The 129,526-nt window shown below is 50.1% G+C and overlaps 1 long non-coding RNA gene across 2 annotated transcripts; it reads left to right on the top strand.

The window, feature by feature from the left end:
• Positions 1–50,058: 50,058 nt before the first annotated feature.
• Positions 50,059–117,466, top strand: LOC140395903 (uncharacterized). Of its 2 annotated transcripts, none has more exons than XR_011936382.1 (3): positions 50,059–50,109; positions 115,380–115,454; positions 116,963–117,466. It is a non-coding gene; the product is annotated as an uncharacterized lncRNA (long non-coding RNA). The 2 variants fall into 2 exon arrangements; XR_011936381.1 differs by lacking the exon at positions 50,059–50,109 and adding an exon at positions 99,003–99,660.
• Positions 117,467–129,526: the final 12,060 nt, after the last annotated feature.

Below are 129,526 nucleotides of genomic sequence, written 5' to 3'. Positions count from 1 at the left end.
CGTGAATCCCGCCCTCGCCGCCCGCCGAAGTCTCCGGTACCGGAGATTGGGCGGGGGCGGGAATCGGGCCGTACCGGTTGGCGGGACCCCCCACTCAATTCTCCGGCCCGAATGGGCCGAAGTCCCGCCCAGAAATTGCCTGTCCCGCCGGCGTAAATTAAAGTTGGTATTTACCGGCGGGACCAGGCGGCGTGGGCGGGCTCCAGGGTCCTGGGGGGGGCGTGGGGCGATCTGACCCCGGGGGGTGAACCCACGGTGGCCTGGCCCGCGATCGGGGCCCACCGATCCGCGGGCGGGCCTGTACCGTAGGGGCACTCTTTCCCTTCCGCCTCCGCCACGGCCTCCACCATGGCGGAGGCGGAAGAGACTCTCCCCACTGCGCATGCGCGGGAAACTGTCTGCGGCCGCTGACACTCCCGCGCATGCGCCGCCCCGATTGTCATTTCCGCGCCAGCTGGCGGGGCAACAAACGCCATTTCCGCCAGCTGGCGGGGCGGAAATCCCTCCGGCGTCGGCGTAGCCCCTCAATGTTGGGGCTCGGCCGCCAAAGATGCGGAGCATTCCGCACCTTTGAGGTGGCGCGATGCCCGTCTGATTGGCGCCGTTTTGGGCGTCAGTCGGCTGACATCGCGCCGTTGGGGGAGAATTTCGCCCCAGGTGCGGATGGCGTCGGGGGGAACCCACCGTTTTGGGCTGGCCGCTCAGCCCATCCGGGCCTGAGAATAGCAGGGGTGCCGGAGAATCGCCATTTTGGGTGTCTCGTGCGATTCTCCAGCCTGCGCCGCACGGAACTCGACGGGGCAGTTCCCGCCGCTTGGGAGAATCGCAGGAGGGCGTCGGACCGGCGTCGCGGGAAAATCTGGAGACCCAGGCGATTCTCCCAACCGGCGCGGGAGCGGAGAATCGCGCCCCACATGTCTTTGCAAGCGTGATCAGAACCATTCAGCATGAAATCTCGATAATTGCTAAGAATGCTGGACACAGATAGATAAAGAGAGCAAGGACAGCAAATGTGTACTGTTTTAGCAAGCTAGCTTTGAGAAAAAACGGGTAACACGTCAGGGTCAAAGTGGCTAATGCAGCTTCTTGCTGGGAGAACTGGATAAAACGGGAGACGCTAGCAGGCTCAGAAGCGAGACCTGCAGGACCAGGAATGAGACCTGCAGGACCAGCAATGAGACCTGCAGGACCAGCAATCCCGTAAGAAGACCACCCAACGTTCGGGACTCAGAGAAAAAGGGGACAATACATAAAAGTGAGATTGGTCACCTCACCTGAAACGGTTGTATTTGAGTCCAAGCCATATGACGCGCGGTTCTTTGGAACAAGTAATCAGTAAATCAACAAATACTTATAAAGATTGATTTGTACAATATATCTCGTGTAAGAATGCATTTGACCACCACGTCAGTTGATGACCTAACCTGAGGGCAAGAACACTCTCTTCCACAAAAGGCAATTCACCCAGGTCAATTGTTAATTCATATCTGGGGCGAAATTCTCCCCCAACGGCGTGATGTCCGCCGACTGGCGCCCAAAACGGCGCCAATCAGACGGGCATCGCGCCGCCCCAAAGGTGCGGAATGCTCCGCATCTTTGGGGGCTGAGCCCCGACATTGAGGAGCTAGGCCGGCGCCGGAGGGATTTCCGCCCCGCCAGCTGGCGGAAATGGTGTTTGTTGCCCCGCCAGCTGGCGGAAATGGCGTTTGTTGCCCCGCCAGCTGGCGCGGAAATGACATTCGGGGCGGCGCATGCGCGGGAGCGTCAGCGGTCGCCGACAGTTTCCTGCGCATGCGCAGTGGGGAGAGTCTCTTCCGCCTCCGCCATGGTGGAGGCCGTTCCGGAGGCGGAAGGGAAAGAGTGCCCCCACGGCACAGGCCCGCCCGCGGATCGGTGGGCCCCGATCGCGGGCCAGGCCATCGTAGGGGCACCCCCCGGGGTCAGACCGCCCTGCGCCCCCCCCCAGGACCCTGGAGCCCGCCCACGCCACCTTGTCCCGCCGGTAAATACCTACTTTAATTTACGCCGGCGGGACAGGCAATTTCTGGGCGGGACTTCGGCCCATCCAAGGTCAGGGGGTTCGCGATTTCACGCAACCAAATGTCCATTATGGTGATGAGCAACACGGAGGATGTCCTCATGGTTCTTCCTCTTTCTCTTTTCTCTTCTCTTCTCTTCTCTGGTCCTGGAGCTTCTGGAGTTCTGTGGGATCAAGCATAGTGTGTGTTACTATCTTGGTTTAATATCTCGTATGATAGCCTGTCTGTCCTTTAGTGCCAATTACTCCCTTTATAATTGGTCACTATGTGTGACTCCCTCATTTTTTTCTCTCCAAAAAACGAATTTCAGGACAAGACACACTTACAAATACTGAAACAGTGCGAGCCACCTCGCAGACTGTGCAATTTACCATCCAAATGTTTGAGGATGTAAATAGCAGAGGTTTGGCAACCTAAGGGTTACCTGAAACAAAACAAACTTTTTGAACAAAGCTTGCCGAAATGAGGTGCGTATGGGCCGCAATGGGGTGAGCTGGCAAGGTGGATACAGAACTGGCTAGGCCATAGAAGGCAGAGAGAGTAGCAATGGAAGGATGCTTTTCTAATTGGAGGGCTGTGACCAGTGGTGTTCCACAGGGATCAGTGCTGGGACCTTTGCTCTTTGTAGTATATATAAATGATTTGGAGGAAAATGCAACTGGTCTGATTAGTAAGTTTGCAGACGACACAAAGGTTGGTGGAATTGCGGATAGCGATGAGGACTGTCGGAGGATACAGCAGGATTTAGATTGTTTGGAGACTTGGGCGGAGAGATGGCGATGGAGTTTAATCCGGACAAATGTGAGGTAATGCATTTTGGAAGGTCTAATGCAGGTAGGGAATATACAGTGAATGGTAGAACCCTCAAGAGTATTGAAAGTCAAAGAGATCTAGGAGTACAGGTCCACAGGTCATTGAAAGGGGCAACACAGGTGGAGAAGGTAGTCAAGAAGGCATACGGCATGCTTGCCTTCATTGGCCGGGGCATTGAGTATTAGAATTGGCAAGTCATGTTGCAGCTGTATAGAACCTTAGTTAGGCCACACTTGGAGTATAGTGTTCAATTCTGGTCGCCACACTACCAGAAGGATGTGGAGGCTTTAGAGAGGGTGCAGAAGAGATTTACCAGAATGTTGCCTGGTCCATACATAGCGCCCCTCAGAATTGTCAGTTAAAAATTTCTTGCATAGTTATGGTCAGTGTAGAGGCCATAGAAGAGTGCTCGCCGGGTCAGGGAATGAAGAACAACGCAGTTATGTGATCCTTCACACTTCGCGTTAGGATCACAAGGAGGGTGTGTAGCCACCTGGGTTGGCCAACTCCCGACGTAAAAAGGAGATACAAAGGGCATATGAGGAGCGGTTGAATAAGCTCGGTTTGTTCTCACTGGAACGAAGGAGGTTGAGGGGAGACCTGATAGAGGTCTACAAAATTATGAGGGGCATAGACAGAGTGGATAGTCAGAGGCTTTTCCCCAGGGTAGAGGGGTCAATTACTAGGGGGCATAGGTTTAAGGTGAGAGGGGCAAGGTTTAGAGTAGATGTACGAGGCAAGTTTTTTACGCAGAGGGTAGTGGGTGCCTGGAACTCACTACCGGAGGAGGTAGTGGAAGCAGGGACGATAGGGACATTTAAGGGGCATCTTGACAAATATATGAATAGGATGGGAATAGAAGGATACGGACCCAGGAAGTGTAGAAGATTGTAGTTTAGTCGGGTAGTATGGTCGGCACGGGCTTGGAGGGCCGAAGGGCCTGTTCCTGTGCTGTACATTTCTTTGTTCTTTGTTCTTAAGGGGCATCTTGACAAATACATGAATAGGATGGGAATAGAGGGATACGGACCCAGGAAGTGTAGAAGATTGTAGTTTAGTCGGGAAGCATGGTCGGCACGGGCTTGGAGGCCCGAAGGTCCTGTTCCTGTGCTGTACATTTCTTTGTTCTTTGTTCTAATGGGTAACATTTGGATGGAGTCCCCGGGTAGGACGGCGACCAATGCCGTGTGTGCTCTACCCGAGTGTAGTTGACCAGAGGGGGGTTCCCAAGAAGGGCAGGTCCCAATGCCGTTTCTCCACTGCCTGAGCAACCGACAAGAACAGGCAAGAAATGTAGTCATCGTGGGGGGTTGCCGTATTGGTTCTTCCTTCGAACCAGAAGGGCCGTTATGAACGGGGGTCTGTGCATCTGTCGACAGACGAGTTCCTCTGAACTGGCGTCTGGGACATTAACAAGTCTCTGCGGACAAACTAGTTCCTCTGAACTAGCGTCCGGACAAACTAGTTTCTCTGACTGCCAGTGGGCGTCGGAAGGGTGCTGGCGTGGGGCCATGGAAAAATATTTCCGGTCTAACATACAACATTTAACAATACTAGTACAAACAACATTAAACATGCTGCAGGTTCCATCAGAAAGAACACCGTTTTCTCTCAAGCGGTTCCTTTTTAAAACATAATCTGGACACCTCAGTTATCGGTTGCGAATCGCAAAGGGGTTCTCGTTTTGGGAGTCAGACTCAAAGTCGTCATCTTCTCCTGGATGTCACACTCTCGAGTGTATCAGGGCTGATAGGGCTGCATGGTGTGATTTGGGATCGCTCTCGTCATTCCGGACGAGTCTGTATGAATTATCTCGGTGCCAAAAGATGGTGTCTAGTTCTGTGGGGACGGAATCGGGGTCGTCATTGTAGGTCAGTGGTCGGTGGTGGCGTTTGTTTAGGAAAGTGATCGTGAAGGGATCACTCGAATCGTGGTCAGATTTGTTGGGTGTGGGTGCTGTTGCATGGGGATAGTAGGGAGGCGTGCTATAGCTATTGTCCGAGTCACAGTCGCTGTCGCTGCTGCTGCAGTCTGTGGACGTTCCGGGGCGGAGTGTATATTTCGGGGGTGGAGTCGGGGTTGAGTCCGTGGCTGGGCTGGACGTATTGGGGTTACGTTGGCTGTGGGCGGGGCGAGGTCTGCTGCGTCGAGCATGACGTGATGTGCGTGGTTAGACTGTGATCCATATGCCTTCAGCTGGTTGATATGGAACCACGCAGTCTTTCCATTGGGGTACTTTATTTGGTAGACGGAAGGGCTTACTTTGTCCGCAATGGAGTACGGACCCGAATACTTAGGTGACAGGAATGTGCTGGGGTTGTATACGGAGAGCATGACTTGCTGTCCTGCACTGGACTCAGTCTCATGCAATGTCTTATCGAAACAGGCCTTGCTCTGTTTCTTTCTTGTGCCCCAATTTCACTGCGGCTGCTAGCTGAGCCGTTTTAACATTCACCATTAATTGTTCTACTGCTTTCTCGTGTGTGAGGGCCATCACTTCGGGGCTGGTCAAATCTAATCCTAATAAAAATTCTGTGCCTTTCATGTGGCGTCTGGTCATGAGAGTGTGTGGGGTGTAACCTGTGGATGTTGAAACTGTATTTCGCAAAACATCAGCGCAAAGGGGAGGACTGAATCCCAAGTGGTGTTGTTTTGCTGGACCATTTTTCTGAGGGTGGATTTTAGGGTCCGATTCATGCGCTCCACGATACCACTTGACTGGGGGTGGTATGCGATGTGGAATTTTTAGGTAATGCCAGATATCGTGAGGCCGTTCTTCATGACATGTCCCATAAAATGGGAACCTTGGTCGGATTCAATCCTGCGGGGGAGTCCCCATCTCGTAAATATGTGGTGGGTTAAAATCTTTGCTGTGGTCTTTGCCGTGTTCGTTCTGGATGGGACTGCTTCCACCCATTTTGTAAACGTGTCTATCACCACGAGTACATATTTGTAACCATTCCTGCAAGGGGGCAATGGTCCAATATAATCAATCTGGAGGTTAGTCCAGGGGCCATTAATGGGTCGGGTGTGACTGAGCTGAGCCTTTTTGGCGTACCTGTCCGGGTTGTTCTGGGCACAGATAAGGCAATTCTCAATGTAGTGAGTTACATCATCTTTTAAACTCGGCCACCAACAGAGCTGCCTGAGGTGGACTGTAGTGGGATCAATTCCCTGATGTCCATGACTGTCATGGAATAAACAAATCAGTTGATTCCTGTCCTGTTCAGGAACCACATAAAGGGTGTCTTTTAACACCACACCGTCATGTGTGGTCAGAGCATTTTTAAACCTATCGTAAGGTGCTGTAAATTTTCCTTTCAAAATCTCCCTGCGATTGCTATCCTGCTTCTGGGCCTGCACTAAATCCTCGATATTAGTCTGCGAGTCCTGAACTGCATTCACTGGTGCGCTTTCGGGGGGTGTCCAAAAATATCCGTGCCTGGAACCTGCTTTTGCCAGTGCGTCGGCTTTTACATTTCCAGGGGGGGAGGAACGATGGTGACTACGAACTTTAACTATTCCAAAGGTCCTGTTCTGTGCTTTTTCTAAAATGTGGCGGAGCAATGGGGCTGAAGGGAGGAGTTTTCCGTCTGCGGAAACAAATCCTCTTGCTTTCCACAGGGGAATTCCGTAAGGCTGTTGCAGACAAAGAGGCTGTCCGAATATATGTCTGCTGGGCTGGGGAAGGAATCTGGGTGTTCCACTATGTATGCGATGGCCGAAAGTTCTGCCGCCTGCGCGCCTAAGTGTCCTGGAAGTTTATTTGCTATTTCTTCTAGGGCACGTCCCTGCGCATCCTCGATGTAAATGCCACATCCTGTTATGCGCTTCCCTTCTAATATTGTGGAAGATCCATCCACATATATCCTAATGGGTTTGCACGTGTCTGTGTGTTTGAGGCTCTGGGTTGAACTACCTATCTTTCTGGGGGGTATTTTTGCAATAAAGGGGCCTGTGTTGTGGTGTGGAGAGATAATTTCACATTCATGGGGAGTTCCGGGGTACTGTAGGTTATTGGTTAACAGTGATGTCCCATCCCTGCAAAAGGAGGGTCCATCTGGCTGTTCTAATCTGACTAACTGTACCGTCCTTGAGTCGTCCGTCCAGTAAAAGTTGGGTGGGGGTGTATTCTGTGAGGATTGTGATGGGGTTTAGTCCGGTTGTGTAAGAAAAATACTGAACTGCCCAAAAAGCTGCGTGCAGGTGCCTTTCACAGGCTGAAAATCCCTGCTCCACAGCATCTATAACTCTGGAGGCATAAGCCATGGGCCTTAACTGTTCGTGCAGTTCCTGGAGGAGCACGGCCGAAAGGGTGCGGTCTGTGCTTGCTACCTCTATTGCATAGGGGGAAAGCGGGTCTGGAACTTGTAATGCGGGGGCTGCTATGAGTGCTCTTTTCAACGAGTCCACAGCATCTGTATGCTGCGGAAGCCATTCCCTTTCTTTAGGAGGTCTGAGAGGGGTGCTGCCTTGCTGGCAAAACCATCAATGTGGTTTCGGCAGTAGCCAACCAGTCCTAAAAACGACTGGAGGGCCGAAATGTTCTGGGGAAGGGGCAATTTAGCAATTGAGACAATCATTTTATGCTCGATCTCGCGTTTACCGTGCGTGATAATTGTACCCAAATATATCACCTTGTTTTCCAAAATCTGGGCCTTTTTGGGGTTGACTTTACAACCAATTGCTTGTAGGAGTTCCAGGAGTTCGGACAGAAGCTCTATGTGCTCTTCCTTGGTGTCTGTCTGCAGTAGTAGGTCGTCTACATACTGGACCAGACATTCGGGGCGAGAAAATTTTGATAATCCATTTGCCAGCTGTCGGTGGAAAATGGAGGGGGAGTTGCGGAATCCTTGTGGAAGGCGTGTCCACTTGTACTGCTGATTTTTAAAGGTGAAGGCAAATTTGTACTGGCACGCTTTTGCCAATGGAATGGACCAGAATCCATTACTGATATCCAAAACCGTAAAGTATCGGGAATTGAGTCCCTGCTTGAGCATGGTCTCGGGACTTGTGGCTACCGTGGGGGCTGCTGCGGGGGTGACTTTATTGAGTTCCCGGTAATCGATGGTCAGTCGCCGAGATCCATCGGGCTTTCTCACTGGCCAAATCGGGGCATTATTAGTGGAGGCTACTGATCTAAGTACGCCCTGCTCTAATAAGCTGTCGATTACTTTTACGATTTCTCCCTCTGCCTCTTGGGGAAATCCCTATTGCTTTTGGGGTCTAGGGTCAGGTCCTGTGATTTGTACTGAACCAGTCATCCGGCCACAGTCGTGTTTGTGGGTCGCGAATGCTGTCCTGTTCTTTTGTAAAACTGCCCTAACCTGCTTGCCCGTGCTAATCGTAGTCGGGTCAAACCAAAATTTGCCTACTGCGCTAATTTTGTTTGCATATTCTCCTATGGGGAGCATTGCGGATTTTGCCATTTTCCAGACACATAGGTTGTGGGAATCATAAAGTCTATGCCTAAAATGTGTTCTGCTGTGTGGGGTAGATCGACTAAAACTATGGGGTGCTTGGTGGTGATGTTGCCGATTTGAATGGGTACAGGGCCTGTGATGTGTCCCTGCTGTGAGTGGCCTGTAAAGCCGCTGAGGGTGATGGTGGCCACGTGTCCTTTTGAAACATGGTGGAGGAATTTATTGTGGTGCGGGACCCTCCTGTGTCCCAGAGAAACTCGATGGGCTGTCCCCGAATCTTTGCTGCAACTACTGGTCGGCCGGACCTATCCCAAAGGGTTTCGCAGACCCAACTGGGGGAGCCCGAACACCGTCAGTCCGTTCCGTACAGGTCCGTCTGATCTGAACGGGTGCTCACACTATGTATGGGCTCTGTCTTATTCTTATTCAGGGTGCCTACCTGCTGGGCACTCTGTGGTTTTCGTGGGGCATTGCATTTTCTCAGTTGTAACACTCCTGTGGCTTCCGTGGGGGGCTGTTCTTGCCTTCATTTGCCCATGCGGTGTTCTGGTGTGCCTTAACTGCTTGTATGTCTGTTTCTGCCTGCTGTTCCTGCTGTTCCTCAGGATTTTTATTTGTGGGTTTGTTTTGAACAGATTGCTCCCAATCTTTTTACAACCCATTTCTCATTATGAGCCTCCTCTGAGGGATCATAATTCGCACAAGCTTTTTGTCCTGTTTCTGTGGCATGGGAGATAAGGGTGCGGGTCCATTTGGCCATGTTGTCTGGGGACAAATGGGCGCGGTCTAAGTCTCCGAAAACTGCTGCGAAATGGATCCACAGGCGTCCAGCAAATGCTGTGGGCTGCTCGGTTTTCTTTTGTCTGCATTTATTGAGGCCGTCTACGGGGTCACCCCTGTTATACCCGATCGCGTCTAGGATCGCGGTATGCATTTCTGCAAGGGTGCCTCCTCCTACATTCTGTGGGTCGGGAAGGGCTGCTACGACCGAAGGGTCGACACTCAAAACTGTGAGCTTTACATGCTCTCGCTCATCCAGGCCGTACATAGTAGCCTGCTGCTTTACTCTGGCAAAGAAGTGGTGGGGGTCTGAGGTGGGGAGGAACGATTTGATTTTATCGCACGCGTCCCATAATTGGGTCACTGTTAAGGGGTTAGTGTACAGAAATTCCGTGTCGTCCGATGTGGCTGTGCGGTGGGTGGTGACTGGGTTCATTGGAGCCTGAACTATCTGCTTTGTGGGGGGTTGGGGCGCTTTTCTCTTCTGGGGCTTTCCCTGCGCACATGTTCCCTGAACATATCTCTGCGCTGTCTCACTCAATTCTTCCCAATCAGGGCCGTCTTCCAAAGGTTCCAAAGATCCAGAGCTGTGATCCAAAGGTTTCCTGGAATTCTTTTTGAACTGAAAGCAGAGATTGCAGTTCTGCAATCTGCTTCTGGCACTTTGCGTGGTCTAACGAGCTTTGTCTTTGCTCTGTGGTGGCAGCATGGAGTGCTCTTAACGCTGCCTTCAGGTCACTACACTGCCTCTGCAATGCCTCTACCTGCTTCTCGGCTTCCTCTCATACCAGGACTGCACGTTGCGTGTCCTGATAGGCCTTTTCATACTATGACTGGAAGCTGCTTAGGTGCGTCAGACAAGACTGGTGTGCCCCCTTGGCATCATCCACCTCTCCGTCTTTTGCTGCCAACTTCCTCCTTAACTCTACGTTCTCTCTTTCTACCTCACTGGATTCGACCTTGCTCATTCGATGTATGCCTTCTATTTCTTTCCGGAGCATCCTAATGACCTCCTCTGTGCCTCGCAATTGTGCCAAGCAGGACACAATTGCCATCAGCTTGCGAGCTTTTCCTAAGCTCTTCTTGTGAATCTCGCTCAGGTTCTCCCACCAAGTATGTCCTATACCCACGGGACATGTTTCCTCATTGTTACAGAATTCGCTCCAAAGGGGCCATCCTTTCCCTTTGAGGTACTTCCTGATTTCCTCTTCCCAAACGTGACACTGTCCTACTCTACTGCTGCTGGTCGCTGCAACCACAAATTCTTTGGGGTTCATGAGGCGTTGCATTGCCTGCATTGCCACCTTTCATCTCTGAATACTTTCTTAAAATTTGGAACAAGGGGTATTAAGGCAGTGCTGTAATTGCGGGTACGGCTTTCGCTATTTTCCGGAATACAAACTCCCGACAGTTTTGTCGCAACAAAAAAATCTATCAGTTTACCTTATCTGTTAGTTACGCATGCATTTAACACACTTCCTAATTATGAGGATTGATCAGAACTGCTTGAACACTTGTGGTTTTCAGTTCCCAATTGGATCTCTAATTCAAATTTTTGGGTTCTCCCGGAGTGGTGAAGCCACTTCTAGATCGGGTCCCGGCGGAGTCGCCAGTAATATGTAGCTAACTTTTGGTTGGTTCAATTGGCTGTTTTATAATCTTTGCTCTCGAGTTGCCAGGTATCTTTACGATACCGCCACGAGGTTCAAGTTCAAGTAATGATCCATAACTCAATCCACCAATTAGTAAGATTCAAATCAAAGCACATTTATTTACACACCGTCGAATCTACTCATGCATAAACGCTACTTTCTAAGCTACTTCTACAACTAACAGGCCTATACTTAGCTTCGGACTGGCCCACCAGGTCAGGGGAACAAATGGCCTTTCGTTCGGGTTCTGAGTCTGCGGATTTCAAAAGCTGGTGTGGACTGGTAGCTAGGAGCGCCTATCTCGTAGCGAGCGTTGACTTGAGCCTTACGGTCTTTTGGCGGCAGCTGAACAGGTCACTGTCAAGGGTTGGTTCGCGTTGCTGAGTGACCCTGTCAAGAAGGACGATTTGAACTTGGGGGCTTTACTTTATAGTCCCCAGGGGCTTCCCGCCTTTCGGGGCGGACCCCATACCTGGTTTCAAGTGATTGGACTTCATTCCAATCGCTTGGTTCGACTTCTCCAATACTGGAGCGGTTCCCTGATCGATGGGCGGTCTTGAGGTGTCCGTTAACCTCTTTTCTGTTGGCTCCTGCTGGCGCCGAGGAGTCTGGCTTGGCCTTGTTTATCTCAAATGTTTCGATTATTCCTGGGGTTCACTCATTTGTATGTAGGTTGCTACATTATTATGCAGATGGCTTCTTGTGTCGATGCTGTCTGGGCTTTTGCAGAGTTTAATACACAGTAAACTTGCACCTGCTAGTTTCTGCCTGTGTTGGCTGAATTTCCCTTCAGCCTTTGCTGTTCTCCCTTTTACATTGGGAGTTGGCCAACCCAGGTGGCTACAGTACTAAGGGCAAGAACCCAACAAGTCTGTGGCACAGATGGTGGGCAAACCTGTTGGAAAGGAAAGATTCCCCAAGTCCCCAGCAGTGGACAGAGCCTACAGGTAACTTAAGCCCACGACGGGGTGCAGCCGTGGGCCATCACTAGTACCAAGGCTGGGAAAATATCCTCAACTGGGAAGGCACACCCGGTCCTACAGGTGGGAGGGATGCTGGAACCATGCATACCAGCGCACTGGGGCAAATATGGCCAACCCCGGGCATAATTTACCACAGTGAAGGCGTCCTTTTAATAATCATTATTAATGTCACAAGTAGGCTTGCATTAACACTGCAATGACGTTACTGTAAACATCCCCTGGCCACCACAGTCCACTGCCTGTTCGGGTATACTGAAATCAGAATGTCCAATTCACCGAACAAGCACGTATTTCAGGACTTGTTGGAGGAAACTGGAGCATCCGGAGGAAACCAAATCAGACACGGGGAGAACGTGCAGACTCTGCAAAGGCAGTGTGTTATGGGGGAGGGTTTAGAGAACACCAAAGTATATCATGGAGTTCACCTGACCTACAACATTTAATGGATTTTGGTTATGAGGAGCACAAGGGCCCACTTTCCAGATGTTGTGCAACAGAGATCTTAAGTATTTTTAAACAAAACAATGTTTATTCTATGAATCGAGTTAATATTTTATATACACACAGCATACATCTTATCAACTACCAACACAACAGATTACAGTACTCTGTAGGTAACACTTAATAACTCTCCTAACAACATCCATAAGCAAACACCCCTTTTCTACAAAGTTTGAGTTCCTTATAGAAAACACGTATTACTTTGAAGTTATCAAGTGGTATGGAGACATTCTTTAGAATGCAAAGGGAGACCAAAAATACACCTTCTTTGTTTGAATGCAGCTCTCAACTGAAAACAAAACCAAAAAAACTCAGAGCCACAAAGCAGCTTCCAGCTCAAAATGAAAGTAAAAGACAGAATCAGAGCCCTGCACCACCCACAGAATGACATCACTGCAGTCATTTGATAAAATACACTTTTCTTAATGGGACCCTCACATGACACTTCCCCCCCCCCCAAGAAAAATAAATAAATCAACTTCAAGGTGGTTTCATTTTTCACCTCTTCATTTTCCTTTAAGAAATATTGAAAGTAAATATACTTTTTGTTTAACAAAACAAAACACGCAAACATTTATAATAACATAGTCCAGTTTAGTTCTTCTTCCTCCATCGAACCTGCTTCTCTTCATCACGTTCGTGACAAAGCATCGGCTATCACATTTTCTCTTCCTGCCACACGTATTATTTTCAAATGAAATGGCTGTAACAATAAACTCCATCGAAACAGTCTGGCATTGTTATTCCAGAATCGCTCCAGAAACATCAATGGCTTATGATTAGTGTATGTAATTGTTTCTGACGAATTGCTGGTAATATGTATTTGAAAATGTTGCAAAGCCAGCACCAAGCTCAAAGTCTCCTTCTCCATCATTGAATACTCCTTCTGGTGCTTATTTAATCTCTTTGAAAAATAACCAATAGGCCGCTCTAGTCCTTCGTTGTCTTCTTGTAAGAGCACCGCACCTACACCCACATCACTTGCATCAACAGTCACTTTGAATGGTTTTGTGTAATTTGGGATGGCGAACACAAAAGTAACACTGCCTTCAGGTCGTCAAATCATAGAATCATAGAATTTACAGTGCAGAAGGAGGCCATTTGGCCCATCGAGTCTGCACCGGCACTTGGAAAGAGCACCCCACCCAAGGTCAACACCCCCACCCTATCCCCATAACCCAGTAACCCTACCCAACACCAAGGGCAATTTTGGACACTAAGGGCAATTTATCATGGCCAATCCACCTAACCTGCACATCTTTGGACTGTGGGAGGAAACCGGAGCACCCGGAGGAAACCCACCCAGACACGGGGAGGATGTGCAGACTCCGCACAGACAGTGACCCAAGCCGGAATCGAACCTGGGGCCCTGGAGCTGTGAAGCAATTGTGCTACCCACAATGCTACCGTGCTGCCCTAAATGCCTGATGAGACTCCCCTGTCCACTGAAATTTGCTCCGCATCTTTAGCAAGTCCGTCAATGGAGCGACCACACTGCGAAAATCTGGCACAAACATCCGGTGAAATCCACTCATGCCAAGAAATTGCATTATTTCCCTTCATGTCGAAGGTATTGGAAACTCCCTATAACTTTTGCTTTCACATCCCGTGGGACCATTCCACCTTGTCCAATTGGCCAAGGAAAGTGACTTGAGTTTTTCCAAATTCACTTTTGGCTAGGTTTACCACCAAACCTGCCTTCTGAAGTCGATCGAGTAACTCCATCAGATGCTTCAAATGTTCTTTCCATGTCTGAGTAAAAATGACCAGATCGTCGATGTATACCGCACAACTGGGTAACCCTGAAACCACTTTGTTAGTTAACCGTTCAAATATGGCTGCAGTGTTTTTCATGCCAAATGGCATAACTTTGAATTGGTACATACCACCTGGAGTTACAAAAGCTGAAATCACCTTCGCCCTTTCGGATAAACGTACCTGCCAGTAACCCAGATTGGAAATAAAAGCTGATTGTCCCACCTTCGCAATGCAATCCTCCAAGCGTGGGAAAGGAGAAGAGTCTGTTCTTGTAACTGCATTAACCTTTCTAGTCCACACACAATCATTGCGTACCGTCCGGTTTCAGTACCATCACTTATGCTCCATTGGCTGCAACCCACTTCAATTATGCCATTTTAAAGCATACTTTCAATTTCTTTTTTAACCTGTCCAAATTTTAAAAGGTTAAGTCTATATGGATGTTGTTTAATTGGAAAAGCATTTCCCACATTTACATCATTTATAGCCATTTCAGTACGTTCCAACTTATCTCCACAAACTTGCAATAACTCTTTCAGGTCAGTTCGCTTTTTCTCTGGAAGATAACTCAACAATTTATCCCAATTTTTAAGAACATTCTCGTTTTCCATTTTAATTTGTGGGATGTCAAATTCAAAGTCATCTGGATTTGGTTCTTCACTTTGAGTAAGAATTATTAAAACCTATTCCTTTTGCTCTCCTTCCCTTTCAAAGTACCTTAAGCATATTCACATGACACACTCGGTGAGTTTTCCTTTTATCTTGCGTTCTTACCAAATAATTCACCTCACTTAATTCCCCTTTCAATCTGATAAGCTCCACAAAACCTTGCTTTTAAAGGTTCACCTACCACTGGTATCAATACTAAAACTTTATCTCCACTGGGAAAGCTACGAACTTTAGATTTCGTGTCCACTACCCGTTTCATCACATGTTGTGCAACTTCTAAATGTTGTCCAGCCAATTCCCCTGCTCTATTTAATTGTTCCCTAAAAATTGACACGTAATCCAATATGTAAGTTACGACTGCTCACTCACCAATTTTTCCTTCATCAATTTAAGTGGTCCTCTTACCTCATGACCAAAAATTAGTTCAAAAGGACTGAATTTGTTTGACTCATTGGGTGCACCCCTAATTGCAAATGGTACGAATGGAATTCCTTTATAGAACATAGAACGATACAGCGCAGTACAGGCCCTTCGGCCCACGATGTTGCACCGAAACAAAAGCCATCTAACCATTATCTCTATGCCATTATCATCAAAGCCCCTTTGTCCCAGTCCTCTGGATAATCTTGACAATAAGCCCTCCAAATTGTCTTTAATATCTGATGCCACCTTTCTAACGCTCCCTGCGATTCTCGATGGTACATAGAACATAGAACGATACAGCGCAGTACAGGCCCTTCGGCCCACGATGTTGCACCGACATGGGAAGTCAAAAAACAAAAGCCATCTAACCTACACTATGCCATTATCATCCATATGCTTATCCAATAAACTTTTAAATGCCCTCAATGTTGGCGAGTTCACTACTGTTGCAGGTAGGGTATTCCACGGCCTCGCCACTCTTTGCGTAAAGAACCTACCTCTGACCTCTGTCCTATATCTATTACCCCTCAGTTTAAGGCTATGTCCCCCCGTGCTAGCCATTTCCATCTGCGGTAGAAGGCTCTCACTGTCCACCCTATCTAACCCCCTGATCATTTTGTATGCCTCTATTGAGTCTCCTCTTAACCTTCTTCTCTCTAACGAAAACAATCTCAAGTCCATCAGCCTTTCCTCATAAGATTTTCCCTCCATACCAGGCAACATCCTGGTAAATCTCCTCTGCACCCGCTCCAAAGCTTCCACGTCCTTCCTATAATGAGGTGACCAGAACTGTATGCAATACTCCAAATGCGGCCGTACTAGAGGTTTGTACAGCTGCAACATGACCTCATGACTCCGGAACTCAATCCCTCTACCAATAAAGGCCAACACTCCATAGGCCTTCTTCACAACCCTATCAACCTGGGTGGCAACTTTCAGGGATCTATGTACATGGACACCGAGATCCCTCTGCTCATCCACACTTCCAAGAACTTTACCATTAGCCAAATAAAAATGACAAACAGCAACGGCCCCAGAACAGATCCTTGTGGTACGCCACTTGTAACTGAACTCCATTCTGAACATTTCCCATCAACCACCACCCTCTGTCTTCTTTCAGCTAGCCAATTTCTGATCCACATCTCTAAATCACCCTCAATCACCAGCCTCCGTATTTTCTGCAATAGCCTACCGTGGGGAACCTTATCAAACGCTTTACTGAAATCCATATACACCACATCAACTGCTCTACCCTCGTCTACCTGCTCAGTCACCTTCTCAAAGAACTCGATAAGGTTTGTGAGGCATGACCTACCCTTCACAAAGCCATGCTGACTATCCCTAATCATATTATTACTATCTAGATGATTATAAATCTTGTCTCTTATAATCCCCTCCAAGACTTTACCCACAACAGACGTGAGGCTCACCGGGGTTGTCTCTACTCCCCTTCTTGAACAAAAGAACCACATTTGCTATCCTCCAGTCCTCTGGCACTATTCCTGTAGCCAATAATGACATAAAAATCAAAGCCAAAGGCTCAGCAATCTCTTCCCTGGCTTCCCAGAGAATCCTAGGATAAATCCCATCAGGCCCCGGGGACTTATCTATTTTCAGCCTGTCCAGAATTGCCAACACCTCTTCCCTACGTACCTCAATGCCATCTATTCTAATAGCCTGGGTCTCAGCATTCTCCTCCACAACATTCTCTTTTTTCTGAGTGAATACTGACGAAAAATATTCATTTAGTATCTCGCCTATCTCTTCAGACTCCACACACAACTTCCCATCCCTGTCCTTGACTGGCCCTACTCTTACCCTAGTCATTCTTTTATTCCTGACATACCTATAGAAAGCTGTTGGGTTTTCCTTGATCCTACCTGCCACATACTTCTCATGTCCCCTCCTTGCTCGTCTTAGCTCTCTCTTTAGATCCTTCCTCGCTACCTTGTAACTATCAAGCGCCCCAACTGAAACTTCACACCTCATCTTCACATAGGCCTCCTTCTTCCTCTTAACAAGAGATTCCACTTCTTTGGTAAACCACGGTTCCCTCGCTCTACGCCTTCCTCCCTGCCTGACCGGTACGTACTTATCAAGAACACGCAGTAGCTGTTCCTTGAACAAGCTCCACATATCCAGTGTGCCCAACACTTGCAGCCTACTTCTCCAACCTATCCCCCCCAAGTCATGTCTAATGGCATCATAATTGCCCTTCTCCCAGCTATAACTCTTGCCCTGCGGGGTATACTTATCCCTTTCCATCACTAACGTAAACGTCACCGGATTGTGGTCACTGTCCCCAAAGTGCTCACATACCTCCAAATCTAACACCTGGCCTGGTTCATTACCCAAAACCAAATCCAATGTGGCCTCTACTCTTGTTGACCTGTCAACATATTGTGTCAGGTAACCCTCATGCACACATTGTACAAAAAACGACCCATCTAATGTACTCGAACTATATCTTTTCCAGTCAATATTTGGAAAGTTAAAGTCTCCCATAATAATTACCCTGTTACTTTCGCTCTTGTCCAGAATCATCTTCGCCATCCTTTCCACTACATCCCTAGAACTATTTGGAGGCCTATAGAAAACTCCCAACAGGGTGACCTCTCCTTTCCTGTTTCTAACCTCAGCCCATACGACCTCGGAAGAAGAGTCCCCATCTAGCATCCTCTCCGCCACCGTAATACTGTTTTTGACGAGCAGCGCCACACCTCCCCGCTTTTGCCTCCTTCTCTGAGCTTACTAAAACACCTAAACCCCGGAACCTGCAACATCCATTCCTGTCCCTGCTCTATCCATGTCTCCGAAATGGCCACAACATCGAAGTCCCAGGTACCAACCCATGCTGCCAGTTCCCCTACCTTATTTTCTATACTCCTGGCATTGAAGTAGACACACTTCAAACCACCTACCTGAACACTGGCCCCCTCCTGCGACGTCAAATCTGTGCTCCTGACCTCTATACTCTCAATCTCTCGTACCCTAAAACTACAATCCAGGTTCCCATGCCCCTGCTGCATTAGTTTAAACCCCCCCAAAGAGCACTAGCAAATCTCCCCCCCAGGATATTTGTGCCCCTCAGGTTCAGATGTAGACCATCCTGTCTGTAGAGGTCCCACCTTCCCCAGAAAGAGCCCCAGTTATCCAGAAATCTGAATCCCTCCCGCCTGCACCATCCCTGTAGCCACGTGTTTAATTGCTCTCTCTCCCTATTCCTCATCTCATTATCACGTGGCATGGGCAACAACCCAGAGATAACAATACGGCCGCATTTGGAATAAAGGGGCAGCACGGTAGCACAAGTGATTAGTACCGTTGCTTCACAGCGCCAGGGTCCCAGGTTCAATTCCCGGCTTGGGTCACTGTCTGTGCGGAGTCTGCACGTTCTCCCCGTGTCTGCGTGGGTTTCCTCCGGTTTGCTCCCACAGTCCAAAGATGTGCAGGTTAGGTGGATTGGCCATGATAAATTGCCCTTAATGTCCAAAAAGGGTTATTGGGTTACGGGGATAGGGTGGAAGTGAGGGCTTAAGTGGGTCGGTGCAGACTTGATGGGCCGAATGGCTGCCTCCTGCACTGTATGCTCTATGTAACCTATGTAACAACTCTGTTTGTTCTCGTTCTGAGCTTCCATCCTCGCTCCCTGAAAGCCTGCCTGACATCCTTGTCCCCTTTCCTACCGATGTCGTTAGTGCCAATGTGGACCACGACTTGGGGCTGCTCCCCCTCCCCCTTAAGGACCCGGAAAACACGATCCGAGGCATCACGTACCCTTGCACCTGGGAGGCAACATACCAAACGTGAGTCTCTCTCGCTCCCACAAAATCTCCTATCTGTGCCCCTGACTATCGAGTCCCCAATTACTAATGCTCTGCTCCTCTCCCCCCTTCCCTTCTGAGCAACAGGGACAGACTCCGTGCTAGAGACCCGTACCCCATGGCTTCCCCCCACAAGTATCCAAAGCGGTTTACTTGTTACTCAGGGGAACGACCGCAGGGGATCCCTGCACTGACTGCTTCTTCCCAGTCCCTCTTACAGTTACCCATCTATCTCCAATCTTTGGTGTAACTAATTCCCTGAAGCTGCTATCTCCCTAACTCGGTCTTGGAGGAGCTGGAGATGGCTGCACTTCCTGCAGGTAAAATCAGCAGGGACACTAACGGCATCCCTCACCTCAAACATCCTGCAGGAGGAACATTGCACTCCCTTCCCTGCCATCCCTCTAACCTCCAACCAAGATCTGGTTAATAAATAAATTTAAAAAACGTAGTTGATGTAAATAGTTTCATTCCTAAGCTATCCATAACTTCTTTGAATAACCTTGAGGTAAAATTTGATCCTCGATCCGATTGTATTTCTGTGGGTAGTCCTAATCTAGTAGAGAATTTAAGTAACTCCTCCACAATCGTTTCAGCTGTAATATTGCGTACTGGAATGGCCTCTGGAAACCTCGTAGACACATCCAATATAGTCAACAGATATTGGTTCCCACTTTTTGTGTTAGGAAGCGATCTTAGGCAATCAATTCAGACCCTTGTAAAAGGTTCCTCAAATGCTGGAATGGTACTAAGGGCACTGGTTTTATCACAGCTGGAGGTTTCCCTATCACTTGACAAGTGTGACATGAGTGACAAAATTTAACTGCATCTTTATGTAGTCCAGGCCAATAAAAATGTTTTTGTATTTTAGCTTGAGTTTTTGTTACTCCCAAATGATCTCCCACCAGTACTTCATGTGCCACTCGCATCACCTCGGGCGCGATTCTCCACTCCCACGCCGGTTGGGAGAATCGCCTGAGCCGCCAAAATTTCCGGGGACGCCGGTCCGACGCCCCCGATTCTCTCAAGCGGCGGGAACGGCCCGGTCGAGTTTCGCGGGCCGCAGGCCGGAGAATCACCGGAGATACCCAAAATTGCGATTCTCCGGCACCCCCGCTATTCTGAGGCCCGGATGGGCCGAGCGGTCAGGTCAAAACGGCGGGTCCCCCCCAGCACCGTCCACACCTGGTCGCTACAGTCATGGGCGGTGCGTGAACGCTGGGGGGGGCGGCCTGTGGGGGGGCAAGGGAGGATCCTGCACCGGGCTTCACCTTGAATGTGGGGTGGCCCGCGATCGGTGCCCACTGATCGTCGGGCCGTCCTCTCTGAAGGAGGACCTCCTTCCTTCCGCGGCCCCGCAAGATCCATCCCCCATCTTCTTGCGGGGTGGATATGGACGGGATGGCAACGACGCATGCGCGGGTTGCCGCCGGCCAACCTGCGCATGCGCGGATGACGTCTGTTATGGGGCGCCGGCCGCGTCATCTACGCGGGCGACAAGGCCTGGCACGGGTAGATGACGCGGCCCCGATACTGGCCCATTGTCAGGGCCTGAATCGGTCAGGACCGGGGCCGTTCCGCGCCGTCGTGAACCTCAACGGCGTTCACGACGGCGCGGCCACTTGCCGTGGGGGTGGAGAATCCCGCCCCTCATTTCTATACCCTACCGGCAATACCACTTGATGAACTTATGCCCACTTTTCATCCGCCTGCATATGTAAAGGTCTCCATTTTCTCATCAAGACATCACTTTTACGGTAATAACGTTCTGGTATGCACTCAGACTCCTGTTCCGTGTATGCTTTCTGATACATCCGTTTTATTTCTATATTTTTCTGTTGTAACTCCGCCAATTTTCCAGAACTAAAAATATCCGCCTCACGCTCCACTTGTTCTTGTTCTTTTCCAACCATATGATCAAAAATCATTTGTGATAATTGAACTTAAACTTTATCTTCACTCTTTGATTTCTCCTCTTGTCTTAAGCTGTGACTTTGCAACCTTGTTACTACCCAATCCAGAAAAATCCCAGGATATTCGTCCTTCCCGTGTCTGCGTGGGTTTCCTCCGGGTGCTCTGGTTTCCTCCCACAGTCCAAAGATGTGCGGGTTAGGTGAATTGGCCAATGATAAATTGCCCTTAATGTCCAAATTGCCCTTGGTGTTGGATGGAGGTGTTGAGTTTGGGTAGGGTGCTCTTTCCAAGAGCTGGTGCAGACTCAAAGGGCCGAATGGCCTCCTTCTGCACTGTAAATTCAATGATAATCTATGATTAATCTAGGACAAAGGTTCGGCACAACATCGTGGGCCGAAGGGCCTGTTCTGTGCTGTATTTTCTATGTTCTATGTTCTATGTTCAACACTTCAGTTGTCTGATTTTCCACTGGCTTCTCAACCACAGTAGGCATCACTCCTACCTACGATCCAGTGTATCATTACATTATATCTTGCATTCCTGAACAAGATAGTTTCTTTATTACTCCTACTATCACTTCACAACTCTTCACTGGACCTTACTTTATATAATGGAACACTACTCTTCTCACCCGGAATTCCACATATTACCACCTTTTCTGGCAATATTCCTCCCAAACTACATAACTCCTCATCGCTTATCGTCAAAGATTGACTAGCTCCCGTATCTCTTAAAATTGTGACTTCTTTACCTACTCCTCCTGGTACACATGAGCAAACATTACCCACACAATTAAATTCTTCAAAGAGATCTGGCACCTTCTTATCAATCACCTCTTGATCAGGGTGTACAATCCTTTGCACCTCCATCGCTTCACTTGGGCTTTCCTTTACCACTTTAACAAACCCCACTGGCTTATCCTGTTTTACCATCTCAGCCTTCCCAGTGCTTTTCTTCAACCACCAACACTGTGACTTTACATGGCCTAGTTTATTACAGTGAAAACATTTGAAACTTTTCATTTCTCTTCCACCCTCCTGGATTTCCTTTTTAATCTGAGGAATACTCTCCTTATTATCTCCCATCAGATCCCCTTTATCTTTACCAGTTGAGTATTTCTCCTTTACCCAGTTTCTATCCCTCACAGTCTGAAACTAATGTTGGAAACCAAACTTTGATTATGAACTAATTAAAAATCATCTGCAATTTCTGCTGCTAATCTTGGAGTTTTAAACCCTGCTCTTCCACATGAGTTCTCACTACATCAGGAACTGAATTTTAAAACTCCTCCAAAAGTGTAAATTCTCTGAGAGCTTCATATGTTGGTCTATTTTCAAAGCCCTTATCCACCTATCAAAATTACTCCGTTTGATCCTTTCAAGCGCCATGTATGTTTGACCAGTTTCTTTCCTGAAATTTCTAACCCTATATCTGTAGACTTCAGGCACTAGTTCATATGCATCAAAGATGGATTTTTTCACCTCCTCATACGTCCCAGATACCTCCTCTGATAGTGATGCAAACACTTCACAAGCTCTACCTACCAGCTTTGTTTGATCAGTAATACCCACATGGCCTGTGGCCATTTCATTTGTTTAGCTACCTTCTCAAATGAAATGAAAAAGGTTTCTACCTCCTTCTCATCAATCCTTGGCAATGCTTGGACATATTTAAATAGATCCCCACCAAGCCTTCGACTATGACACTCTTTCTGTTTATCCTCATCACTCTCCTCAAACTATACGTTTCTCTTTACATCCGTCAATTTTAACTGGCTGTTGTATTTCAAGGCCATTTTCTGAAGTTCAAACTCTCTTTTTCTTTTTCCCTGATCTGTATCTCCCTTTCTCTTTTTTTGCTGTTCTGCTGAAGCTATTCTTTTTTTTTTCTTTCTTCTCTCTCCTTTTCTCTTTCTTTTTCCCTCACTTCATATTCAGGCTGCTTTAATTCTTTTTCATGTTTAAGTTGTTTAATCTGTAACTGAATTTCTGTCAGTCCTAATTAGTCGGTCTGTATCTCAGGCAATTTTAAATGCTCAGCGACCGCCATAAATACCTCTTCTTTTTGTATGCTGTCAGGTAACATTAACTGAAATGTTTTTGCCAAATCTAAAAGCCTTTTTTTAGTCTCTGTTCATAAGGTTCTGCGTGAGACCTTCTCCACCCCTAAAAACCTCCGAGCCTCTGAAAGAGCCATTGTCCACAACACACTCCGTACTTAAACTGGAATACCACACCTGAAAAGCAAACACAAATATGCTCACCCCTCACTGTCTTTAAGGTCACTAAGCCAACCCAATCACGAAAAATAAATGTTTACCCCACGAGCCCCCAATTTTTCATGGGCCAGGTTTTAGAGAACACCAAAGTATATTATGGAGTTCACCTGACCTACAACTGTTAATAGATTTTGATTATGAGGAGCACAAGGGCCCACTTTCCAAGTGTTATGCAACAGAGATTTTAAGTATTTTTAACAAAACAATTTTTAATCTATGAATGCAGTAAACATTTTTTAAACACACAGTAAACATCGTATCAACTACCAACGCAAATACACCCCCCGCCCCCCAAAGATACAGAACTCTATAGGTAACCCTTAATAACTCTCCTAACAACAATCCATAAGCAAACACTCTTTTTCTCCAAAAACAGTAGGTTTGAGATCCTTACGGATCAGGTAGTACTTTGAAGTTATTAAGTGGTCTGGAGACATCTTTAGCATGCAGAGAGAGACCACAAATACACCAGCTTTGTTTGAATGCAGCCATCAACTGAAAACGAAACCAAAAAAACTCAGAGCCACAAAGCAGCTTCCAGCTCAAAACAAAAGTAAAAGACAGAATCACAGCCCATACAGTGACATCACTGCAGCCATTTGAGAAAACACACTTTTCTTAAAGGGACCCTCACCTGACAAGTTACCCAAGCGGGGGATCGGACCGGGGCCCCTGGCGCTGTGAAGCAACAGTGCTACCAAGAACAATGTGCGGTTCGGGGTGCTGCATGAAGCACTGCTCAGGTGGATTCACCTGAGGAAGGAGCAGTGCTCCGAAAGCTAGTGATTTGAAACAAACCTGTTGGACTTTAACCTGGTATTGTAAGACTTCTTACTGTACAAATACAATGGGCAAAATACCCTTATGGGATTTGAAGCATATCTGTCTCCCATCTCGATTCACTTTTAAGTACAGCTAGCAGATTCAAGGATATTTTATGAAGTGATGGTCTTAGAAACGTTTTTAAGAGATAGACATAAACCATTCAGAATAATGTGGGAACTCGAGCTGAATTCTTGAGGAGCTGTTTCAATAGTTTGTCTTCCAGGAACCAAGCAGAATTATCTGCTTTTCTGAAAAAAATGCCTTTTGCCTTAGCTACTACATCTTATCAAGCTGAGTAAAATGTCTCCAACTATCCCCCACTGGGCAGCACGGTGGCACAGTGATTAGTACTGCTGCCTCACAGTTCCAGGTCCCGGGTTCAATTATAACCTCAAGGGCGAAATTCTCCCCAAACGGCGCGATGTCCGCTGACTGGCGCCCAAAACGGCGCCAATCAGACGGGCATCGTGCCGCCCCAAAGGTGCGGAATGCTCTGCATCTTTGGGGGCCGAGCCCCAACATTGAGGGGCTAGGCTGGCGCCGGAGGGATTTCAGCCCCACCAGCTGGCGGAAACGGCGTTTGTTGCCCCGCCAGCTGGAGCGGAAATGACATGTCGGGGCGGCGCATGCACGGGAGCGCCAGCGGCCGCTGACAGTTTCCCGCGCATGCACATTGGGGAGAGTCTCTTCCGCCTCCGCCATGGTGGAGACCGTTGCGGAGGCGGAAGGGAAAGAGTGCCCCCACGGCACAGGCCCGCCCGTGGATCGGTGGGCCCCGATCGCGGGCCAGGCCACCGTGGGGGCACCCCCCAGGGTCAGATCGCCCCGTGCCCCCCCAGGACCCCGGAGCCTGCCCACGCCGCCTTGTCCCGCCGGTAAATAGGTACTCTAATTTACGCCGGCGGGACAGGCAATTTCTCGGCGGGACTTCGGCCCATCCGGGCCGGAGAATCGAGCGGGGGGGCCCGCCAACCGGCGCGGCCCGATTCCCGCCCCCGCCCAATCTCCGGTACTGGAGACTTCGGCAACCGGCGGGGGCGGGATTCATGGCGGCCAACGGCCATTCTCCGACCCGCTGGGGGGTCGGAGAATGACGCCACAGGTGACTGTCTGTGTGGGGCTGCTCCGAATGTCTGCGTGGCTTTCCTTCAGGTGTTCCGGTTTCCTCCCACAGTCCAAAGATGTGCAAGATCAGTGGATTGGCCATGATAAATTGCTCCTTAGTGTCCAAAAGGTTAGGTAGGGTTACTGGGTTATGGGGATTGGGTGGAGGTGTGGGCTTAAGTGGGATGCTCTTTCCAAGGTCCGGTATAGGCTCGATGGGTCGAATGGCCTCCTTCTGCACTGTAAATTCTATGATTATATCTAGTCGCAAGGGAACCCTGTGGTTTCAAAGAAAAATCAATCAGCCCAATATTCTACAGTGCTTAATTTGCTCTAAAGCCTTTATTTACTTTTAAAATAGAATTTTAGAACATATAACTGCAGCAGTCACACACTAACTCAGGCTTTTAGCCCTTACTGGACTAAATACATACAGTAAAATAAATCTGAAATTCCTACATCACCACAATGCGTTCAAACATATGGGCAGCATGGTGACACAGTGGTTAGCACTGCTGCCTCACAGCGCCAGCCACCCCAATTCAATTCTGGCTTGGGCAACTGTCTGTGTGGAGTTTGCACGTTCTCCTCATGTCTGCATGGGTTTCTGCTGGAATCTCCGGTTTCCTCCCACAGGCCCAAGATGTGCAGGTTAGGTGCATTGGCCATGCTAAATTGGCCTTAGTGTACAAATTTTCACAGTAACTTCACTGAAGCCTACTTGTGACAATAAGTGATTATTCTTACTATTATATGTCATGTGGGGTTATGGGAATAGGGCAGGGGAGTGGGCAAAGGGAGGTTTCTCTTTCAGACGTTCTGTGCAAAGTCAATGGGCCTTCTGCACTGTATGGGTTATATGATTCTAAACAAGGGAGGGTAAGCAGATGCAGTGGTATTGGCTCATTGAAAGGCATTAGGTAATTTAATGCAGGAGTAATTTCAGAAAATAAGGGGCTTGATTGAAGCAAATGGGAACTTTCACATAGCCACGTAATTCCCGGTGCTCCCAGCACCGAGGAACACAATGCTATCTGACGTGGCTCCAGTTAGATACGTGTCTTCAGTGTGGACCACACGACCAAGGCCACACTTAGCCCACTGAGGAGACCTGCTCGACTAAACTCAGTGCAGGGACAGATTTGATCTCGTCCTGATCTCCTATCTCCTGGCATGACCCACAATGCCCCCTCAACTGACAATAATGGTGCCCCCGGCCCCCAATCCCGCACACATGCCAGGGCACCCCGCGGCCCAATCACCACAGCACAAAAAATGCCAGCTTGGCTCCCTGGCTGTGCCCATGCCAGTGACATCTCGTCACTTTGGCAGTGCCAGGCGGAAACACTGCCAGGGTGTCACGTTGATAGTGCTAAGTTGTTCAGGTGGCACCAGCACTGCAACGGTACTGCCCTGCGTAGAGGGCTGGGGGCCTCTGATCCCCAGGGAGAACCCACGAATGCCGTTCCCGTCTGGTCCTCGTTAATAGGGACAAACGGCACTCAGCCCAGGTCTCCAAGTAGCAGGGGATAGATCCCAAAGCTTTGCTTACCTAGGGGAACAGCATATTAAAGTGAGAGAAGCGGTGTCACTCCAATATGCAGATTTGCAAGTACATATCCCGCCCACAATGGATGGGCTTCACATAGAACATAAAACAGCACAGCACAGAACAGGCCATTCAGCCCTCGATGTTGTGCTGAGCATTGTCCGAAACCAAGATCCAGCTATCCCACTCCCTGTCATTCTGGTGTGCTCCATGTGCCTATCCAATAACCGCTTGAAAGTTCCTAAAGTATCTGACTTCACTATCACAGCAGGCAGTCCATTCCACACCCTAACCACTCTCTGAGTAAAGAACCTACTTCGGACATCCCTCCTATATCTCCCACCCTGAATCTTATAGTTATGCGCCCTTGTAACACCTACATCCACCTGAGGAAATAGTCTCTGAACGTCCACTCTATCTACCCCCCTCATTATCTTATAAACCTCTATTAAGTCGCCTCTCATCCTCCTCCGCTCCAAAGAGAAAAGCCATAGCTCCCTCAACCTTTCCTCATAATTCCTATCCTCCAAACCAGGCAGCATCCTGGTATATCTTCTTTGCACCATTTCCAATGCTTCCACATCCTTCCTATAGTGAGGTGACCAGAACTGCACACAGTACTCCAAATGTGGTCTTACCAAGGTCATGTACAGTTGCAGCATAACCCCACGGCTCTTAAACTCAAGCCCCCTGTTAATAAACACTAACACTCTAGGCCTTCTTCACGGCTCTATCCACTTGAGTGGCAACCTTCAGAGGTCTGGTGGACATGAACCCCAAGATCTCTCTGTTCCTCCACATTCCTCAGAACCCTGCCGTTGACCCTGTAATTCGCATTCAAATTTTTTCTACCAAAATGAATCACCTCTCACTTATCAGGATTAAACTCCATCTGCCATTTTTTTGGCCCAGCTCTGCATCCTATCAATGTCTCTTTGCAGCCTACAACAGCCCTCCACCCCATCCACTGCTCCACCAATCTTGGTGTCATCAGCAAAGTACTGACGCACCCTTCAGCCCCCTCCTCCAAGTCATTGATAAAAATCACAAATAGCAGAGGACCCAGCACTGATCCCTGTGGTACACCGCTGGTAACTGGTCTCTAGCCTGAAAATGTTCCATCCACCACCACTCTCTGTCTTCTATATGATAGCCAGTTACTCATCCAATTGGCCAAATTTCCCTTTATCCCACACCTCCTTACTTTCTTCATGAGCCGACCATGGGGTACATTATCAAATGCCTTACTAAATCCATGTATACAACATCAACTGCTCTACCTTCATCTACACACCTAGTAACCTCCTCAAAGAATTCAATCAAATTTGTGAGGCAAGATTTACCCTTCATGAATCCGTGATGACTATCCTGGATTAAACTGCATCTTTCCAAATGGTCACAAATCCTATCCTTCAGGACCTTTTCCATTAACTTACCGACCACCGAAGTAAGACTAACCGGCCTATAATTACCAGGATCATTCCTATTCCCTTTCTTGAACAGAGGAACAACATTCGCCACTCCCCAGTCCTCTGGCACTATCCCCGTGGACAGTGAGGACACAAAGATCAAAGCCAAAGGCTCTGCAATCTCATCCCTTGCTTCCCAAAGAATCCTAGGATATATTCCATCTGGCCCAGGGGACTTGTCGACCCTAAGGTTTTTCAAAATTGCTAATATATCCTTCCTCAGACCATCTACCTCCTCCAGCCTACCCACCTGAATCTCACTCTCATCCTCAAAATCATGGCCACTCTCCTTGGTGAACACTGAAGAAAAGTATTCATTCAACGCCTCTCCTATCTCTTCTGACTCCATGCACAAGTTCCCACTACTGTCCTTGACCGGCCCTAACCTCACTCTGGTCATTCTTTTATTTCTCACATAAGAGTAAAAAGCCTTGGGGTTTTCCTTGATCCGACCCGCTAAGGACTTCTCATGCCCCCTCCTAGCTCTCCTAAGCCCCTTTTTTTAGCTTATTCCTTGCTACCTTGTAACCCTCAAGTGACCCAACTGAACCTTGTTTTCTCATCCATACATACGCTTCTTTTTTCCTCTTAACAAGACATTCACCCACTTTTGTGAACCATGATTTACTAAAGCAGTTGAAACACTTGTCAAGAGGAAGAAGGAGGCTTATGTAAAGATGAGACGTCAAGGTTCAGTTAGGGCACTCGAGAGTTACAAGTTAGCTAGGAAGGACCTAAAGAGAGAGCTAAGAAGAGCCAAGAGGGGACATGAGAGGTCTTTGGCAGGTAGGATCAAGGATAACCCTGAAGCTTTCTATAGATATGTCAGGAATAAAAGAATGACTAGGGTAAGAGTAGGGCCAGTCAAGGACAATAGTGGGATGTTGTGCGTGGATTGCGAGGATATAGGAGAGGAGCTAAATGAATATTTTTCGTCAGTATTCACACAGGAAAAGGACAATGTTGACGAGGAGAATATTGAGATATAGGCTACTAGACTAGAAGGGCTTGACGTTCATAAGGAGGAGGTGTTAGCAATTCTGGAAAGTGTGAAAATAGATAAGTCCCCTGGGCTGGATGGGATTTATCCTAGGATTCTCTGGGAAGCTAGGGAGGAGATTGCTGAGCCTTTGGCTTTGATCTTTAAGTCATCTTTGTCTACAGGAATAGTGCCAGAAGACTGGAGGATAGCAAATGTTGTCCCCTTGTTCAAGAACGGGAGTAGAGACAACCCCGGTAAATATAGACCAGTGAGCCTTACTTCTGTTGTGGGCAAAGCCTTGGAAAGGTTTATAAGAGGTAGGGGGCGAGATTCTCCGACCCCCCGCCGGGTCAGAGAATCGCCGGGGGCTGGAGTGAATCCCGCCCCAGCCGGTTGCCAAAGTCTCCGGCACTGGAGATTCGGCGGGGGCGGGTATCACGCCGCGCCGGTTGGCGGGCCCCCCCGCTCGATTCTCCGGCCCGGATGGGCCGAAGTCCTGCTGCTAAAATGCCTGTCCCGCCGGCGTAAATTAAACCACCTACCTTACCGGCGGGACAAGGCGGCGCGGGCGGGTTCCGGGGTCCTGGGGGGGGGGGGCACGGGGCGATCTGGCTCCGGGGGGTGCCCCCACGGTGGCCTGGCCCGCGATCGGGGCCCACCGATCTGCGGGCGGGCCTGTGCCGTGGGGGCACTCTTTCCCTTCCGCCTCCACCACGGTCTCCACCTTGGCGGAGACGGAAGAGACTCCCTCCACTGCGCATGCGCGGGAATGCCATCAGCGTCCGCTGACGCTCCTGCGCATGCGCCGCCCGGAGATGTCATTTCCGCGCCAGCTGGCGGGGCACCAAAGGCCTTTTCCGCCAGCTGGCGGGGTGGAAATTCGTCCGGCGCCAGCCTAGCCCCTCAATGTTGGGGCTCGGCCCCCAAAATTGCGGAGCATTCCGCACCTTTGGGGCGGCGCGATGCCCGTCTGATTTGTGCCATTTTGGGTGCCAGTCGGCGGACATTGCGCCATTTCCGGAGAATTTCGCCCAAGGTGTATAATCATCTGGAAAGGAATAATTTGACTAAAGATAGTCAACACGGTTTTGTGAAGGGTAGGTCATGCCTCACAGACCTTATTGAGTTCTTTGAGAAGGTGACCAAACAGGTGGATGAGGGTAAAGCAGTTGATGTGGTGTATATGGATTTCAGTGAAGCGTTTGATAAGGTTCCACACGGTAGGCTATTGCAGAAAATCCGGAGGCATGAGATTCAGGGTGATTTAGCAGTTTGGATCAGAAATTGGCTAGCTAGAAGAAGACAAAGGGTGGTGGTTGATGGGAAGTGTTCAGACTGGAGTCCAGTTACTAGTGGTGTACCACAAGGGTCTGTTTTGGGGCCACTGCTGTTCATCATTTTTATAAATGACCTGGAGGAGGGCGTAGAAGGATGGGTGAGTAAATTTGAAGATGACATTAAAGTCGGTGGAGTTGTGGACAGTGCGGAAGGATGTTACAAGTTACAGAGGGACATAGATAAGCTGCAGAGCTGGGCTGAGAGGTGGCAAATTGAGTTTAATGTAGAAAAGAGTGAGGTGATTCATTTTGGAAGGAATAACAGGAAGACAGAGTACTGGGCTAATGGTAAGATTCTTGGTAGTGTGGATGAGCAGAGAGATCTCGGTGTCCATGTACATAGATCCCTGAAAGTTGCCATCCAGGTTGAGAGGGCTGTTAAGAAGGCGTACGGTGTGTTAGCTTTTATTGGTAGAGGGACTGAGTTTCGGAGCCATGAGGTCATGTTGCAGCTGTACAAAACTCTGGTGCGGCCGCATTTGGAGTATTGCGTGCAATTCTCGTCGCCGCATTATAGGAAGGATGTGGAAGCATTGGAAAGGGTGCAAAGGAGATTTACCAGAATGTTGCCTAGTATGGAGGGAAGATCTTATGAGGGAAGGCTGACGGACTTGAGGCTGTTTTCGTTAGAGAGAAGAAGGTTAAGAGGTGACTTAATTGAGGCATACAAGATGATCAGAGGATTAGATAGGGTGGACAGTGAGAGCCTTTTTCCTCGGATGGTGATGTCTAGCACGAGGGGACATAGCTTTAAATTGAGGGGAGATAGATATAGGACAGATGTCAGAGGTAGGTTGTGGTAGTAAGAATGTGGAATGCCTTGCCTGCAACAGTAGTGGAGTCACCAACATTAAGGGCATTCAAATGGTCATTGGATAGGCATATGGACGATAAGGGAATAGTGTAGATGGGCTTTAGAGTGGTTTCACAGGTCGGCGCAACATCGAGGGCCAAAGGGCCTGTACTGCGCTGTAATGTTCTATGTTCTATGGTTCCCTCACACGGCCATTTCCTTCCTGCCTGACAGGGACATACCTATCAAGGACACGCAGTATTTGTTCGTTGAACAAGCTCCACTTTTCATTTGTGCCTTTCCCTGACAGTTTCTGTTCCCATCTTATGCTCCCTAATTCTTGCCTAATCGCATCATAATTACCCCTCCTCCAAATATAAACCTTGCCCTGCCATATGGCCCTGTCCCTCACCATTGCAATAGTGAAAGACACCGAATTGTGGTCACTATCTCCAAAGTGCTCTCCCACAAACAAATCTAACACTTGACCCGGTTCATTACCCAGTACCAAATCCAATGTGGCCCCACCTCTTGTCGGCCTATCCACATATTGTGTCAGGAAACCCTCCTGCACACACTGTACAAAAACTGCCCCATCCGAACTGTTCCACCTATAGAGGTTCCAATCAATATTTGGAAAGTAAAAGTCACCCATGACAACTACCCTGAGACCTCCACACCTATCCATAATCTGTTTTGCAATTTCTTCATCCACATCTCTATTACTATTTGGGGGCCTAGAGAAAACTCCTAACAAAGTGACTGCTCCTTTCGTGTTTCTAACTTCAGCCCATATTACCTCAGTAGGTAGGTCCCTCTCGACTGCCTTTCTGCAGCCGTTCTTCTGCAGAAGAATTGAAATGACGTATAACTTCGCCAGAAATATAAGACCATCCTTCCCCCTTCCCGAACCCATGGGACCTCACCCGGTATGGGTGGCACGGTGACACTGTATTCAATTCCGGCCTTGGGTACGGTCTGTGTGGAGTTTGCACGTTCTCTTCGTGTCTGAACATGACGAGGATGGGAATAGAGGGATACGGACCCAGGAAGTGCAGAAGATTGTAGTTTAGTCGGGCAGCATGGTCAGCACGGGCTTGGAGGGCCGAAGGGCCTGTTCCTGTGCTGTACTTTTCTTTGTTCTTTGTTCTTTGTCTGCGTGGGTTTCATCTGATTACACTAGTTTGCTCCCACAATCTAAACATGTGCCAGTTAGGTTAATATATCATAGAACATACAGTGCAGAAGGAGGCCATTCGGCCCATAGAGTCTGCACTGACCCACTTAAGCCCTCACTTCTACCCTCACCGCGTAACGCAATAACCCCTCCTAACCTTTTTGGACACAAAGGGCAATTTAGCATGGCCAATCCACCTAACCTGCACGTCTTTGGACTGTGGGAGGAAACCGGAGCACCCGGAGGAAACCCACGCAGACACGGGGAGAATGTGCAGGGGAAAACAGGCTTGGAATCGAACCTGGGACCCTGGCGCTGTGAAGCCACAGTGCTAACCACTATGCTATCGTGCTACCCCCAATTAGGCAATGTTAATTTGCCGTTTTGGATACAAAACGTTGAGGTGGGGTTACTGGGTCATGGAGATATGTTGGGGGAGTGGGGTGATGTAGGGTGCTCTTTCGGATGGATGATGCAGACTCGAAAGGCCTACTTCTGCACTCTAGGGAATCTGTGATTCACCATCCCCCTCTCTAATCCCCGCCACCTCTCTCTCCTCCCCCGCAAAGGAATATCTTCGACTACCACCGTCGCTCACTCTCGTCAGTGGTCACCCGAACACGCATGAGGTTCACTGCCTAACCCTCTCGCCTGACCTCTCTCTGGACTCAGTTTTACATTTGTCTACCCATCTCCCCACTTAGCCGTTGATATTCTGACCTTCACACCGAGCAGCCCCACTTGGGTTTCCTCCGGGTGCTCCGGTTTTCTCCCACAGTCCAAAGGTTAGGTGGATTGGCCGTGCTAAATTTCCCTTAGTGTCCAAAAAGGTGGAGGTGTGGGCTTGGGAAGGGCACTTTTTCCAAGGGCTGATGCAGACTCGATGAGCCTAGTGGCCTCCTTCTGCACTGCAAATTCTTTGATGATTCTAGTCTAACTTGCCACCCTCCAGCTGGCAGAAACCCCGTCACTAAGCCACCTCTGACCACCCGCGTTAATGACATCCCAACTGAGCACCCGACAACCAACCACTCACTCCTCCACTGCCCTCCTAATCATACAATCTTCCACTGACCAGCATGCCAATAACCACTTGAAGCCCCTCCCGTGGAGCACCTCTGAGCAGTTGACAGCACCTGATCACACGACCCCCTACTGACAAACTAAATGCCCCGCTATCCAATCGACCAAGTCCAACTAACCTCCCAAGAGACGAGGTATCCCACGTCCCAATCTTCCGGTAGACCTTAGAAACTTAGCTTCTCCTTGTCTCCTCGATGTAGCTGAATAATTAGATACGTCTGCTGTAGGACAGCCAATGTTATTAAAAAGGGGCAAATAACCTTCCCTGTGACCACACAGCTGAGCGCAAATCCAGGCAGATGCTTGCCATGCACACTGCTGTCTACTTTAGCTTAGCTGGGCATGTTTATTTGTATTCCTGGTGCTCCTGCTGGTCTGCTCTCTAAACACTTCATTCAAGGAGGTTTGACCCCTCGGTTTGATAGCGCTGGTAGAATGAAGGATATGCCAGGTTATGAGTCTACTGATCGTGTTGAATGTAATCCTGTTGCCACGGATGATCAATGATATATTTGGACACCCGATTTGAGCAGCTTTATGTGCTCCAAATCTATCCCGTTGCACCCCAAATAATGTTTGAAGACTGGATATGGCCAGAAGCACTCCTGGTGAGGGGGACAAGGGGCGAGACACTGGAAGATGTGGCCATTAGAAAGGAGTGCCCGAGGCAGATAGATTTGAGTGGACAAGATTGGAGTGGACGACAAGGTGGTTTGCACTGCAGCCCCACAGCGTCAGGACCTAGGTTCAATGCCGGGCTTGGGCGACTGTTTGGGTGGAGTTTGCCAATTATCCCTGTGCTTGCGAGGGTTTGTTCAGGTGCTATGATTCCCTCGCAAACTCCATAGATGTGCTGGTCAGATGGATTGGCCACGATTAATGCGCAGGGATAACATGGGTGTGTGGACCAAATTAAATTGCTCTTTCAGAGGGTTAGGGATAGGGTTAGGTTGCAACTTCGATGGGCCGGATGGCCTCCTTCTGCACTGTGGGAATTTCCAGGCCAAGTCTTCTAGTCTAGATGCATTATTCAGGCCACAAACTCGTTCAGCAATGGTGATAGCGAGTCATCTTGTCAAACTGCCATGGGTACAAGATGAAAATATTTTCTTTTCCTATTCTGACCTCTCCTCCCATTGACAAATGTGACACTGAAAAGAGTCGGAGATAAATGCAGAGATTTTTATTCACATTGTTGAGGCCAGAGTGGGTCAGCGTTCTCGAGATCTGGGGGTCACACTATCAAGCAGACCCTCAGTTACAGTTAACCTCTATCAGAGCCTCCGATGTATCTCCCAGTGGAACATATTCCCGTTTCTGAACACATTTGAGTTTGCAGCATTTATAAAACCAGAAGCATTTCCCACGTAACCAATTCTCGTTTCTATGACATGGACCCATCCTGCAATTTCCATTCACCCTGTCACATCCAAAGACGGCACCTGAAATACAGAAGTGTGCATTAAATTCACCAGTCCCGACTCTGTCATTCACATATGATCTCAGCAAATACATTGAAACTAAGATGGCTTACTATCCTCTAATCATGATTAAACATGGGTGTTCTGAGCTCCAATCATATTTGAGTGGGGTTCTGGAGACCAGAGCTTTCCTGGGCTGCAACCATGTTTCAAGGCGTTTTACATGGTACAGAGATTTACAGAACTTTACTTGGTGCACGAATAGCATTTTATCCAGAGTTACGCAGACCAGAACTGTACATTGCGCTCCAGTCAGACACAAATATGATTTAGAGAGGCCAGAACAGTGTATCTGTGGGCGTGTCATGTGAGAGTCCCTTTAAGAAAAGGGACTAAAATGGCTGCAGTGATGTCATTGTGTGGGTGGAGCTGGAATGTGATTCTGTTTTATACTTTCGTTTTGAACTGGAAGCTCTTTTTGGCTCTGTGTTTTAGTTTCACTTTCAGTTGGAGAGCTGCATTCAAACCAAGCAGATGTACACTGGTCTCTCTCTCTTGTTAAACAAGGTGTTTAGATCACTTGATAATTTAAAAGTGTCAACCGTTCTCTCTAGAGAATTCAAACCGACGATCTTTGTTAAAAAGTGCTTTGGCTTATGATGTTGTTAGGAAAGTTACTAAAGGTTACCTGTGGAGGGCTGTATCTTTTTTGGGTGGTTATCAGTATTGGCAGTTGGTTAGATGTTTACTGTGGGTTTACAAAATGTTAACATTTTGTTTTGAAAATACTTTGGATCTCTGTTGCATCACACCTGTGAAGTGGCCATTGTGCTCCCCATAACCATAAACGTTGTGGGTCAGGTGAACTCCATGATACACTTTTGGTGTTCTCTAAACCCTGGCCCATAATAAATTGGGGGCTCGTGGGATAAAAGTCGATCTTTCATGATTGGGTTGGCTTAAAGACAGTGAGGGGCATATTTGTGTTTGCTTTTCATGTGTGGTATTCCAGTTTAAGTAGGGAGTGTGTTGTGGACAATGGCTCTTAGAGGCTCTGAAGTTTTTGGGGGTGGAGAAGGTCACACGCAGTACCTTATGAACAGAGACTACAAACAGGCTTTTAGATATGGCAAAAACATTTCAGTTAACAGGACAGTCAATAGGACTTTAAACTAAAGATTGGGGGGGAAGGGAAAGTCAGGGAACCAAGAGGTGAAGTAATCAGCGGGGAGCGCAGCTGCTTAGGAATAGAAAAAAAACACGAACAGACAAAACTCAAGAGTGGTTACGATTTACCCCATCCCACAAAATATGACACAGTGTATGGAAAGGCTCAGTAAACCAAGGTCCACCACACTAAGAAAACAAAAAGGGACGGTCAATAGAGAATTAAAGGTGCTATATTTAAATGCGCGCAGTGTACGGAACAAGGTAGATGAGCTTGTGGCCCAGATTGTGACTGGCAGGTATGATGTGGTAGGCATCACACCTGTGAAGTGGCCATTGTGCTCCCCATAACCAGGGGGTTGCAGGGGGTTCAGGACTGGCATTTAAACATCCAGGGATTCACAACCTATCGAAAAGACAGAGAGGTGGGCAGAGGGGGCGGGGTTGCCTTGTTAATTAGGGATGAAATTAAATCAATAGCACTAAACGACATAGGGTCAGGTGATGTGGAGTCTGTGTGGGTAGAGTTGAGGAACCACAAAGGCAAAAAAACCAGAATGGGAGTTATGTACAGGCCTCCTAACAGTGGTCAGGACCAGGGGCACAAAATGCACCACGAAATAGAAAGTGCATGTCAGAAAGGCAAGGTCACAGTGATCATGGGGGACTTCAATATGCAGGTGGACTGGGTAAATAATGCTGCCAGTGGACCCAAGGAAAGGGAATTCATTGAATGTTTACAGGAGGGCTTTTTGGAACAGCTTGTGATGGAGCCCACGAGGGAACAGGCCATTCTGGACTTAGTGTTATGGAATGAGCCAGACTTGATTAAAGATCTTAAAGTAAGGGAGCACTTGGGAGGCAGTGATCATAATATGGTAGAATTCAATCTCCAATTTGAAAGAAAGAAGGTGGAATCAGATGCAAAGGTGTTACAGTTAAATAAAGGTAACTACAGGGGCATGAGGGAGGAACTGACGAAAATCGACTGGGAGCAGAGCCTAGTGGGAAAGACAGTAGAACAGCAATGGCAGGAGTTTCTAGGAGTAATTGAGGACACAATACAGAGGTTCATCCCAAAGAAAAGAAAGGTTATCAGAGGGGGGATTAGGCAGCCATGGCTGACAAAGGAAGTTAGGGAATGCATCAAAGCAAAAGAGAAAGCCTATAATGTGGCAAAGAGTAGTGGGAAGTCAGAAGATTGGGAAGACTACAAAAACAAACAGAGGATAACAAAGAGAGAAATAAGGAAAGAGAGGATCAAATTTGAAGGTAGGCTAGCCAGTAACATTAGGAATGATAGTAAAAGTTTCTTTAAATACATTAAAAACAAACGGGCGGCAAAAGTTGACATTGGGCCGCTCCAAAATGATGCTGGTAATTTTGTGATGGGAGACAAGGAAATAGCTGAGGAACTGAGTAAGTACTTTGCCTCAGTCTTCACAGTAGAAGACATGAGTAATATCCCAACAATTCCAGAGAGTCAGGGGGCAGGGTTGAATATGGTAGCCATCACAAAGGAGAAAGTGCTAGAGAAACTAAGGTCTAAAAATTGATAAATCCCCGGGCCCAGATGGGCTACATCCTAGAGTTCTAAAGGAGATAGCTGAAGAAATAGTGGAGGCGTTAGTTATGATCTTTCAAAAGTCACTGGAGTCAGGGAAAGTCCCAGAGGATTGGAAAATCGCTGTTGTAACACCCCTGTTCAAGAAGGGAACAAGGAAAAAGATGGAAAATCATAGGCCAATTAGCCTAACCTCGGTTGTTGGCAAGATTCTAGAATCCATTGTTAAGGATGAGATTTCTAAATTCTTGGAAGTGCAGGGTCGGATTAGGACAAGTCAGCATGGATTTAGTAAGGGGAGGTCGTGCCTGACAAACCTGTTAGAGTTCTTTGAAGAGATAACAAATAGGTTAGACCAAGGAGAGCCAATGGATGTTATCTATCTTGACTTCCAAAAGGCCTTTGATAAGGTGCCTCACGGGAGACTGCTGAGTAAAATAAGGGCCCATGGTATTCGAGGCAAGGCACTAACATGGATTGACGATTGGCTGTCAGGCAGAAGGCAGAGAGTTGGGATAAAAGGTTCTTTCTCGGAATGGCAACCGGTGACGAGTGGGGTCCCGCAGGGTTCAGTGTTGGGGCCACAGCTGTTCTCTTTATATATTAACGATCTAGATGACGGGACTGGGGGCATTCTGGCTAAGTTTGCCGATGATACAAAGATAGGTGGAGGGGCAGGTAGTATGGAGGAGGTGGGGAGGCTGCAGAAAGATTTAGACAGTTTAGGAGACTGGTCCAAGAAATGGCTGATGAAATTCAACGTGGGCAAGTGCGAGGTCTTGCACTTTGGAACAAAGAATAGAGGCATGGACTATTTTCTAAACGGTGACAAAATTCATAATGCTGAAGTGCAAAGGGACTTGGGAGTCCTAGTCCAGGATTCTCGAAAGGTAAACTTGCAGGTTGAGTCTGTAATTAAGAAAGCAAATGCAATGTTGTCATTTATCTCAAGAGGCTTGGAATATAAAAGCAGGGATGTACTTCTGAAGCTTTATAAAGCATTAGTTAGGCCCCATTTAGAATACTGTGAGCAATTTTGGGCCCCACACCTCAGGAAGGACATACTGGCACTGGAGCGTGTCCAGCGGAGATTCACACGAATGATCCCAGGAATGGTAGGCCTAACATACGATGAACGTCTGAGGATCCTGGGATTATATTCATTGGAGTTTAGGAGGTTGAGGGGAGATCTAATAGAAACTTACAAGATAATGAATGGCTTAGATAGGGTGGATGTAGGGAAGTTGTTTCCATTAGCAGGGGAGACTAGAACCCGTGGGCACAGCCTTAGAATAAAAGGGAGTCACTTTAGAACAGAGATGAGGAGAAATTTCTTCAGCCAGAGAGTGGTGGGTCTGTGGGATTCATTGCCACAGAGGGCGGTGGAAGCCGGGACGTTGAGTGTCTTTAAGACAGAAATTGATAAATTCTTGATTTCTCAAGGAATTAAGGGCTATGGAGAGAGAGCGGGTAAATGGAGTTGAAATCAGCCATGATTGAATGGTGGAGTGGACTCGATGGGCTGAATGGCCTTACTTCCACTCCTATGTCTTATGGTCTTATGGTCTTAACATTACCTGACAGAATACAAAAAAATAAGGTACTTAGGGCGGTAGCTGTGTCTAAGAGAGTGATGCTGCATTGATAGGGGCCAGAGAAAGGGATTGGAAGTGAGCCAATCAGAATAGATCAAACAGGTCAGGAGGGATATAGGCTGACCTATGGGCGTCGAGTATGTGAAACTTGATACCATTTGAATTGATTTGCAGAGATCCCTTTGTCTCTTTGTTCATTCGCTTTCTGGGATGTAGGAGACTGGATGTCTCTTATGTTTCTATGAAATGAATCAAGCTTGCAAGCTGAATGAAATAACTTCTTTTTACGTGCGAATCCATCTCGACTTTTATTGAGGCCAGACTGACGGAGAAAGAATTTTGGGAATCAACAGAACCGCACTGCAGTGGGTCCTAATCCCGCTTGAGAATCAGCGAGATCAGTGCCCGAGACATTGTTGGGGGCAGAGTCCCTTCCTCCCTCGCCTCATTGAAGGTTCTCACCAGCAACGGGCCCAACAGATCCACAAACGTCCTATAAAATTCAACCGGGACCCCAGGCCAGCCACCTGCTCTTCCTCCACCCTTGGGAACCTCAACTGATCTAAGAACCGCCGCATCCCCTCTCCCCCCTCTGGGGGCTCCGACTTGTACAGGTCCCCATAGAAATCCCTAAATACCTCATTTATTTTAACCGCACCCCGCACCATATTCCCCCCATCCCTGATTCCTCCAATCTCCCTCACCGCCTCCCTCTTACGTAGCTGATGCGCCAGCATCCGACTCGTCTTCTCCTCATACTCATACACTGCCCCCTGCATTTTCCTCCACTGAGCCTCTGCCTTCCCCGTGGACAATAAATCATATTCCGTTTGGAGGTTCCGTCGCTCCCTCAGCAGCCCCTCTTCGGGATCCTCTGCATAGCTCCTGTCCACCCTTACTATCTCCCCCACCAACCTCTCCCTCTCCATCCTCTCTCTTTTCTCCCTGTGAGCCCTAATTGAAATTAGCTCTCCTCTAGCCACCGCCTTCAGAGCCTTCCAAACTACACCCACCTGCACTTCCCCATTATCATTGGCCTCTATGTATCTCTGAATGCACCCCCGGACACGCCCACTAACTTCCTCATCCGCCAACTGTCCCACATCCAGGCGCCACAGCGGGCGCTAGTCCCTCTCCTCACCCAACCCCAACTCCACCCAGTGCGGGGCGTGGTCCGAAATCGCTATAGCCAAATATTCCATTCCCTCCACTCTTGGGATCAGTGCCCTACTCATCACAAAGAAGTCTATCCGTGAATAGGCCTTATGTACATGGGAGAAAAAAGAGAACTCTCTGGCCACCGGCCTGGCAAACCTCCATGGATCAACTCCCCCCATCTGGTCCATAAAACCCTTTAGCACCTTGGCCGCAGCTGGCCTCTTACCCATCCTTGACCTGGATCGGTCCAATGCTCGGTCCCTCCCCATTATCAAGCTCCCCACTTCCAGATCCGGGATCCGTCTCAACATGCGCTTCATAAACCCTGCATCGTCCCAATTCTGGGCATACACAGCCATCAGTACCACCCGGGTCCCTGCAACCTACCACATCACCATCACGTATCGACCCCATTATCTGCCACAATATTCAGCGCCTCGAACGACACCCGCTTCCCCACCAGTATTGCAACCCCTCTGTTCTTCGCATCCAGCCCTGAATGAAAGACCTGCCCTACCCATCCTTTTCTCAGCCTGATCTGAACTGCCACCTTCAAGTGCGTCTCCTGAAGCATAACAACGTCTGCCTTCAGTCCCTTTAAGTGCGTGAACACCCGGGCCCTCTTGACCGGTCCATTTAGGCCCCTCACATTCCATGTTATGAGCCAGATCACGGGGCTACTCGCCCACCCACCCCCCCCACCCCCCTGCCAACTAGCCATCCCCTTTCTTAGGCCAGCCACGTGCCCACGCCTCCCGGACACTCCAGTCCCCCAGGCGGCGAAACCCCGCCCGACTCTCCCTTTTACCTCCAGCTTCCCTTCGGTCATTACAGCAGCAACCCAGTCCCCCGCCCCCCCCCCCCCCTCCCCCTCCAAGCTAGACCACCGTCTAGCCCCTTTGCTCCCCGCATTGCACTCCCGTAAGTCAGCTGACTCCTGCTGACCCTGGCCGCTCCCGCCTTTGCCAATGACCCTCCGTGTGGAATCCCCATCCCATCCCCCCCTTCAGGCCGATGTGAGCACTCCTCCAGCACCGCCCCTCCCCTTAGGCCCCTCCACCCTTCCTTCGCGCGGGAAAACGCCTGCCCAGGTTTTCTCCTACAACCTCACCCCAGTTCCCCACGGCCCAGGGCTTCCTGCCCCCCCCCTCTCCCCTTCGCACTCGGGGACTGGCCCCTGCAAAACAGTACCGCTACGCACAAAACCCACATATCACATCCACTCCCCCGCTTTCCCACACAACAATGAAAAAAACAAACCCAACCCCACATCAAACCCTTAGTTCGAGTCCAATTTCTCGTTTTGTATAAAGGTCCACGCCTCATCCGGCGTATCAAAATAATGATGGCGATCTTGAAAAGTGACCCACAATCGCGCTAGCTGCAACAGCCCGAACTTCACCCCCTTTCGGTGGAGCACCGCCTTGGCCCGGTTGAATCCAGCCCTCTTCTTAGCCAGCTCTGCACTCCAGTCTTGATAAATACGGATCTCCATATTCTCCCACCTGCTGCTCCGTTCCTTCTTCGCCCATCTCAGGACGCACTCCCTGTCCCTGAGTGAATTTATCACTCCCTGAAACCTCACCACTACAGACCTTGGCAGCTCATTGGCTTTAGGCCTCCTTGCCAGGACTCTGTGAGCCCCATCCAGCTCCAAGGGCCGCGGGAAGGCATTGTGTTCAGCATTGTGGCTACGTATGCCCCAACGTCGGACCCCTCCACCCCTTCAGGGAGACCCAGGATCCGGAGATTCTTCCACCTCGACCTATTCTCCATGTCCTCGAACTTTTCCTGCCACTTCTTGTGCAGCGCCTCGTGCGCCTCCACTTTCACCGCCACGCCCAGAATCTCATCCTCGTTTTCAGAGGCTTTCTGCTGCACCTCTCGAATCGCCGCCCCTTGGACCTTCTGGATCTTCACCAGATTTTCTATCGACGCCTTCATTGGGGCCAGCATTTCTGCTTTCAGCTCCACAAAGCAGCTTTTCAGGAGCTCCTGCTGCTCCCACGACCATTGAGCCCATCTTACCTTTCCGCACCCGTTCTCCTCTCTGCTCCAAAACCACTTTTTAAATCGCTCCACTCCTGGTCCATAAGACCATAAGACCATAAGACATAGGAGCGGAGGTAAGGCCATTCGGCCCATCGAGTCCACTCCACCATTCAATCACGGCTGATTTCAACTCCATTTACCCGTTCTCTCTCCATAGCTCTTAATTCCTTGAGAAATCAAGAATTTATCAACTTCTGTCTTAAAGACACTTAACGTCCCGGCCTCCACCGCCCTCTGTGGCAATGAATTCCACAGACCCACCACTCTCTGGCTGAAGAAATTTCTCCTCATCTCTGTTCTAAAGTGACTCCCTTTTATTCTAAGGCTGTGCCCCCAGGTCCTAGTCTCCCCTGCTACTGGAAACAACTTCCCTATGTCCACCCTATCTAAGCCATTCATTATCTTGTAAGTTTCTATTAGATCTCCCCTCAACCTCCTAAACTACGATTGAATGTTAGGCCGACTATTCCTGGGATCATCCGTGTGAATCTCCGCTGGACCCGCTCCAGTGCCAGTATGCCCTTCCTGAGGTGTGGGGCCCAAAATTGCTCACAGTCTTCTAAATGGGGCCTAACTAATGCTTTGTAAAGCTTCAGAAATACATCCCTGCTTTTATATTCCAAGCCTCTTGAGATAAATGACAACATTGCATTTGCTTTCTTAATTACGGACTCAACCTGCAAGTTTACCTTTCGAGAATCCTGGACTAGGACTCCCAAGTCCCTTTGCACTTCAGCATTATGAATTTTGTCACCGTTTAGAAAATAGTCCATGCCTCTATTCTTTTTTCCAAAGTGCAAGACCTCGCACTTGCCCACGTTGAATTTCATCAGCCATTTCTTGGACCACGCTCCTAAACTGTCTAAATGTTTCTGCAGCCTCCCCACCTCCTCCATACTACCTTCCCCTCCACCTATCTTTGTATCATCGGCAAACTTAGCCAGAATGCCCCCAGTCCCGTCATCTAGTTCGTTAATATACAAAGAGAACAGCTGTGGCCCCAACACTGAACCCTGCGGGACACCACTCGTCACCGGTTGCCATTCCGAAAAAGAACCTTTTATCCCAACTCTCTGCCTTCTGCCTGACAACCAATTGTCAATCCGTGTTATTACCTTGCCTCGAATACCATGGGCCCTTTTTTACTCAGCAGTCTCCCGTGAGGCACCTTATCAAAGGCCTTTTGGAAGTCAAGATAGATAACATCCATTGGCTCTCCTTGGTCTAACCTATTTGTTATCCCTTCAAAGAACTCTAACAGGTTTGTCAGGCACGACCTCCCCTTACTAAATCCATGCTGACTTGTCCTAATCCGACCCTGCACTTCCAAGAATTTAGAAATCTCATCCTTAACAATGGATTCTAGATTCTTGCCAACAACCGAGGTTAGGCCTATAATTTTCCATCTTTTTCCTTGTTCCCTTCTTGAACAGGGGTGTTACAACAGTGATTTTCCAATCCTCTGGGACTTTCCCTGACTCCAGTGACTTTTGAAAGATCATAACTAACGCCTCCACTATTTCTTCAGCTATCTCCTTCAGAACTCTAGGATGTAGCCCATCTGGGCCCGGAGATTTATCAATTTTTAGACCTCTTAGTTTCTCTCGCACTTTCTCCTTTGTGATGGCTACCATATTCAACTCTGCCCCCTGACTCTCCTGAATTGTTGGGATATTACTCATGTCTTCTACTGTGAAGACTGACGCAAAGTACTTATTTAGTTCCTCAACTATTTCCTTGTCTCCCATCACTAGATTACCAGCGTCATTTTGGAGCGGCCCAATGTCTACTTTTGTCTCCCGTTTGTTTTTAATGTATTTCGGCGGGAGTGGAGCTGGCTGGTTAGTCAATTTCAGCAGGAGCTGCGAATTTTTTTTAAAAATTAGTGTTTTAGGCGGGAACAGGAAGTCGACCCGCGGACGTCTGGGAAGACCCTCACCAATAAATTCTGGTGGAGAGGAAACCCGAGACACTACACGTGTAGTGTCTCCCACCCGCCCTCCTCCTCTAACCTAATAATAAAACCCATTGGTCTGAGGTAAGTACCATATTTTATGATATTATTATTGTTTTTTTATAAAAATTTTAATTTAGTTGTTAGCCAGATCTTGGTAGAAAGTTAGAGGAATGGCAGGGAAGGGAGTGCAATGTTCCTCCTGCAGGATGTTTGAGGTGAGGGATGCAGTTAGTGTCCCTGCTGATTTTACCTGCAGGAAGTGCTGCCATCTCCAGCTCCTCCAAGACCGAGTTAGGGAACTGGAGCTGGAGTTGGAAGAACTTCGGATCATTCGGGAGGCAGAAGGGGTCATAGATAGCAGCTTCAGGGAATTAGTTACACCAAAGATTGGAGATAGGTGGGTAACTGTAATAGGGACTGGGAAAAAGCAGTCAGTGCAGGGACCCCCTGCGGCCGTTCCCCTGAGAAACAAGTATACCGCTTTGGATACTTGTGGGGGGGATGACTTACCAGGGGTAAGCCATGGGGTACGGGCCTCTGGCACGGAGTCTGTCCCTGTTGCTCAGAAGGGAAGGGGGGAGAGGAGCAGAGCATTAGTAATTGGGGACTCTATAGTCAGGGGCACAGATAGGAGATTTTGTGGGAGCGTGAGAGACTCACGTTTGGTATGTTGCCTCCCAGGTGCAAGGGTACGTGATGTCTCGGATCGTGTTTTCCGGGTCCTTAGGGGGAGGGGGAGCAGCCCCAAGTCGTGGTCCACATTGGCACTAATGACATAGGTAGGAAAGGGGACAAGGATGTCAGGCAGGCTTTCAGGGAGCTAGGATGGAAGCTCAGAACTAGAACAAACAGAGTTGTTATCTCTGGGTTGTTGCCCGTGCCACGTGATAGTGAGATGAGGAATAGGGAGAGAGAGCATTTAAACACGTGGCTACAGGGATGGTGCAGGCGGGAGGGATTCAGATTTCTGGATAACTGGGGCTCTTTCTGGGGAAGGTGGGACCTCTACAGACAGGATGGTCTACATCTGAACCTGAGGGGCACAAATATCCTGGGGGGGGAGATTTGTTAGTGCTCTTTGGGGGGGTTTAAACTAATGCAGCAGGGGCATGGGAACCTGGATTGTAGTTTTAGGGTAAAGGAGAATGAGAGTATAGAGGTCAGGAGCACAGATTTGACGTCGCAGGAGGGGGCCAGTGTTCAGGTAGGTGGTTTGAAGTGTGTCTACTTCAATGCCAGGAGTATACGAAACAAGGTAGGGGAACTGGCAGCATGGGTTGGTACCTGGGACTTCGATGTTGTGGCCATTTCGGAGACATGGATAGAGCAGGGACAGGAATGGATGTTGCAGGTTCCGGGGTTTAGGTGTTTTAGTAAGCTCAGAGATGGAGGCAAAAGAGGGGGAGGTGTGGCGCTGCTAGTCAAGAGCAGTATTACGGTGGCGGAGAGGATGCTAGATGGGGATTCTTCTTCCGAGGTAGTATGGGCTGAAGTTAGAAACAGGAAAGGAGAGGTCACCCTGTTGGGAGTTTTTTATAGGCCTCCTAATAGTTCTAGGGATGTAGAGGAAAGGATGGCGAAGATGATTCTGGATAAGAGCGAAAGTAACAGGGTAGTTATTATGGGAGACTTTAACTTTCCAAATATTGACTGGAAAAGATATAGTTCGAGTACAATAGATGGGTCGTTTTTTGTACAGTGTGTGCAGGAGGGTTTCCTGAAACAATATGTTGACAGGCCAACAAGAGGCGAGGCCACGTTGGATTTGGTTTTGGGTAATGAACCAGGCCAGGTTTTGGATTTGGAGGTAGGAGAGCACTTTGGGGACAGTGACCACAATTCGGTGACGTTTACGTTAATGATGGAAAGGGATAAGTATACACCGCAGGGCAAGAGTTATAGCTGGGGGAAGGGCAATTATGATGCCATTAGACGTGACTTGGGGGGGGATAAGGTGGAGACGTAGGCTGCAAGTGTTGGGCACACTGGATAAGTGGGGCTTGTTCAAGGATCAGCTACTGCGTGTTCTTGATAAGTATGTACCAGTCAGGCAGGGAGGAAGGGGTCGAGCGAGGGAACCGTGGTTTACCAAGGAAGTGGAATCTCTTGTTAAGAGGAAGAAGGAGGCCTATGTGAAGATGAGGTGTGAAGTTTCAGTTGGGGCGATGGATAGTTACAAGGTAGCGAGGAAGGATCTAAAGAGAGAGCTAAGACGAGCAAGGAGGGGACATGAGAAGTATTTGGCAGGAAGGATCAAGGAAAACCCAAAAGCTTTCTATAGGTATGTCAGGAATAAGCGAATGACTAGGGAAAGAGTAGGACCAGTCAAGGACAGGGATGGGAAATTGTGTGTGGAGTCTGAAGAGATAGGCGAGATACTAAATGAATATTTTTCGTCAGTATTCACTCAGGAAAAAGATAATGTTGTGGAGGAGAATGCTGAGCCGCAGGCTAATAGAATAGATGGCATTGAGGTGCGTAGGGAAGAGGTGTTGGCAATTCTGGACAGGCTGAAAATAAATAAGTCCCCAGGACCTGATGGGATTTATCCTAGGATTCTCTGGGAGGCCAGGGAAGAGATTGCTGGACCTTTGGCTTTGATTTTTATGTCATCATTGGCTACAGGAATAGTGCCAGAGGACTGGAGGACAGCGAATGTGGTCCCTTTGTTCAAAAAGGGGAGCAGAGACAACCCCGGCAACTATAGACCGGTGAGCCTCACGTCTGTAGTGGGTAAAGTCTTGGAGGGGATTATAAGAGACAAGATTTATAATCATCTAGATAGGAATAATATGATCAGGGATAGTCAGCATGGCTTTGTGAAGGGTAGGTCATGCCTCACAAACCTTATTGAGTTCTTTGAGAAGGTGACTGAACAGGTAGATGAGGGTAGAGCAGTTGATGTGGTGTATATGGATTTCAGCAAAGCGTTTGATAAGGTTCCCCACGGTAGGCTATTGCAGAAAATACGGAGGCTGGGGACTGAGGGTGATTTAGAGATGTGGATCAGAAATTGGCTAGCTGAAAGAAGACAGAGGGTGGTGGTTGATGGTAAATGTTCAGAATGGAGTACAGTCACAAGTGGAGTACCACAAGGATCTGTTCTGGGGCCGTTGCTGTTTGTCATTTTTATCAATGACCTAGAGGAAGGCGCAGAAGGGTCGGTGAGTAAATTTGCAGACGATACTAAAGTCGGTGGTGTTGTCAATAGTGTGGAAGGATGTAGCAGGTTACAGAGGGATATAGATAAGCTGCAGAGCTGGGCTGAGAGGTGGCAAATGGAGTTTAATGTAGAGAAGTGTGAGGTGATTCACTTTGGAAGGAATAACAGGAATGCAGAATATTTGGCTAATGGTAAAGTTCTTGAAAGTGTGGATGAGCAGAGGGATCTAGGTGTCCATGTACATAGATCCCTGAAAGTTGCCACCCAGGTTGATAGAGTTGTGAAGAAGGCCTATGGAGTGTTAGCCTTTATTGATAGAGGGATTGAGTTCCGGAATCGGGAGGTCATGTTGCAGCTGTACAGAACTCTGGTTCGGCCACATTTGGAGTATTGCGTACAGTTCTGGTCACCGCATTATAGGAAGGACGTGGAGGCTTTGGAGCGGGTGCAGAGGAGATTTACCAGGATGTTGCCTGGTATGGAGAGAAAATCTTATGAGGAAGGGCTGATGGACTTGAGGTTGTTTTCGTTGGAGAGAAGAAGGTTAAGAGGAGACTTAATAGAGACATACAAAATGATCAGGGGGTTAGATAGGGTGGACAGTGAGAGCCTTCTCCCGCGGATGGAAATGGCTGGCACGAGGGGACATAGCTTTAAACTGAGGGGTAATAGATATAGGACAGAGGTCAGAGGTAGGTTCTTTACGCAAAGAGTAGTGAGGCCGTGGAATGCCCTACCTGCTACAGTAGTGAACTCGCCAACATTGAGGGCATTTAAAAGTTTATTGGATAAACATATGAATGATAATGGCATAGTGTAGGTTAGATGGCTTTTGTTTTGGTGCAACATCGTGGGCTGAAGGGCCTGTACTGCGCTGTATTGTTCTATGTTCTATGTTCTATGTTCTATTTAAAGAAACTTTTACTATCATTCCTAATGTTACTGGCTAGCCTACCTTCATATTTGATCCTCTCTTTCCTTATTTCTCTCTTTGTTATCCTCTGTTTGTTTTGGTCCACTCCATACAATGCTGGGGGAACCCTACTGCTGCCTTCCCACACCGGGAATTGTCATCCAACTGCCGCTGGGGCTCCTCAAAAGGGCCCAAAAGTCCGTTCTTGGCGGGAGCTGCCGAACGTGCGACCTACCCAGGCATAGCCGCAACCGGAAGTCATTTAAAATACTTCTTAGCATACGATAAATATACACTACGTGATAGTAGATATTGAACACGTTTTATGGAGACCCAAAATGCGCACTATGCTGCAATCATGTTTAAAAGAACTACATGGGGAGTAAAAATATACTCTGCGCTCATGGTGTAATCATACCACCATAAGACCCTAAGCAGAATTAGGCCATTTGTCCCATTGAGCCTGGTTCGCCATTCAATCGTAGGTGATATGTTTCTTCTCCCGGTATTCCCTCACACCCTATTAATCAAGAACCAATCTATCTCTGTCTTAAAGACACTCAGTGATTTGGCCTCCACAGCCTTCTGCAGTAAAGAATTCCACAGCCAGAGGGCTGAAGAAATACCTCCTCATGTCAGTTTTTTCCTCTTCTCTTTTACTTAGTCTCCTCATGTTCTGGCACAACCGGAACTGTGAACAACAAAACCTTATCAAATTCTATGATTTCATTAGGATACTGGGAGACATCGTTATGGTCTAACTAACCATATTGGATGACAGTACACGCTTGGAAATTTGAATGTCCGCCTTCAGTTTCTACGAATATTCCTGTAGATTTCTTGCTGTGAGATGCACTAACCTCCGTATAAAAACCTTGGGCTCACTCCTCCTTCGGCAGTTATGGGCGATACCAGAAGCAGGACTTGAAGGGCCAAGATAATTGCTTTCCTCATCTTCCATTCAGTTCGTCAGAGTGAAGATCAAGTGCATGATGTAACTAAGTTCTTTATATGAACTCAAAGATTATTATAGTTACTGATCAGCGGTGGTGAGGATCAGCTTAAGGAGCAATCCACCACCTGAGAACAAAAGAACATAGAATCAAACATTAAATACATTAACGATTGAAAGCTTTCCGTATCTCAAGCAGGTGTTTGAACTGGGGAAGGTTAACATGTCATTTTCTGTAAATAAATTAAGAACCATGCAGTGGATATGGGGAACGTTCTGTCCACCGTGCCTGTCCTGACACTTAAAACAGGGACAGAAAACTATTCATGCGCTCTATCTTCTCTTTCACCTTAGTCTAGAGCTTTAAATTTCAATAATGTAATCAAATTCTCTTCAGGACTTCACTACAGAATCTAACCCTACCACACATGGAGGGGTCAAATTACTGATCACAATTGACTGCTTAGAAATGATTTATTCTCGCATCTAATTGTTTATCTTGTTTTCTTCAATATGTTTTGACCGATTACTGAATCTGCCTCGATGACGTTCCCGTGGCCACGATTAGAACAAGATTTGAAAAGTTCTCCCTGATGCCCTCGGACCAATATTATATGAATCAACAGTATTACTATGCCAGGTTATCCGGTCGGAATACCGTTGTTGCCGGTTCGAGATTCTGTGAACAACTTGGCCTGGATGATTACTACATTCGACAATAACAGCGCTTCAACTCTTTTCAATTGAAACGAATTTAAACTTTCTGAGGCTGTGAAAGATGTTTTAGGAATGTAACTATTTTATGGTTGTTTTGTTAGCTCGTTATCTGCATTGCACTTTACACTCACTTGTAATTGTGTTTTGAAATGTTTTTCTCGCTCTCTGCCTCTCCTCTGTTCTTCAAATGTATTTCCGTCTCTTTCTTTCTCCCACTCTCTTGTCTCTTTCACTATCTCTGTATCTCCTTCTCTGCTAGACCTTCCTCCTGTTAATTCATCTCGGCTTCCCTATATTTTTGTCTTTCAGTGTTTGTCCCAGCAAATACATTTTTCTATAATCTCGCAGAGATTCTCTGTCGCTCTCTCTCACTTAGTCTCTCTCTCTCGCTTCATGTGCGAAATTCTCCGTTATCGGCGGAAACTCCGCCGATCGGCGCAAAAAACGGCGCAAATCCCACTTGCGTCACCTCATAAAAATGGGCCGATAGTCTGCGGCCCGAAATGGGCTAGCAGCGACGTAACGGGATCCGCGCTTGCGCAGTGGTTCATGCCGTGCAGCGTCATACGCGCTGCACGGCGTGACGGCTCATAAGGCCGCGCAGCTCCACCCCACCCGACCGGAACAGCCGACCGCAACACCCGACTTGATGGCTGGCCGTCGCTCAGCCCCGAGGTTCGAGTCACGCGATGTGGAGGCGCTCCTGGATGCGGTGGAGCAGAGGAGGGACGCCCTGTATCCCGGGCACGGCCGCAGAGTTGCCCCACGCCACAGCCGGCGTCTGTGGAGGGAGGTGGCAGAGGCCGTCACCGCTGTGGCCCTAACACCACGGACAGGCACCCAGTGCCACAAGAAGGTGAACAACCTCGTCAGAGCAGGCAGGGTGAGCGTCCCCCATATCCCCCATATCCCCTCTCCCCCAAATCCCCCCCTCCCCCATATCCCCCCCTCCCCCATATCCCCCCTCCCCATATCCCCCATATTCCCCCCTCCCCCATATCCCCCCTCCCCCATATTCCCCATATCCCCCCTCCCCATATCCCCCCTCCCACATATCCCCCCTCCCCATATCCCCCATATCCCCCCTCCCCCATATCCCCCCCTCCCCCATATCCCCCATATCCCCCCTTCCCCCATATCCCCCATATCCCCCCTCCACCATATCCCCCATATTCCCCCCTCCCCCATATCCCCCATATCCCCCCTCCCCCATATCCCCCATATCCCCCCTCCCCCATATCCCCCCTCCCCCATATCCCCCATATCCCCCCTCCCCCATATCCCCCATATTCCCCCCTCCCCCATATCCCCCCTCCCCCATATCCCCCATATCCCCCCTCCCCCATATCCCCCCTCCCCCATATCCCCCATATCCCCCCTCCCCCATATCCCCCATATTCCCCCCGCCCCCATATCCCCCCTCCCCATATCCCCCTCCCCCATATTCCCCATATCCCCCCCCTCCCCCATATCCCCCCTCCCACATATCCCCCCTCCCCCATATCCCCCATATTCCCCCCTCCCCCATATCCCCCATATCCCCCCTCCCCCATATCCCCCATATCCCCCCTCCCCCATATCCCCCCCTCCCCCATATCCCCAAGTGAATCCAGCCCTAACCTTAACCTCTGCAATGCACGCGCAACCAATGGCGTGCATTCATATACCTGCCTAACACTGTTGCCTTTTACCCCTGCCACCACCCCCCCCCCCCCCAGGAGAAGCGCACACACAACAATAGGGAGCATGTGAGGACTGGAGGAGGGCCCGCTGATGAGAGGCCACTGACCGTACACGAGGAAAGGGCCCTGGAACTGGCTGGCGGACCTGAGGACCGGGAGGTTGCTGATGCAGAGGTCGGGGCCCCACGAGCAAGTGAGCCACCAACAGCCCGTCCCCATATCCCTCCTCCCCTATATCCCCCTCTCCCGTATCACCTGATCACTGCCTGATGTCTAACCATGCATGCTTCATTGTGTATCGCAGGACCAAACGTCCAGGCACCCATCCCCGCAGATGCAGACCGCCCGCAGGATGCCCCTCGGAGACCACGGGAGACGGAGTGACCCGCACCCTCCAGCATGCGACGCCCGCAGGATGCCCCTCGGAGACCACGGGAGACGGAGAGACCCGCACCCTCCAGCATGCGACGCCCGCAGGATGCCCCTCGGAGACCACGGGAGACGGAGAGACCCGCACCCTCCAGCATGCGACGCCCGCAGGATGCCCCTCGGAGACCACGGGAGACGGAGAGACCCGAACCCTCCAGCATGCGACGCCCGCAGGATGCCCCTCGGAGACCACGGGAGACGGAGAGACCCGAACCCTCCAGCATGCGACGCCCGCAGGATGCCCCTCGGAGACCACGGGAGACGGAGAGACCCGGACCCTCCAGCATGCAACGCCCGCAGGATGCCCCTCGGAGACCACGGGAGACGGAGAGACCTGGAGCAACAGGGAGACGACACCCCCGTCACGTGCGGGAGCGACCACCCAGCGATGAGGGGGGCAGCCACAGGCCCCCGTCACATCCGAGCCAGGACACCACTACCCAGGACACCACTATCCAGGACACCCCTACCCGGGACACCACTACCCTGGACACCCCTACCCGGGACACCACTACCCGGGACAGCACTACCCGGGACAGCACTACCCGGGACAGCACTACCCGGGACAGCACTACCCAGGACACCCCTACCCGGGAAGACGAAATACCGGACAGTGACTCAGAGTGGATGGGTGGAGACGAACCCCCACCCCAAAGTGCCATGGACTCAGAGTGGGACGAAGAGCACGACACAACGCCACTGCTGTCACCAACACCCTCCACCATCGCAGAAACACTCACCACGGTTGGGCACTTTAGTGATGAGGCGTCTGGTACACTCACTGGTGCGCACAACACAGCCGTCCCGGTACAGCAGGTGGAGGTAGGAGCAGCAGAGGGACCGGGCGGTCGGAGGGCAGCCCAGGCCAAGCGAACATCTGCCGCCCAGATGGATCCCGGGTTCCTGCAGTTACCACACCCACACATAGATCCGATGCAACCACCGACACGGAGACGAGCGAATAGGGTGACGGGTGGCTTGCGGCGGCTGCGGTCGCAGGTGGAGGAGTCCACCCGCGTCCAGGAGCTGGGAGTGGTCCCGGTCATGCGTGCCACCCAGGCTGACACCGCACGGGTGGCGTCCGCGGTGGAGGCAATGGGTGCGACGGTGTCAGACATGGGGAACGGTTTGCGAGGCCTGGGGCCTTCCGTGCAGGCGGCGTCTGTGGCCCAGGAAATGGCTGCCCTCTCACAGGAGGCCATGAGCCAGTGCCAGCGCCAGATGGCAGAGGCGCTCAACGCCATAGCCCAGTCTCAGCACGCCATAGCCCAGTCTCAGCAGGCCATGGCCCAGTCTCAGCAGGCCATGGCCCAGTCTCAGCAGGCCATAGCCCAGTCTCTGCAGGCCATGGCCCAGTCTCTGCAGGCCATGGCCCAGTCTCAGCAGGCCATCGCTGAGGGCATCGGCGCCAGTGGCCATGTGCGAGCTGGCGTCGCACTGTCGCAGACAGGGTTCGACAACCCCCTGGGCTCCATGGCTGCAAACCTGCAGACCCCTGTCGATACCAGCACGGGCCTCCAGGACTGGCAGCGCCAGATGTCGGGGGCGCGTCGGATGGCCAGTCCGTTCGCATCCCCCACCCATGTAGAGGCCTGGGGGCCATCGGGCACCCCGAGGGAGGAGGAGGTGGTGTGGTCCGTCCCGGCTCCCTCTGTAGGGGAGGTCCCGGTACACCGCGACACCTCGGACACCCCCCCTTCCGTCCCAGGTGCATCGGGTGGGCAACGGGCAGGACAGGCTGGCAGCTCGCCATCCCAGTCGCTCGGGCCGCAGCCTGGCCCATCTAGGCCAGGACGCCCCAGGAAACGGCCGCCAAAGGGATCCAGTGTCAGAGGGCAGGAATCACAGGAGTCCACCTCCAGTTCTGCTGTACCGTCTGGGGAACCACGTAGACGTAGTCAAAGGGCCCGTAAGGCCAAACAATTAGACACTGAGTAAGTTGGCACGGGTGCAGGGCACAGATGAGTTTTAGGCGCTAGGGCACGTGCATGAACTCCTTTGGTTATTAAAGTCAATGTTACACCTACCGAAGCTGCCTTTGTGCTCTGTCCAAAGTGTGCGGGGGTGTCATGTACGTTGAGCGCAAGTGTGTGTGTGAGGGGTGGTCTTACCTCAGCCCCAGGTGAGTCTGCCCCATTCCCCCTGGGCCGCCATCAACATCCCCCGGGCAGAGGACGGGACCGTGCGCTGCAGTGTCACAGCCGCATGCAGGGATGGTCCGGGTGGATGGTGGTACTGTGGCCATGGGTCAGACATAGTCCAACGATGTAGAGCCAGGAGCTCATCGGAGGCGGGTTGTCATCATTCTCCATGGCCTGCGATAGACACGCGTCCACCCGCAACTGGGTGAGCCCGGCCCGTTGTGCCGCCGGTGGATCGGCAATTGGGGGTGGGGGGGTGGTGTGCATGCGGGTGGGGTGTGTGGGGTTGGGGAGGGGGGTGAGGGTGCTGGGTGGGTGGATGGGTGGGGGGTGTGGGTGGTCGGCTGTTGTCATGGTGTGCGGTCTGTGGCCATACTACCCGATTCCCACGCCCATCTAGTCAGTGAAGCGGGCGTCTATCAGTCTGTCCCGTGCCCGCTGGGCCAGCCGGTAACGGTGGACAGCCACCCGTCTGTGTCTACCCCGTCTGCCCTGACCATTGCCCCCATCCCCCTCATCTGGGGAGGACTGGGCCTCTTCCTGCTGCTCCTCCACTCCGCCCTCCTCTGCCTGCGGCACATCGCCCCTCTGCTGGGCTATGTTGTGCAGGACGCAGCACACCACAATGATGCGGCCGACCCTATCTAACCGATACTGGAGGGCGCCCCCAGAGAGGTCCAGGCACCTGAAACGCATCTTCAGCACGCCAAAGCACCTCTCGATCACTCCCCTTGTCGCTACATGGGCATCATTGTAGCGGTTCTCCGCCTCATTGCGTGGCCTCCGTATAGGCGTCATCAGCCACGATCGCAATGGGTAGCCCCTGTCGCCCAGCAACCAGCCCCTCAGCCGGGGATGGCGTCCCTCGTACATGCCGGGGATGGATGACCGCGACAACACGAATGAGTCGTGTACACTGCCTGGGTGACGGGCGCAGACGTGCAGGATCATCATGCGGTGGTCGCAGACCACCTGTACGTTCATCGAATAGGTCCCCTTCCTATTAGTGAACACGGCCCTGTTATCTGCAGGTGGCCGCACGGCGACGTGCATCCCATCGATCGCGCCCTGGACCATGGGGAACCCGGCAATGGCAGAGAAGCCCACGGCCCGGGCATCTTGGCTGGCCCGGTCCACGGGGAAGCGGATGTAGCGGTGCGCCATGGCATAAAGGGCATCTGTCACTGCCCGGATGCACCGATGCACCGATGTCTGCGATATGCCGGACAGGTCCCCACTCGGTGCCTGGAATGACCCCGTTGCATAAAGGTTCAGGGCCACCGTAACCTTGATGGACACGCGGAGAGGGTGTCCCCCGCCAGTGCCACGCGGTGACAGGTGTGCCAGCAGGTGGCAGATGTGTGCCACAGTTTCCCGGCTCATCCGGAGTCTCCTCCTGCATTCCCGGTCCGTGAGGTCCTGGTATGACTGCCGGGGCCGGTACACACGGGGCGCCCTCGGGTGCCTCCGTTGCCGTGGGGCCGCGACGTCCTCCTCCCCCTCCTCGTCCTGTCGGTCAGGTGTCCCTCCAGCCTGGGAGGCTGCCGCCTGCCCCTCTGCGGCAGCCTGCGCCGCCTCTCTGGCACGCTCCTCCTCCTCATCCAGGGCAACATAGACATGAGCGGCTGCCACCACGGCGGCCAACATCGCTGGATGGTCTGAAAACATGACGGCCTGGTGGGGGGAGGGGAACGACGACATGTCATCATTGCCCATATCCCCTCCTCCCCCCAGCCAGGTGGCATGGACCGCATGGGTCCAACTGTTGGAGGCTGGCACCTGGCCAGGTGGACCAACTCATTTGCCCTCCCATCACCCACCCCGGCACGGACCCCCCCCCCAACCTCCACCCCGGCACGGACCCCCTCCCCAACACCCACCCCAGCACGGACCCCCCCCCAACCTCCACCCCGGCACGGACCCCCTCCCCAACCTCCACCCCGGCACGGACTCCCTCCCCAACCTCCACCCCGGCACGGACCCCCTCCCCAACCTCCACCCCGGCACGGACCCCCTCCCCAACCTCCACCCCGGCACGGACCCCCTCCCCAACCCCCAACCTCCACCCCAGCACGGACCCCCCCCAACCTCCACCCCGGCACGGACCCCCTCCCCAACCACCAACCTCCACCCCAGCACGGACCCCCCCCCAACCTCCACCCCGGCACGGACCCCCTCCCCAACCTCCACCCCGGCACGGACCCCCTCCCCAACCTCCACCCCGGCACGGACCCCCTCCCCAACCCCCAACCTCCATCCCAGCACGGACCCCCCCCCAACCTCCACCCCAGCACGGACCCCCTCCCCAACCTCCACCCCGGCACGGACCCCCTCCCCAACTTCCACCCCGGCACGGACCCCCTCCCCAACCTCCACCCCGGCACGGACCCCCTCCCCAACCCCCACCCCGGCACGGACCCCCTCCCCAACCTCCACCCCGGCACGGACCCCCTCCCCAACCCCCAACCTCCACCCCAGCACGGACCCCCCCCCAACCTCCACCCCGGCACGGACCCCCTCCCCAACCTCCACCCCGGCACGGACCCCCTCCCGAACCTCCACCCCGGCACGGACCCCCTCCCCAACCTCCACCCCGGCACGGACCCCCTCCCCAACCCCCAACCTCCACCCCAGCACGGACCCCCTCCCCAACCTCCACCCCGGCACGGACCCCCTCCCCAACCCCCAACCTCCACCCCAGCACGGACCCCCCCACCAACCTCCACCCCGGCACGGACCCCCTCCACAACCTCCACCCCGGCACGGACCCCCTCCCCAACCCCCAACCTCCACCCCAGCACGGACCCCCCCCCCAACCTCCACCCCGGCACGGACCCCCTCCCCAACCCCCAACCTCCACCCCAGCACGGACCCCCCCCCCAACCTCCACCCCGGCACGGACCCCCTCCCCAACCTCCACCCCGGCACGGACCCCCTCCCCAACCTCCACCCCGGCACGGACCCCCTCCCCAACCCCCAACCTCCACCCCAGCACGGACACCCCCCAACCTCCACCCCAGCACGGACCCCCCCCCAACCTCCACCCCGGCACGGACCCCCTCCCCAACCTCCACCCCGGCACGGACCCCCTCCCCAACCTCCACCCCGGCACGGACCCCCTCCCCAACCTCCACCCCGGCACGGACCCCCTCCCCAACCTCCACCCCGGCACGGACCCCCTCCCCAACCCCCAACCTCCACCCCAGCACGGACCCCCCCCCAACCTCCACCCCGGCACGGACCCCCTCCCCAACCTCCACCCCGGCACGGACCCCCTCCCCAACCTCCACCCCGGCACGGACCCCCTCCCCAACCTCCACCCCGGCACGGACCCCCTCCCCAACCCCCAACCTCCACCCCAGCACGGACCCCCTCCCCAACCTCCACCCCGGCACGGACCCCCTCCCCAACCCCCAACCTCCACCCCAGCACGGACCCCCCCCCAACCTCCACCCCGGCACGGACCCCCTCCACAACCCCCAACCTCCACCCCGGCACGGACCCCCTCCCGGCACTCCCCCGGAGCCCAGCCTACTCTAACCACCCCCCCCCCCCCGCCGCACACACACACAAGCCGAGACACACCTCTCCTCAGGCAATCAGTCTGCGGCCACGCCATTTCCTGCCCAGAGCCAACCCCCCAGGCCGTCACTCACCTCCTCGCTGGTCGGCGTGAGCCTGGAGCACCGGGTCACGCCGATGAAAAGGAGGTTTGATTCACGTCGACGTGAACGGTCATCACGTCGACGGGACTTCGGCCCATCCGGATGGGAGAATATCGGCAGGCCGAAAATCGGCTGCCTTGCGCAGACCCGTGACATTCTCCGCGGCAGCGGCGCCATCAACGCCCCGCCGACTTTTCTCCCTTCGGAGACTTCGGCGGGGGCGGGGGCGGGATTCACGGCGGCCAACGGCCATTCTCCGACCCGGCGGGGGGTCGGAGAATGACGCCCCCGGTTTTTTCGACTCATCATAGAAACATAAAGATTACAGAGCAACCCGGGATCATTTGTCACCCGCTGTCTGTGCTTTCTCCCTGCGGAGTAACTCATCTGGTGTCTGTCCTGTCTCCCTGTTGGAGTAACTCACGAAGTGTAGGTGCCAGAATAACTCAGCAAGTGCCTGAGCTGTCTCCCCGTTGAAGCGGCAGGTTAGCATCATGGTTAGCACTGTTGCGTCAGTGCGCCAGGGACCAGGGATCGATTCCCGGCTTGAGTTACTGTGCGGAGTCTGCACGTTCTCCCCGTGTCTGCGTGTGTTTCCTCCAAGTGCTCCGGTTTCCTCCCACAAGTCCCGCAAGACGTGCTTTTAGGTAATTTGGACATTCTGAATTCTCCCTCTGTGTGCCTGATTGTGACAATAAAGATTTCTTAAAAAGTAACTCAGTGATGGCTATTCGAGGGCCTTTTCACCACAGCCCTACTTATTTTTGGTCCTCAGATCAATATCAATTTCCTCTTTTGAAAGACAGGATTGAATAAGCCTCCACCAGACTCTCAGACAGTTCATTCCAGATTCGATCCACTCGCTGTGTAAAAACATCATGGCTAGTGAGCTTCTTACATTGGTGTCCTCTGATTATCCATCTGTCCTCCCTCTCCTTCCCATTTTCCTATCACGCTACCTCCCCGTGCCTGCAACACCCTGCTTATCCAACTGCCCAGTTAAACTTGAAGCTACTGTCTCTTTGTTCAATATTTTCTTCTGAACCGGAGTATGCTGCCACCACTCGCCATCCTTTCTAACTGAGGTTATGCTTCAAATACAAAAGTTATTTTTTTAAAAAAAAATTTTATTAAAGGTTTTCATAAAATATCAATAACAAAATGAGAAAGAAAAAAGAACCCAACAGGGTTAAGTACAAAACACAATCTAAAAAAGCAACCCCCCAAACCCCTCCCCCCCGTACCTAAATAATAAATTAACATTAACACCCTGACTTAAGACAACAGGTGTATACACCCCCTCAGACCCTTCCAGTGTAAATAACATAAACAAAAATAAAGTAACCCCCCCCACCCCCCGAGCTGCTGCTGCCATTGACCAATGTCTATCGTTCTGCCAGAAAGTCTAAGAACGGTTGCCACCGCCTGAAGAACCCTTGTACTGACCCTCTCAAGGCAAATTTCACCCTCTCCAATTTAATGAACCGGGATTAGCCCGGCTGATCCAGGATTCCACGCTTGGGGGCCTTGTATCTTTCCACTGAAGGAGAATCCTTCGCCGGGCTACCAGGGACGCAAAGGCCAGAATTCCGGCCTCTTTCGCCTCCTGCACTCCCAGCTCCTCTGTCACCCCAAATATTGCGAGCCCCCAGCCCGGTTTGACCCTGGATCCTACCACCCTCAACACCGTCCTCGCTATGCCCTTCCAAAATTCCTCCAGCGCTGGGCATGCCCAGAACATATGGGTGTGATTTGCTGGGCTCCCTGAGCACCTAACACACCTGTCCTCACCCCCCAAAAACCTGCTCATCCTTGTCCCGGTCATGTGTGCCCTGTGCAGCACCTTAAACTGTATGAGGCTGAGCCTCGCGCATGAAGAGGAAGAGTTCACCCATCTGCTCACGTCCCCTCTTCGATCTCCTCTCCCAACTCCTCCTCCCACTTACCTTTCAACTCCACCACCGAGGCCTCCTCCTCCTCCTGCATCACCTGGTAAGATTCCGAGATCTTCCCCACTCCCCCCCACCCCCCCGAGAGCACCCTGTACTGTACTGTGTGTGGCAGTAGCCGTGGGAATTCCACCACCTGCCGTCTGGCAAACGCCCTTACCTGTAAGTACCTGAAGGTGTTCCCCGGGGGGAGCCCGTACTTCTCCTCCAGCTCACCCAAGCTCTCGAACTTCCTGTCCACAAACAGGTCCCCAACTTTCGTATCCCTGCCCTGTGCCACCCCGAAAACCCTCCACCTGTTCTTCCTGGGGCGAACCGGTGGTTCCCTCGTAATGGGGTCCACGCCGAGGCCCTAACTTCCCCCCTATGCCGCCTCCACTGTCCCCAGATTTTGAGGGCCGCCACCACCACCGGGCTCGTGGTATCCCTCCTTGGAGGGAGCGGCAGTGGCGCCGGTGCCAGCGCCCCCAGACTCGTACCCACACAGGACGCCGTCTCCAGCCTCTTCCATGCAGCCCCCTCCCCCTCCATCACCCACTTGCGCACCATTGCCCCAGTAGTACCCACAGAGGTTGGGCAGCGCCAGCCCCCCCCCCTAAAATACAAAAGTTATTAATCAACCTACTAAACCTTCTCACTCGTGTGAATTTTTATGTGAGGGCGAAAACGCCTGTTCAAAGATGTGGAACAAACAAAACATTTATTAAGTTGTGAGGAATCAACCAACCCTGATAGAGAACAAAATGGTGCTCTGTATGTGTCTGTCGAGGCGGCATAAATAATAAGTAAAACTGTGAGATGTCATATCCACTGTTTTCAGCAGACGTTAATCAAGTGAGCTTGATAGTTTCATCTTTGGGTCAGATAGTTTCAGGATGAGGTCGAGATGGATCATCAACACGAAATGTCTGAGTGAAGATGGTGCATATGTTCCCTTCTGCATTTTGTATCACATTATAGGTCTCCATAATTCAGAAGGGGGATATTTCTTGAGCAGGTTACTTGAGCAGGCTTTGGTTACTTTTCTTATAGTAGTCCATCACGGCAAGATGTGACCAGACTGCAGAGCTTTTCTGTGAGATTTTGGAAGTAGATCACAGACATCTGTCTCTTGCAGCAGTTTTGCATTCATGTATTTATTTATTGTAGCTCCTGGTTGGCCTCTCAGTTTCCCGTGTGCTCAGGAAATCTGGAGCTACTTTTGGCATGTGTCATGCTGTTTTCATCAATCCTGGCTTTGCACTTTGCATTATCCAATAGTCGAGCAAAATTCAGAGAAAGATTTCAAAATGTGTAAATAATGCGAATATTTGAAACGCTCTCAACGATGGGGAGGTTAGTCCTGATCTTCACAAAGTCATTGTAATGATGGTGGACTGGGTAGACAAGTGGCAGAAGAATTCGCCTTCAGAGAAGTATGGGGTGAGTCATTTTGGCATGGAGATTTTGGAGAATCAATATAAAACAATGGGAGATTATGTAAAGGAGATGCAGGAGCAGTGTCATCGGTTCATTTTGAAAGTTAATTTCCATGTTTTGAGTGTCGCTGGCTGGACCAGCATTAATTGCTCCTCCATACTTGGCCTTCCAAGGTAGTGGTGACGTACCAACTTGAACCTTTGCAATCCCTGAGGTGTTGGTACATCCTGAGTGCTGTCAGAGAGAAAAGAACATGAATCTGACCCAGCGACAGTGTAGGATCAGTCAGTAAAGTTGGCGAGCCATTTGGGGGGGCACGGTAGCACAGTGGTTAGCACAGTTGATTCACAGCTCCAGGGTCCCAGGTTATATTCCCACCTTGATTCCCGTCTGAGCGGAGTTTGCACTTTCTCCCCGTGTGTGCGTGGGTTGCCTCTGGATGCTCAGGTTTCCTCCCACAGTCCAAAGATATTCAAGTTAGGTGGATTGGACATGCTAAATTACCCATTGTGTCCAAAATATTTGAGGTGGGGTTACTGGTGGAGGTTTGGGCTCAGGTAGGGAGCTTTTTCCAAGGACCGGTGCAGACTCGATGGGCCGAATGGCTTCCTTCTGCACTGTAAATTCTATGATTCTATGTTGACAGAGCAAATAATAAAGCATCATGTATTCCAGGTTAGTTTCATTGCGGAATTAAGTACCAGCGCAAGGGCACATATTCAGCTTGTGTAATTATGGATCATCTGGGGTACTGCCCTCTGATGAAGGAAGGATGTGAAATTATTGGGAAGAGTACAGAGGAGGTTCTCAAACGTAAATCCAGAGGTAAAGAACTGTAGTTATGAGGATACAAAGAACAAAGAAATATACAGCACAGGAACAGGCCCTTCGGCCCTCCAAGCCCGTGCAAACCATGCTGCCCGACTAAAATTCAATCTTCTACACTTCCTGGGTCCGTATCCCTCCATTCCCATCCCATTCATGTATTTGTCAAGATGCCCCTTAAATGTCACTATCGTCCCTGCTTCCACCACCTCCTCCGGTAGCGAGTTCCAGGCACCCACTACCCTCTGTGTAAAAAACTTGCCTCGTACATCTACTCTAAACCTTGCCCCTCTCACCTTAAACCTATGCCCCCTAGTAATTGACCCCTCTACCCTAGGGAAAAGCCTCTGACTATCCACTCTGTCTATGCCCCTCATAATTTTGTAGACCTCTATCAGGTCGCCCCTCAACCTCCGTCGTTCCAGTGAGAACAAAATCGAGTTTATTCAACCGCTCCTCATAGCTAATGCCCTCCATACCAGGCAACATTCTGGTAAATCTCTTCTGCACCCTCTCTAAAGCCTCCACATCCTTCTGGTAGTGTGGCGACCAGAATTGAACACTGTACTCCAAGTGTGGCCTATACAGCAGCAACATGACTTGCCAATTCTTATACTCAATGCCCCCGCCAATGAAGGCAAGCATGCCGTATGCCTTCTTGACTACCTTCTCCACCTGTGTTGCCCCATTCAGTAACCTGTGGACCTGTACTCCTAGATCTCTCTGACTTTCAATATTCTTGAGGGTTCTACCATTCACTGTATATTCCGTACCTGCATTAGACCTTCCAAAATGCATTATCTCACATTTGTCCGGATTATACTCCATCTGCCATCTCTCCGCCCAAGCCTCCAAGCAATCTAAATCCTGCTGTATCCTCTGACAGTCCTCATCGCTATCCGCAATTCCACTAACCTTTGTGTTGTCTGCAAACTTACTAATCAGACCAGTTACATTTTCCTCCAAATCATTTATATATACTACAAACAGCAAAGGTCCCAGCACTGATCCCTGCGGAACACCACTGATCACAGCCCTCCAATTAGAAAAGCATCCTTCCATTGCTACTCTCTGCCTTCTATGACCTAGTCAGTTCTGTATCCACCTTGCCAGCTCACACCTGATCCTGTGTGACTTCACCTTTTGCACTAGTCTACCATGAGGGTCCTTGTCAAAGGCCTTACTGAAGTCCATACAGACAACATCCACTGCCCTACCTGCATCAATCATCTTTGTGACCTCCTCGAAAAACTCTATTAAGTTAGTGAGACACGACCTCCCCTTCACAAAACCATGCTGCCTCTCACTAATACGTCCATTTGCTTCCAAATGGGAGTAGATCCTGTCTCGAAGAATTCTCTCCAGTAATTTCCCTACCACTGAAGTAAGGCTCAGTGGGCCTGTAGTTCCCTGGATTATCCTTGCTACCCTTCTTAAACAGAGGAACAACATTGGTTATTCTCCAGTCCTCCGGGACATCACCTGAAGACAGCGAGGATCCAAAGATTTCTGTCAAGGCCTCAGCAATTTCCTCTCCAGCCTCCTTCAGTATTCTGGGGTAGATCCCATCAGGCCCTGGGGACTTATCTACCTTAATATTTTTTAAGCCGCCCAACACCTCGTCTTTTTGTATCTCAATGTGACCCAGGCTATCTACACACCCTTCTCCAGACTCAACATCTACCAATTCCTTCTCTTTGGTGAATACTGATGCAAAGTATTCATTTAGTACCTCGCCCATTTCCTCTGGCTCCACACATATAGATTCCCTTGCCTACCTTCAGTGGACCAACCCTTTCCCTGGCTACCCTCTTGCTTTTTATGTACGTGTAAAAAGCCTTGGGATTTTCCTTAACCCTATTTGCCAATGACTTTTCGTGACCCCTTCTAGTCCTCCTGACTCTTTGCTTAAGTTCCTTCCTACTTTCCTTATATTCCACACAGGCTTCATCTGTTCCCAGCCTTTTAGCCCTGACAAATGCCTCCTTTTTCTTTTTGACGAGGCTTACAATATCTCGCATTATCCAAGGTTCCCGTAAATTGCCGTATTTATCCTTCTTCCTCACAGGAACATGCCGGTCCTGAATTCCTTTCAACTGACACTTGAAAGCCTTCCACATGTCAGATGTTGATTTGCCCTCAAACATTCGCCCCCAATCTAGGTTCTTCAGTTCCTGCCTAATATTGTTATAATTAGCCTTCCCCCAATTTAGCACATTCACCCAAGGACCACTCTTATCCTTGTCCACCAGCACTTTAAAACTTACTGAATTGTGGTCACTGTTCCCGAAATGCTCCCCTACTGAAACGTCTCCCACCTGGCCGGGCTCATTTCCCAATACCAGGTCCAGTACCGCCCCTTCCCTAGTTGGACTGTCTACATATTGTTTTAAGAGGCCCTCATGGATGCTCCTTACAAACTCTGCCCCGTCTAAGCCCCTGGCACTCAGTGAGTCCCAGTCAATATTGGGGAAGTTGAAGTCTCCCATCACCACAACCCTGTTGTTTTTACTCTTTTCCAAAATCTGTCTACCTATCTGCTCCTCTATCTCCCGCTGGCTGTTGGGAGGCCTGTAGTAAACCCCCAACATTGTGACTGCACCCTTCTTGTTCCTGATCTCTACCCACATAGCCTCACTGCCATCTGAGGTGTCCTCCCGTAGTACAGCTGTGATATCCTCCCTAACCAGTAGCGCAACTCCGCCACCCCTTTTACATCCCCCTCTATCCCGCCTGAAACATCTAAATCCTGGAACGTTTAGCTGCCAATCCTGCCCTTCCGTCAACCAGGTCTCTGTAATGGCAACAACATCATAGTTCCAAGTATTAATCCAAGCTCTAAGTTCATCTGCCTTACCTGTACTTCTTGCATTAAAACATATGCACTTCAGGCCACCAGACCCGCTGTGTTCAGCAACTTCTCCCTGTCTGCTCTGCCTCAGAGCCAAACTGTCCCTATTCCCTAGTTCTCCCTCAATGCTCTCACCTTCTGACCTCTTGCTCCCGTGCCCACCCTCCTGCCATACTAGTTTAAACCCTCCCGTGTGACACTAGCAAACCTCGCGGCCAGGATATTTATGCCTCTCAAGTATAGATGCAACCCGTCCTTATATAGGTCACACCTGCCCCGGAAGAGCTCCCAGTGGTCCAGATAACGGAAACCCTCCCTCCTACACCAGCTGTTTAGCCACGTGTTTAGCTGCTCTATCTTCCTATTTCTAGCCTCACTGGCACGTGGCACAGGGAGTAATCCCGAGATTACAACCCTAGAGGTCCTGTCTTTTAACTTTCTGCCTAGCTCCCTGAACTCCTGCTGCAGGACCTCATGCCCCTTCCTGCCTATGTCGTTCGTACCAATATGTACAACGACCTCTGCCTGTTTGCCCTCCCCCTTCAGGATGCCCTCTACCCGTTCGGAGACATCCTGGACCCTGGCACCAGGGAGGCAACATACCATCCTGGAGTCTCTTTCACATCCACAGAAGCGCCTATCTGTGCCCCTGACTACAGAGTCCCCTATTACTATTGCTCTTCTGCGCTTTGACCCTCCCTTCTGAACATCAGAGCCAGCCGTGGTGCCATTGCTCTGGCTGCTGCTGTTTTCCCCTGATAGGCTATCCCCCCCCCAACAGTATCCAAAGGGGTATACCTGTTCGAGAGGGGGACAACCACAGGGGATTCCTGCACTGACTGCCTGCCCTTTCTGGTGGTCACCCATTTCTCTGCCTGCACCTTGGGTGTGACCACATTTATATAACTGCTATCTATGACACTTTTCGCCACCTGCATGCTCCTAAGTGCATCCAATTGCTGCTCCAACCGAACCATGTGGTCTGTGAGGAGCACCAGTTGGGTGCACTTTCTGCAGATGAAGCCATCCGGGATGCTGGAAGCCTCCCGGACTAGTCAGAGCGCTGCACCCCTCTAACTGACATTGCATCAATTAATTAGTAAATTAAAGTTAAAAGTTAAAAGTTAAAATAAAAAATAAAAAAAATAAAAAGTTACTGTTAACTATCTGTTTTCCTAGCACTAGATTTCTACTATAAATGTGAAAGCTAGATAGATTAAAGTGATTCAGACTGATTTCCTTAGAAAAAAGGAGGCTCAGAGTAGACCTGATAAAGGTAGAGAAGATCATGAGGGGTATAGAACGTATAGGCTTTGAAAACTTGTTTCCACTCCCAAATAATTTGCAATCTTATGGGGCAAGATTTAGGCAAGGAATTCGTAGAATCATCTTTTGGAGTGCCAGTGCAGACACGAAGGCTGATTGGCCTTCTTCTGGACAGTATAGTTTCTGTGATGCGTAATCAATGAATGGGGTACACGGGGACTCCCTAAAGAGTGCCTTGGACATACTATATTGAACGGGTTAAAATTATTGAGTTGCAGAAAATTTCCATGGAAGCTGTTAGAGTTACAGCTGCGAAAACAATGGGCAAATCAGGCCACCAGGGGGCTCTACATCCATAAATCACTGCTTCCCGTACATTCAAATGCTACAGATGTTTGTCTGTTGATAATATATCTATGTTGTTAACGAGTGGGTTTTGTAATTAGGCAAGTATAGATTTTGTTTGTAAATCGTTAAAAACTACTGAGGAAATCAATTTGAAATTGATCACCTTTGAATGAGTGCACAATTTTGATTGGCGCATGTAAATTACTTATACGATAAGCAAAAGGTATAATTTCTGCTGCACACCATTGCTCAGAGAGCTTGTGGGTCGTGCATAGGAAAATTAGATCCTTCACTTTAGCCTGAGTAAATATTTTAAGCTCGAACTGTGTCATCTGGTTGTTCGAGGGACATGGGGTACACTTTGGCGGAGTGGGGGAGAAAACTCAGACAGCACATGTTTATCTCATGACCGACTTCGAACTGTGAAGCTCACAGTCGCCCCAGATAAATCGATTCTTGACAGTTCAAGGCCTCGGACATATTCTGGACACCCCAACCAACTGCGACATTGATCTTGCTGTTGAACCCCGGAAGAAGTTTGTATGTTTGAGCAATCACTTCTAATTCTAAGATCTGGAGAGAAAACGCAGTCCACACAATTGTTCCTCGGAGTAAGCCCATACCATATTTTTGTGAATATTCCCTGCCCTTCTTCTGTGACAAGTATATAAACAATGAGCAAACAAGACCATAACTGCACAAAATACATGCATGTTCTCAAATATATTTGCAGTGCAACATGTATTTTCCTGTGCTCAAATCCAATTTTAAGATAGTCCAATAACATTCATCTTCTTAGTTGTTTCAGGGTAATCGTTAACAGTCTAACTTCCACAAAAGTTCCTTTGCTGAACTGATGGTGAGGGATTATACAGTTCTCAGCAACCCTTTGAAAAATACGCTGCCACTATATTATACTGCTATTGTTCATGTGATCATACGGCGTGATTGGTCAAAAAAGAATGTTACATGTTTGAAAATGGAGCTATAGACATGCAGAAACATCTGTCCCCGGCAGGTGATGCTTGTGAGCAGAGTTCAGGTCATGGCCTCCTACTTCAGAACCTATCATTATATTAATGATAACAAACGTTTAACTTATTTTAATATATTTAAATAAATTTACAGAAATTCTGAAACTCTGGCACAGAGGACATTGGTCTTCCAACACAACACAGTGGGATGTATCCTCAGAATGAAGACAGTTATTAATGTTACAAAATACATTTGGTGCTCACACTCATAAATAACGGCCCGGAGAGATAGACATAGACATAGAATTTACATTTCAGAAGGAGGCCATCGAGTCTGCACCGACCCTTGGAACGAGCATCCCACTTAAGCCCACACCTCCACCCTATCCCAGTAACCCAGTAGCCCCACCTAACCTTTTTGGACACTAAGGGCAATTTTGCATGTCCAATACCACCTAACCTGCACCTCTTTAGACTGTGGGAGGAAACCCGAGCACCCAGAGGAAACCCATGCAGAAATGGGTGAACGTGCAGACTTTGCACAGATAGTGACCCAAGCCGGGAATCGAACCTGGGACCCTGAATCTGTGAAGTAACTGTGCTAACCACTGTGCTACGGTGCCGCCCATGTTCCAGCACGTGGTATTTAATTGGAGAACTAGGTCACCGCCTCGCTCAGACCAATTCTGACAAATTTTCATTATGATCGACATCAACGTTTAAAAAAAATTCGCTGATGGATGTGGGCGTCGCTGGTTAGGCCAGCATTTATTGACCATCCCGAACTGCCCTTCAGAAGGTCATGGTATGAGTGCCCATATTGAACCACTGCAGTACTTGAGTAGGACACCCACTATGCTGTTGGGGAGGGAGTTCCAGGATGTTGCACGACCTACTGTGAAGACGCGGCGATATATTTCCAAGTCAGTGTGGTGAGTGACTAAATAATAATAACCTTTATTGATTTGGATTTGGATTCAAGGGTAGAATCACTATAGCAGCCCCACCACGATGACTACATTTTTGCCCGTTCTTGTCGGTTGCTCAGGCAGTGGAGAAACGGCGTGAGACCCGCCCTGCCTGAGGACCCGTCAAACACGCTCGGGTAGGGGAGATATGGCATTGGTAGCCGTCCTACCCGGGGACTCCACCCAAATCTTACCCGTCGCGGCCCATACGCACCATTTGACATTTTCATTTCAAAAAGTTTTTTTTTTTGCGACCTTTAGGTTGCTGCCATATGCTATTTACATCCTGGAACATTTGGATGGTAAATCAGCACTGGTCCCTCATTCGGAAGTGTGCCGCGTCCTAACATTTGTTTTGAAAAAAAAAAATGAGGGAGTCACACATAGTGACCAATTATAAGGGTATAATTGGCCCCAAAAAGGACAGACACACTAACACACCGGATATTAAACCAAGGTAGTTACAGATACTATGCTTGTTTCTACAGAACTCCAGAGGCTCCAGGACTGGAGAAAACAAAAGAACACCCGAAGGAAAAGAAAAGAGGACAGCCATGACTTCTTTCATCGTGCTCAACACTCTTTTTTGGACATTTGGTTGCGCGGGAACGTGGACCCCATTACTCCAAACCCCCCTGCCGTTAATGTTCCACTGCCCCGCAGTACCCAAAGCCCAGTCACCAGCGACACTGCATCTTCCTGGTGTGCCAGATTCATAACCTGGTACTCCCTGTCCTACGTAATTGAAGCACTGTTAGCGTTGGCGATACTCTGCTGTGTAGTGCAGACTATGCGCATCCGCAAATGGAGAAGGAGAGCATACCGCGCTCGAACCCCGGTATATTGGATCTGATCCCCTATATTCAGTTATGACCAGACCCCCGACCCCCGCGACCTATAACACGATAATAAAGAACATGCACTTGTGTTTTTCTGTAAATAAAAGATGTACAAAACTTGTCACAAACAAAAAAATGTATGATCCTGAGCTTGACTGCCAGGCCAGGAAAGAGTATATTAAATGTTGTGATTGTTGTTGTATGTTTTAGGAAGATAGGATAATGCAATGTTCAATGAGTATAGTGTATTTCGGTAAAATTAGACGTTCCAAGTTTTTTTATTTTGTAAATGCATGCCTGACATAGCGCCCATAGAATTGTTCAGGTAAAATTTTTTGTGCATAGCTAGGGTCAGAGTGTTACAACTGTGGACAATTAGGTCACTGTGGCGCACAAAGACTCCGTGAGACGAATAGAGTGAAGTCGATGAGGCTTTATTAAGCGTGTCTGTTCCCCAGCAGCCCGATAGTAAACTGGCCTGCGGGGGAAGGCACCGGCTTCTTATACTTCTTCTTCAGGGCGGAGTATGAGGTCAACGGCCAACCAGGACCCGGGATCTGTCAGCCAATGACATTAGGGCTTCCAGTCCCACATGTAGAGGGTTCCATCTCTGCTACTCCACTACTGGGCCGATATCTGGGGTTTGAGTATCTGTGTGTGTCTCTCTCCAGCTGGCACTGAAACTTCAGAGGCCAGGGGATGCCGCACTGGGACACCTCCACGGGAGAGAGCACTGAATCAAGCCTGCCGTTTATCCCTAACCGGAAGCCTGAGGCTTATATCACACAGATATCCAGACCCCCACCAATGCCCAGGTGATTCTCTCTCTTGCCGGTGGTGCAACACCAACCCAGTTCCTACTTCGCTGGAGTAGCTTTCCCAAGAGAGAGAATAGGACACTGCTGTTTATCACCTAACCAGCAGCCTGTCCTGAGTGAATCGTTCAAGATGACCCTAGATTCTCGACCCCGGAATTAAGGTGAGGAATATCTTAACAATGACTTGGTCAGAGATCGCTGGTGAGAGATTGAAGAATTTAAACGACTCCAATTATCAGCAAATCAAGGTTTATTGCAAAACCCAGGTCAAAATCATCAAACAGAAGAACTTATAATAAAATCTTAAACTCTAACACAAACTAAGTCTATTCAGAAAGTACTATAACGGACACAACGTAAAATCTTATTGTTACACAGTTTTAGCAATGACACAGAACACAAATCAAGTCCCCTTCCCCAAAGCCTCAACCACTATCAAGGTCAAGGGAGTTTCGCAAGCTGCTGCAGGGTACTTACGGTCACAGGCTGCAGGAGGTCAAGTCGAAGGTGGAGAGGTCAAGCCAGGAGACCCTCAATCGCAACACAGCCCCTTTTATATCCATTTTACCTGGCTTTTTCCTGTGTTTGGCCAGCCCCCTTTGCATTGAATTGGTAAGGTTTAAAGTTCCCGCTGGTCCCGCCCCCTTTGAGCCGGTCAGAGCTGTCGACTTCCGGGTTTTCCTCCCCCTTTGCGTTGTATCGGTCCAAGTTTAAAGTTCCCGCTGGTCCCGCCCCCTTTGAGCCGGTCAGAGCTGTTAGCTTCCGGGTTCTCCTCGCAGGTCCGCTCCTTCCAGCCAGGCAGACCTACCGCGATTTGAATTTGGCGCCGACTCCGCCCCCTCCACCCAGTGAGTTCCTGCCGGTGGCTTCTGTCAGGATTGGAGTACCTCCCCCAGGTCCGCCTCCAACTTGGTTTTTTCTACCGTTTATCTTCAAGGGGCTTTTCCAGCGCAATATACTGAGCCCAGACAGTCTGCTTTTTGGGATAACAAGGTTAAGCTCTCTTGTGAAGATTTTCAAAGTCTTCCATCTGCTCCGGAGATGGCTGCTATTCTCACCTTGCTATGTTGATGGGGTGTTGATTGGATTCTGCTCTGGTGGAGGCCAAGTCATTTACATCTGCATGGGGCTATGACCATCCCATTGTCCTGCTTGCAGGCAGGCCCCTTGTGTATTCCCGTGCCCCTTTGTCTGTGTTTTAATCTTATCTAGTTGTCTGGCTCCTTCTTCCTTGTAGCTCCTGGGGGGGGTTTGTAAATACCTATGCCCCTACTCAGCTCAGCGGACCAAGCCTGCTGGGAAATCTGGTTACGTTCTTTTGGCTGACAAATGTCCAGTTTACAGTCTCTGGGTTTTATTCTTGGGCAGTCCAAAAAGGGCCGAATTGCCCGAAAACCTTACACACATGACCCCCAATACATACTACCACATTCACCCCTTGTCAAAAATGAACCCGGCGGGGTGATGCTTCGTATGGTGGTAAGGGTTTACAGGGCTGGTCCTGGGAGGATAGAACAGTTACATGGTAGCACAGTATTGGACAATATCGTCCTGTTACAACTATTTACAGAGGATATAGGAAAAACAAAATGTTCATTGGACAGTCCATCTTTGTTTTACATCGACGCCACAAGTCGGTCGGGCGGTCTGGCCGTCCGTGTCGATCGCCTCGGCCCCGGCGGTGGTGGTGGTGCTTGTACCAGCATTGTCGCCTCCGGGAGCCGCACGGTTTCAGCTGTCGGTGCAAAGGGGAGGGGGACTGATCCTCCTGGGAAGGGGGCGGTCGCGGGGTGCGGCGGTGGCAGGAAGGGGGGCGGTTGGGTTGATGGTGCCGGGGGGGTGTGCGTGGTGCCGGCGGGCGCCAGATCCCGCAGGGAGACCGTGTCCTGTCGGCCGTCGGGGTACTCCACGTAGGCGTACTGGGGGTTTGCGTGGAGGAGGTGAACCCTTTCGACCAACGGGTCCGCCTTATGTGCCCGCACGTGCTTTCGGAGCAGGATGGGTCCTGGGGCCGCCAGCCAGGTCGGCAGCGACGTTCCAGAGGAGGACCTCCTAGGGAAGACAAGGAGACGCTCGTGAGGCGTTTGATTAGTGCTCGTACATAATAACGACCGGATGGAATGGAGAGCGCCCGGGAGGACCTCCTGCCACCGTGAAACTGGGAGATCCCTGGACCGTAGGGCCAGTAGGACGGCCTTCCAGACCGTGCCGTTCTCCCTTTCTACTTGCCCGTTCCCTCGGGGGTTGTAGCTGGTCGTCCTGCTTGAAGCTATGCCCTTGCTGAACAGGAACTGACGCAGCTCGTCACTCATGAAAGAGGACCCCCTGTCGCTGTGGATGTATGCGGGGTAACCGAACAGCGTGAAGATGCTGTTCAGGGCTTTAATGACTGTGGCCGCGGTCATGTCCGAGCAGGGAATGGCAAAAGGGAAGCGGGAGTATTCGTCCACTACATTAAGGAAATACGCGTTGCGGTCGGTGGAGGGGAGGGGCCCTTTGAAATCGAGACTGAGGCGTTCAAAGGGACGGGAAGCCTTAATCAGGTGCGCTCCATCTGGCCTGAAAAAATGCGGTTTGCATTCTGCGCAGATGTAGCAGTCTCTTGTGACTGTACGGACCTCCTCTAAGGAGTATGGGAGATTGCGGGACTTGATGAAGTGGTAAAACCGAGTGACCCCCGGGTGGCAGAGGTCCTCGTGGAGGGCTTGGAGGCGGTCAATTTGTGCGTTGGCACATGTCCCGCGGGATAGGGCATCGGACGGCTCGTTCAGCTTTCCGGGCCGGCACAAGATCTCATAGTTGAAGGTGGAGAGTTTGATCCTCCACCGCAAGATCTTGTCGTTCTTGATCTTGCCCCGCTGTGCATTATCGAACATGAAGGCTACCGACCGTTGGTCAGTGAGGAGAGTGAATCTCCTGCCGGCTAGGTAATGCCTCCAATGTCGCACAGCTTCCACTATGGCTTGGGCTTCCTTTTCCACTGAGGAGTGGCGGATTTCTGAGGCGTGGAGGGTTCGGGAGAAGAAGGCCACGGGTCTGCCCGCTTGGTTAAGGGTAGCCGCTAGAGCTACGTCAGAGGCGTCGCTTTCGACCTGGAAGGGGAGGGACTCGTCGATGGTGCGCATCGTGGCCTTTGCGATGTCCGCTTTGATGCGGCTGAAAGCCTGGCAAGCCTCTGTCGACAGCGGGAAAGTCGTGGTCTGTATTAGGGGGCGGGCCTTGTCTGCGTACTGGGGGACCCACTGGGCGTAGTATGAAAAGAACCCCAGGCAGCGTTTCAGGGCTTTTGGGCAGTGCGGGAGGGGAAATTCCATGTGTGCGCGCATACGTTCGGGGCCGGGGCCTATTATCCCATTGCGCACTATGTAGCCCAGAATGGCTAGCCGATCGGTGCTAAAAACGCACTTGTCCTCGTTGTATGTGAGGTTCAAGGCTTTGGCAGTCTGGAGGAATTTTTGGAGGTTGGCGTCGTGGTCCTGCTGATCGTGGCCGCAGATGGTTACATTGTCGAGGTACGGGAACGTGGCCCGTAACCCATGTTGATCAACCATTCGGTCCATTTCCCGTTGGAAGACCGAGACGCCGTTTGTGACGCCAAAAGGGACCTGTAGGAAATGGTATAACCGCCCGTCTGCCTCGAAGGCTGTGTACTTGCGGTCACTTGGGCGGATGGGGAGCTGATGGTAGGCGGACTTGAGGTCCACGGTGGAGAAGACTTTATACTGGGCAATCCGATTGACCATGTCGGATATGCGGGGGAGAGGGTATGCGTCTAGTTGTGTGTACCTGTTGATGGTCTGGCTATAGTCAATGACCATCCTTTGTTTCTCCCCTGTCTTCACTACTACCACCTGCGCTCTCCAGGGACTATTGCTGGCCTGGATTATGCCCTCCTTTAGTAGCCGCTGGACTTCGGAGCGAATGAAGGTCCGGTCCTGGGCGCTGTACCGTCTGCTCCTAGTGGCGACGGGTTTGCAATCCGGGGTGAGGTTCGCAAACAAGGACGGGGGTTGCACCTTGAGGGTGGCGAGGCCGTAGATAGTGAGTGGGGGTATGGGGCCGCCGAATTTAAACGTAAGGCTCTGTAGGTTACATTGAAAATCTAAGCCCAGCAAGGTGGGGGCACAGAGTTGGGGAAGGACGTTAAGTTTGTAGTTTTTGAATTCCCTCCCCTGTACCGTTAGGGTAACTATGCAGAATCCCTGGATCTGTACGGAGTGGGATCCTGCAGCTAGGCAAATCTTTTGTGCGCTGGGGAAGGTAGTTAAGGAACAGCGTCTTACCGTGTCGGGATGTATAAAACTTTCCGTGCTCCCGGAGTCGACTAGGCATGGCGTCTCGTGGCCGTTAATTAGGACCGTTGTCGTCGTCTGGAGAGTCCGGGGCCGAGCCTGATCGAGTGTAACCAAAGCGAGCCGTGGTTGTAGTAGTGGGGTGGGGTCCGTTGTTGCCGTCCAAGATGGCGTCGGGGATGGACAAAATGGCCACCCCCATACATCGCCCGTGGCTGAGGGGTCACAAGATGGCGTCGGGGGTGGACAAAATGGCCGCCCCCATGCGTCGTACAGGTCGGGGGCGGTCCAAGATGGCGGGGCCCCTCCTCCCCTCGTGGTGGTCGGGACCCAAAATGGCGGCGTCTGCAGGTCGCACATGGTGTGCTGGGGGGTCTGGGGGGCGCTAGGACCGCGCGGAGTTCCTGCATTGCGAGCGCCCGGGCCGCGGGCGCTAGGACCGCGCAGAGTTCCTTGACTGCGAGCGCCAGGGCCGCGGGCGCTAGGACCGCGCGGAGCTCCCTTGCCGGGGACAGTGGTGGTCGGGGCCCAGGCCGGCGGGTCAGTACTGCGAGCGCTGGGACCGTGAGGAGCTCCCTCGCCGGGGACGGCGGTGATCGGGGTCCAGGTAAGTTGCGCCGGCGGGTCAGGCGTGGGGCGCGGGACGGGGGTGAGGGCCCAGGTCGGCGGCGCCGGCGGGTCAGGCATGGGGCGCGGGACGGGGGTGAGGGCCCAGGTCGGCGGCGCCGGCGGGTCAGGCGTGGGGCGCGGGACGGGGGTGAGGGCCCAGGTCGGCGGCGCCGGCGGGTCAGTCGTGGGGCCGCGAGCGCTGGCACCGCGCGGAGCTCCCTCGCCGGGGACAGCGGTGGTCAGGGCCCAGGCCGGCGGGTCAGGCGCGGGGCGCGGGACGGGGGTGAGGGTGGCATTCGGGATGCGAAAAAAACCCTCCTCTCCGTGGAGAGTGTTGGCCGGCACCCAAATCGGGAGCGCCGGTGGCGGGTCGTACATGGACTGCGGGGAGGGGGGTTGCGGAGCGTAGGCGGCGTGCAGGGCTCCCAGTTCTCCCGGGGCCGCGGTGGTCGGGACCCAAAATGGCGGCGCCTGCGGGTCGCACATGGCGTGCTGGGGGGTTGGGAGGCATAGACTGCCTGTAGGGCTCCCTGTTCTCCCGGGACGGCGGCGACCACGCGGGATCGGCACACCACCGCATAGTGGCCCTTTTTCCCGCAGCTTTTGCAGATGGCTGCGCGGGCCGGACAGCGTTGTCGGGGGTGCTTCGCCTGGCCGCAGAAATAACAGCGGGCGCCCCCGGTGCGACTCGGCGTTTGGACTGCGTAAGCCTGTGGGGTGTCCGGGGGGGGGGGGGGGTAGGGGGTTTGCCGCGGCGGGTACGTATGGGGCCCAATGGCCTGCCGTGCGGTCGGGGCCGTAGGCGCGGGTATTACGCGCGGCTACGTCCAGCGAGGCTGCCAGGGCCCGTGCCTCTGAGAGTCCTAGCGACTCTTTTTCTCGAAGTCTTTGGCGGATTTGGGAGGATTGCATACCTGCAACAAAAGCATCGCGCATTAACATGTCCGTATGTTGGTTTGCATTCACCGACGGGCAGCTGCAGGCTCTTCCCCAAATCAGCAGCGCGGCGTAGAACTCGTCCATCGATTCTCCGGGAGCTTGCCGTCTTGTCGCGAGCTGGTAGCGAGCGTAGATTTGGTTAACTGGGCGAACGTAGAGACTTCTCAGTGCTGTGAACGCCGTCTGGAAATCGCGGGTGTCTTCAATGAGGGTGAAAATCTCCGTGCTCACCCTCGAGTGCAGGACCTGCAGTTTTTGTTCGTCTGAGACTCGGCCTGTGGTCGATGTGATGTAGGCCTCAAAGCAAGTCTGCCAGTGTTTGAAGGCTGCTGCCGCATTCACTGCGTGGGGCTGATCCTCAGGCATTCTGGAATGATCCTGAGCTCCATAGTCCTTTTTAGGCACGCTTAATAAATTGTGGCGCACAAAGACTCCGTGAGACGAATAGAGTGAAGTCGATGAGGCTTTATTAAGCGTGTCTGTTCCCCCGCAGCTCGATAGTAAACTGGCCTGCGGGGGAAGGCACCGGCTTCTTATACTTCGCCTTCAGGGCGGAGTATGAGGTCAACGGCCAACCAGGACCCGGGATCTGTCAGCCAATGACATTAGGGCTTCCAGTCCCACATGACCCCCAATACATACTACCACAGTCACTTTGCACGAGAGTGCAATGCCCCACGAAAGCCACAGAGAGCCCAGCAGGCAGGCACTCTGAATAATAACAGGACAAAGCCCATATACAGTGTGAGCACCCGTTCAGACCAGGCAGACATGAACGGAAAAGACTGACGGTGTTCGGGCTTCCCCACTTGGGTCTGTGACGCCCTTTGGGATAGGTCCGGCCGACCAGTAGTTGCAGCGAAAATATGGGGACAGCCCATCGAATTTCTCTGGGACACAGGAGGGTCCCGCACAACAATTAAACCCTCCACCATGTTCCAAAAAGACACGTGGCCCACTTCAGCCACAATCACCCTCAGCGGCTTCACAGGCCACTCACAGCAGGGACACATCACAGCCCCTGTACCCATTCAAATTGGAAATATTACAACAAAACATCCCCTAGTTTTGGTTGATCTGCCCCACACAGCAGAACACATTTTGGGCATTGATTTCATGAACTCCCACAACCTGTCTTTTGATTCAGTAAATCAATGTGTCTGGAAAATGACAAAGTCAGCAAGAGCCCCCGCAACGCTCACAGTAGGTGAGTATGCAAACAAGATTAGTGCAGTCGGCGAATTTTGGTTTGACCCGACCACGGTTAGCACAGACAAACAGGTTAGGGCAGTTCTCCAAAAGAATAGGACCACATTTGCAAGTCATAAACATGACTGCGGCAGGATGGCTGGTTCGGTTCAAATAACAGGACCTGACCCTAGACCCCAAAAGCAATACGGATTTCCCCAAGAGGCAGAGGGAGAAATCTCAAAAGTTGTTGATAGCTTATTAGAACAAGGCATACTTAGATCGGTAGCCTCGACTAATAATGCCACGATTTGGCCAGTGAGAATGCCCAATGGATCATGGCGACTGACCATCGATTACCGAGAACTCAACAAAGTCAACCCCGCAGCAGCCCCCACGGTAGCCACAAGTCCCGAGGCCATGCTCAAACAGGGACTCAACTCATGATATTTTATGGTTTTGGACACCAGTAATGGATTCTGGTCCATTCCATTGGCAAAAGCGTGCCAGTACAAATTTGCCTTCACTTGTAAAGGTCAGCAGTACACGTGGACATGCCTTCCACAAGGATTCCACAACTCCCCCTCCATTTTCCACCGACAGCTGGCAAATGGTTTATCGAAATTTTCTCGCCACGAATGTCTGGTCCAATATGTAGACGACCTATTACTGCAGACAGACACCAAGGCAGAGCACATCGAGCTTCTGTCTGAACTCCTAGAGCAAATTGGATGCAAAGTAAACCCCAAAATGGCCCAAATTTTGAAAGACAAAGTGGTATATTTGGGAATGATTATCAAGCATGGTAAACGCGAGTTCGAGCATAAAAGAATTGACTCGATTGTCAAATTGCCCCTTCCCCAGAATGTTTCAGCCCTCCGGTCGTTTTTAGGACTGGTTGGCTACTGCCGAAACCATGTTGACGGTTTCGCCACCAAAGCAGCACCCCTCTCGGAACTCCTAAAGAAAGGAGCCCCTTGGGAATGGGGCTCCTCCTTTCGGCCGTGCTCCTCCAGGAATGTCACGAACAGTTAAGACCCATGGCTTATGCCTCCAGAGTTTTAGATCCTGTGGAGCAGGGATTTTCGGCCTGTGAAAGGCACCAGCTCGCAGTTTTCTGGGCAGTTCAGTACTTCTCATACATCATCGGACTAAACCCCATCACAATCCTCACGGAACACACCCCCACCCAACTTTTACTAGACGGACGACTTAAGGACGGTACAGTAAGCCAGATCAGAGCAGCCAGATGGACCCTTCTTTTGCAGGGACGGGACATCACTGTTAAAAGGTCCAAGACCCACACTTTCTTGGCCGACAGTACCCAGGCAGCCCCCACAAATGTGAAATCATCTCACCACACCACAACACCTTTATCGCAAAAACACCCCCCAAAAAGATAGCTAGTTCACCCCAGAGCCCCCAGCACACAGACGCGTGCGCGCCCTTGAGAATACATGTGGATGGTTCTTCCACTGTATTAAACGGGAAGCGCATTACAGGATGCGGCATATATGTTGAGGATGCGCAGGGATGCGCCCTAGAAGAAATCTCGTTAAAACTACCAGGACACTTAGGCGAGCAGGCGGCAGAACTAGCAGCTGTTGCGTACATTGTGGATCACCCAGATTCCTTCCCTAGCCCAACAGGCATATACTCTGTAACAGCCTCACAGAATTCCTACTCCTGTGGAAAACAAGAGGATTTGTTTCCGCAGACGGAAAACCCTTCTCTTCAGCCCCATTGCTCCGGCACATTTTAGACAAAGCACAGGACAGGACATTCGGCATCGTTAAAGTTCGAAGTCACCACCGTTCCTCCACCCCTGGAAATTTAAAAGCCAATGCACTGGCTAAAGCAGGTTCCAGACATGGATATTTTTGGATCCCCCCCCGAAAGCGCCCCAGTGAATGCAGTTCAGGTCTCACAGACCAATATCGAAGATTTAGTGCAGGCCCAGAAGCAAGATAGTTACTCAGGGAGATTCTAAAAGGAAAATTTCCAGCCCCATACGATAGGTTTAAAAATGCACTGACCACACATGACGGTGTGATCCTTTATGTGGTTCCTGAACAGGACAGGAATCAGCTTATTTGTTTGTTCCATGATAGTCATGGGCATCAGGGAATTGACCCCACTACAGCCCACTCAGGCAGCTCTGTTGGTGGCCGAATTTAAAAGAAGACATCACGCACTATGTGGAAATTTGTCTTATCTGTGCCCCAAACAATCCGGACAGATACGCAAAGAAAGCTCAGCTTAGCCACACCCACCCCGTTAATGGCCCCTGGACTAACCTCCAGGTTGATTTTATAGGACCATTGCCCCCTTCCAGGAATGGTTACAAGTATGTCTTAGTCGTTATAGACACATTCACAAAATGGGTAGAAGAATTCCCATCTAGAACGAACACTACCGCAAAGATTTTAACCCACCACATCTTTCTTTACGAGATGGGGACTCCCCCGCAGCATTGAATACGACCAAGGTTCCCATTTTACAGGACGTGTCATGAAGAACATCCTCACGATATTTGGCATTACCCAAAAATTTCACATCGCATACCACCCCCAGTCAAGTGGTATCGTGGTGTTGCTAACTTTTGGTTGGGTCTTAATTTGGATCAGACACAGCAGTAAATGTTGCTTGTTGTATCTTTACTTAATTTGCTCTATTTCTATAACCTTTGCTCTAGAGTCGTCAGGTATCTTTATGATACCGTCACGAGGTTCAAGTTCAAGTACTGATCAATAACTCAATACACCAGTTAGTAAGTTTCAAATCAAAACACATTTATTATACACAGTCAATCACTACTCATGCATAAAACTCTACTTACTAGACTATCTCTAACACTATAGGCCTATACTTAGCTTTGGACTGGCCCACCAAGTCAGGGGAACAAATGGCCTTTCGTTCGGGTTCTGAATCTGCAGGCTTCAAAGCTGGTACGGGCTAGTAGCTAGGAGCGCCTATCTCATCGCGTGCGTTGGCTGGAGACTTACTTGGTTGGTGCAGCAACTAGGCAGTTCACTGTCAAGGGTTGGTTCGAGCTGCTGATTGACCCTGCCAAGAAGGACGAATTGAACTTGGGGACTCTATTATATAGTCCCCAGGGGCTTCCGTCCCCTTTGGGCAGATCCCGTACCTGGTTCCAAGTGATTGGACTATGTTCCGATCACTTGGATCGATTTCTCCAATACTGGAGCTGTTCCCTGATCGCTGGGCGGTCCCTGGGTGTCCATTCGCCTTCCTTTGTCTTGGCCCCTGCTGGTACCGAGGAGTCTGGCTTGAGCTTGTTTTACTAAATGTTCCCAATTGTTCCCGGGGATCGCTCATTAGTATGCAGATGGTCGGTAGTTTCAGTGCTGTCTGGGTTTCTGCAAAGTCTAATACACAGGATCTTTGCACCTGCTAGTTTTTCCTGGCTTGACTGAATTTCCCTGCAGCCTTTGCGGATCTCCATTTTAAAGTCGGGAAGTGGCCAACCCAGGTGGCTACACACCCTCCTTGTGATCCCTAATGCGAAGCGTGAAGGATCACATAACTGCGTTGTCTTCACTCCCTGACCCAGTGAGCACTCTTCCATGGCCTCTACACTGACCATAACTATGTAAGAACATTTTAACTAACAATTCTAAGTGGCGCTATGTCATAACAGGGACATGCATTACAACAACAAAAAACGGTACCTCTAACTATCTCTCATAAACTAAATTCACTTAAACATCCAATTATACTAACTTCCTTACAGTACAAAAAAATAATAGCAGCATTCACATTCTTCTCTGGCTTGGCAGTCAAGCACAGAGGTGTACAATATTTCCGTTGTAAACGAAACACATTTCTTTATTTACAAAAGATGCAACACAAATGTTCTTTATTGTAGATCAAGGGGTTCAGGGTCCTGGTGAAAACTGAAAATAGGGGATATTATCCTGTATACCGGGGTGCGAGAGCGGTAGGCTCTCCTTCGCCATTTCCTCATGCGGATGTTGCAGAATATCGCCAATGCGAGAAGGGATTCAATTATGTAGGAAAGGGAGTACCATGTTATAAACCTATCACACCATGATGGTGTCTTGCTACTTGTCACTGGGCTCTGGGTGCTATGGGGAAGTGAATCATTGACGGCCGGGGGGGGGCTGGGGTCAATTGGGTTCGCGTCCACGCATAACCGAATATACATTATAACAAAAAACATTGTTCTCTTCTTTTTTGTCTCTTCTCTCTTCCTGGAGCTTCTGGAATTCTGGGGAACAAGCATAGTTTCTGTTACCATCTTGTTTAATATCTTGTACGTTAGCATGTCTGTCTTTAGTGCCAATTTCCAGTTATAATTTGTCACCATGTGTGACTCCCTCATTTAAAAAAAAACGAATATTTGGACTAGACATCTAAGAAAATACTGCCGTACTGCGAGCCGTCTCGCAGCCTGTGTGATTTTCCATCCTAGTGTTTGAGGATGTAAATAGCATAGGGAAGCAATCATAAGGGTTGCCAAAACCAAACAAAAGAATTTTGAAAGTAACCGAGCCAAAATGGGGTGTGTATGGGCCGCAGCGGGTAAGATTTTGATGGAATCCCAGGGTAGGACGATGATCAATATAGTATGTGGTCTACCCGAGCGTAGCTGACCAGAGGGGGGTCCTCAGGCAGGGCGGGGGCCAATGCCGTTTCTCCACTGCCTGAGCAACCGGCAAGAACGGGCAAAAATGTAGTCATCGTGTGGGGGTTGCTGTAAAGGATCTACCGTCGAACCAGAAGAGCAGTTATGAACGGGGGTCTGGCAAGCTCTCAGCGGTTTTTGCTGATAAGCGTGCTGGCAAGTTTTCACAGGTTTCTGCCGACAAATATGGCATGTGGCCGTGGAAGCGGTTTAAACTGAAACAAAGAACATTAGGCAAACATAAACAAACAAACATGCAATGAATATCGTGCAGGTTCCATCAGAAAGGACACCGTTTCTCCCAAGCGGTTCCTTTTAAAACATCATCTGGACACCTCAGTTATCAGTTGCGAACAGGGTCGCAAAGGGGTTCTCGTTTCGGGAATCAGACTCAATGTCATCTTCTTCTCCCGGATGCCATACTCGTGAATGGATGAGGGTTGCCAAAGCTGCATGGTGTGACTTAGGGTCCATCTCGACGTTTCGGACGAGCCTGTACGAATTGTCACGGTGCCAAAAAGTTGTGTCTAATTCAGCGGGGATGGAGTCGGGGTCGTCATTGTAGGGCGGTGGTCTTTGGTGAGGTTTGTTGAGGAATGTGATCAGGAAGGGATCACTCGAATTGTGTTCAGATTCGCTGGGTGTGGGGCCTGTTGCATGGGGATAGTAGGGAGGCGTGCAGTGGCTATCGTTTGTGTCACAGTCGCTGTCGCTGCTGCTGTCTGTGGACGTTCTGGGGCGGAGTCTAGAGTTCGGGGGTGGAGTCGAGGGTGAGTCCGTGGGTGGGGGTGGATGTGTTGGGGGAGGGGAGGGATACGTTGGCTGTGGGCGGGGCGTGGTCTGCTGCGTCTAGCATGACGTGGTGTGCGGTCGCGAGCCATATGCCTTGAGCTGGTTAATATGGAACCACGCGGTTGTCCCGTTGGGGTACTTGATTTTGTACACGGAGGGGCCTACTTTGTCTGCAATGGAGTAGGGACCCGAATACTTTGGTGACAGGAATGTGCTGGGGTTGTAAATTGAGAGCATGACCTACTGTCCTACCTCAAATTCAGTCGCATGCACTGTCTTGTCGAAACATGCCTTGCTCTGTTTGTTCCGTGTGCCTAATCTTACTGCGGCTGCTAGCTGAGCTGTTTTTACATTCTCCACTAACTGTTTTACTGCATTCTCATGTGTGAGGGCCATCACTTCGGCTGGTCAAGTCCAATCCTAATAAAAATTCTGTGCCTTTCGTGGGGCGTCCGGTCATGAGAGTGTGTGGGATGTAACTTGTGGACAGTATTTCTCAAAAACATCAGTGCAAAAGGGAGGACTGAATCCCGTGGTGTTGTTTTGTTGGACCATTTTTCTGAGGGTGGATTTTAGGGTCCGATTCATGCGCTCCACGATACCACTCGACTGGGGGTGGTATGCGATGTGGAATTTTTGGGTAATGCCAAATATCGTGAGGACGTTCTTCATGAAACGTCCCGTAAAATGGGAACCTTGGTCTGATTCAATGCTGCGGGGGAGTCCCCATCTCGTAAAGATGTGGTGGGTTAAGATGTTGGCTGTGGTCTTTGCCGTGTTCGTTCTGGATGGGAATGCCTCAACCCATTTTGTAAACGTGTCTATCACAACGAGTACATACTTCACATTTGTCTGGATTAAACTCCATCTGCCATCTCTCCGCCCAAGTCTCCAAATGATCTAAATCCTGCTGTATCCTCTGACAATCCTCATCGCTATCCGCAATTCTACCAACCTTTGTGTCGTCCGCAAACTTACTAATCAGACCAGTACATTTTCCTCCAAATCACTACGAACAGCAAAGGTCCCAGCGCTGATCTCTGCGGAACACCACTAGTCACAGCTCTCCAATCAGAAAAGCACCCTTCCATTGCTACTCTCTGCCTTCTATGACCTAGCCAGTTCTGTATCCACCTTGCCAGCTCACCCCTGATTCCGTGTGACTTCACCTTTTGTACTAGTCTACCACGAGGGACCTTGTCAAAGGCCTTACTGAAGTCCATATAGACAACATCCACTGCCCTACCTGCATCAATCATCTTTGCGACCTCCTCGAAAAACTCTATCAAGTTAGTGAGACACGAACTCCCCTTCACAAAACCGTGCTGCCTCTCGCTAATACGACCCCTTGCTTCCAAATGGGAGTAGATCCTGTCTCGAAGACAGTGCAGAAGGAGGCATCGGCTCATCGAGTCTGCACCGACCCACTTAAGCCCTCACTTCCACCCTATCCCCATAACCCAATCACCCCACCTAACCTTTTTGGAGAGTAAGGACAACTTAGCATGGCCAATCTACCTAACCTGCACGTCTTTGGACTGTGGGAGGAAACCAGAGCACCCAGAGGAAACACACGCAGACACGGGGAGAATGTGGAGACGCCACACAGACAGTGTCCCAGCGGGGAATCGAACCTGGGACCCTGTCGCTGTGAAGCCACACAGTGCTAGCCACGTGAGCTACCGTGCTCCCTGTTGAACGATTACATAGAACATAGAACAATACAGCGCAGTACAGGCCCTTCGGCCCACGATGTTGCACCGAAACAAAAGCCATCTAACCTACACCACGCCATTATCATCCATATGTTTATCCAATAAACTTTTAAATGCCCTCAATGTTGGCTAGTTCACTACTGTAGCAGGTAGGGCATTCCACGGCCTCACTACTCTTTGCGTAAAGAACCTACCTCTGACCTCTGTCCTATATCTATTACCCCTCAGTTTAAAGTTATGTCCCCTCATGCCAGCCATTTCCATCCGCGGGAGAAGGCTCTCACTGTCCACCCTATCTAACCCCCTGATCATTTTGTATGCCTCTATTAAGTCTCCTCTTAACCTTCTTCTCTCCAACGAAAACAACCTCAAGTCCATCAGCCTTTCCTCATACCAGGCAACATCCTGGTAAATCTCCTCTGCACCCGCGCCAAAGCCACGTCCTTCCTATAATGCGGTGACCAGAACTGTACGCAATACTCCAAAAGCGGCCGAACCAGAGTTCTGTACAGCTGCAACATGACCTCCTGACTCCGGAACTTAATCCCTCTACCAATAAAGGCCAACTCCATAGGCCTTCTTCACAACTCTATCAACCTGGGTGGCAACTTTCAGGGATCTATGTACATGGACACCTAGATCCCTCTGCTCATCCACACTTTCAAGAACTTTACCATTAGCCAAATATTCCGCATTCCTGTTATTCCTTCCAAAGTGAATTACCTCGCACTTCTCTACATTAAACTCCATTTGCACCTCTCAGCCCAGCTCTGCAGCTTATCTATATCCCTCTGTAACCTGCTACATCCTTCCACACTATCGACAACACCACTGACTTTAGTATCGTCTGCAAATTTACTCACCCACCCTTCTGCGCCTTCCTCTAGGTCATTGATAAAAATGACAAACAGCAACGGCCCCAGAACAGATCCTGTGCTCCTCCACTTGTGACTGTACTCCATTCTGAACATTTCCCATCAACCACCACCCTCTATCTTCTTTCAGCTAGCCAATTTCTGATCCACATCTCTAAATCACCCTCAATCCCCAGCCTCCGTATTTTCTGCAATAGCCTACCATGGGGAACCTTATCAAACGCTTTGCTGAAATCCATATACACCACATCAACTGCTCTACCCTCATCTACCTGTTCAGTCACCTTCTCAAAGAACTCGATAAGGTTTGTGAGGCATGACCTACCCTTCACAAAGCCATGCTGACTATCCCTGATCATATTATTCCTATCTAGATGATTATAAATCTTGTCTCTTATAATCCCCTCCAAGACCTTACCCACTACAAACGTGAGGCTCACTGGTCTATAGTTGCCGGGGTTGTCTCTGCTCCCCTTTTTGAACAAAGGGACCACATTTGCTGTCCTCCAGTCCTCTGGCACTATTCCTGTAGCCAATGATGACATAAAAATCAAAGCCAAAGGTCCAGCAATCTCTTCCCTGGCCTCCCAGAGATTCCTAGGATAAATCCCATCAGGTCCCAGGGACTTATCTATTTTCAGTCTTTCCAGAATTGCCAACACCTCTTCCCTACGTACCTCAATGCCATCTATTTTATTAGCCTGGGGCTCAGCATTCTCCTCCACAACATTATCTTTTTCCTGAGTGAATACTGACGAAAAATATTCATTTAGTATCTCGCCTATCTCTTCAGACTCCACACACAATTTCCCATCCCTGTCCTTGACTGGTCCTACTCTTTCCCTAGTCATTCGCTTATTCCTGACATACCTATAGAAAGCTTTTGGGTTTTCCTTGATCCTTCCTGCCAAATACTTCTCATGTCCCCTCCTTGCTCGTCTTAGCTCTCTCTTTAGATCCTTCCTCGCTACCTTGTAACTATCCATCGCCCCAACTGAAACTTCACACCTCATCTTCACATAGGCCTCCTTCTTCCTCTTAACAAGAGATTCCACTTCCTTGGTAAACCACGGTTCCCTCGCTTGACGCCTTCCTCCCTGCCTGACCGGTACATACTTATCAAGAACACGCAGTAGCTGATCCTTGAACAAGCCCCACTTATCCAGTGTGCCCAACACTTGCAGCCTACTTCTCCACCTTATCCCCCCCAAGTCACGTCTAATGGCATCATAATTGCCCTTCCCCCAGCTATAACTCTTGCCCTGCGGTGTATACTTATCCCTTTCCATCATTAACGTAAACGTCACCGAATTGTGGTCACTGTCCCCAAAGTGCTCTCCTACCTCCAAATCCAACACCTGGCCTGGTTCATTAGCCAAAACCAAATCCAACGTGGCCTCGCCTCTTGTTGGCCTGTCAACATATTGCTTCAGGAAACCCTCCTGCACACACTGTACAAAAAACGACCCATCTATTGTACTCGAACTATATCTTTTCCAGTCAATATTTGGAAAGTTAAAGTCTCCCATAATAACTACCCTGTTACTTTCGCTCTTATCCAGAATCATCTTCGCCATCCTTTCCTCTACATCCCTAGAACTATTAGGAGGCCTATAAAAAACTCCCAACAGGGTGACCTCTCCTTTCCTGTTTCTAACTTCAGCCCATACCACCTCGGAAGAAGAGTCCCCATCTAGCATCCTCTCCGCCACCGTAATACTGCTCTTGACTAGCAGCGCCACACCTCCCCCTCTTTTGCCTCCTTCTCTGAGCTTACTAAAACACCTAAACCCCGGAACCTGCAACATCCATTCCTGTCCCTGCTCTATCCATGTCTCCGAAATGGCCACATCGAAGTCCCAGGTACCAACCCATGCTGCCAGTTCCCTACCTTGTTTCGTATACTCCTGGCATTGAAGTAGACACACTTCAAACCACCTACCTGAACACTGGCCCCCTCCTGCGACATGCGGGATTTAAACGGGCCAAGGCGGTCCTCCACGGAAAGGGGGTGAAGTTCGGGCTGTTGCAGCCAGCGAGGCTGTGCGATACGTATCAGGACCGACACCAGTATTTCGACACGCCGGACGAGGCGTGGACTTTCATCAAGAATGAGAAGTTGGACTCGAGTTAATGGACTGCAGCATGCTGTGGGGGTTGTTGGTGGGGGGGATGGGGCAGTGTTTTGTTGGGGTTTTCCCAGTGTTTTCTTGTGTTTTTGTGGCCCCTTTGCCCGGGGCTCTCGGGGCTTTGGGCAAGGTTGCAGTTGGGAGGAGCTGCGTCACAGGAGGTGGGGTCGGCCCAGGTAGGGAGCACGGTTTTTCCCACGAAATTGTGGGGGTGGTATCTGAAGGTGGGGGCTGGTGGGTGCAGTACTTTGTTTTGTTTTCCTTCTCGGTTCACACGGGGTGCAGGGGGGGGACTCTCTCTACCCCACTTAAGTGGGGGGGGGGTGTTGGAGAGTTGTAAGGGGAATCCACAGGGGGATTGGAGTTGGAGGCGGGAGCGGCTGGGCTCAGCATGAGTCAGCTGACTTACGAGAATGCAATGGGGGGAGTAGGGGGGTCAAGCAGATGCTTGGCTGGGGGGGGGGCAGCGGGGGGTAAGGGGGGGGTGGGATGCTGCTGTGCTGACTGAGGAAGAATCGATGTTAAAGGGGGGAGTCGGGGCGGGGAGCCTTCGCCTGGGGGCTGGGGGGTGCGGGCACGTGGCTGGCCTAAAAAAGGAGATGGCTAGTCGGCGGGGGTGGGGGATGGAGGAGGGAAGCGCCCTGATCCGGCTGATCACATGGAACGTGAGAGGCCTGAATGGACCGGTCAAGAGGGCCCGTGTGTTTTTGCACTTAAAGGGGCTAAAGGCCGACGTAGCCATGCTACATAAACGCACCTAAGGATCGCGCATCAAACCAGGCTGAGGACGGGATGGGTGGGGCAGGTGTTCCACTCAGGGCTGGATGCGAAGAACAGGGGGGTCGCAATTTTGGTATTTTGGCTGCGGGTATTGTGACGGATAAGGGGGGTCGATATGTTATGGTGAGTGGCAGGCTGCAGGGGGCCCGGGTGGTGCTGGTGAATGTGTATGCTCCGAACTGGGACGATGCAGGCTTCATGAAGTGGATGTTGAGTCAGATTCCGGATCTGGAGTCATGCAGCTTGGCAATGGGGGGGGACTTTAACACGGTCCTGGACCCGACACTGGATCGGTCTAGGTCAAGATCGGGTAAGAGGCCGGCAGCGGCCAAGGTCCTGAGGCAGTTCATGGGCCAGATGGGGGGAGTGGATCCGTGGAAATTTGCCAGGCCTAGGGCGAAGGAGATTTCCTTCTTCTCCAATGTGCACAAGGCTTACTCGTGGATTGTTTTTTTCATAGTAAGTAGGGCGCTAATCCCGAGAGTGGAGTGGGTGGAGTATTTGGCCATTGCGATCTCGGACCATGCCCCGCACTGGGTGGAGCTGGGGTTGGGGGAGGAGAGAGCCCAACGCCCGCTGTGGCGAATGGACGTGGGACTACTGGCGGAGGAGGAGGTTTGTGGGCGGGTTTGGAGGTGTATCCAAAGCTATGTGGAGGCCAATGATAATGGGGAGGTTTCCGTGAGTGTGAACTGGGAGGCGCTGAAGGCAGTTGTCAGGGGGGAGTTAATTTTAATCAGGTCCCACAGAGAGAAGAGGGAGAAGATGGAGAGGGAGAGATTAGTGGGGGAGATACTTAGGGTGGACAGGAGGTATGCAGAATCCCCTGAGGAGGGGTTATTGAAGGAGCGCCGGAGCCTCCAGACGGAGTTCGACTTGCTTACCACGGGGAAGGCTGAGGCCCAGTTGAGGAAGGTACAGGGAGCAGTGTATGAGTATGGGGAGAAGGCAAGTAGGATGCTGGCACATCATCTACAGAAGAGAGAGGTGGCCAGGGAGATAGGGGGAATTAGAGATGGGGGGGGGAACATGGTGCTGAGCTCGGCAAAGATGAACGAGGTCTTCAAGGACTTCTACGGTAAATTGTACGAGTCATAACCCCCGGAGGTGGGGTGGGGGGGGGAGAGGGGATGAGGCAGTTCCTGGACCAACTGAGGTTTCCAAAGGTGGAGGAGGGGTGGGGAGAGGGATCGGGGGCCCCGATTGAGATGGAGGAACTGGTTAAGGGGTTAGGGGGTATGCAGGCGGGCAAGTCCCCTGTACTGGATGGGTATCCCATAGAGTTTTATAAGAAATTCTCGGAGCTGTTGGGCCAGCTGTTGTTGAGAACTTTTAATGAGGCTAATGAAAAGGGATCCTTCCCCCGACAAGGTCGCAGGCTCTGATCTCGCTTATCCTCAAGCGAGATAAGGACCCTACAGGCCGATCTCACTCCTGAATGTGGATGCCAAGCTGTTGGCCAAGATTTTGGCCACTAGTATTGAGGACTGCGTCCCGGGAGTGATCAATGAGGATCAGACGGGGTTTGTGAATGTGCGGAGGCTCCTGAATGTGATCATGATGCCCTCGGAGGGGGTGGGGTAACGCAGAAGTGGTAGCGGCAATGGACGTGGAGAAAGCCTTTGATCAGGTGGAGTGGGAGTACCTGTGGGAAGTGTTTCGGTTTGGAGAGGAATTTATAGGGTGGGTCAAATTGTTGTACCAGGCCCCGGTAGCGAGCGTATCGACGAACCGGCTGCGGTCGGAGTACTTTAGAGGAACGAGGCAGGGATGCCCCCTGTCCCCCCTGCTGTTTGCCCTGTCGATCGTTGAGGGAGTCAAGAAACTGGAGGGGGCTGTTTCGGGGTGGGGAGGTGCATGGTGTCTCACTGTATGTGGATGACCTGCTCCTGTATATTGCGGATCCGGTGGAGGGGATGGGGGAGGTCATGCAGATTCTTGGAGACTTTGGAGACTTTTCGGGGTATAAGCTGAATGTTGGAAAAAGCGAGCTTTTTGTGAGACATACGAGGGGCCAGGAAAAGAGATTGGGAGAGCTACCGCTCAAGATGGCGGAGAGGAGCTTTCGTTTCTTGGGCATCCAGGTGGCTTAGAGCTGGGGGGTCTTGCTCAAGCTCAATTTAGCGTGGCTGGTGGATCAGATAGAGGAGGACTTTAGGAGGTGGGACATGCTGCCGCTTTCCCTGGCGGGCAGGGTGCTGTCCGTAAAGATGACGGTCCTCCCTAGATTCTTGTTCGTCTTCCGGTGCCTGCCCATTCTCATCCCCAAGTCCTTTTTCAAGCAGGTAAATGGGAGTATTACGGGATTTGTGTGGGCAAACAAGACCCCGCGGATTAAGAGACTGTTCTTGGAGCGCAGTCGGGGGGGGGGGGGGGGGGGGGGGGGGCGGTTTGCGCTGCCGAACATTTGCAGCTGTTATTGGGCAGCGAATGTATCTATGATTCGGAAGTGGGTAATGGAGGGAGAGGGGGCAGCGTGGAAATGGTTGAAAGCAGCGTCTTGTAAAGATACTAGCTTGGGGTCACTGATAACGGCACCGCTGCCACTTCCGCCGACGCGGTATACCACGTGCCCGGTGGTGGCGGCGACATTGAGGATCTGAGGGCAGTGGAGATGGCACAGGGGGAAGTAGGGGCCTCAGTCTGGACCTCGATACGGAACAATCACGTGTTCATTCCGGGTAGAATAGACGGTGGGTTCAAAGCTGGCACAGGGCGGGTATCAAAAGGATGGGGGACTTGTTTATCGATGGGACTTTTGCTAGCCTGAGGGCGCTGGAGGAGAAATTTGGGTTGCCCCCGGGGAATACTTTTAGGTACATGCAGGTTCGGGTGTTCGTGAAAAAGCAGGTGGGGGAATTTCCATTGCTACCTGCCCGGAGGATACAGGACAGGGTGGTCTCGGGCATGTGAGTAGGGGACGTCAAGGTATCGGACATATACCAGGTGCTGCAGGAGGCGGAGGAGGCCTCGGTGGAAGAGCTGAAGGGCAAGTGGGAGGAGGAGCTGGGCGAGGAGCTAGATGAGGGCCTGTGGGCTGAAGCCCTGGGCAGGGTCAATTCCTCCTCATCTTGCGCCAGTCTTAGCCTGATTCAGTTTAAGGTGGTGCACCGGGCGCATATGACAGTAAGTCATATGAGTAAGTTGTTTGGGGTGGAGGACAGGTGTGTGCGGTGCTCAGGCAGCCCAGCAAATCATGTCCATATGTTCTGGGCATGCCCGGCACTTACAGGATTTTGGAAAGGCTTCGCGAAGGCTATGTCCAAGATCTTGGACAATCGGGTAAAACCGAGCTGGGGGATAGCGATATTTGGGGTATCAGATGATCCGGGAGTGCAGGAGTCGAAAGGGGCCGGAGCTCTGGCCTTTGCTTCCTTGGTAGCCCGGAGAAGGCTCTTGTTAATGTGGAGGGACGCAAAATCCCCTAGTGTAGACTCTTGGGTTAGTGACATGGCGGGGTTTCTCAGGTTGGAGAGGATAAAGTTTGCCTTGCGAGGGTCCTTGCAGGGGTTCTCCAGGCGGTGGCAACCGTTCCTTGACTTTCTCGCGGAACGTTAGGTGGAGGTCAGCAGCAGCAGCAAACCAGAGGGGGGGGGGGGCGGTGATGGACTGACTTCATTTGTAAAGGGCAGATACCCCACCTTGTTTTGTTAAATTGTTAATTTATTAAATGTATTATGGGCGAGGTCTTTTCAGAACCCCAAAATGTATCATGGAGTTCAACTAACCTCCCCCTTTCCTGGATTGTTGCTTTTGAAGCACACGGTTTGTTCCCCAGATGTGATATTACAATTATGGACACATGGTTTTTAACACAATGTTAATTCCATGAACTCAACTTAACCTTTTGAATAAACATTGGATCCCTTAACAATCCTTACTTCAAAGATAGCCCCGAAAATAATACAACACTAAATAATCCCTCAAATTGTTCCTCCAAACATCCAAAAGACTTCCCCTTTAATAACAGACATGAGGTTGCATTCAATATACTTATAGTCTTTCGATTTGCAGACATCAACAGACCAGTTCTGTGTTTTCTTCTTGCAGCTCACTGGAAACACGCAGGTACACCCAAGCTGCTCTCTCAAACTGGCTTTCTCCTTTCAAGCAACTCAGCAAACCAGCCAGGCACTTTTCAGCTGCTCTCAGCAAAACACACAGACACACCCAAGCTGCTCTCAAACTGAAACCAAAAGCAGACGTGAGCTCAGCTCCCCCCTGTGACATCTCTTCAGTAATATCATCAGCTTCATCTGTTAAAGGTACATTTCTTCAGCATCCAATTCTTAAAGGTGACAAATGGTTAAGTTGTTTTTTGTTTTATTGCTAACGCTTTCTTTTCATTGTTTTTCTTTTTGTAGTGGCTTGTAAAAATTATTAAAAAATTTTGAATAAAAACAAATTTAAAAAATAAATTAATGGAGGTGTTAGGATTCAAAAAGAAGGTATTAAAACTGGCATAAAGGCACTTTACCTGAATGCTCATCGCATTCGAAATAAGATAAATGAGTTGGTGGCACAAATCACTGCAAATGACTTTGTTTTAGTGGTCATTACAGAGACATTGTTGCAGGATGGTCACGAAGGGGAGTTAAATATCCAGGAGTATCAGACTATTTGGAACGACAGGCAGGGAGGTAAGGGAGTAAGGGAGCTGGTGTAGTACTGATATTTAGGGCGGTATTGAGAGATTATATAGGTTCTATAGAGAAAAAGGTTGAATGTCTTTGGGTGGAAATTAGAAAAAGTAAGGAGAAAAGGTCACTGATAGGTGCAGTGTACAGACCACCAAATAATAACATCACAATGGAAGGGCAATAATCAAAGAAATAACCGATGCATGTAAAAATGGTACAGCAATAATCATGTTTTTTTTTTAATTGTCATGTTGATTGGTCAAACCAGGAGGTCAGGGCAGACTTGAGGAGGGGTTCATAGAATATATCTGCGATAGTTTTATCAAACAGTATGTAATGGAACCTACGATTGTCCAAGCTATCTTAGATCTTGTCCTGTGTAATAAGACATCAATAATTAATGATCTGAGTTAGAGATCCACTCGGAAGGAGCGATCCTTGTGATTTGTGCCATCAACTCATTTATCTTATTGGTTCAATTTAAAATACAAATGTAATCTGAGAAGGTAAAATCCAATAACAGTGTCTTGCTCTTAAACAAAGGAGACTGCAGTGGGATGTTGTGGCTAACTCCCGATTCAAAATGGCGAACAGCAAAGGCTGATGGGAAAGTCAGCCAACAGGACAAAAACGAGCAGCTGCAGGTTGACTGTGTATTTACCTCTGGAAAGGCCAGACAAGATCGATACCAGCAACCATCAGCATAACAAAACACCAGCCATCTGCATACTAATGAGCAATCCCCAGGAACAATGAGCAACATTTAGACACACAAAGTCAAACCAGACTCTTTGGCGCCAGCAGAAGCCTACACAAAGGGAGGTGAACGACCACCTCAAGACCGCCCATCGATCAAGGAATCGCTCCAGCATTGGAGAAAATCGAACCAAGTGATTGGGACAAAGTCCAATCACTTGGGACCAGGTACAGGGTCCACCCCGAAAGGCGGGAAGCCGCAGGGAACTAGAATCGAGTCCAAGTTCAAATTGCTCTTCTCTTCACCTGCCCTCCACCAGCACTCTGCTCTTCACCACTGCTTTTCCAGCTCTCCACTCCTCAGCAGCTGGTAAAACTGTAAGTCTTACTTCAACGCTCGCTACGAGATAGGCGCTCCTAGCTACCAATCCGTACCAACTTCGAATCCCGCAGGCTCAGAACCCAAACGAAAGGCCATTTGTTTCCCTGACCTGGTGGGCCAGTCCCAAGTTAACTATTGGCCTGTTAGTCGTAGAAGTAGCTTAGACATAGAATTTATGCATGAGTAGTGATTACTGTGTATAATTGCTTTGATTTAAATCTTACTAAGCGGTGTATTGGACTATTGATCATTACTCGGACTTGAACCACGTGGCGGTATCATAAAAGATACCTGGCGACTCAAGAGCAAAGGTAATAAAACAGAGAAATTAAACTAAGGCAAAGTTAGCAACATTATTTGGCAACATCCTGACGGGACCCGATCTAGAAGTGGAAAACCATTCCGGGAGAACCGAAGAATTTGCTTCTAAACACTCCATTTGTCGATGAGTTTGGTCGATACAGGAACAAAGCGTTCTCCATCTTTCCGATGAGGTTGGGATAAACTGTTTTATCACATGAAGATAATGTTATACAAGTTCGATTCAGGTATCAGTACTTAATTCAAGATATGTCTGTGTATAAGTAATAGGATGATTATAATTAGTTGCCAATTTGCAGGAAACGTCCGATGATGGAATCGATTGCGAAATTCTCAGGGTTTATATCAGTTTCAGATTCAGCGAGATATTCGATAAGGGAAGTGAGGGTTGCAGTTTCAGAATCTGTAAGATGCGTGGCAAATGAAGCGAGGGTTGTTACAGTATTGGTGACATCAGTGTCAGATCCCCTTGATAAAGGCCGGGAATTTCAATATCATTGATGATATTGCACCTTGGTACGTAAGAGGTGCGAAATCTGAAGGTACCTCATTAAGGTCTCGCCAATCCGTGATATGACGTTCAACTGTTGCAAGATCATCCGCCTGGCTGTGGAGCAATACAGATATGGGTGGAGAAGATGAACCGGCAGCGGTGGGCTCACTTTCAACATCCAACCTCATCTCCAGGTAAGGGAGTGAGGAGTTTAGCGATGACGTCAGAGATAGTCCCAGTATGGGGCCATTTTTATCATTGAGGCAAAAAACAATAGATGCTCGGGGCGGGAAAGGACCAAAAAGATGATGATGCATGAATTGATCAAAAAGGGCGGGGGCCACAGCAGCTGCAAACTGTGGTGGTCGCCAGGAAGCGTAGCTGCACGGACGTAGATCTGGTAGAAGATAACCGTGACAATATTTGAGTCCCGTTGGGGATTGTGTCATGGCAACATACTGCTGATGACAGTACGTTCGTGGTCCATGAATATTAAAAGGAGTGCCATATCTCCTGGGTGTAGTAACAGTAGGACGTAAGAGACCTCGTCGATTACAACGAGGACACAGTACAATTACCATAGAGGTGGAAAGGGATCCTTCTTCATGAAGGTTAATGATCCTATAGGGCTTTCTATCAATACGTTGATGAGGCATCATTTGTAAAAGGTTATAAGCTATAGGGACTATATGAAAACAAAAGTACGGAAGGGTTTCCGGGTTGGGAGAGTCGGTTGATTGACCTTTCGTATACAGTATTATCTGTTCAGAATATTTCTCATGTTCAGAAAGACATTAATAATAAAAATAATAATAATCTTCCATTGTCACAAGTATGAAGCTACTGTGAAAAGTCTCTAGTCGCCACTTTCTGGCGCCTGTTCGGGTAAGCTGGTACAGGAATTGAACCCGCGCTGCTGGCCTTGTTCTGTAATACAGACCAGCTGTCTAGCCACTTAGGCAAAAATAAATAAATAAAAATTGATTCTCATTGATGATCAGTGCCGTTTCCTGTATCAATAAGGAATTGCATGTGCTCGGCCCAATCCTGAAGGTGGACTGGAAATACTGAGGACATGGTGAGGGTCTATCTGCGGAGACAGGAAATGAGTAAAATCAAACATATTGTGCCACTGATAGGCAGTGCGTAAGTCAGTGCGTAATGCAGAACATTACCAAAGGATCCAAAGAATCCTGAAAAATAGGAAATAACATCACTAGCAGCATGAGTAATTCCTTGAAAAATGGAACCCATTTTGGGAAAAACATCTTCAGCAGCCATACCAAGGACACGGATCCAGTCCGGGGCATGGACAGGATCGAAGATCTGAACTTGGGATAATAAATGTTTGGCATGCCGAATATGCTCAGTTATATCATAATTAGTGAAAGTGACCGTAAGGTGAGCATGATACATATGTGCTAAGAGAGCGGTCAATTTAGAAATCCTAATGGTGGATGAGATGCGATTCTCTGGGGATATGGAAACTGCTGCTGCGTGTCTGTGGTCCTTTTTAAGGCCATAGCCACAGCAAGTTACATTTTCATGTGGCGTCAACATCCATGTTCCTGGAGCAAGTTGACAGTCATCACAATACTCAGAAGTGAGTATCGCTACTGATCCATTGCCCAGAATGTGAATTCTAGATAGTTTTTCAAAAATAGGGGTTGCAACCACTGAACAGGATGCATTCCTACAATCATGGTGTTTTTGCCAATCAAAATAAGCGTAGGGTTGTCCCTATACACATGTCAGCGGAAAAATATTCTAATGGCTGTAAGGAAGTTCTATTAAATCCAGCCTGACCAATTAAAGTGTACGGAGTGTGAACTCGTACATGTGCTTTTAAATTTCCTGTGGAAGCAATTTGTCCGAGTTGGACACAGTTACAAATCCGAAAATAACATTTGTCCGGTTGTATACTTGGCATGGACACTATTAAAGAAATTCTCCATACTCTGTATTTAAACCACCACAGAGTATCAACTCTGTCAGGTTTATGCTGTTCAATTTCGCTCACTTTGAGTAACATGACTCTAGAAGTGGATTTCTGCAATACCTTCAACTGCCGAATAGTTGAGAGATATTTAAATATGGTTATAGTTAGCTTTAACAAGATCATTATTTGCCAATGTTTGATCTCGAAGTACTACCAGTGAGTCCACAGTCAGACTCGTCATTATAGTGACATATGAAGATATGTTTTTGAGATTCGAAGTGGTCTCACTTAACCACCGCGAGAACATTTCTAAGGCTTGTACGACTGAAGAGGTAGCTGAGGTTAGAAGTTTAGTGTTTTTTAATTGTACACTCATCGGCCTCCGTCTTTGATGGGCGGAGCGTGGGACCAAATACGATGTGTTTGGTTTCTTCGATTTAGGGGTGACAAAATTCTGCCAAGTGTCATTTCTCATTATGACCCTAAAAGGTGGTGGAGCCTCAAGTAGAGAAATCAGAGATGATTCCTGCTTACTATTGATTGGTGAGGTACTATTTCCACAGTTAGGATAGCTGCGTAAGCATCCTCTCAGTCTATCAGTATAATTCACTTTAAGATTTTGATGGATTAGCTCAGGGGGTAATAAAAGAAGATTTTTAAATAAATCAGTCCGTTTGACTGAGGGATTCTGTTTAAAATACAATCCTATGGAGTAGACGGCCTGAATGGTGTGACTAGAATGATTAGCAGGTTTCCAATCGTAAATGGAGAAGTTATTAGATACCCACACCATGCGTTGAGCATCCGCACTAGTCACCCATCCAGGTTTGTCACAGTGACATTTTGGAGCGTGCCTCAATAGTGTGGTTTACTGAATATCGATTAGAGGGTCGAGTCGGGTCAGAATCATTAGTATAACATGACTCTCATAAATGGTTTTGTTTACCCCAAATACTATATCACATAGGGCATATGTCTGTTTCGGTCCCAGGATGCGGAACAGAGACATGAGGTCGGTTTCATTCTGCTGATTATTGTGATCATCATTCTTTTGATGCGTCTCACCTGGATCTGTGAGCCAGGAGGAATAACATTCTCTTTTAAGTTTTCCCGTAAAATTAGTGTCATTTGTTTTTTGACCACTTTGATATAGGCATTGTGAAATTTTTTCTTCCCATTTTTTATCGGGGTCTCCTGATTGATAGTACCAGCTGTCATATAGTAAAGATGAACGAACTATAGTGACGTTGCCAGGATTTTCGAGTACATTTGGTTTTTGAAATTTAAATTCTGAAGGTATTACTTCAAACATTACCTGATTCCAGGCTGGAATTGACCAATCATATACTAAGTTGTGATAATAGAGATTGATGGGTTAATCATGTTCTATGACATAACCTTTATAGTCACCTAGTACAGATGTACAATGAGAGAATTTAAAATGAGAGCCGAGAGATGGCTCTATCTTTTTGATTCCTGTCCACTCTATGTCTATACTGATCCAAAAGATGTGCCTGGGGATCAGTGAGAGAATTATAAGATATTTCTGGAGAAGATTCTTTTAGAAACTTCATGGTTTCCTCTAATTCTTTCATTCGGAAAATTTGGCTGTCATGGGAAATTATTTGGTGATTCTCTATCAATTTTCCCAAATTGACAATTATATTTAGTGGAATGAGAACCTTTCCTGGGGAAAGACAGGTTGGTTCCAGGACAGGTGTCCATATATTTCTGTCGGGATTGGAAAATTTTGTATAGTCCAATTTATGAGGTGCGGATCGCGCAACTCTTTGAATAGTTCGGCCCAAAGTTAATTGAGTCGGGGCCTGGGGTTCTTTCCCTAGAAAAACTGTTTGTTGGAGGGTTTCATTCCCAATCACGATTACTACTGTCTATACAATTAAAGCTATGGTAACCATCATAAAAAGTAACATTAGTGTACAATGTTGACAAATTCTTTGACATCCTTTCTTATTCAACCACCTTCCGAGGGTGCGGCATGTTTCGCGCCTCTCATCAGGCGCTGCTGGTGGATTTAAATTGTCAAGAATCATTTCCACAGAAGTGTGTTCTGTGATAGCTGAGCTATCAGTCTGCCGTGGGGGCGGGCTGGCTGCAGCTGTACTGGCTGCCTGCAAGGGCTGATCTTTAAACTGGTGATTTGTGACAGGCTTGTGAGCCGTCCTTTTGATTGTTTAGTTTCTTTTAATTCATCATTAATTTGGGGAGGAGTTTGCTCTATAGGGGGTCCATACAGACCTAAATATGGATTGTCATGATCCATTTTGTTTAAGGTTCAAAGTACCTGGGTGCTGGCTTTAAATTATCCACAGATACTGTTCTCTGAGTGGTTCGGTCCCCTCTTCCTGTTTCAATCACCACAGTTCTCTTGTTGAGTTCCTGCGTGATGACACAAGGGGGTTTCCATTTAGCTCTTAAGCCTGATTGTTTGGACTGTTTTTTCTCCTGCACGCACTCACCTACTTGAGGCATCCAAGTGCCTGGTGGGGGAATTGTCACTTCAGAGGTTACAGAAATTAGTGATCTTAGTTCCTTAGTGAGCTCTGGCTCAGGCTCCGGAAGGGGTATCAAAGCATTTTGGGATAAAGGGGTATTCATGTGTATCCCATACATTAAACGGCAGGGTGTAATATTTTGATGCATGCCTAACTTAGCTAAAGGCATGTTATTAAGACACATTTGCACCTCAGGTACCAGGTTAGCCCACTTTGATCCCCTGATCATCATCAGTTTTGCCAGTCCTCTCTTTACTTCTTGATTCCGACGCTCCACCATCCCACTAGATGTGGGATGGTACGGAGTACTGAATTCCAATCGTATACCTGATTGTTAACACATGTCTCTGAAACCAATGAAGGCTGAACCTCGGTCGGCATGTATGCAGGCTGGCAATCCAGTAACAGGGAACAGTGAGTACGAGAGTGCTGTGATCGTTGCGAGTTCTGAACAGCGGGCGGTCGGGACTAACCAGGTAAATGCGGTACAACAATCTACCACTACCAAGATGTATTGGTTCTTTTGCCCGTAAGGTTTTTTACCCACAGAAGGGGTGAATGGTCCAATATAAACAATTTGCCATTTTACCATTGGCTGGTCTGGTTTGGCAGGCCGAATCAAAGGTGGCCTCGTGACTGCTCCTTTATTATGGAGGAGACACGGTTTGCAATTTGCAACAAATCGTTTACAATCAGTTATCATGTATGGCCACCAATAGTGCATTCCTAATTGTGCACATGTGGCTTGGGCGCCTCCATAGAGATGACCTTGACCTTGGTGAGCTTCCCTTATTAATTCCAATCGTTTTGTTTTAGGAGAGATCACTCGGTCTGATTTTTTGGGCCGTGATACCAATACCTTCCCTTCTTGATTTGTTTGATAGAGGTACTTTAAAGGATATCCAGGTGGGTTTTCTTTATATGGGTCTAGCAGTATTTTTAATTCATCATCTTGATTTTCTGCTATTTGTTGTCTAGTTATGACATTGACCCTGGCCTCCCTAACCTCAGTTAGGTACATCCCTACAGCTTGTTTTCCTTGCTCATCTGCTAAGTTATTTCCGTAGCTGTGCTGCTGGCCCTTGGTGTGTCCAGTGATGTGTAATACCTGTATGTTTGGTGTCTGTTCTCAACATAGCTACTGTTTGCCATATGGACTTATGATTGATAATCTTATTTCTATGTGTCTTCCATTTAGTTCTTTCCTATATGGGGAGGTCTCGCTCATATGCATTTCTTGCATATGCTGAATCGGTGCATATTAGTACTGGATTTTTAGAATCTGCCCGTTGCATTGCTTCTTTTAATGCCATTGCTTCTGCATATTGTGCAGTGTGAGGTCCGAGAGGGATCGCAATGATTTGTTCTGGGATATATCTGGACTCCTGAAATTGCCCTTTGATTAGTCCTTTCCCTGCAGAGGATTTCATTAATCCATCTGGTTGAAGTATTTTCATTGAAGAGCCGTCACAATACCAGGCTTCTTTGTAGTCTGCTAGATTGTGTTGGGGTACATTCTCTCTCTCACTCTCCGGGTATTCATCTTCCATTTGAGGAAGGAATTGTAAATCAAATTTCTCTGGAGTGACTTCCCACTCAAGTGTATGGTCATGGAGATGTGTTAACCACTTACCATATCTAAGGGCTGTCGCCTTTCTTTCATTCTCTGGCAGCCTGTTTAATCTTTCAAAGCATGACAAGCAGTCTGTATCAGAATTGGCTTCTCTCCTTGCCAAGGCCTGACTTTAATTAAAACTTGTAAGATAAAAGTCAGGGTTCGCTCAGTATCATTATATCGCTGTTCGGTGGATGTAAAATTGTAGGAATAGAAAGCTACTGGAATTATTTCACCCTTGTTGTAGGCGATCGCTATCCCTGTCTTTGATCCAATTTTAATTTGAAGGATCAATTGCAGAATGCTATTTCTGGTATTCAAATCGATGGCTCTTTGCACAGGGATTGATAATCCTCATGGGTGAAAATGAATGGATTGTTTTTTGGTGAACATCTGTCATAAACATCTGTTTAGCTAATGCAGAATAATTTGGGATGAATGCCTTCGCATAATTTAACAATCCTAAGATTGACTGAAGCTCTTTGAGTTTCGTGGGCATTTGAATGCATGAAACTTTCGCTCTAAAATCATTTGTCAGCCCCCTGCCTGTGTCTGTGACACTCAGGCCAAGGAAGTTGACTGTTTGGCTGCATACCTGAGACTTTTAAAGATTGATTAGATAGCCATTGTCAGCGAGTCGTTTAAAAACTTAATTCAAAAGTCCAAAGTGTTCATCCAAATTGTCTGTTGTCAGGTAGATGTCATCTACATAACTAGTGACTTGTGGTAAGTCCGACAATATTTCCATTACTCTGGCTGAAAAGATTTGTGGGGATTTTCTAAATCCCTTTGGAAGGCGAGTCCACACATATTGATATCCATTGGGTGCTGTGAAAGCCGTATATTGATGATCACTTTCCTTAATTGGGTGTGACCAAAAGCCATTGGCCACGCAAGACTTGTACGTTTTTCTAACTAATTGACTTACCATCTGTTGGGCACTTGCCTGCTGAGCTGAGTTTGGCTCAGTGTATTTGTTTAATTTTGTATAGTCAATCACAAGACGCCATTTGTTGTCGGCTTTAGCAACGCCGAACATCGGGGAATTGTATCGTGAGGGCTTTTTAATTAAAATTCTTGTTGTTCAAGTGAGTCAATTGTTTTAATAAGACTGGTTCTCCCGCGATGTTCTGGAATGTGCCATTGCTTTTGGACAGGGAATGGGTTAACCCCTAGTGGGGTAGGCTCAATTTGCAGTTTTCCGCAATGGTTTGCATGCTGCTGCAGAGATTCCCAGAGATGATTTAAGAGGTGTTTTAATTTTGCTCGCGCTGTGGAATCAGTCTGGTATTCTAGCTGTTTGATGACGTATTCAGCTCTTTCATCTATGTCAGAATTAACAGGAAAAGTGTTAAACCACAATTTTGAATCTTTAGCTCCAATTAATAACAAGACCTTTTGACCAGAAGGTGATATTTGATTAATGCCTATCATTGCAGTTTTTAAAGTGTGCTGCATGCCATTTAATTCGATGCGCAGTCAAAAATTTGAGTTGACTGTGATTGTCCTGTTATACCCACAATTTAAATTTCATCTAGGGGGCCGATTAGCTGACACTTGGAGCTTACTTGAGGATCTCCAATTGAAATGTCTGACCCTGTATCAATTAACGCTGTTCCAAATAAATCCCTGATTTTAATATCTACGGAAGGGTAATGACTCCTATGCCTTGGGCTGGGTGAGTCAATTTTTTGTTGTTTAATCTGATGCTGGGAATTCCCTGGTTGTTTAATTTTTATCATATTAGTCCGGGCATGTGTTGGAGTCTGCTGAACTTTGGGTGTTTGACTCTGGCGATTTCCATTTCCTCCCTGCCTTTTCGGTGTGCGGGGAGTCTGTCCTTGATTTTCCCACTGGCTACCGTAATATCTGAAATTTGGAATTCTTTTCTCGGGGGTAGCTGTGTCTGTGGTTGTTGCCGAGGAGAATTCTCCTGAGAGTAATTGTCATTTATGTGACTGAGGTCTCTGTGATTTACAGTTATTACTTTTAGGAGATTGTCTTTTAAATCGTTTGCTGCTATGAGTCCACTATCGTTTAGCTCTCTTTTTATTTATTTATTTGCCTATTTATAACCAATGGCAATTTTTGCTCCTTGGCAAAGTTATTTAAAAAAGGTTTTAACAGTTTTCTTTTAAAACTTTAAATGTTTGAAAATTCAAATTGAATTACTGCAAGCTTAGTTCTGATCTCAACACAGAACTGAATTTAAGATTTGCTTAACACAAACTTGTATAACTTTTACAACTTAATTAATTATTTATCTTAACAATTTTTCTTTTAACAAGTTTTTCTTACATTCACGAAAATGTTGGCTGCTACCAATGAGGGAGCAGTTAGCTGCGGTGATTTATAGCGGAGCAAAGTCAACTGTCATCTCCAGATTTACACTTTTTAAAATGGTGTCAGTGAGTTTCTTTAAGTTTCTATTAATTCACAAATAAAATGAAATAAACATTATTCCAAGTAATTCAAACTTAAGGTTCTGGCAATTTCAATCAATTGCTTGCTAAAATAATTAACTGTTATCAAAGAGGTGGGGAAATCCACTGGTTTCCTTTAATTAATTCAAAAATTAACTTTGCTGGAGTTTCACTGACTCGAAAGGAAGGTAACCAATTACTGCCTGTTATCTCAAGGCCTGTGTGATAAGCACTGTCTGTAGTCTTTAACTTTGGCTGCTGTTAACCCTTTGAGAGACTTCTGCTTTAACTAACATGCAGCATCCAGTTCTATGGATGCGACTTTGTTTTAAAATTTTAAGGGTAAACAATTAATTGTCTGCAACTTGGAATAGGGCAGTTCCATTTATTAGTTCATTTATTCCTTGGGCAACTTTATATATTCTTCCCGCATTTGGGGTATTTGCCATGTTTACAGGTTTGAAAGCTTTCTATTTTAGGGATCACACCGTTTTTTCTCTGCTTTATTTTTAAATATTACTTTTTAATATTTATTATTTTTATGAGGATAGTAACATTGCCTCACGTTATGGGCGCCAACTGTCGTGGGTTTAGGTTATCCCGATCTGATAATACTCTATTACTAACCTATGCCGTAGATTAACCTATTAAAACCTGTTTTCCTGCCAAGACTCAGAATAGATCTCTCGAAGGAAGAATGCTTTTCCGGGTCTCAGACAGTTAAACAGGATTTCAGTTACTTTCTATAGGGAGAGCTCAGATTCGTCACTCATAACTAAATCGATACCTCTTGAGGTCGTGGGTCCTATCCTAAATGGGTGTCCAAGAATTCAACCTCGAGATTAATTTTTACACAGTATGATTTTAATTCAAGTATCTTTATTGTGAAAATACTACCAATAGATACATCCTGAATTGCAGAGTTAAAGTATAAGTGGACTAAACAGTCCTTCTAGTTATTTACTAACATACTAACTTCTCTCAATCGAATGAGATATCTAAACATGGCAAAATCCTTAAAACATCTCTATCAGTTTCTTAGTACATTTCTAAGAAGTCATTGCAGAACCATACTTACAACAGGTTTTGCCCGATGAGACAAGCTTCTTGAGAACTGACTGACTCTTGCCCTAAGAGGGGGGTGTGGTAGTATGCATTAGGGGTCATGTGGGACTGTGAAGCTGTGATGTCATTGGCTGACAGATCCCGGGTCCTGGTTGGCTGTTGATCTCTAGCTCCGCCCTGAAGGTGGAGTATAAGAACCAGGAGTTCTCCCCCGCAGGCCAGTCTGTTGCTGAACTGCAGGGAACAAGTCACGCTGAATAAAGCCTCATCGACTTCATCGCCATTCGTCTCTCGTGAGTCTTTGTGTGCTACCGGGGGTCAGAAAACGGAAGGAGAGAGAACTCTAGCTCTTCTGCTAAAATGCCTCCTCCTTTTATGCATGAAACTTGCTTATCGGTTCAGGAAGGCATTTGTTACCTTGGCATTTATTGTTGGTTAATTACCTATAGCCAAATGTCTAATTGGATGTACTATTACTGATAGATCTTTTAATGGTTGTAATGTCTGTGTAATTGTCCAGGGTTAGAACAAAGTACATAGAACAAAGAAATGTGCAGCATAGGAACAGGCCCTTCGGCCCTCCAAGCCCGTGCCTACCATGCTGCCCGACTAACTACAATCTTCTACACTTCCTGGGTCCGTATCCCTCTATTCCCATCCTATTCATGCATTTGTCAAGATGCCCCTTAAATGTCACTATCGTCCCTGCTTCCACCACCTCCTCCAGTAGCGAGTTCCAGGCACCCACTACACTCTGTGTAAAAAAAACTTACCTCGTACATCTACTCTAAACCTTGCCCCTCTCACCTTAAACCTATGCCCCCTAGTAATTGACCCCTCTACCCTGGGTAAAAGCCTCTGACTATCCAATCTGTCTATGCCCCTCATAATTTTGTAGACCTCTATCAGGTCACCCCACAACCTCCGTCATTCCAGTGAGAACAAACCAAGTTTATTCAACTGCTCCTCATAGCTAATGCCCTCCATACCAGGCAACAGTCTGGTAAATCTCTTCTGCACCCTCTCTAAAGCCTCCACATCCTTCTGGTAGTGTGGCGACCAGAATTGAACACTATACTCCAAGTGTGGCCTAACAAAGGTTCTATACAGCTGCAACATGACTTGCCAATTCTTATACTCAATGCCCCGGCCATTGAAGGTAAGCATGCCGTATGCCTTCTTGACTACCTTCTCCACCTGTGTTGCCCCTTTCAGGGACCTGTACACCTAGATCTCTCTGACTTTCAATACTCTTGAGGGTTCTACCATTCACTGTATATTCCCTACCTGCATTAGACCTTCCAAAATGTATTACCTCACATTTGTCCAGATTAAACTCCATCTGCCATCTCTCTGCCCAAGTCTCGAAACAATCCAAATCCTGCTGTATCCTCTGACAGTCCTCATCGCTATCCGCAATTCCACTAACCTTTGTGTCGTCTGCAAACTTACTAATCAGACCAGTTACATTTTCCTCCAAATCAGTTATATATACTACAAACAGCAAAGGTCCCAGCACTGATCCCTGCGGAACACCACTGGTCACAGCCCTCCAATTAGAAAAGCATCCTTCCATTGCTACTCTCTGCCTTCTATGACCTAGCCAGTTCTGTATCCACCTTGCCAGCTCATCCCTGATCCCGTGTGACTTCACCTTTTGTACTAGTCTACCATGAGGGACCTTGTCAAAGGCCTTACTGAAGTCCATATAGACAACATCCACTGCCCTACCTGCATCAATCATCTTTGTGACCTCCTCGAATAACTCTATCAAGTTAGTGAGGCACGACCTCCCCTTCACAAAACCATGCTGCCTCTCTCTAATACATCCATTTGCTTCCAAATGGGAGTAGATCCTGTCTTGAAGAATTCTCTCCAGTAATTTCCCTACCACTGAAGTAAGGTTCACCGGCCTGTAGTTCCCTGGATTATCCTTGCTACCCTTCTTAAACAGAGGAACAACATTGGCTATTCTCCAGTCCTCCGGGACATCACCTGAAGACAGTGAGGATCCAAAGATTTCTGTCAAGGCCTCAGCAATTTCCTCTCCAGCCTCCTTCAGTATTCTGGGGTAGATCCCATCAGGCCCTGGGGACTTATCTACCTTAATATTTTTTAAGACACCCAACACCTCGTCTTTTTGGATCTCAATGTGACCCAGGCTATCTACACACCCTTCTCCAGACTCAACATCTACCAATTCCTTCTCTTTGGTGAATACTGATGCAAAGTATTCATTTAGTACCTCACCCATTTTCTCTGGCTCCACACATAGATTCTAAGATATATTGGCAAGGGAGGGACTGGTTGGTGCCTGCCTCTTGTAAGGGTGACATTTTTTACAGTTATCAAAACAGACACTTTTGTGAGGGTGTTATCCTAAGTGTCAAGAGGTATATTTATGGAAAGATTTGTGTATCTATTTATCTGGAGAATTCCCTGTCCTTATATTTTGAATACTTCTCGGGAGGGGAGTTCATCTCAACGGATTTATGGTCTATCAAAGAAGAGTTTCTAACTGTTTGATACTAATATGTCATTGGAACCAGCTTGGAGTCTCTCCCATCAGGTGGTAACCTCTATCTGACCTTTGGCTGGAGTGGTTTTATTCCATCTTGACTTAGAATGCTGTGTATTACTGCCTTATTTTTAATCCAAATTCTGCGGTGAACGTGATATCCATCACACTGAACACAATACTCCAGGTGTGGCCTTACTAACACCTCATACAATTGCAGCATAAACTCCCTAGTCTTAAACTCCATCCCTCTTGCAATGAAGGACAAAATTCCATTCACCTTCTTAATCACCTGTTGCACCTGTGAACCAACTTTTTGCGACACATGCACTAGCACACCCAGGTCTCTCTGCGCAGCAGCATGTTTTAATATTTTATCCTTTAAATAGTAATCCCTTTTGCTGTTATTCCTACCAAAATGGATAACCTCACATTTGTCAACATTGTATTCCATCTGCCAGACCCTAGCCCATTCACCTAGCCTATCCAAATCCCTCTGCAGACTTCCAGTATCCTCTGCACTTTTTGCTTTACCACTCATCTTAGTGTCGTCTGCAAACTTGGACACATTGCCCTTGGTCCCCAACTCCAAATCATCTATGTAAATTGTGAATAATTGTGGGCCCAACACTGATCCCTGAGGGACACCACTAGCTACTGATTGCCAACCAGAGAAACACCCATTAATCGCCAATCTTTGCTTTCTATTAATTAACCAATCCTCTATCCATGCTACTACTTTACACTTGATGGCATGCATCTTTATCTTATGCAGCAAAAAGGCTTTCTGGAAATCCAGATATACCACATCCATTGGCTCCCCGTTATCTACCACACTGGTAATGTCCACAAAAAATTTCACTAAATTAGTTAGGCATGACCTGCCCTTTATGAACCCATGCTGCATCTGCCCAATGGGACAATTTCTATCCAGCTATTTCTTCCTTGATGATAGATTCCAGCATCTTCCCTACTACCGATGTTAAGCTCACTGGTCTATAATTACCCGCTTTCTGCCTATCTTCTTTTTTAAACAGTGGTGTCACGTTTGCTAATTTCCAATCCGCCGGGACCACCCCAGAGTCTAGTGAATTTTGGTAAATTATCACTAGTGCATTTGCAATTTCCCTAGCGATCTCTTTTGGCACGCTGGGATGCATTCCATTAGGGCCAGGAAACTTCTCTACCGTTAGCCCCATTAGCTTGCCTGTCACTACCTCCTTAGTGATAACAATCATCTCAAGGTCCTCACCTGTCAAAGCCTCATTTCTATCAGTCACTGGCATGTTATTTGTGTCTTCCACTGTGAAGACCGACCCAAACAACCTGTTCAGTTCCTCAGCCATTTCCTCATCTCCCATTATTAAATCTCCCTTCTCATCCTCGAAAGGACCAATATTTACCTTAGACACTCTTTTTTGTTGTATATATTTGTAGAAGCTTTTACTATCTGTTTTTATATTCTGAGCAAGTTTATTCATCTATCTTACTCTTCTTTATAGCTTTTTTAGTAGCTTTCTGTTGCCACTTAAAGGTTTCCCAGTCCTCTAGTCTCCCACTAAAATTTGCCACTTTGTATCCTTAGATACCCATGGTCAATTTTCCCTCTTTCTACCGTCCTTCCTTTTTGTTGGTATAAACCTTTGCTGTGCACTGTGAAAAATCGCTTGGAAGGTTCTCCACTGTTCCTCAACTGTTTCACCATAAAGTCTTTGCTCCCAGTCTACCTTAGCTAGTTCTTCTCTCATCCCATTGCAATCTCCTTTGTTTCAGCACAAAACACGAGTGTTTGATTTTACCTTCTCACCCTCCATCTGTATATTAAATTCCACCATATTGTGATCGCTCCTTCCGAGAGGATCCCTAACTATGAGATCATTAATCAATCCTGTCTCATTACACAGGACCAGATCTAGGACCGCTTGTTCCCTCGTAGGTTCCATTACATACTGTTCTAGGAAACTATCGCGGAGACATTCTATAAACTCCTCCTCAAGGCTGCCTTGACCGACCTGGTTAAACCAATCGACATGCAGATTAAAATCCCCCATGATAACTGCTGTACCATTTCTATATGCATCCATTATTTCTTTGTTTATTGCCTGCCCCACCATAATGTTACTATTTGGTGGCCTATATACTACTCCTATCACTGACTTTTCGCCTTACTATTCCTGATTTCCACCCAAATGGATTCAACCTTATCCTCCACAGCACCGATGTCATCCATTACTATTGCCCGGATGTCATCCTTAAATAACAGAGCTACACCACCTCCCTTACCATCCACTCTGTCCTTCCGAATATTTTGATACCCTTGGATATTTAACTCTCAGTCGTGACCATCCTTTAACCATCTTTCAGTAATGGGCACTAAATCATAGTCATTCACGATGATTTGTGCCATCAACTCATTTACCTTATTCCAAATACTACAAGCATTCAGGTGAAGTACACTTATGTTGGCTTTTTTACCTCTGTTTTGAATCTTAGCACCTCGATCAGTAACCTCTCCTAAGTTATATTTCCTCTTAACGTTTCTCCTAATTTTCCTTGTCGTTGAACTGATATCTTCATGTAATAACCTGCCATTAATGGTAACACTTACCATTAATGTTTTTACTTCCCGTTTTATTCCTTTTAGTATTCCTGGTCCTATTCACTGAGCTCCCCTCAGTCACTGTACCTTGTACTGTCGCTCTTTTTGATTTTTGACTATGGCTTCTCTGCTTTACACTTTTCCCTTTACTGCCTTTTGTTTTTGTCCCTGTTTTACTACCTTCCAACTTCCTGCATCGGTTCCCATCCCCCTGCCACATTAGTTTAAACCCTCCCCAACAGCTCTAGCAAACACGGTTCCAGATGGAACATTGGTTTCAGCCCTGCCCAGGTGCAGACCGTCTGGTTTGTACTGGTCCCACCTCCCCCAGAATCGGTTCCAATGTCCCAGGAATTTGAATCCCTCCCTCTTGCACCATCTCTCAAGCCACGCATTCATCCTATATATCCTGACATTCCTACTCTGACTAGCTCGTGGCACAGGTAGCAATCCTGAGATTACTACCTTTGAGGTCCTACTTGTTAGTTTAACTCCCAACTCCCTGAATTCAGCTTTTAGGACCTCGTCCCGTTTTTGACCTATATCGTTGGTGCCGATGTGCACCACGACAGCTGGCTGTTCAACATCCCACCCCAGAATGTCCTGCAGCCGCTCCGAGACATCCTTGACCCTTGCACCAGGGAGGCAACATACAATCCTGAAGTCTTGATTGCGTCCGCAGAACCGTCTGACTATTCCCCTTACGATTGAGTCCCCTGTCACTATAGCCCTGCTATTCTTCTTCCTGCCCAGCTGCTCAGCAGAGCCAGCCACAGTGCCATGAACCTGGCTGCTGCTACTTTCCCCTGGTGATCCATCTCCTTCAACAGTATCCAAAGCAGTATATCTATTTTGCAGGGAGATGACCGCAGGGGAAACCTGCACTGCCTTCCGACTCTTGCTCTGTCTTTTGGTCACCCATTTTCTATCTCCCTCAGTAACTTTCACCTGCGGTGTGACCAACTCGCTAAACGTGCTATCCATGACATCCTCAGCATCGCGGATGCTCCAAAGTGAGTCCATCAGCAGCTCCAGAGCCGTCAAGCGGTCTAACTGGAGCTGCAACTGGACACACTTCTTGCACGTGAAGGAACCAGGGTCAGTGGACGTGTCCCTGAGCTCCCACATCGCGCACGAGGAGCATGGCACGGGTCTGGGATCTCCTGCCATGTCTTAAACCTTAGGTCAACTTATACAACTACAATTCCAAAAAACGAAAGAAAGAATAAATAAATGAGACAATGAAAAGAAAAACTACTTACCAGGGAGGTTGTTTCTCACTCCTGGCTGTCTTCTCTCTGGCTCACTGGGAGTGAGCTACAAGTTGCTCTTTTTAAATTGGCCTGAGTTGACTCCCCTCCCCCACCTGCTTTTAGATCAAAGTAGATTAAAGTGACTGACACTTAACTGCCAACCAGTTATGTGAGTGGGTGGGGCAGCCCTTGTTAACCTACACTGCACAATACTAGATTAATTGAAATAAATTTAAACTCCTGAAATTTAAAAGGAACTGCCTTACTGGTTGGATTGGATTCAATTCCAAGGTATTCAATTCCCAGGATTCAATTCCCACCTAGGTTCAAATTCCCAGGTATTTAGGTAAACAATGCTCAGACAGACGTCCCGGTGCCAGAGAAGACTAAAACAAAGCAGACCAACGACCACCTAGGACACGCCCAGCAACCAGGGAACCCACCCCTCTTATTGTCCCGCGCTTGGGAGCAATCAGTCCAAGGCAAAACCACATTTATAAAACCTGATGAAGAGCAGGCAGACATGAATCCAGTTAAAGTGCACCAGAACTCCACATGGGTAAATGAGAGTAGGAACAGCCCACCCCAGCCCAAAGCTCACGAATGTTACAATTGTGGGCAGTTAGGACACTTTGCATGAGAATGCAACGCGCCCAAAAGCAGCAGAGAAACCAACAGACAGGCACCCTAAACAGGAATAGGCAAAGCCGATCTATAGTGTTGGCACCCGTTCAGAGAATGCAGACATGAACAGCACTGACTGACGGTGTTTGGGCTCCCCAACTTGGGTCTGTGACATTCTTTGGGACAAGTCCGGTAGACCGGTAGTAGCAGGCAAAGTCCGGGGACACCCCATAGAATTTCTTTGGGTCACAGGAGGGTCCCGCACCACACTCAATTCCTCCACGATGTTTCAACGAGACTCATGGCCCACAACAGACACCAGCACACTCAGCGGTTTTACTGGTCATTTACAACAGGGACACATCACAGCCCCTGTAGCGATACAAGCAAGACTGTGGCAGTTTGACTGGCTTTGTGAACGTTACAGGTCCCGACCCTAAACCCCAGAAGCAGTACGGATTTCCCCAGGAAGCAGAGGGAGAAATCTCCAAAGTAATAGAGAGATTGTTGGATCAAGGCGTACTCAGATCAGTAGCCTCCACAAACAACGCACCAATTTGGCCCATCAGGAAACTGGATGGATCATGGCGACCGACCATTAATTATCAGGAGCTGAACAAAGTAACCCCAGCAGCAGCCCCCACCGTAGCCACGAGTCCCGAGACCATGCTCAAACAGGGACTCCAGTCAAAAAAAAGTTCGGTTTTGGACATTAGCAACGGCTTTTGGTCCATTCCATTGGCTAAAGCGTGCCAGTACAAATTCCCCTTTACATTCCAGGGACAATATACATGGACGTGCCTTCAACAAGGCTTCCACAACTCCCCCTCCATTTTCCACCGACAGCTGGCAAATGGATTAGCAAAGTTTTACCGCCCCAATTGTCTGGTCCAGTATGTAGACGACTTGTTAGTACAGACAGACACAAAGGGAGAGCACATTTCGCTTCTCGCCGAACTCCTAGGGCTCCGAAGAGAAATTGGTTGTAAAGTTAACCCCAAGAAGGCCCAGATTTTGAAAGAGAAAGTGATTTACTTGGGAACAGTGATCACACATGGTAAATGAGATCGAGCAAAAGAGAATTGACTCGATCATCAAATTGCCCCTTCCCCACAGTGTCTCAGCCCTCCGGTCATTTTTAGGACTGGTTGGCTACTGCCGAAACCATGTTGACGGTTTCGCCACTAAAGCAAGGAACTTCCGACCTTCTCAAGAAACAGGCACCCTGGGAATGGCGTCCACAGCATACGGATGCCGTGGATGCTTTAAAAAGAGCACTCAGCACAGCCCAGCACTACAGGTCCCAGATCCACTTTCCCCGGACTCTATCGAAGTAGCAAGCACCGACCGAACCCTTTCGGCCGTGCTCCTCCAGGAACGCCATGACCAATTACGCCCCGTAGCATATGCCTCACGCGTGTTAGACCCCGTAGAGCAAGGATTTTCTGCCTGTGAAAGGCACCTGCTCGCAGCTTTTTGGGCAGTACAGTCCTTCGCCTAGATTACAGCACTCAACCCCATCACCATCCTCACAGAACACACCCCGACACAGCTATTATTAGACGGCTGACTTAAAGATGGCACAGTCAGCCAAATCCGCGCAGCCCGTTGGACCCTTCTTTTACAGGGACGGGACATTACAGTTAAAAGATCCAAGACCCACACCTTCCTTGCCGATAATTTGCAGTATGCAGGCACCCTTCATGAATGTGAGATCATCACCACAAAACACAACATAGGCCCATTTATCCCCAAAACACCCCCTAGGAAAGCAGGTAATACACCCCAGAGACCCCAGCCCACAGACACGTGCGCACCTCTGAAGATTTATGTGGATGGCTCCTCCACAGTTTTAAATGGAAAGAGAATCACCATATTTACATAGAGGACGCACAGGGACGCCGCTCGATGAGATTTCACTAAAGTTGCCAGGACACTTAGGCTCGCAAGGCAGCAGAACTGGCAGCGATCGCTTACATTGTAGACCACCCCGACTCATACCCGACCCCAGCAGATATCTATTCGGACAGCTTGTATGTCTGCAATAGTTTGAAGGAATTCCTACCCCTGTGGGAAACGAGAGGATTTGATTCCGCGGACGTTAAACCCCTACCCTCAGCCCCATTACTCTGCCATATCTTAGAGACAGTGAAGGGCAGAAAATATGGAATAATTAAGGTTATTCCATATTTCTTCCCCCCCTGGTAACGTTAAAGCAGATGCCCTAGCGAAGGCAGGCTCCAGGCATGGTTATTTTTGGATCCCTCCCCCCGAAAGCACCCCAGGACACGCAGTTCAGGTCTCACAGACCAATATTCAGGATCTTGGCACAGCGAAGGCACAGAAAGAGGATGAGAAACTCAGGGACATTTTAACGGGTACCTTCCCAGCCCAGTATGATAAATACAAGAATGCAATAGCCACACTTAAAGGATGGCATTTATATAGTTCCCAGCCAGGACAGGAACCAGATCATTTGTCAGTTCCATGACAATCATGGACACCAAGGTATTGAACCCACCCTAACCCCCCTCAGACCGCTCTGCTGGTGGCCTGATTTAAAAGCCGATGTTACCCACTACATAGAGAATTGCTTAATCTGTGCCCAGAAAAATCCGGACAGATATGTAAGAAAGGCTCAGCTTAGTCATACCCGGCCCGTTAATGGTCCCTGGACAAATCTACAGATAGACTATATAGGATCCCTACCTCCTTGCAGAAATGGTTATAAGTATGTGTTGGTGGCCATCGATACCTTCACAAAATGGGTGGTAGCATTTCCGTTGAGAACTAATACGGCCAAAACAGCAGCTAAAATACTAACACAGCACATCTTTACAAGATGGGGCCTCCCCTGTAGTATAGAATCCGATCAAGGCTCCCATTTCACAGGACGTGTAATGAAAAACGTCCTCACGATTTTCGGCATTGGACAAAAGTTTCACATAGTATACCACCCCCAGTCAAGTGGTATTGTAGAGAGGATGAACAGGACATTAAAAGCCACCCTCAGGAAAATGGTACAACAGCACCTGAGTTTCAGTTCTACCATTTGCTTTAATGTTTCTAAGGAACACGGTATCCACGTCCACAGGATACACCCCCCACACTCTCATGACCGGACGCCCCATGAAAGGGACACAGTATTTATTAGGACTGGATTTGGCCAGCCCCGCAGTCACTGCCCTCACGCATGAAAATGCTGTACAACAATTGATAGAGAACATAAAGGCAGCCCAACTTGCAGCAGCTGTGAGACTTGGGACCAGGAAGAAACAGAGCAAGGCTTGTTTCGACTAAACAGTACACGCCACATAGTTTGCAATAGGGCAGGAAGTGATGCTTTCCCGATACAACCCCAGTTCATTCATTTCCCCTAAATTCTCCGGACCGTACTCCATTTCGGACAAAGTCAGCCCCTCGGTACACAAGATTACATATCCCAAAGGCAAGTCTGCTAGGTTTCACATAAACCAGCTCAAGGCTTATGGCTCGCAGAATAGCCACATACATCACATCCTGCTCGCAGCAGCAGACGAGCATGCCCCGCCCACAGATGTTTTCCTACCCTCCCCCAACCAGTTCAGCCCGTCCTCAGACACGACTTCAACTCCACCCCCAGAGGCACGACTCCGCCTCTCCCTTCCCTCAACCAGCAGCGACAGCGATCACAATGACGAAAGCCACAACACAACACGTTACGATTATCCCCCTGTACCAGGCCCTACTCCCAGCAAATCCGAGCATGATTCCACTGCCCCCTTCGAGATTACATATATCAAAGCCCCTGACCCAGACCCACCGCCCGACGATTACGGATTGAAACCTAGTAGCTCCAACCTCTGCACACGATTCTGGCAATGAGACAATTCGTTCAGGCTCATCTGGAATGATGAAATGGACCCCAATTCACCCCAAGCAGCTTTAGCACGGTTACTACAGACAAGAGTTTGGCAACCGGGAGAAGATGATGACATAGAGTCTGACTCCCACCAAACAAAGCCCTTTGCAACCCTGTTCGCTATTGAGCAATGAGGTGTCCAGTGTTGCTCGTTGTGTCTTTACTTAATTTGCTCTGTTTTATAACCTTTGCTCTAGAGTCGCCAGGTATCTTTATGATACCACCACGAGGTTCAAGTTCAAGTGCTGATCATTAACTCAATGCACCAGTTAGTAAGTTTCAAATAAAACATATTTATTATACACAGTCAATCACTACTCATGTATAAAACACTCCTTACTAGATTATCTCTAACACTAAAAGGCCTATACTTAGCTTTGGAACTGGCCCACCAGGTCAAGGGAACAAATGGCCTTTCATTCGATTCTGAGTCTGCAGGCTTCAAAGCTGGTATCGACTGGTAGCTAGGAGCACCTATCTCATAGTGTGCATTGACTGGAGACTTACTTGGTTGGTGCAGCTACTAGACAGGTCACTATCAAGGGTTGTTTCGATCTGCTGAGAGACCCTGCCAAGAAGGACGAATTGAACTTGGGGACTCTATTTTATAGTCCCCAGGGGCTTCGCGCCCTTTTGGGTGGGCCCCGTACCTGGTTCCAAGTGATTGGACTAAGTTGTGATCACTTGGATCGATTTCTCCAATACTGGAGCTGTTCCCTGATCGCTGGGCGGTTCCTAAGTGTCCGTTGGCCTTCCTTTGTCTTGGCTCCTGCTGGCGCCGAGGAGTCTGGCTTGGCCTTGTTTATTTTAACTGTTTCCAATTGTTCCCGGGGATCGCTCATCAATATGTAGATGGTTGTTAGTTTCAGTGCTGTCTGGATTCCTGCAAGTTCTGATATACAGGAAACTTTGCACCTGCTTGTTTTTCCTGCGTTTGACTGAATTTCCCTGCATTCTTAGCGGATCTCCATTTTAAAGTCGGGAACTGGCCAACCCAGGTGGCTACACCAGATGATGGAAAAAAGGAACCGATGGAGAGATATGGTGTCCTTTCTGATGGAACCTACACCATGTTTGTTCGTTAGTGTTAATGTTAAGTTTTGTTTGTAAACTTGAAAATTTTTCACGGCGCCTTTAACCCCTGTCAGTTAATGGAACAAGTTTGTCCACAGACAACTGTTCAGAGGAACTAGTGTGTCAACAGAAACCAGTTCAGAGGAACTAGTTGTCAACAGAAACCAGTTTAGAGGTACAAGTTTGTTGACAGACACCTGTTCAGCCAGACAAGTTTGTCAGCAGACAACAAGGCAACCCCCACGATGACCACATTCTTACCCGTTCTTGCTGGTTGCTCAGGCAGTGGAGAAACGGCACTGGTCCCTGCCCTGCCTGAGGACCCCCCTCTGGTCAGCTACGCTCAGGTGGAGCACAAACGGCATTGATCACCGTCCTACCCGGTTCCACCCATTTCTTACCCGCACGCACCCCATTTTGGCATTTTTCGGTTCAAAACTCTTTTGTTTGTTTTTGGCAACCCTTAGGTTGCTTCCGTATGCTATTTACATCCTAAGACACTAGGATGGTAAATCGCACAGTCTGCGAGACAGCTCGCAGTATGTCAGTTTTCTCCGATGTCTTGTCGAAATATTCGGTTTAAAATAAAAATGAGGGAGTCACAGATGGTGACCAATTATAAAGGGAAATTGGTAATAAAGGACAGACAGACAGGCATACGAGATCTTAAGCAAGATAATAACAGATATTATGCTTGTGTCCTCAGAACTCCGGAACCTCAGGAACCCCAGAGGAAGACAAAGAAGTAGACAGAAAACGGAAAGATGAAGACTACCTCCATCTTTTTCACCTGGATCTTAGCGGGATCCCTTCAGTTGCGCACAGGCGCTACCCTCCTGACCCCTACCACACAAGCCATGAATGATTCCCATCCCCGCAATACACAGAACCCCCAGATAGTTAGCCCCGCGACAGTTAACAATACCCCGACCTGGTGTGATAGGTTTATCACCTGGTATTCACTATCGTATGTAGTAGAAGCCCTCTTAGTACTGGCGATACTTTGCAGTGTCGTGCAGACACTTAGGCTCTCCTTCACCATTTTCTGATCCTATCGCTCTCGCACCCCGGTATACACGTTTAGGTCCCCAATTTTCAGACTTCACCAAACCCCCAAACCCCTTGACATGAATTAAAGTGCATTTCTCTTTATGTATTCTGTTAAATAAAGAAATGTAAACCTCTGTGCCTGACTGCCAGGCCAGATAAATTTGTGTGCTGCTATTTTGTACAGTTTAAGATGTTATAGATTATTTTTGGGATTGTTTGAGTGAGGAGAGTTTATTGAGGATAGTTAGAGATTCCAGTTTTTTTTATTTTTCTGTAATGCATGCATTAATGTCATAGCGCCCCGTAGAGTTTTATAATAATGTATGTATTTAAAATGATTTGGGTAAAATTGTGTTTCATAGGATAGGGCAGAGCAGAGCCTGATTATGGGTGCCCCGTTTGGTCAGAACGAAGACGACGCAGTAATGTGACCCTTCACGCTTCGTCATAGTTTGAGGATAAGTTTTAGCACTGAGGTGAGGACCTGGAGAATGGTGAATCTGTGGACTTCACTACCACAAAAATGTTGACGTGAAAACATTGTAATTTCAAGAAGGAATTAGATATAGCCCTTGGGATTAACAGGATCAAGGAATATGGAGGAAGGCGTTATCAGGGTGATTTGAATTGAACTTGATGATCAGGCATGATCATAACGAATGGTAGAGCCTGCTCGAAGCGCCGAATGGTCTCCGCCTGCTTCTATTTCTCTGTATATTTCTTTGTAAACTTCAGAATTCACACAACAGTCTAACGTATCCCATAACATTTATTTTAAGGATAGCTCCACATCTGAGTATAAAATATATGTTCTTGACCTCATTTAAAGCAGGATACTAAAAGGTGTCGGGCCAGAAGCAGGTTCAGGTTAATTTATTCTCTTTGCCAGTTGTATTGATGCACTTACAGAGTTTCCATTCGTGAACACGAATTCAGATAGCTCAAGAGAACTCGTTCCCAGGTGATTCCTCACTCTAAGTCTAGATTGGTGACCTGGGGTAGGTGACCTTTATTCTGCTGTGTTGTCCTTAGACGGGTAATCATCTCGCCTCTGGAACTCGCTCTCTGAAATATCACTGGATGCTGATTCAGTGGCAAAGTGTGATGGAAAGAGAGAATTGGGAGCGCAAGTATGACTGTTTTAAAGAGCTGCCAGAGGCACAAAGAGTCGAATAGTTTCTTTTTTTTCTTAATTTTTATGTGAAATTCAGCAACGTATTCCTGCAAAGGTTTGTAAGTTCAGAATCATTCAAATCTGCCAGTGACCTTCATAATACTTGATTTCAGTTTGTTTTCTACTCAGTTGGTGAACTGTCCCCTCAGCAAGTTAGCGACGGGGCCTCCCTGAGACATCGGTGCTTGATTATTAACTGCAGAACAATTCATGTGTACACATAAAAAGCTCCACTGCTTCAGCTATTCATTGTGAATCTGTGGAGATTGAAAGAAAACACTGTTTTTGCAACGTATCAGGTATTGAAGGAGTCAGGTATTGAGATGTACAAGTCTCTATTCAGAGGCTTGTACATCTTGTGCTCCACAAAAAAGCACATTGCCGTCTTCTGGTACCCGTACCTTTAGAGATATCGAGCCAAACTTTCAGATTCTAATAAATCATACAGTCCGAAAACTTAATAATTATAAACACCTCATAGTTGTAATGCGAGGCAGAGATGAAGGGGAAAGTGGGGATTATGAGATGGATGGATGCACACACATTTATACAGGAACTTTAACCAGAACGTTGCAAAGTGCAGCAAACCTCACAGTCCAAGGAAGGGAGTTTAAAAATTACCGGCTCTACGTCCTTCCCCACCTCTGCACGGCCACACTCCTGGGTTTAGACTTCCAGTGTAATCTCCAAACTCTACCCTTCAAATTCGGCGGCCCTATACCCCCCCTCACTGTCTGCGGCCTCGCGACCCTCAAGGTCGATCCGCCGTCCCTGTTTGCGAACCTCACCCCTGATTGCAAACCCGTCGCCACCAGGAGCAGACGGTACAGTGCCCAGGATCGGATATTTATTCGGTCAGAGGTCCAAAGGCTACTGAGGTAAGGAGTCATTGAAGCTAGCAACAGTCCCTGGAGAGCTCAAGTAGTCGTGGTAAAGACCGGGGAGAAGCATAGGATGGTCATCGACTACAGTCAGACCATTAACAGGTTTACGCAGCTGTACGCGTACCCTCTCCCCCGTATAGCCGACCTGGTAAACAGGATCGCACATTACAAGGTTTTCTCCATGGTGGGTCTTAAGTCCGCCTATCACCAGCTCCCCATCCGCACTAGTGACCGCAAATACACTGCCTTTGAGGCAGATGGGCGGCTCTATCACTTCTTAAGGGTTCCCTTCGGTGTCACCAACGGTGTCTTCCAGTGTGAGATGGGCCGAATGGTTAACCGGTACAGTTTACGGGCAACATTCCCGTATCTCGATGATGTCACCATCTGCGGCCACGACCAGCAGGACCACGACACCACCCTCCGAAAATTTCTCCAGACCGCAAAAATCCTTAACCTTACATACAACAAGGATAAATAAGTGTTTAGCACCGACCACCTAGCCATCCTCGGCTACGTAGTGCGAAATGGAGTTATAGGCCCCGACCCTGAACGCATGCGCCCCCTTATGGAGATCCCCCTCCCTCACTGCTCCAAGGCCCTGAAACGTTGCCTCGGGTTTTTTACCTACTACGCCCAGTGGTTCCCCAACTACACAGACAAGGCCTGTCCCCTGATCCAATCCACAGTTTTCCCCCTGTCGATAGAGGCCCGCCAAGCCTTCAGCCGCATCAAAGCAGACATTGGAATGGCCACGATACACGCCATCGACGAGTCCCTCCCTTTCCAGGTTGAGAGCGACGCGCCTGACGTAGCTCTGGCGACCACCCTCAACCAAGCGGGCAGACCCGTGGCCTTCTTCTCACGCACCCTCCATGCTTCCGCAATCCGCCACTCCTCAGTCGAAAAGGAGGCCCAGGCCATAGTAGAAGCTGTGCGGCATTGGAGGCATTACCTGGGCGGCAGGAGATTCACTCTCCTCACTGACCAACGGTCGGTTGCTTTCATGTTCGATAATGCACAGTTGGGGCAAGATAAAAAACGATAAGATCTTGCAGTGGAGGATCGAACTCTCCACCTACAACTACGAGATCTTGTATCATCCTGGGAAGCTAAACGAGCCTCCTGATGCCCTGTCCCGCGGCACATGTGCCAACGCACAAGTGGACCGCCTCCGAGCCCGCCACGAGGACGTCTGCCACCTGTGGGTCACTCGCTTTTTCCCCTTTATCAAGACCCGCAACCTGCCCTACTCCATCGAGGAGGTCAGGACAGCCACCAGGGACTGCCAAAATCTGCGCGGAGTGCAAACCGCACCTCTACCGGCCAGAGAAAGCGCACCTGATAAAGGCTTCCCGTCCCTTTGAACGCCTCAGCATGGACTTCAAAGGCCCCCTCCCCTCCACCGACTTCCTGAATGTACTTCCTGAATGTGATTGACGAGTACTCCCGGTTCCCATTCGCCATCCCCTGCCCTGACATGACCGCAAACACCGTCATCAAGGCCCTCCATAGCATCTTTGCACAGTTCGGGTTCCCCGCTTACATACACAGTAATAGGGGGTCCTCCTTTATGAGCGATGAACTGCGTCAATTCCTGCTTACAAGGGCATCGCCTCGAGCAGGACGACCAGTTACAACCCCCGGGGTAACGGACAGGTAGAGAGGGAGAATGAAACGGACTGGAAGACCGTCCTACTGGCCCTACGGTCCAGGAATCTCCAAGTCTCCCACTGGCTGGAAGTCCTCCCGGATGCCCTCCACTCCATCCGGTCACTGCTCTGTGCCACGACCAACCAAACACCTCACAAACGTCTCCTTGTCTTCCCCAGGAGGTCCTCCTCCGGGACCTCGCTCCCGACCTGGCTGGCAGCTCCCGGACCCATCCTGCTCCGAAAACACGTGCGGGCGCACAAGTCGGACCCGTTGGTCGAGAGGTTTCATCTTCTTCATGCTAACCCCCAGTACGCCTACGTGGCGTATCCCGACGGCCGACAAGATACGGTCTCCCTACGAGACCTGGTGCCCTCCGGATCCCCACGCACACCCCAGCCACCAGTCCCACCCTCCCTCCCACCAGTGCACCTTACAGGAGGATCGGTCCTTCCGCCGGCCCCGTCTATGCTCCCCCACCCACCGACGCACCCCGCAGACGCTCCCTTGCCAGGTCAACCGTTTTCCCTACCAGCGCCATCTAGGAGTGTTGAAGCTGCCACAGAGATCGAGGCCACGCTCCCGGAGTCACAGACGCCCGAGCCTCCACGGGAGTCACCACCGAAGCTTCGACATTCACAGAGGATGACCAAGGCCCCTGATCGACTGATTGCTTAATTTTAAAGTATATAGTTAATTATGAATCTGTAAATAGTTACAAAATGCTGTACGGAGGTATTACGGTACCTCCATAACTATAAACTCTACCACGTTACCATATTGTAATATCAAGCCACCACCCACGCCGTTTGACATGTCCTCCCGTGGGGCCTGGTGGTTCCTCATCTCTGCAGCGTCTGCTAGCCTCCACGTGGGTGACTGTCCTGTCCTCGTCCACCCCACTCACCTCCAGGGCATGCTCCTCGAAGGAGGTGAGGATCCTCAGATCCGGCACTCCTCCACCAGTCTGGGCCCTCTCCCACCAATTATGGGAGAGCTTTTCCTGAGTGGACACAGAGAGGGCACCGTTAGCCCCATGTGTGGTTCACAATTGTGGAGGGGGGGGGGTGGGAGGTAGGGTTGGGGTGGAGGGAGGGTTTGAGGGGTAGGGGGATGGAGGGAGGATTGGGACACACCTGGAAGGATGCTCCGTTGGGGGGTTAGGGGTGTGATGTTGGTGTCGACTCACTCTGGCTGTCTGGTGTAGGTCATTGACCTTCTTCCAACACTGGAGGCCAGTCCTCCTGGTCACACTGCCAGAGCTGATTGCTGCCGTCACCAGTCCCAGGCAGCTCTGGCTGCCTTGTGGCTCACCCTCCGGGACCCTGGGTGGAAAGGACATCCTTCTTGGTCTCCACCGCGCCCACAAGCCTCCCAAGTCAGCATCCCTGAATCTTGGGGCTGGTCTCCTCGGCACCATTGTTCTGGGCTTGCTGGGGTTGGCTGGGCAAGATCAGCTTAAGTGCTGCTCAACTTTGTTAGCGGGGGAATGGCAAGCGGGGTTGGCAAATCAGCTGGCAAGCTGGCATTCGGGGATGGGAGCTCGTGAGGCCCCGTGAAGTGGACCAAGTAATGTTGAATAATGTTGCCCACTGCGCCACAACAAGCACTGGGAAGTACGCAGAAATTCCCACTCGCTACAGCACATGGAAACTTTTCCGGAGAATCGTGTCCACAGTTACAGATTAAGGTTCATGTATGTAAGCTCGCTGTGTAACTAGGACACATGGTTACAGAAAAACGGTCATGTATATCATCACTTTCGGATCTAATTGACTCCATCCGGCCAGTTTAAAAGCTGCCTGCTCTCACAGGATCCATCCTCCGCATGTCATAGACTGCCTGATGTCACTGGCACCATCCTCCCTGGGTTACATACTGTCCGATCTCACGGACTCAGTTCTCCGCTTGGTTACACACTGTCTGATCTCACTGGCAGTATCCTCCCCGGGTTACACACTGCCTGATGTAAATGGCTCCATTCCCGCTGGATTACACACTGTCTGATCTTACTGACTCTATCAACCCGGGTTACACACTGTCTGATCTCACTGGCTCCATCTTCCCCGGATTATAAATTCATAAATTCATAAAATATACAAGCAGAATTAGGTTGATATGTTCCTCATCTGTTCCCTACAATGTAACTGACCAAGAGCTGGATTGCAAAATCAGCCAGAGCATCTCCTCCTAGCACACATGACCTAGGAGTGGGAGTCGGCAATTTAGCCTTCCAAGCCTAAACACCCTCAATGTGATCATGGCCGATCCCATCCTGGCCACAAAATAAACATCCTGCCCGTTCTCCACTGACTGATCTCACTGAATTAAACCTCACCGGTTACACGCTCTAATCGCACTGGCCCCACCGTACCGGGTTACACACTGTCTCATATCACTGTTTCTATCATTCCGAGTTTACAAACATTCTACTCTCACTGGCTCCATGATCCCCATATTACGCACTGTCTGATCTCGCTACATCTAACTTCACTGGGTAACACTGGCTCCATATTCCCAGGTTACTCATGGCCTGATCTCACTGGCTCCATCCTACGCGGGTTACTCACTGTCTAATTTAATTGACTCCATCATCACCGGCCTGCACGTTGTCTGATCCCACTGGCACCATCTTCCCCGATTATACACAGTCTGATTTCACTAACTCCACCCTCCTCGGGATAGACAATGGGCTGGATACTCCGATTTTGAGCCTGATTGTGGAGGATGTGTCGCGTTTTATGTGGAAACAAATTGGCACTGCCAATCAGTATCCTGTGACCAGTGAGGTGCTAGCAGCCATGCTGCGAACCGCCCCCCCCCGGCTCCCATGATATAAAAGGCTGGAGAATGTCTGGGCCCATGGCAGCGCATGGTGAGATAACCTGCAGCGGTCACGCGGTAAAACATGGTGCCAGCCGTGCGCAGACCCGATCTGCCAGATAGTGTCCCCCGGCTCACCCTGGCCACCAGGCACCAAGTCCCCCTAATCCTTGCGGAAGCCCCGCCGGCCAGCAGCATGGTTCCCGCCCGACTGTGGCTGCGCTGGACACAGTATGCAAACGCCATGCCGGGTTCCTGAAAGCTGACACCTGGGGCGTCATTCTCCGACCCCCCGCCGGGTCGGAGAATGGCCGTTGGCCGCCGTGAATCCCGCCCCTGCCCCCGCCGAAGTCTCCGAAGGGAGAAAAGTCGGCGGGGCGTTAATGGCGCCGCTGCCGCGGAGAATGTCACGGGTCTGCGCAAGGCAGTCGATTTTCGGCCTGCCGATATTCTCCCTTCCGGATGGGCCGAAGTCCCGTCGACGTGATGACCGTTCTTGTCGACGTCAATCAAACCTCCTTTTCATCGGCGTGACCCGGTGCTCCAGGCTCACGCCGACCAGCGAGGAGGTGAGTGACGGCCTGGGGGGTTGGCTCTGGGCAGGAAATGGCGTGGCCGCAGACTGATTGCGTGAGGAGAGGTGTGTCTCGGCTTGTGTGTGTGTGCGGCGGGGGGGGGGGGGGGGTGGTTAGAGTAGGCTGGGCTCCGGGGGAGTGCCGGGGGGGGCCCATGCCGGGGTGGAGGTTGGGGGTTGTGGAGGGGGTCCGTGCCGGGGTGGAGGTTGGGGGGGGGTCCGTGCTGGGGTGGAGGTTGGGGGTTGGGGAGGGGGTCCGTGCCGGGGTGGAGGTTGGGGAGGGGGTCCGTGTCGGGGTGGTGGTTGGGGGGGGGGTCCGTGCTGGGGTGGAGGTTGGGGGTTGGGGGGGGTCCGTGCTGGGGTGGAGGTTGGGGGGGGGTCCGTGCTGGGGTGGAGGTTGGGGGTTGGGGAGGGGGTCCGTGCCGGGGTGGAGGTTGGGGGGGGGGTCCGTGCCGGGGTGGAGGTTGGGGGTTGGGGAGGGGGTCCGTGCCGGGCTGGAGGTTGTGGAGGGGGTCCGTGCTGGGGTGGAGGTTGGGGGGGGGGTCCGTGTCGGGGTGGAGGTTGGGGGGGGGGGTCCGTGCTGGGGTGGAGGTTGGGGGTTGTGGAGGGGGTCCTTGCTGGGGTGGAGGTTGGGGAGGGGGTCCGTGCCGGGGTGGAGGTTGGGGGGGGGTCCGTGCTGGGGTGGAGGTTGGGGAGGGGGTCCGTGCCGGGGTGGAGGTTGGGGAGGGGGTCCGTGCCGTGGTGGAGGTTGGGGGGGGGGTCCGTGCTGGGGTGGAGGTTGGGGGTTGGGGAGGGGGTCCGTGCCGGGGTGGAGGTTGGGGGGGGTCCGTGCTGGGGTGGAGGTTGGGGGTTGGAGAGGGGGTCCGTGCCGGGGTGGAGGTTGGGGGGGGTCCGTGCTGGGGTGGAGGTTGGGGGTTGGGGAGGGGGTCCGTGCCGGGGTGGAGGTTGGGGGGGGGGTCCGTGCTGGGGTGGAGGTTGGGGATTGTGGAGGGGGTCCGTGCCGGGGTGGAGGTTGGGGGGGATCCGTGCTGGGGTGGAGGTTAGGGGTTGGGGAGGGGGTCCGTGCCGGGGTGGAGGTTGGGGAGGGGGTCCGTGTCGGGGTGGAGGTTTGGGGGGGGTCCGTGCTGGGGTGGAGGTTGGGGGTTGGGGGGGGTCCGTGCTGGGGTGGAGGTTGGGGGGAGGTCCGTGCTGGGGTGGAGGTTGGGGGTTGGGGAGGGGGTCCGTGCCGGGGTGGAGGTTGGGGGGGGGGTCCGTGCCGGGGTGGAGGTTCGGGGTTGGGGAGGGGGTCCGTGCCGGGGTGGAGGTTGGGGAGGGGGTCCGTGCCGGGGTGGAGGTTGGGGGGGGGGTCCGTGCTGGGGTGGAGGTTGGGGAGGGGGTCCGTGCCGGGGTGGAGGTTGGGGGGGGGTCCGTGCTGGGGTGGAGGTTGGGGAGGGGGTCTGTGCCGGGGTGGAGTTTGGGCGGGGGTCCGTGCTGGGGTGGAGGTTGGGGGTTGGGGAGGGGGTCCGTGCCGGGGTGGAGGTTGGGGAGGGGGTCCGTGCCGGGGTGGAGGTTGGGGAGGGGGTCCGTGCCGGGGTGGAGGTTGGGGGGGGGGTCCGTGCTGGGGTGGAGGTTGGGGAGGGGGTCCGTGCCGGGGTGGAGGTTGGGGGGGGGTCCGTGCTGGGGTGGAGGTTGGGGAGGGGGTCTGTGCCGGGGTGGAGGTTGGGCGGGGGTCCGTGCTGGGGTGGAGGTTGGGGGTTGGGGAGGGGGTCCGTGCCGGGGTGGAGGTTGGGGAGGGGGTCCGTGCCGGGGTGGAGGTTGGGGAGGGGGTCCGTGCCGGGGTGGAGGTTGGGGGGGGGGTCCGTGCTGGGGTGGAGGTTGGGGAGGGGGTCCGTGCCGGGGTGGAGGTTGGGGGGGTTCCGTGCTGGGGTGGAGGTTGGGGGTTGGGGAGGGGGTCCGTGCCGGGGTGGAGGTTGGGGGGGGGGTCCGTGCTGGGGTGGAGGTTGGGGAGGGTGTCCGTGCCGGGGTGGAGGTTGGGGGGGGGTCCGTGCTGGGGTGGAGGTTGGGGGTTGGGGAGGGGGTCCGTGCCGGGGTGGAGGTTGGGGGGGGGTCCGTGCTGGGGTGGAGGTTGGGGAGGGGGTCCGTGCCGGGGTGGAGGTTGGGGGGGGGTCCGTGCTGGGGTGGAGGTTGGGGGTTGGGGAGGGGGTCCGTGCCGGGGTGGAGGTTGGGGGGGGGTCCGTGCTGGGGTGGAGGTTGGGGGTTGGGGAGGGGGTCCGTGCCGGGGTGGAGGTTGGGGGGGGGTCCGTGCTGGGGTGGAGGTTGGGGGTTGGGGAGGGGGTCCGTGCCAGGGTGGAGGTTGGGGGGGGGGGTCCGTGCTGGGGTGGAGGTTGGGGGTTGGGGAGGGGGTCCGTGCCGGGGTGGGTGATGGGAGGGCAAATGAGTTGGTCCACCTGGCCAGGTGCCAGCCTCCAACAGTTGGACCCATGCGGTCCATGCCACCTGGCTGGGGGGAGGAGGGGATATGGGCAATGATGACATGTCGTCGTTCCCCTCCCCCCCACCAGGCCGTCATGTTTTCAGACCATCCAGCGATGTTGGCCGCCGTGGTGGCAGCCGCTCATGTCTATGTTGCCCTGGATGAGGAGGAGGAGGAGGAGGAGGAGCGTGCCAGAGAGGCGGCGCAGGCTGCCGCAGAGGGGCAGGCGGCAGCCGCCCAGGCTGGAGGGACACCTGACCGACAGGACGAGGAGGGGGAGGAGGACGTCGCGGCCCCACGGCAACGGAGGCACCCGAGGGCGCCCCGTGTGTACCGGCCCCGGCAGTCATACCAGGACCTCACGGACCGGGAATGCAGGAGGAGACTCCGGATGAACCGGGAAACCGTGGCACACATCTGCCACCTGCTGGCACACCTGTCACCGCGTGGCACTGGCGGGGGACACCCTCTCCCCGTGTCCGTCAAGGTTACGGTGGCCCTGAACTTTTATGCAACGGGATCATTCCAGGCACCGAGTGGGGACCTGTCCGGCATATCGCAGACATCGGTGCATCGGTGCATCCGGGCAGTGACAGATGCCCTTTATGCCATGGCGCACCGCTACATCCGCTTCCCCGTGGACCGGGCCAGCCAAGATGCCCGGGCCGTGGGCTTCTCTGCCGTTGCCGGGTTCCCCATGGTCCAGGGCGCGATCGATGGGATGCACGTCGCCGTGCGGCCACCTGCAGAGAACAGGGCCGTGTTCACTTATAGGAAGGGGACCTATTCAATGAACGTACACGTGGTCTGCGACCACCGCATGATGATCCTGCACGTCTGCGCCCGTCACCCAGGCAGTGTACACGACTCATTCGTGTTGTCGCGGTCATCCATCCCCGGCATGTACGAGGGACGCCATCCCCGGCTGAGGGGCTGGTTGCTGGGCGACAGGGGCTACCCATTGCGATCGTGGCTGATGACTCCTATACGGAGGCCACGCAATGAGGCGGAGAACCGCTACAATGATGCCCATGTAGCGACAAGGGGAGTGATCGAGAGGTGCTTTGGCGTGCTGAAGATGCGTTTCAGGTGCCTGAACCTCTCTGGGGGCGCCCTCCAGTATCGGTCAGATAGGGTCGGCCGCATCATTGTGGTGTGCTGCGTCCTGCACAACATAGCCCAGCAGAGGGGCGATGTGCCGCAGGCAGAGGAGGGCGGAGTGGAGGAGCAGCAGGAAGAGGCCCAGTCCTCCCCAGATGAGGGGGATGGGGGCAATGGTCAGGGCAGACGGGGTAGACACAGGCGGGTGGCTGTCCACCGTTACCGGCTGGCCCAGCGGGCACGGGACAGACTGATGGACGCCCGCTTCACTGACTAGATAGGCGTGGGAATCGGGTAGTATGGCCACAGACCGCACACCATGACAACAGCCGACCACCTACACCCCCCACCCATCCACCCACCCAGCACCCTCACCCCCCTCCCCAACCCCACACACCCCACCCGCATGCACACCACCCCCCCACCCCCATTTGCCGATCCACCGGCGGCACAACGGGCCGGGCTCACCCAGTTGCGGGTGGACGCGTGTCTATCGCAGGCCATGGAGGATGAGCTCCTGGCTCTACATCGCTGGACTATGTCTGACCCATGGCCACAGTACCACCATCCACCCGGACCATCCCTGCATGCGGCTGTGACACTGCAGCGCACGGTCCCGTCCTCTGCCCGGGGGATGTTGATGGCGGCCCAGGGGGAAGGGGGCAGCCTCACCTGGGGCTGAGGTAAGACCACCCGTCACACACACACTTGCGCTCAACGTACATGACACGCCCGCACACTTCGGACAGAGCACAAAGGCAGCTTCGGTAGGTGTAACATTGACTTTAATAACCAAAGGAGTTCATGCACGTGCCCTAGCCCCTAAAACTCATCTGTGCCCTGCACCCGTGCCAACTTACTCAGTGTCTAATTGTTTGGCCTTACGGGCCCTTTGACTACGTCTATGTGGTTCCCCAGACGGTACAGCAGAACTGGAGGTGGACTCCTGTGATTCCTGCCCTCTGACACCGGATCCCTTTGGCGGCCGTTTCCTGAGGCGTCCTGGCCTCGATGGGCCAGGCTGCGGCCCGGGCGACTGGGATGGCGAGCTGCCAGCCTGTCCTGCCCGTTGCCCACCCGATGCACCTGGGACGGAAGGGGGGGAGTCCGAGGTGTCGCGGTGTACCGGGACCTCCCCTACAGAGGGAGCCGGGACGGACCACACCACCTCCTCCTCCCTCGGGGTGCCCGATGGCCCCCAGGCCTCTACATGGGTGGGGGATGTGAACGGACTGGCCATCCGACGCGCCCCCGACATCTGGCGCTGCCAGTCCTGGAGGCCCGTGTTGGTATCGACAGGGGTCTGCAGGTTTGCAGCCATGGAGCCCAGGGGGTTGTCGAACCCTGTCTGCGACAGTGCGACGCCAGCTCGCACATGGCCACTGGCGCCGATGCCCTCAGCGATGGCCTGCTGTGACTGGGCCATGGCCTGCAGAGACTGGGCTATGGCCTGCTGAGACTGGGCCATGGCCTGCTGAGACTGGGCCATGGCCTGCTGAGACTGGGCTAAGGCGTTGAGCGCCTCTGCCATCTGGCGCTGGCACTGGCTCATGGCCACC

This window comes from Scyliorhinus torazame, chromosome 19 (genome assembly GCF_047496885.1).
Source record: "Scyliorhinus torazame isolate Kashiwa2021f chromosome 19, sScyTor2.1, whole genome shotgun sequence".
Lineage (NCBI taxonomy): Eukaryota > Metazoa > Chordata > Chondrichthyes > Carcharhiniformes > Scyliorhinidae > Scyliorhinus > Scyliorhinus torazame.
Note: the sequence above shows the minus strand (reverse complement) of the source record. Positions and strands in the feature narration are given on the sequence as shown.